Source organism: Sciurus carolinensis, chromosome 5 (genome assembly GCF_902686445.1).
Source record: "Sciurus carolinensis chromosome 5, mSciCar1.2, whole genome shotgun sequence".
NCBI lineage: Eukaryota > Metazoa > Chordata > Mammalia > Rodentia > Sciuridae > Sciurus > Sciurus carolinensis.
Genome location: NC_062217.1, coordinates 130043541 through 130163729, shown reverse-complemented (window position 1 = coordinate 130163729; position 120189 = coordinate 130043541). Strand labels below are relative to the sequence as shown.

At 45.8% G+C, this 120189-nt stretch overlaps 2 protein-coding genes and 3 pseudogenes across 5 annotated transcripts; 2 read left to right on the top strand and 3 right to left on the bottom strand.

The window, feature by feature from the left end:
- The first annotated feature begins 3255 nt into the window (after positions 1 to 3255).
- LOC124985831 (G2/mitotic-specific cyclin-B1-like) lies at positions 3256 to 4537 on the top strand (annotated as a pseudogene).
- A 6120-nt stretch (positions 4538 to 10657) lies between these two features.
- LOC124985878 (rho GTPase-activating protein 29-like) lies at positions 10658 to 15737 on the bottom strand (annotated as a pseudogene).
- Positions 15738 to 38954: 23217 nt separating this feature from the next.
- Positions 38955 to 39027, bottom strand: LOC124986058 (uncharacterized; annotated as a pseudogene).
- A 2760-nt stretch (positions 39028 to 41787) lies between these two features.
- On the top strand, positions 41788 to 52973 carry Plac9 (placenta associated 9). 2 transcript variants are annotated; one of them, XM_047554609.1, is made up of 4 exons: positions 41788 to 41969; positions 50935 to 51026; positions 52264 to 52387; positions 52835 to 52973. In XM_047554609.1, exons 1-4 carry the CDS (start codon positions 41906 to 41908, stop codon positions 52843 to 52845), a joined length of 291 nt encoding a protein of 96 aa, XP_047410565.1. In that variant the 5' UTR covers positions 41788 to 41905; the 3' UTR covers positions 52846 to 52973. The 2 variants fall into 2 exon arrangements, with proteins under 2 accessions (XP_047410565.1, XP_047410564.1); XM_047554608.1 differs by lacking the exon at positions 41788 to 41969 and adding an exon at positions 50057 to 50115 and having other exon boundaries at positions 50903 to 51026.
- Positions 52974 to 57855: 4882 nt separating this feature from the next.
- Positions 57856 to 100734, bottom strand: Anxa11 (annexin A11). 3 transcript variants are annotated; one of them, XM_047552821.1, is made up of 16 exons: positions 100618 to 100728; positions 96862 to 97006; positions 75503 to 75568; positions 73623 to 73735; positions 71760 to 72152; positions 70175 to 70262; positions 69872 to 69966; positions 69041 to 69154; positions 67159 to 67249; positions 66721 to 66800; positions 66536 to 66592; positions 64930 to 65023; positions 61743 to 61838; positions 60434 to 60492; positions 60107 to 60229; positions 57856 to 58658 (listed from the first exon to the last, which is right to left on the bottom strand). In XM_047552821.1, exons 3-16 carry the CDS (start codon positions 75558 to 75560, stop codon positions 58599 to 58601), a joined length of 1521 nt encoding a protein of 506 aa, XP_047408777.1. In that variant the 5' UTR covers positions 75561 to 75568; positions 96862 to 97006; positions 100618 to 100728; the 3' UTR covers positions 57856 to 58598. The 3 variants fall into 3 exon arrangements, with proteins under 3 accessions (XP_047408777.1, XP_047408776.1, XP_047408778.1); XM_047552820.1 differs by lacking the exon at positions 96862 to 97006 and having other exon boundaries at positions 100618 to 100734; XM_047552822.1 differs by lacking the exons at positions 96862 to 97006; positions 100618 to 100728 and adding an exon at positions 74430 to 74625 and having other exon boundaries at positions 75503 to 75522.
- Between the last annotated feature and the right edge of the window lie 19455 nt (positions 100735 to 120189).

Here is a 120189-nt window from a genome sequence, read left to right as displayed (position 1 = left end):
AAGCTTCTGCACAGCAATGGAAATTCACAACAGAGGGAAGAGACAACCTTCAGAATGGGAGAAAATATGGGCAAAGCCATACACCTGACTAAAAGGTTAATATCCAAACCATATCAGGAACTCAAACTGAATAGCAACAACAACAACAAAAAAAAAACAATAAATGGGGAAAGTCCCTGAGTAGATAATTTCAAAAGAAGAAAAAAGTCAGATGTGGTGGTATAATGCCTGCAATCCCAACAACTTGGGAGGCTGAGGCAGGAGGACAGCAAGTTCAAAGCCAGCCTCAGCAACATAGCAAAGCCCCAGTTAACTTAGCAAGACCCTGTCTGAAAATAAATAATAAAAAATACCAAGGCCGTGACTCAGTGGTTAAGCGCCCCTGGGTTCAATCCCCAGAACAAAAAAAATAAAAAGAAGAAAACAAAAAACAAAAAAATACCTCTGCCCTTGGTAGCACAAGCCTGTAATTGCAGTGACTCAGGAGTTTGAGGCAGGAGGGTCACAAGTTCAAGTCCAGCTTTGGTAACATAATGAGACTTTATCTCAAAATTAAAACTTAAAAATGGCTGGGGATGTAGCTCAGGTGTAGAGCATCCCTAGGGTCAATCCCCAATACCACACACGCATAAAAAGACAAACAAATGGCCAACAGATGTGTGAAGAAATGCTCAAGGTCACTAATCAGAGAAGTGCAAACTGAACCACAATAAGACATCTCACACCAGTTAGAAATGGCTATTACCAAAATGAGGAATGTTAAGCACTGGCAAGAATGCAGAGGAAGGGAAACCCTAGGACACTGCTGCTGGGAATGTAAATTAGCATACCCATTTGTGATAAACAGTGCGGTGGGTCCTCAAAAAATTAAAAATAGAACTAACATGACCCAGCAATCTCATTACTGGGTATATATCCAGGGGAAATGAGATCAGCAATGTCAAAGGGACATCTACACTCCCATGTTCATTGCAGTATTTTTTTTCAATGTCCCTCAACAGATGAATGCATAAGGAAAATGTGTTGTATCTACACAGTGGAATACTATTCAGCCTTTGAAAGAAGGAAATTCTGTCATTACAACAGCATGGAAGAACTGGAAGACACTATGTTGAATGAAATGTCAGACACAGAAAGACATATCCCTCATGACCTCACTTACACGTGCACTCTAAAAAAAGTTGAACTCGGAGTACCCTGGAGGTTACCAGAGGTTGGGGAATGTTGGTCAAAGGATACAAATTTTCAGTTAGAAAGGAGAAATTAAGTTCAAGAGGTCTGTTGTACAATATGGTGACTATAGTTATTAACAATGTATTGTGGATTTGAAAATTGCTAAAGGAGATTTTTAAGTGTTTTCACAACAAAAAACATATATATAAAGTGACTTTATTTAGCCTGATACAGTTATTTCACAATGTACACATATTTCAAAACATTATGCTATATACATCATACATGTGCACAATTTTTGGGGGAGTGAAAAATAATATCTTTATTACAGAATAAACAAAATTGTTTATTATAAAGTTCACATTGAGGGTACCATATATAACAAAGATGGGAAAAAGTCACACGACTTTAGTTATAATAAAGTCTGATGCTTTTGGGGTTTTTTTTATAGTTCACACATACAAAGAGAGGTTACTTTATTTTTGTCCCTTTTATGTCCTATTTTATTTTTTTAAGGTAGGACATTAAAATTTTATTCTGAAATTATCTCTGACCACGACAATAAAATTTAACAAATATTCACTAAACAGTCTTACCTTGTCATCAGCTGTAGAATACATACAGTATCATAGAACTGGCCACTAGGATTAAAATCTCTAGAATATATTTCATGTTAAGTGGGCAACAGCAGCATCTCACAGAAATTTTTACATACATATATACACAGTCCACATTCAACCATTTTCACATATTTTCAATACATACAATTGTAGCATATTACAGTCACGTGTCTAAGTTGTTGCTCCATAAAAACCCAAGCCACCGCCCAGACATAACTGTAGCAGTTGAGTTATAATTACAATTAATTTTATATATGTCCATAGCAGAGATGTACAAGCCCCTAAGAAACAAAGAGTTCGCAAATACTTGTTTTTTAAATGCTACCCCAGCAGTATGTTGGGCAATATTAAAACCTTTATGAACCAAATCAGATTTTTAAAAAATCTTCTGCTTACCAGAAATATTCTTGATGAAAAAAATTACAAAAATGAAAGCTCTCTCTAAAATAATTCACACTTGTATTTTAATATTGCGGTGTGGCCCAATGCTACTGATGCCTAAAGTGTTTTCTAACATTCTGATGGAGTCACTTAATATGACTCCAAATCATCCATTAAGTTTAAAAGTGGCTTAAGTGCTTTGCACCCATATTGTAAAAATCCCTGGCCATCCTTACTAGAGCCAGGCATATATAAAAGGGATGCACTTTGGTTCATACCAAATGCCCTGGGATTAATCACACTATAAAATTAAATACTTTGAGGTAAATTTTTACAAATACAGTTGATTTTTGTCTAGTGTTAGCATAAAAAAAAATCCTTTAAAAAAATCCGTCTGATGTTAGACATCTTTAACCCCTTAAACACAGGAATTCCCTGTGTAACTAGTCAATGGTTATCTTGTTCAACACCTGATGGTGATTCAGGCCTTCTGGTTTCTATAAAGGCCTGTAACTAGATAGTTAAGACAGATGTATCTTTGCAGAGGTGGGTTCCATCTGTCAGGGATACTATTTTAGATAATATGATGTGTAAGTTTTTACTTATATCCTATTTCAGACAAAATGATGAAACCCAGCAAATAATAGGAATGCACTAGTTATAAGAACTTGAAATTTTATAGATGAAACAGATCCAATCATCCATCCCTTCTCTCAAATTCCAAACAATGAACTCTACTGTCAGAATGAACTTGAATAAAATTTTGTTTAATCCTAATGACATATACATTTTCAATGGTTGAAAATTCAGGTAGGAAAAGTACATAAAATGATTTATAAGTCAAAACATTTCATACAAAAGGAATGGTTTTAACAAAACCAACACAATATCAAGAGAAAATGCATTGAATTTAAAACCTTCTGAAGCAAGCATTTCTTAAGATCATTATAGAAAATACAAAAAAGTTTGGGAGAGGAACGGCTGTTTATCTGTGGTGGGGTCAGGTCTTTGGTTAGTCCGAGGCTCGGTGTTCCTGTACCTGCTTCTGCCAGCTGAGCCACTGCCTGGTGAAAAGAAAGCCATGACACTCTGAGTCACCAGGAACATGAAAATTAATGCTGAAAATAAGGCCAAGATCAGTAGGGCAGGTGCAAAGCGTGTCCCTGTGGCCACTGCTGCAGCCTGTTCAAGCCTGGACTAAGGCCAAGAACAGCTCTTGGAGATATTGGCAATAAAGTCAGTGAACAGCTGCAGGCTAGAGTACCTCTGAAAAAGGAAGCAAAACCATCAGCTACTGGAAAAGTTATTGCTAAAAAGTTTTCAAAACCTCTGGAAAAGGCACCTGTGTGTGTTCTAGAGTCTGAACCTGAACCAGAACCTGAACCTGAGCCTGTCAAGGAAGAAAAACTTTTGCCTAAACTTATTTTGGTTGATACTCCCTCTCCAAGCCTAGTGGAAACATCTGGATGTGCTCCTGCAGAATAATATCTCCGTCAGGCTTTTTCTGAAGTAATTCTTGCAGTGAATGATGTGGATGCAGAAAATGGAGCAAATCGAAATCTTTGTAGTGAATATGTAAACGATATTTATGCTTATCTGAGACAGCTTGAGGAAGAACAATCAGTGAGACCAAAATACCTACTGGGTCAGGAAGTCACTGGAAACATGAGAGCCATCCGAATTGATTGGCTAGTACAGGTTCAAATGAAATTCAGGTTGCTGCAGGAGACCATGTATATGACTGTTGCCATTATTGATTGGTTCATGCAGGATAATTGTGTGCCCAAGAAGATGCTGCAGCTGGTTGGTGTCACTGCCATGTTTATTGCAAGCAAACACAAAGAAATGCACCCTCCAGAAATTGGTGACTTTGCTTTTGTGACTAACAACACTTACACTAAGCACCAAATCAGACAGATGGAAATGAAGATTCTAAGAGTTTTAAACTTTGGTTTGCCCTCCCACCCTACCATTGCACTTCCTTCATAGAGCCTCTAAGATTGGAGAGGTTGATGTTGAGCAACATACTTTAGCTAAATACCTGATGGAACTATGTTGACTATGATATGGTGCACTTTCTTCCTTCTCAAATTGCAGCAGGAGATTTTTGCTTAGCACTGAAAATTCTTGACAATGGTGAATGGACACCAACTCTACAGCATTACCTGTTATATACTGAAGAGTCTCTTCTTCCTGTTATGCAGCACCTGGCTAAGAATATAGTCATGGTGAATTGTGGGCTTACAAAGCATATGACTATCAAGAACAAGTATGCCACATCTAAGCATGCAAAGATCAGCACTCTTGCACAGCTGAATTCTGCACTAATTCAAGATTTAGCCAAGGCTGTGGCAAAGGTATAACTTGTAAATTTGAGTTAGAATACTTTATCTGCAAATAAAATTGGCACCATGTGCCACCTGTACATATTATACTACATTTACATACTTTGAAATATAGGTTGTGGCCCTTTTTATTCTTCATAGCTTAACTCACTTTAATGTGGTTGCTTCCTATTCTTGGGTAACCTAAAAGTTGTCTTAAAAGGATTTTTTTTAGATTGCTTTCAGTTTACTATGGGATCCAACTGATGTATATAATTGTTGCCTATATGTTAATATACATGTTTTACATTCCTGGCATATTCCTTCGCTTTTTAATGAGGCGGTAAAAGTACCTAAAACTGTTACTTCCATTAGGGTATATTGCATGTGAACCAAGTCACCTTGGAGAATCTTCTACCTAGTTCTGTTTTTAAAGTAAGACTACCATCTCATCCCTAGTTCTTTCTGTTTTATTTATTCTGAGGGTTTCTGCCCTAATTGTGATTTACTTTAACCAGTAATTTTGAGCTATCAACTAGTATTTTTTAAATGTTTCCACTTTGAAAAAATTAATTTACATTTTAAACCCAGTTTTCATGCTATGTATTTATCTTTTTGTTTAATGGTTTAACAAAATAGCAGGATGCTCAAAACATACAAATGTATCCTTTTAAGAAAAAGTTAACTTACCCCTCTCTTCTCAATCCCATTGAAGATTTGAAATGTTTCCCTCCGTGCCTTGTGTGAATCTGACATATAAGTTGTCATTTTTTTAAAATAGGTTCCTTCTGTACACAGTGGTTCTTTTCAATGTATATAGACCTTCCTGGATTTGTGCATCACATTACATATTATGGATGTACTGCAATGTATTCAGCTATTGTCCTGTGGACATTCAGATTGCATTTTCTCTTTCCTCTATGGAACATGTTATTGAAGTATCATTTTATACTACACTTTTCTTTATCTATGCTAGACTTCTCAGAGTATGCATTTTAAGTTCTAAAAGGTGGAGCCAGATGATTTTCCCAGAGTCATTAGTAGCATGCAAATGTGCTGTTTTTTTCTGCATCATTATTAGAATTGAAGGTCTTCAACTGGCAAAAAAATATATATATATATTCTATCTCATTTGTTATTTTAATTTACATTTCTGGTGGCAAGTTGAATAAATTGTCTTATCAATGTGAAAAAAAGTTTTGAACTGTCATAAAGTAAAAATTTATATAGATAAAGCTAAGGGGTAAAAAAACTATCAAATATATTAAAACCAACTAAAGCGAAATAAGATATAATTAAACTATATAACATAAAAATAGATTTAAGTGCATCTTCTTTGTACAATTTAATTGACATGTAAAAACTGCCAATTAGAATGCAATTAATACAGATTTGCAAGTTTTTTGGCCATTTTGTAAATATTAAAAAGTGAATTGCTAATTGGAAAATAAAAGCTTACATATACACAATAAACACACAAATGGTCGAAGACTCACTATAAAATTGTATGGGGAAAAAACATACCCACACCCAACAAAGACTTCCCAGGCACCTGCATCCAGAAACACCCCCACAAACAAGCACCCAGCTGTGCAGTTGGGGAAAATCAGCTTTATCATTTGGAGCAAAACCAAGTGCCTATCTATAAAATGCCACTGAATGCAAGCACCTGAAAAATCTCCACTGGGTATGAGCATGTCTTTTCCCACACAACCTTGACCATTATAGAATTGCATTTGAACTTTGTAATGTTTTATGTTAATAAGTTAACAGTCTTTGAACTGTTTATTTTGAGTTGGGTTTTGCTTTTTTAATTTAAAAATCATCTTGCATCAATAGGATATCTGTTGCCACCTGCGGCAACAATCCCATGGATATTTGTTACCGCCTGCAGCAACAATTGCATGGGTGTTTATCGGAGGTGGACTGGAAATAAACTACTTCTATTTCTGAGCTGCTTCCTTGCTTGCTTATTCCCTAGCTTATTGAGGAAAAAGAGTTTAGAGGAAGAGAAGCTTTGAGAGAAAGACAGGCTTTGCTTATAGAAAGAGAGACTTTGCTTTTAGAGGAAGTTTTTAGAGAAAGAGAGGCTTGGTACACTTATCATAGATCTATTTCTTCTTAGAGTTCTGCTGCTGCTTCTTAGAGGTGCGTCCTGCATCCTGTGAACTAGGTGCTATCTATCTAAGGGCTAGCTGCTTCTTCTAGCTGCTGCTTCTCTCTGCTAGCTGCTTCTTTTCTCTGCTAGCTGCTTCTCTCTGCTAGCTGCTGCTTTCTGCCTTCTGCCTACTGCCCGCTTATATTCCCTCCAGGAGGCGGCGGGCGGGGCCACGCTAGTTGAGATCAGGCGAGGAGCCAGCTGCCCTATCATGGCAAAGGTCAAAACGAGCAGGCCCAAGCAGGAGCACTCGGGAACACCTGTGCACACGTTGTGTGCATGGACTTAATTGAATATGGCCAATGACAAAACACCTGGGTGTGCTTATATTAATCAACCTCCTCACTGCCAATGTGATCAAATCAACCTCCAGCTGGCCACCAGGTGCCATCCTGGTGCAGCCCACATGGCACAGCCCCCAACAAATCCCCCTTCCTTATATGAAATGAAAATGAAGCTGGCAGGGATCGTGTCTGTCTTAGGTCCCGGGAATCAACATCCTGTCCTTACCCGTCATCAAAGGATACCAAACTGGAGTTGGCCCTTCTGTCTTAGGTTGGTACAGTGTTTTCCCGTGGTTACCCGTCTCTGACTACCAATCCAGCATACTAAGCCATATGTTGGGAGATTGTTCCGCTCCAAGGGTGGCCATGGCCTATTTTATGATCACATTATGAACCTGTTGACTGGCTTTGAGGCGTTTGTAGCTGTAGAATAGAATTAACACAAGCATACCCAAACTTATTAGTGTAAAACTTAAGAGTCCCCCAAATTTGGTACCAAATTGTGCTAGCCCATCTAATGCTCCTGTGATAAGTCCTCCCGGTTTGACTTCCACCTTAGTGGCATTTATGGTGAGGATTTGTTGTCAAAGCCTTGCTACTAGCTCGTCGAACCTATCTGTCCATTGTTGTGTGATCTGTGAAGATAACTGTCTAAAGAGGTTCTTATCAGAAGTCATAAAAAGGAAAGGGAGAGCTAGGCACACAGGAGTATATGAAAAAACAATTTGTTTCACCCTCTCTACATATTTCAGTACTAACTCCATTAACCTTTTGATCAGTGCACTTTCCTTTACTTATAGACCCTCCTTAAAGGTGAGGCACCAACATGAGGGATTAGAAAGTAAGTTACACAGGATGAAAATAAGCACCTTGCTTTACTGAGAAAAAGATGAAAAACCATCTGAGTGGCTAAATCAGCTTATGAGGGGCTATGGGTCCAGCCAATTCTAATTTGGGAGTCGCCTGAGTGATGCAATCACTATCAGCAAAAAGATGTATTACTCCTTAAACTCTATGAGGGCTATGACAGCTGCTTCCATTTCCACTAATAGAGCCGATTTTTTAGGTGTAATCTGAATAATTGTATCTTGGTGAGTAACTACTGCAGCAGCACCATTAGGAGAAACATTCAGGACCTTAGGAAAGGCTTGTGTCAAGGAACCACACGAATTCATGATCTGACATTGTTCCCCTCTAAGGCTCTGTACATTTGTGAGCCTTGAGTCAAAGAGCCCTGTGCCCGTTTCTTAAATGATTTTGTCAATAGCTGCTCCCTGGTCCTTATTAGGGCATTGTCTATTTTGAGTATCTTTTGAAGCATTTTAGCCTTCTCTTGTTCAACATTCCTACCAGGAAACCTTGCTACTGCGTTTCTGCAAGCAGTTTCAACAGCTATTTCTTGCCACTGAGCCCTCCAATTCAGATATTGTCCTCCAGATAACACTGCTCTGCATAGCTGTTTCCAATCAGTCATCACTGCCTCTTTAAATTCTTTGTATTAGATTCAGCTCTCTCCTACCTTTTCCCCTTGTTCTTAAGTTTTTGCTACCACTCAGTTATTCCTTTTTGGGGTTCTTTGTCTCCTACATTTTTCCCTTGTTCTTAAACTTTCTGAGTAATTGTTTTCTAAGTCACTACCACGCAATTATTCCTCACTTTGTTCTCTTTAACAGTTCTTTTCTGTTGGTATTAGATCCTGTTTATGAAGATCCCCTTGTGGCACATTGAGCAGCTTTTCCTCTATAAACCCTGGACTTATTTCTACTAGAGTTTGAACATATGATTGTGCAGTGGTTTCCTTATTTTCTAACTCCTCCCCAGTGTTTCCTTTCTCCCCAGAACTTTCCTGGTTTTGGCTACCCCAGCTAACTTCCTCTTTAATCTCTTCCAGCACTTCTTCTCCTTCTTGTAATATATTTTTCATGCCTCCTTTTTGAATTATCCTTTCAGACTGATTTCATGATATTTCTGAACCCACCTTTTACTGTACAAAGGCCACACTAACAGTAGTACGAACACACAAACAATACAGAATACACACATTCCGGACCTCCTCTATCATCCTATTTATATTTTATCACCTGGCCAGCTATCCTGAGTGCCTAACTGCCTTAGAAAGACAGGGCCTCAGCTTACCTGAGTACCTAACTGCCCTAGGGACAGGGGTTCACTGCCCTAGAGACAGGGTCTCAGCTTACCTGAGCACCTAACTGCCCAAGGGACAGGGGCTCAGCTTCCCTGACCAGCTATCCTGAGCACAACTGCCTCAGAGAGAGACAGGGCCTCAGCTTAACTCGCTACTTAGAGCAAGACTCTTGAATTTGACAAACACAAACAACACAAAATACACGCATTTTTGCACTTCACTGTCGTGTCCTTTGTGACCTTTAGTTTTTGACCGACCCCATTTCTTTTTACTATCCCTCGCCCTTAAACCACTCTGGCCAGAGACTCCTGCAAGGTTCCTACTCTCCCTGCCATACCTATTCCCGGAGGTGGACTTGGAATTTTCCCTTGCTCTATTCCTGCGAGGCTCCTCAGTTTACTTTCCCCACTGTTCCGATTTCCTTTTTCCCCCGTAAGGTTGTTGCCGATTTCCCTTTCCCCTTACGCTCCCCATCCCCGTACGGGCCACCATTTGTCGCTGCCTGCGGCAACAATCCCGTGGATATTTGTTACCGCCTGCAGCAACAATTGCACGGGTATTTATCGGAGGTGGACTGGAAATAAACTACTTCTATTTCTGAACTGCTTCCTTGCTTGCTTATTCCCTAGCTTATTGAGGAAAAAGAGCTTAGAGGAAGAGAAACTTTGAGAGAAAGACAGGCTTTGCTTATAGAAAGAGAGACTTTGCTTTTAGAGGAAGTTTTTAGAGAAAGAGAGGCTTGGTACACTTATCATAGATCTATTTCTTCTTAGAGTTCTGCTGCTGCTTCTTAGAGGTGCGTCCTGCATCCTGTGAACTAGGTGCTATCTATCTGAGGGCTAGCTGCTTCTTCTAGCTGCTGCTTCTCTCTGCTAGCTGCTTCTTTTCTCTGCTAGCTGCTTCTTTCTGCTAGCTGCTGCTTTCTGCCTTCTGCCTACTGCCCGCTTATATTCCCTCCAGGAGGCGGCGGGCGGGGCCACGCTAGTTGAGATCAGGCGAGGAGCCAGCTGCCCTATCATGGCAAAGGTCAAAACGAGCAGGCCCAAGCAGGAGCACTCGGGAACACCTGTGCACATGTTGTGTGCATGGACTTAATTGAATATGGCCAATGACAAAACACCTGGGTGTGCTTATATTAATCAACCTCCTCACTGCCAATGTGATCAAAACAACCTCCGGCTGGCCACCAGGTGCCATCCGGTGCAGCCCACATGGCACAGCCCCCAACAGATATCCACACTGCAGATTTGTCAAGGACTATGTCATACATTAGGGATGCATATAAATGGACCATTTTATGAGGAAAATCATTTGAAATTTTAAAATTATGATACTTACTTTATGCACAACTTCAGAAACACAGAATTGAAGATAATTCCAGTGAGGCACAAATGTGGCCCTATCAAAACACTACCATGCAATGTGACTAGCAAATATGATACAAAGACAAACAACAAAATAAACACTTTGGCAATCCTATACAAAAGGGGTCCTGTCACAATAATCTTTCCCAAAATAAACACAATAGCACAAAACAGAACGACAAAAAGAAAAACTGAATTTTGACAACCCTACACAAATTGTGGGATTTCATCTTCAAGGTCTTCAAACCAGTGCACTCCTTTTAGCCTGGGTCTCTGGCACATTGGAGTCACATCGGGCAGGCCATGCTCCTCAGCGTTCTCTTCAGGCTTACCACTCGGCTGCAAAGGACAAGCTGATGTGCTGTCCAAGTCTGGAACTGATTTCTCCACCTGACTCAGGGGAGTATGAGTTGTGCCAGGAGGCACTGCTGCTGAAGGTGAAGCTGGTCTCTCAGTCCCCCTGACATTGCTGGTGGGGGTACGTTGTTTATAAAATGTTGTCCAGTGCTGGGGCTGCAGCATTCTGGGTGCTCTGGCAGGAGTGAGAGGGTAGGAATTGGAGGACCAGCTCTCTGATGCCTCTCTTGTTGACCTGGCTGGCTCTGTGTATGACATATTGGGTTGTGTGGCACCGCTAGAGCAGTCACCATTATCACTTTTTCCTGGAGTGCACTAGGCACAATCACTGCAGTCTTGGCAGTTAAGTTGTTTTGTTCACATTGTTTTCCCCGAGTTTTTGGTAAAATCTACTGATCCATTAAATTTGGAACAAATAGTAGTAGGGGTATCTTTTCTATTAAGTCCTTCAAAGGTAGGAGTCTTGTAAAATTGGTCTGTGTTTACATTTCCCACATTTCTGCTGTTTCTCTCACTAGGAGGGCTTGCAAGAAGTAACCTATCTACAGGCAAACTTACAGGTCTAATCTTGGTCCTTGGTGTATGCCTCTGCATATTGTTTGTTGCTGTATCAGATTTCAAAATAAGTGGCTTACTGGTTTTACAAATATTGTCCATCTTTTGGGATGATGATTCAAGTTCTTTGAGACATGCATCACGTTTCCAATGCATTTTACTTGCATTCTTATTTTTCAAATGATTTGGTTGATTCAAAATTTTTGCTTCCACTATCTTCAGTGTGGATATCTCCTTTGAAGAAAAATATACTGAATTAATGGATAGTTCTGAGTCTCTTCCTTCAAAACCTCTGTTTTGATCAACCTGAGGTGTAATAACCCCTGCACTACACATAGCATCTTGAAGCTGTAGGAACCCATCAAAGATCTTCTGTGAGTAAATAATGAGGAACTCTACCAACTATGCCTGACAGGAGCAGTTGTGGGCCTTGGCCTAATGAGACTGGGTCCAAATATCACTCCCAAGGTTTTGGAGTTCATCTTGTTTTCTTCTGCATGATCTACTACCCACTTAAGATGTACATTGAGGAAATGAAGACTGTTAAAATTTGATGTTAGCAATTGTCTTAAAAGGTCCTTCCTTTTTAGAAGAATTTGGTTTATTTCTATACACATATTTGGATATTTTTTATCCTCAGGGTTATCCTTTTTTGTTTCTTATTCTTCATTAACATGTTGTATCTCTTTTGCAAGGTCTATAAATTTCTTGTATAATAAGAATAAAATAAGTGGTTCTGGGAGCTGTCAAAGGTATAATTTTAAGACCTCATAGATGTCAAGGGAATTAAATTCTGAAAGGTCTACCAAGTGCATTCCATTCTCCAAAGCTTGACACAGTTTTTCAGTTTTTGTTTTGTTTCCACTAACACAATAAATTCCCTATAAACACAAGGCTCTATTTTCAATCTCTGAGGCACATATTTGAGTATAAAAGGAATACCATCTGGCTCCTTTTTTTGCAACTTGTGTGACTTCTGCTCAAAATAAGTGTATTTTTTCCAGAAGTTTCTGATGACCACAGATAATGACTAAGTTTTCCAGACATTTCTGATGACAAACAAGGAGACCTCTTCACATTCAACACCCTGGAATACTACAATGCCGTCACAATCTCTGCATTTTGTGGGGAATCTCAATATTCAGAACTTGTGAGTGACAGCTGCTTTTGACATCAGTGTTTTCTTAAATGCTCCAAGGGAACTGGGTCCAGCTTCTGAAGGAGAAAGTGGCTCCCTTTCATCTAAATCATCTGCAGAAGACATGGTTCCACTGGACGGAGTTCATGGAAGTTTCCGATGAAAGTACCCTGGACTTACAGAGTCTGAATCCAAAGATCTAGATCCACTGCTCCCTCTAGTACTCTCAGTGACTGAGAGTACTAAACATCCCAGTGTCCCTGATCTTATGAAAGAAGAACCTGTTAGGTGAAAGCATCCAGAAACCACTCCGGATGCAGAACTCACGCAAGAGATTTTATTAAGCAGAGTGTCTGCTGTCAGCAGAGTATCTTCCTGCAAGGTGACAGAGAGAAAGCGAGAGAGTGAGCAAGAGTAGAGTAAGAGCGAGAGAGAGAAAATGAGAGAGAAAGAGTGAGGAGAGAGAAAGAGCAAGAAGCAGGAGAGCAAGTGAGAGTGAGGAGGGGAGAGGGAGATTAAAAAAAAAAGTGAGAGAGCATGAGAGTACACGCAAGAGTGAGGGAGAGAAAGAGAGAATGGTGGTGGAGCTACTCTTAAGTAGTTTAATTTCGCAGGCTAATAACGGACCAATGACTGACAATAATGTTCGCAGGCTGACAATCTGGATCAATGACTGCCGAGAATGAGTCTGTCAAGCAGACCAATAGCTGGTTAGGATATTCGCAGGTTGACTTCTGGGTTGTAAAATGGTGTGGGGTCAGGCAGAATACTGGCAGCAGCTGATGCCAATATTAGGCCTGCACTGTTAGAGCGTCTGTCCTCTTCAATTTTATTACAACTGTCAGGAAGGCGCACAACATCCTCTATAGAGTCAGCAAGGCCAAGTCAAGATGTCAGAGAACTATTCGGTAATGGTTTATTTACATTCCCATCAACTTTTCCTTCTTCCGTTGAATTTGTAGCCTCCACAAATTCACTGTACTCTTGGCCTGGATCATAAAGTTTGGAATTATCAGAGACTGGGAACTCAAAGCAAGGGAGGCAGCCTGCAGGTGCTGCATCTGGAAGAGGTTAACTGTTACAGCTTTAAGGGTAAGATCACACTGGGAAACAAGTGTCCTGAGTTGTGTTAAAATTTCTCTTTTGGTATTTTCTAGATCATATCATCTTTCTTCAACATTGTTACACAAACTTTGTAGAGTTCATTTGCTGCTTCTACTTTTTGAAGAGCTTCCTCTTCCAACTTTCACTTTTTTTCTAGTTGCTTGTTGAGATTTTTTGCTAATCCACCACTTGAGCACTGATGATTCTCCTCTGCACCAAACATGGACAATTTTGCTTTTTCATATGCATCTTGACATTGAATGCATAACCATTTTACCTTTTTGAGAGCGGTTTGTTTCAAGCATTTATTTTGTTCCTGAAATAAAGTTCCTTTATTTCTTTCCTTTGTTTTCCACTTCACTTTTTCCTCCACAGCAGAGGATGCACAAATTTGTTGGAGAGCTGCAATTGTTTGTTGTAAAAGGTGACTTTTTTATATCATTGAGGAGAGCACTGGTAAATACATACTGTAGTGGCATAAACTCCTATAGTCCAATGTTAACTCTAGTTGCCTCTGCCAGCTTTATAATATTTCTGGTGGACTCCAAGTTAAGTTTTTTTTCAACCCATGACACTGTTAGGGCGGTTCAAGACGGTTGGATGGGGGCAGGGCCTCAAGGAGCTTGTGCATACGCAGAGAAACAATGTAGCCTGCACATGCCCAAAGGAGCAACCAATCAGGCACTGACAAACGACCCCAGCCAATCCCAGGAGGACACAGGAGTCCTCAAGCCTCCCCTCCACCACCCTGGGTTATTAAAATGCTGCCCCATCAGGGCCAGGTGCGACTTCTCCCAACCAGGATCCTGGTGGACCCTTGCCTGAGAGCCGCCCCACGTTTTTCTTTTTATTTATATCTGGCCTGCCTGTTCTCCAATAACCAACGTCTGATCAGTTTACCCAAGTCTGATCTTACAGACCCTATGTTGTTTGTATATTTTGACCATATTTTAGCATATGACAAGGGCATTTCGATAGTGTTTCTTAACAGCACCCTAATTCTGTAGGAGAAAAATTTTCTATTTCAACTGAGTCCACAGAAATGTTTTCAAAAGACTTATTTTCCTGAGAAACAGTCAGTCGTAACAATGAGTCATTGCGTACCTCTCCCCTAAGGAAGTTTGTAAGGATAGTCCCAATGTTGTGGGGTCCCGTAATCCACGCATAGTGATGCTACCAGAAACTAAAGTAGGAAAAAAGTTTATTTTGGGGAAAGAAAAAAGGAAAAAGAAAACAGACTGGTATGTCAGGATCAAGTGGGGCAGGAGTGGGGAGTGGCTTAAGCAAGCTGGCTTTTAAAGTGAAAAACCATTAAAAAAAAAAATCCTGGCAGGCTTACAATAGGGGCCTTTTTCCTTTTTTCCTCCCCGCCCCCACCCCCAAGGAATGCAAGCAGCCAGCTCCAGCTTATCTATTTCGGGCTGCGCCTGGTGGGTTAGCAGGGCTAGCTAGTATGGGGGGATCCAAAGTACCCATGTCTCGAACCTGCAGCTTCTTGGGCCTTGGACGGGATGGGTCACAATGTCCTTAACTCATGGCTACATTATTTCATTTCAGGTATTGTCCTTGTATTTACCACAGCACAACTCAAAGATTTTATTCACGCTCATTTTGGTTTAGTCAATCTTAACTAGATATATTTGTTTTATATCGGAGGGTCTCTACCTTTTTTTTATAAGGGAGTTTCTACTCTTTTACACCAAAGGTAAATGCCAACGTTTCAACAGAAGAAAACACTTTTCAGAATAGACCGTTTTTGTTTTCTTCATTAACTTCTGTAAAATTCACAGCTTTCACTTTTTCAGTAAGCATTCTGCAGCATTTTGAAGAGCAACAGAATTGAGGTTCTGATGCTTATTCATTACAGACTTTAAAACACGAAGAAGCTCATCCGGACCTATCTGAATGACTTCCTTAAAACAGTCTGAAGGAATAGCTTCTTTCAAATACAGTAACACATGGGAGAACTTCCTCATATCATTCACCAACTCCTGGATGCAGTCCGGATCAAAAATGGAGTTAGAACTTACGGACTTGAGCCCCACCCATTTCAGAAGCTGTAACATCAGCCGAGAGTTGGCCTGATGCCCAAATGCGGTTTTTCTTTGCCTTTTTCTGTTTGTGAGCAATCATCCTCTCATTTAACAGTCAGAAAAACTGAAATCCTCAGCCCTTGTACTAGTCAGACTGAAACTGCAGGGGACATCACCAAACTTCCAAAAAAGATCCCAGTGGGAAAGATTGACGTGAAGACCCGGGGAAGAAAACCAAGGAGTAAAAGAGCCCCTGAATTCCGCAGGGAGCTGATGAACGCGGGAGGCTAGAAAAGGGAAAGAGGCTGCGGGACGCAGGGTGGGGAGACACGGATGAGGACAGAGTTCGCCCGCAACGGTGTCACCCGACTCCAGCTGCCCACCGAGGTCCACAACGTCCCCACAGCGCCCGCTGGTGGGCTCCCGTCGCCAGCGTCCTCCAGTCGCCAGCGTCCTAACCTCCCGCAGGACCCCGCCCCGCCCGCAGCCGCCTCCGCTCCGGGCCACCGCGTGGCCTCCTTGCCCCCAGACGGCAACTGGCCGGTGGCCAGCGCTGCAGTCCCGAACCCGTCCGCCTCCACAGCGAGCACCGCCGTTGTTCACTCACGGCGAAGTTCCATCCCGCGTCCGGGACACGGACGCCCGCCCAACGCTCACAGCCGCCGCGGTCTCCAAAGGCTGGAGATCGCCGCCCACATCCCCCACGCACGACCCACCGACGCCTGGTCAAGCCCTGTGCACAATTTTTATCAATTTAAAAATGAAATTTTAAAAGAACAAGAATACTTCCACATCATCAGAGTGAAACTAGAACAGCAAATTTAAAGTCCTTTAGGTAAACTGTGATCTATAATGCAGGCAAGGGGCTGGGAACATTTCTCAGAGTTCGGGGCCTGCCTAGCACGTGCAATGCCCTGGATTCAATTCCCAGTCCTGCAAAAAACAACAAAAACAATATAACACAGGCAACAGGAGTATAGTTTCTCTGGAAGGTCTACAGTTCCCCATGATGCATCCCGGGCTTCTCAAACTCGATCCTTCAGATGAATCAAGTAGGATCTTGTAAAACTGCAGGTTCTAATTTAAGCATGATTAAGCAGGTGTGATTAAATCAAGCAATCAAGCTTGATTAAACCAGGCATGATTGGGATACTGTGATTAAGTTAAGACTGATAGGATCAAGTGTAGAGTACATAGGCGATTCTGCACGTCTAGCAGGCTCTCTCTGATGTAGACTACTTTGAATAGTCAGGAAGGAAAAAAAAAATCTAGAACTAGAAATCAGATGGTTCTGTCCTGGTTCCCTGAGGAGGAGGTTGATTTCTATATGTGACAACATGTTTTTGTCAATAATAAAAACTTCATTGGGAACTCCGCACTCAATATAAACAAGTATTTGGAGGCAAAAACAAAGAGCACTGTTCAAGGGCTAAAAATGCCTAATTGGATTAGTCAATTGGAATGTAGAGATTGAGGTCTTTTGCACATAGAATGAATCCAGTACTTCTCAAATATTTACTTTGTTCTAGACGTTGGTGTAAAAATTCAAATCCACTCCTTCAGGTCACCCTTATCCCATCTTATAGTTGAGGACACAGAGAATTCTTGCCAAGGTGGCTGACTAGCCCAGGTGGTGGACTCCCCGCCCCCCACCATCAGTCCTGAAGGAACAATAGACACACAGAGAAGTGAGGATTCCTAAAACAAAGGGATGGGGGAAATTGAGAATTACTCCTCACCTCTCTACACTGAAGACTGCTGCAGTCTGTGCCACAGGACAGTGAGCTAATGATTGTGGACTGGACAGCATGTGAAACCAGGTTGGAGAACCTGGCACATTCTGCTCTTGTACCCTCAAGTCACCTTAAGACAGACAGTCATCAGCAGGACCCTTTCAGCACAATAGTATCAGTGCCCATCAAGGTCAGCAATGGGGGCATGGCAGGCAGTGTGGGAAATAGTTCACAACAGGTCATTCACTCCACCATGCTCCCAATCAAATCGCCAGGATCGTGCATTAGATTAATTCTTCCTGATTTAGAAGTGAAACCCTAGCCAAAGGAAGGGCTAGTGGATTGACCTCAAACAGGGACTAAAGAGTCTGTGGTCCCTGGATTCTCTTTAAATCACTAGGACTAGAAATGTCACCAAATGGGGTTCATGGAGGTCCCCCAAAAGGGAAAAGGGGGATTTCAACTCAGTCCCAGCAGGTTCTTGAAAATTCAGGGTGGAATTTCAGGACGTGTCTAAAGAGGCTTAAGCTGAGAAGCTGAAATTTACCCAGGATAGCAAGCATTTGAGCAGGACATGCTCTCAACGGGAGAGAAGTGAGCTGCACTGTTGGGGTCTCAGACTCTTTTTCTTTTTTTTTGGTCCCTGTCATTGAACCCAGGGGCTCTTAACCACTGAGCCACATCCCCAACCCTCTTATATTTTATTTAGCAACAGGGTCTCACTAAGTTGCTTAGGGCCTTGCTAAATTACTGAGGCTGGTTTTGAACTTGCAATCCTCCTGCCTCAGCCTCCTGAGCTGCTGGGATCCAGGCTTCTTCTTTTAAAGGCCACTTTGTAAATGGTGAGCGTGAGAAGTTTGTGGGTTGGTGTGAGTTTGATAAACTCATTCTTTTGATCACAGAGCACAGTGTGTCACAGTGGTCTAGTTCTAATAATCTTCATGGTGACATCATCTAGTTACTAGATAGCCCTTGGATCCGTATCGTGGCTCTCAAGCAATCTGTAACAATCCCTCTCTCTCAACCTCTCTTCCTTTAATTAGTCTAAAAATACATTCTGAAAGCTAGCAAGGTATATAAGCACTGGTTAACTGGACTTACAGTGTTCTAAGGTTTAGTGGGCCTCTTAAGAATTTAGGCCTAGAGGAAATACTGGCCTGGGGAGTGACAAAGAGGGAACTCGTGTAGGGGTTATTTTTTTTCATGTTCTTTTATATATTTATGTTTAGGAGTGTGAATTTTAAAATAGACACCATTTACTTTAATTCTATTGGAAATATATTTTAAACCTTCAAAAGCCTGTTTCTTAAATACTCATGTTACCTTTTATTTCATAATGCATGATTGAGATTCTCTTCTTGTGTTGTTTTCAACCTTAATCCTTAGAAAATAGAATTCAGAATTTACTAATGACTCTTATTATAGAAGACAGTATATATAGACATATATATCACATAAGCTTTAATCAAAACCAACTTTATAAATTTAGAATGGATAAACACCCTTCTGTTACTACAAGACGATATGAAATTGTTAATGTTCATGAAATGCAAATTCTCTGAAAATTCAAAGGGGAAAGATAACAGTAAAGAAATAATATAAACAGTATTAATTAAAATTTTTATAATTACAAATGTTGCTAAATCTGGCAGGATAGTTAAATTACTTCTAAGAATAAATGTTTTAAGGACTGTATAAGTAGTGCTTTTAAATCACATGGACATACATTCTAATATTTGTGCTTTTTTGAGTTTTTAGGCTTAACAATCCTTCTTTCCCCCATAGAGTCAATGAATCAGAAAGCAGTGTGACAGAGAAAGGAAGCACTTTATTAACAGTGAGCCAGCATGTTGCAGAACAGTTGACTACCACCTTTCAACAACCATCTTACCCTTTGCCCTTAAGGGAGAATCTTTTATATAATAACATTTTTTATTTTTTTTTTTTTTTGCGGTGCTGGGATTTGAACCCAGGGCCTCCTACTTGCAAGGCAAGCACTCTACCCACTGAGCTATATCCCCAGCCCTATATGATTTTTCAAGGGAAAGTATATGGGTCCCAGTCAGGTGGGCACCTCAGTTGTCCCATGTTTTGGAAAGCAGCCTCTCCTGCCACACAGGCTGTGTACATCAGCTCTCTTTCACATGGGTTGGCAAGAGGTGGACAAAATTGAAATCCAAAGAGGACATCAATGATCAAAGTTTCTGTTGATTAGAGTGGATAGCGTCCAGTTTTTGTTGTGGTCAAGGTTCCTGGCGAGCACCCTTCCAGGTGTGACCTTCTTTGGTAACTTGGGAAAAGGGAGTGCTCTGGAAGAGACGGTTCTGTGCATTCCCAGCTTACTTCAGTGTTCAGTTCATCTATGAGAAGCTTCAGTCTGGGGTGGTGGCTCAGTGGTACAGATTTTGACTAGCTGGAGTGAGACACTGGGTTTGATCCTCAGTACCACATAAAAATAAATTAATTAAATAAAGATATTGCCTGTATAAGAGAAACTTTCCGCTCTTCTGAGGATCTTCTCAATCACTGAAACAATTGTTCTGGATTCCATTCTTGTTCTTAAGACATAATATATATATATTTTTAAAAATTTGTGTCTATGCACTTATTAAACAATCAGTGAACAACTACTGTGAGCCATGAATGATAATGGATAATGGAAAGACACAGTCTGCATTTAAGTAGTTTATGATTTTGGTAGACTTCATCCTCTTCATAGTTATAATAGAGTGGCAAATAAACTCTGTTTTAGCAGTGTTCCTTTTTTTTTACTGGGGATTGCACCCAGGGCGCTTTACCACTGAGTCACATTCCCAGCCCTTTTTATTTTTTTTATTTTGAGATAGGGTCTAAGTTACTTAGGGCTTTGCTAACTTGAGGAGGCTGACTTTGAAGTTGAAATTTTCCTTCTTCGACCTCCTGAATTGCTGGGATTACAGGTGTGGGTCACCACACCTGGCCATCAGTAATCTTAATTATGTTCAATTCAGTTAATATTTAACAATGCCTCTTTGGTATTCATATCCAACTCATGGATATGAGTCATACTTTTGCAATCAATATTCATTTCTGGATAGTTTCTCAATCTTCTTCATCTAACATTCACATTGTTTCAAGAACATCTTTGATGTTTTCCTCCCATTAATTTCCCCCACATAATTTTATCCTTGTAAAGTTCATACCACAAAAATATTATCAAGCTGTTTAACTGTTGAACTTCCCTGGTATATCCAAAAAAAGTAAAAACATGTTTTTTTCCTTTTATTTCACTGTCAACAAACTTTTAAAATCACACATCTAGTTCAGAGAATCATGTTATGTATGACTGGTGCAAAGATGAGCAATATGTCCAAGTGCCTCCCTGTAGCTACCTTGCAATACCACACTGCAGCTTTGGCACAACTTGCAATGCCATGAAGATATTTTTCTTTTTAAAAGTTAAAATATGTCAAGACACACAACATTAACCAAAACGAATTGATTCTTTCATATTCCAACTTATATTTGGAAATGAACAGCTTTTCTTGGTTGGAACAAAATCGAGCTCTATCTTCAGTAGGGCTGTTACACAGCATTTACTAATAAAGCTCAACACATGATAAAGTTTGAAAGCACATGTCGTAAAATTCTTCCCCACCAAGGTTTCACCAAGAAAACCCTGATTCATGGTAATCTTTTCCTACTATTTAAGTAATAATACTAGCAGTAAAAATAAGTTGTCCAAAATTAAAATATTCAAGGCTTTTATTATCTATCGGTATCTGTTCAGATATTATGTCATAGAGAGTAGAAATTAAGTAACAAAGGATTAAAACTCACAATTCTGCATGTTCATAACAGCTTGCAATAATCGTGTTCCTTAATCACCACAAGAAAAGGAAAATTTAGCAGTGTCCATCAAGTTAAAAAATAAATTAACTTGCAATATAAAAGAATCATTAGAGATATAAGCACATAATCAAATACTTTCTTTTAACTTTATCTCAAAGGCATTCTGTAAGAGTTGGTTCAAAGCAGATAACTGAGAAAAAGACTAGAAAACATGATTGAAAAATGATTTCAAAACAAAACAAAAAAAATGATTTCAAGGTTCCACTGCAGATATTGAGGCTGCCATCTGTAGAGGAATAGAAGCAGGTTTGAAGTATTAGAGATATGTTAAGCTAAACATAATATCTTACACTTGTCCTCTTCAGAACATATATTCTGCCCGCTAGCTTTCAAAGATCAGATGTGGAATTGAAATTTTGCAAGTGAGAGCTAAAGTCATACTTGAGCCAGCCCAGAGATACCAATGAATTCCTATCTCTTATGTATTTTTTATTTCACATTTTCAGACTCCTCTTAACTCAGTTTTGTAATATATTAAACAAATGAGTTGTTGTTTTTTTAATTGTGGTGAGGGTAGAAAAAACAATTATAAGCATGCATTACAAAATGAACCATAATCTTTGTTTAACAGAAAGTTTCACATGCATTTAATGTTTCAATATTCAGATTTATGAATTGGAAGTCTATCCTTAAAACATGGGTGAAATAGACATTATTACTTCACGTACATATATGACTATATTGCCAATGTGATCCTACATATACAACCATGTATATATGATTTATTGAAATGCATAAATGCATTCTACTGTCATGTATATAATTGGAACAAATTTTAAATTTTTTTTTAAAAAAACATGATGAACTCAACTAGTCCTAAACCCTTTGCTTTGAGGAGATAGTTGACATTCATCAAGAAAAGAATTCATATTTTAGTAAAGGTTATAAGGGAACTAATGACTCCTGAAAGCCTTTCTACTTAGGAGTTTGCAAATAGTTTTTGTTTCCATATTTAAATGAACCTGGACTTGGGTGATCGCGAATAGACTTCCTTCCTTGGGCATGTCAATAGTTCAATACCACAATTATAGGGGGAGAATGAGCTAACACTCACATAAAGAAAAGCAGCCTTGTGTGGATTTTATTCTAATAGCAATTAGTTTTCTGACAGTTTATTGTTCACCAAGAGCTGGTTATGTGTTCATTTTCTATTAAGTATAAGAATATTTTTAACCAGAGTTAAGTTCCTTCAATTCATGTTATTCCAACACCTAGGACTCTAGGAATTATGCACATACTGTATACCCTCACCCCCACAACCTCCCTGAAAATTTTACTCCAAATCTATGATATCTGGTGACTTTTAAAAATTGTTTAAATTCCAAATCAGGGGAATAAAACATAATTAGACTTGACTCTACTGACTCCACTTAGAAAAGGTGATAAATGAAACCTAAGAAGTATGACTTAAACCTACTAGAGACTTTTAAAAGTTCTTTGTCCTCCAGTCAAAACCAGAATTTGCATGAGTCTAAGCAATTCATTTGTTTAAAGAGTATTGTAAAACTTCAAAAAATAATTTGTCTTTCTTTACAATTTTTGCTATATTCTTACTATTATTTCTATTATTACTTACTATTATTTCTTCATTATTACTATTATAATGAAGAAATTATATTAATATTTTATTTCAGTTGAGATCGAAGAAACAAATTCTATCTGATTTTGTAGTACAATTTATTAAATTTCAATAATAAAAAAAAAGATATTGTGTCCATCTACAACTAACAAAAAAAAAGTAAAAATCAAAAAGCCTCACTGGGCAGCTAATCCTGAAGAGAGAGCAGATGGGAGCAAAGAGAAACTTGTGAAAATCAGATCTCCCTGGTCAGGACACTTACCTACTCTTGCAGGAAGAACAGAGATGAGGGCCTGGTCGTTGCCATCTTCCTCTGTATACCATCATCCGTCCTGATTTGATGCCTGAAGGTAAAGTGAGCTCTTAAGACAAATCATTGGACAGTGAGGAGAACAAGCCTACACTTGTATCACATGTACCCTCTGAAACAGATGTGTTGGAACAGAAGGACCCAGAATCTAAAAATGTTCCTTAAGTAGGTAATAAGAGAAAAGATCATTGGGCTGGGGATATAGCTCAGTGAGTAGAGTGCGTGCTTTGCCTCAAAAGCACAAGGCCCTGGGTTCAATCCCCAGCACTGTGGAAAAAAAAAAATGAAGTGAAAAGATCAGCAATATGTAGGGAGAACAAAAAATTGTTAAAAAGGAACTATGTGATAAAAATGTTGAAATAATCTAATAAATGGAAATAGAACAAATGAAATGTGATGGCTATAGTTGCAAAAATAATTTGTGAATATGAGATTGTGGAAGTCCCACTGTAGGACTTAAAGATATCAAATGCAATAAAAGAAATACTTGGGCCTACTAGAATACTTGGGGTGCGGTGGTGCACACTGTGATCCCAGAAGCTCAGGAGGCTGAGGCAGGAGGATCATGAGTTCAAAGCCAGCCTCAGTGATTTAGTGAGGCCCTAATCAACTTAGTGAGACCCTGTCTCAAAATAAAAAAATAAAATGAACTGGGTATGTGACTCAGTGGTTAAGCAGTACTGGGCTTAATCCCTTTTAAAAAGAAAGAAAGAAAGAAAGAAACACAGAGGACAAGCAGAAACTCCAATAGCAGACAGGAAGAAAGAAAAAAAAATATGAGTAAAGGAAATATTTGAATAAATATTTCTAAAAACTGAAATTATTTGAAAGGGATTATAAAGACCCAAACAAGACCCACGTTGAAAACACATTTAGAAGAAGATCTCAAATAATAAGAGGGAAAATAATACAAACAATGATGTGAGATGGGACCGACTGGGGTGCGGGGAAGGGGATTTCATATTATCTTATATACAGTTCAGGTTCAAATTTTCTTCATGATGCAGATAATGTCCTTACAGTCTCTCAAGAGTTTTTTGGTGGGAGGTGGTTAAGGGGATCCAAACCAGGATCATGTCATTTTTGGTTTTGGTTTTGCCAGTAATAACTGGCTCTGTGTGTGTGTGTGTGTGTGTGTGTGTGTGTGTGTTTACTGGGGGTTAAACCCTCAGACACTTTGCCATTGAGTTATATCCCCAACACCCTCCCTTTTTTTAATTTTGACACAAGGTCTTGCTAAATTGCTGGGACTAGCTTTAAATTCGGGATCCTCCTGACTCAGCCTCTTGGGTTGCTGGAATTACAGGCTTGCTGTGACTAGTGTTTTGGGTTTTTTGCAGGGGGAGTACCGGGGATTGAACTCAGGGGCACTCAACCATGGAGCCACATCTCCAGCCCTACTTTGTATTTTATTTAGAGACAGGATCTCACTGAGTTGCTTAGCTTCTCATTTTTGCCAAGGCTGGCTTTAAACTCACGGTCCTCCTGTCTCAGCCTCCTGAGCTTCTGGGATTTACAGTGGTGCGTCGCCATGCCCCGCTATGACTAGTGTTTTTGAAGAGTTTGTTCAAGTTATGTTGAAAATGTCCCTCAATATTCTCCTGCCTCATGGTCAGACAGCAGTTAGACACTCTAATAGGAACCATCCCTGGTGAGCCTGGGTCCTCTTCATTGTATTCCATCTGTAGACACAAGACGAGGTTGGTGCTGTTATTAATGACCCTAAGTTTCCTTAATCATTAATCATTGGTGTTCCCTCATTTTCTCCATTGTAAAGTCTCATCACCCACCAACCTGTGAATTCCTAAGGGATCTGTGGATCCTCACCAGAGGTTGAAGATTCCACTGATGATTCTGTCTCAACTGATTTTGACCATGAGTTTGGACCCTGGTGGATTTCCTATCATTTCATCTATAGTTCTTAGTTGACTTTCTTCAGAGAGTTTTCCCTTCTCTGCCCCTCTTCCTTTTTTCATCTGTTTCATATTTTAAATGTCATTATGAACTCTTGGATTCTTTATTTTCGTCATTGTTTATTTTGATGCTCAAATTTTGCCAGTGGAAGCCCTTTCAAGCTGGTTCCTATTGTCCCCTTTAAGTGCCTTCATTGGTTTTTCTATTTTTCAGTGAGGTGTAATTTTCCTTCCATAGCCCTAGAATTGGCCTTTTCTCTGAGCAGTCTGGCTTCCCTTTATTAGAAAAAAGTATTTAGAAACCCAGATATGGTGTGTCCCTTGCAGCTAAGGGTGTCATTGCTTAACTGTTCAGGGAATAGAGCTAAGGAAATAGATTTTTTTAAATCATGAACTGATACTGATACTTTGCAATTCCAGTTTGATACCACAAGGTTCTTTTTCCTCTTGTGCTTCCTGCTCGCACTGTGAGAATCCTGGCTCCGATAACATCAATGTTGACTCACTCAATCAGTCCTACAGCACATACACCATTGCAGGATTACTGCTTTTTCAACCAGTATTACAAGCAAGAAATCATCTTTGCAAGTCTTTTTATCCTTATGTCAGAGCAGTTTTCTTTCTTTCTTTTTTTTTTTTGGCACAGGAGATTGAACTGAGGGCACTCAACCCCTGAGCCACATCCCTGCCCTATTTTCTATTTTATTTTACAGACAGGGTCTCACTGAATTGCTTAGTGCCTCACCATTGCTGAGGCTAACTTTGAACTCACAATCCTCCTACCTCAGCCCCCTTCTCCCCAACACCCCACCAGCCACTGAGATTACAGGTATGCGCCACCATGCCCGGTACCAGAGAAGTTATCTTTTATCTTCTTGTGAATATGTTATTGGTGTTCAGTTGGGTTTCAAGTTTATTTGCTAATTGGTATTCAATTTGGGGGTTTTCTTTTTCCTCATACTTCTTAATTGTATCTTATATCCTTTAACATATAGGACATTGACAAGGTCCCAAAAGGAAAACTATATAATAAGGTAAATTGGAGAAATCTCCTTCTCCTTCTCCTTTTATTTTTCATAAAAATAAAAATCTTATTTTTATTTACCCTTACATAAAAATCATAGTTACCATCTGGCTTATCTTCCCATGCGTAATTTTCAAATAAAAGCAAATACACATGAATATTCTGATTTTGCCTTTTTCCTGTGTGTGAGTTCCTGCAATAGACGCCCACCATAAAGTAGATTCCCCAGACAAAAAATGAGCAGAGTATCTTTCACAAAATATCTGGCATGGGTATTTCAGTTGCCCATCCCTCACAGAGCAATGAATCCCACTAAGAACCAGTTTTTCAAGAACTTTCTACTTCCGAACTCTCTAGAGTCCTCTACAGTCTCCATGAACTAAAACGTCAGATAACCAGAGTTGAATTCATTTACCTTCCCTTTCCTGCTCCTAGAAATTGAAATTACCCAATCAAGACAAGCCCAGTTCTGATCAACACAAAAGTCCTAAAGAAGGAAGACTGGATTTGCATGAATCTTAAAGGTACTTTAATTCCCAAGGAAAAAATAACCCATGACAACTCTGAGTTGATAAAGTAACAAATCACATTGTAAACCTTTGTTGTTATTGTTTGCCTTTATGAGCAAAAGAGGCAGAGGGAAGGGAACAGCCCTGGGTCTTTCAGTGACAGCCCTGTTCCGTCACCCAACACTTACTAGCTAACTTGCCTTGAGTAAATGACATCCTGTAAAGAGTCTCAGTGTCTACTCACTCTTGTTTTGTTTGCCTTCCTTTATCCCTGTTTCCCTCACTGTCCCCAATCTGGGACAATAATTTCAATGTGTTTTCTATACATATATTCCTGCAAAAATGTACAGTGTTGTTTGGTGACTGTGTATTTTTTATTTCAGTGAACAGTATTGTAATACATTTGTAGCGGCAAGAGGCATTCATGTTGCAATAGGTCAATTGCTACTAAACTTTGGCATCTGGAAAGGGCTCTGAGGACTCTGAGTTTGGTAACTGATGTATCTGATTTCATTTAATTCTTGACAATTTGCCAAGGAGAGCCAAGTCACCCTACATTCCGTGTTGTTCCCTTAAAGGGACAGGGATCTGCCTTTAGGAAAGTATGATAGCCAACAGAAATCTACATAATTTATGAACATAACAAATAATAGGGGGGAAAAAAGCTCTGTCTAACCAATTATCATAGCTCATCTTGGATGCCTCCAAAAAGCTATCTTTATTTTGGTTAACTTAGCTAGAGTTGCATTAAACCACACCAGATATGAGCTGGAATAATGTTTGCACTCCATTTATAATCAGAATGCTGGCAAGAACTGAAGGACCCCCCACCCCCGCCTCATTTTACACTGGGAGAAACTAAGGAAAGTAAACACCAACATCCCACAGCCTATTGGGTGGCAGACCTAGGTCCCTGACATCTCGCTGTTCTGCCAAGCTGCCTGTCAGCAGTGTTTGATGAACATCCGAAGTAACATTCTCAGCAGCATGCCTCACCTCCCAAATATTTTGTAAATCTCCTCCAAGAATGATGGCATTAAGGACGAATAGTCTCTGTCACTGTTAGTTGCAACCCCCTGCATCCTGTTCAAGTTACTGGTGGCTGCCTTTGATACTGTATCCATGGCAATGCTCAAATATTGCAAACACTCTAGAGGCCCAGAGTTCTTGCCATCAGTTAAAGATGCAACAATAATATTTTGCACATGTACACAGAATGGGTGTAATTTATAGCATTTACGAAGTTTTAACATCTGCACAACCACAGTCTATGAGTTTATGTTATGGTATTAGAATATTTCCTAGGAAACTGAAAATAAATACGTTATGAAATTCCAATGTTCGATGTGTCACTACTGTTATCCTAGATCCTGTCATGTCTATAGCACACACACTTTGACCAAAGGAGGGATTTTTTTTTTTTAAGTGGAGGGATTCTTTACATCATCCCATGGTGTCCTTTGCATCTGCAGGAATCCCATAGAGTGGCTTTGTAATGTTAATAACAATATGAGCAAACATCAACTGAATGCTTTCTGTGGGCCAGGGACTGTGCTAACAGCCTAGCTTACATTCTTTCATCTAATCCTCACTTTGACCCCTAGGAGACAGATGCTGCTAGCCCATTATTCCCAGCTAAAAAATATGGGGGCCTAAGGAATTAGTAGCTTGTTTACAATCAGAACTAGTGAGTGATAGAACCAGGAATCAAATTTAAATCCCCGTCGCTCCAAAGCCTATGTTTGTAGTCCGTTCAGAACTAACTGGTTGTAAATTACTGAGATAACCAGTAATTTAGTCCCAACCCATATCAATATATTCACAGTTGGGATACATTTTCCTATGAAACACATAAGTAGACTCCATCGTCTAATTTCTTATATAAATATTACTCCAATTCTACTTCAAGCAAGGGGTCCAATTGAAATAACATCCAGAAGGATGCTATTTAAACATGAGTCTGAGCAAGGACTGAGCAGAACAGCATCCTCTGAAGCCACAGGGAAACTGCACTGCAGAAGCTGGGCTTTGTAAAAGATCCCGGTGCTACTCCTGATTTGTCGCCGTAAGTAATTCAAGAGGAGGAGTAGAGAGGCCCACTCAGGAGCACAAGATTAAGTGGCAAGGTTCACATGGTCACTGGGCATCAATCCAAATTCTCAGCAGTGGCACTGAAAGTTTTGGGATGGGTGTGGCCAGGCCCCTCCCTGTACAGCTGTTCTCCCACCATTGCTGTGGGGACAATGACCTCCAAGCAGCTCAGCCGAACTGGCCACCAGGTACCACTTCCAGTGTGAGGACACATCCAGATTAGGTGGAGCAGACAGTAAATGGACATTGAACTAGAGATCAAGCTTCTTCAAGTAGGACTAAGGTGGATGTGTGAAGAGGCTGTTGAGACTGGAGAGGGGAGGGACAATCAAAGGGGTGCAGCCAGGAATTTGGCAAAGCTGAATCATCCTGTGACATTTCAGGATTGAGGGCGATGCTGCCTTGCAGAATGTAGCCTTCATCAGTGAACTTGGTCTTCACCATTTGTAAGTTCTGAAATAAAGGTTTTAATCCTGGGGTCCAAAAAGGATCAGCAAACATTGACACTGGTTTGTTTGTTGAAATGCTTTACATTTTTCAAACATTCAGGATATAAAGGAAATTTTATGGATTGTTGATATTTATACTTACTGTACTAGAAATTAACACTGAGAAATTTTTGAAGGATTTTTTAATGATTCATTTCAAAATAGTAACAATGAGTGAATTGCAATGAATACACTCCAGAGAAATTAGTTTCAACCTTATGGGCCCTTGAAATTAGTCCTAAGGTGGAGCGGTAGTTCACACCTGTAAACCCAGTGGCTCCGGAAGCGAGGCAGGATGATCAAGAATTCAAGGGCAGCCTCAGCAATTTATCAGAGGCCCTATCTCTAAATAAAATATAAAAAGGGCTGGGAATGTAGTTAAACACCCCTGGGTTCAATCCCCGGTACCAAAAAAAGAAAAAAAGAAAGAAATTAGTCCTAAAGGAAAAAGTCATTTTGTTATAGGATATGAAAAAGCATAATGAAGAATTCAAAACGAGTTTTAGGACTGGGAATGTGACTTAGTGGTAGAGCACTTACTAGCCTGAGCAAGACCCTGGGTTCAATCACCAGTACAGAAAACAGTTAATTAAATAAAATGAATTTTATTTGCTTTGGTTTATAATACCTGAGTCTGAAATGTGTTAAATATGATGATATATGTTAAAAATCTTATGAAAACTTGCTTTTATCACACTATGCATTTTATCATACAAAATGTACATAGTATATAATAATATTTATAATATATGACATGCAATGCATATAAGATATATCATATGCAAAGTCACGTGAGGTGGCACATGCCTATAATCCCTGCTACTCAAAAGGCGGAGGCAAGAAGATCACAAGTTGGAGGACAGCCTCAGCAAGTTAGTGAGGCCCTGTCTCAAAATCAAAAATAAAAAAGGACTGTGTATGCAGCTCAATGGTAACCCAAGTGCCCCTGGGTTAAATACCCAGTACCAAATAAATAAATAAAATGTATCATACACTTTTTTACACTACAGAACACATTCGAAATCTTAGAAAAGTTTGCATAATTTTGATGGCCTTATTTCCTTGATTTGCTATTTGCTGTCTTCACGATACAAAGGGTTTTTCTTTTTTCTATGTAACCTGTCTTGGTTGAAAGAGTCTGTGTTTTTACCAGAATAATTTTCTGACCTTTACATTGATTTCATTATGCCCTTGATTATTTAATAAAATTAAATAATCTCACTGAGGAGAGAGCTACATTTCTTTACAGATCATGCCACTTTCTAGGTTTATTCTTAAATGTCCCCTTGAAAGAGGAAAACAAGTATTATTTCTCAGACACCCATGGCTCTACCTTCAGGGTTCAAATGGGATAGTTTGGGATTTTTACCCTCCTCAAATCAGTCCTTACCTAATTGTGGAATCAAAGGCCAGACTCAATGGTGCACGCCTGTAATCCCAGCAGCTCTGGAGACTGAGGCAAGAGGATCTCGAATTCAGTCAACCTGAGCAATTTTGAGCAAATTAGAGAGCAATTTAGTTGCCCTAAGCAACTCAGAGAGACCCTGTCTCTAAATAAAATATAAAAAGGAGCTGGAAATGTGACTCAGTAGTTAAGCACCTCAAGTTCAATACCCAGTACCAAATAACAAAAACACACAAAAAGCGTGGAATGAAACAAAACTAATGATAGCTGAGCTTGCCAAGAAAGTCCATTGAAAAGCACAAAAAATGTGTGACTTTACTTTATAAAACTGGGTGCCAGAAATATTAGGTTTATTTTATAGTATTATTGATGAATTGCTCATGAATAAATGAGGCTTTTTTTTTTTAATCCAAAGAGGGGAAAACTGTAGGTCAACTTTTCATTCAATAGAGGACAAAATAAGTATTGTCTATAGCATACCTTTCTACCTTATCTGGTTTTGATTTCATGGAAGCTACTTTGCAATTATTGCTACAGTTATATAGATAACTAATAGCAATACAAAATAACCCTTATAGCTAAACAGGTAACGCTCTGAGGGACTAGACAGGTTCAGTTAACTTCCCTTTCCCACACTTGAAGAAACTTATTTGGGCTCCATCTGTGCATCTGTCTCAAATTCCCTTTGCTTCACATAAGTTTGGAGTTTTTTACTTCTTTGAGTCAGTTCTTATCGGCCTGGTTCCCTCACTGATTCAGCAAAAATCCTTAGCACGTGTTCATTTTGTATCGGTTTGAAGGTCATGACTTTCTTTTAAAAAGGAATGTATCTTTAAGCAATGCATAAGGTAAAACTTAATTACAAACAAGGCAAGCCTTAGGCATTAGAGTTTAATTCTCTCCCTTAACCTTGGTGAGAAACCCCTAGAAGGCAGTAACTAGGTGGAGAAGTCCTATTAACTGGATTAACCCCCAAGAGCCCTACAATCCCATCCCCTCTCCTGTATGGGGTAACCCTGGGGCAGGTCACTTCCCTCCCTTACAACTGTGCACCCTCCTAGGTGGGTAGGCCAAGATAATCCCTTCTGCCCAGGATTAGACCAACAGTACCAGTCCTGAAAGGATTAGCATAATACATATACAGCATGGTCTGAAAGGAAAAGTAGGGTGGGCTTTAAAGGTCAGCCTTCTTCTATTAAGTTAATGGGGTTGTTGCAACACCTGAGTGGAAAGGAAGATAACGGAGATTTAGAACCGTGACGGTTTGATTTATTTGACTCCACGGAAATGTTGTAGGCCAGGCTAGATGGGCAATGACTAAACAAGACTCCATTTTACCTTGAAACTCCATGTTATGTAGGAAATGCTTCTCCCATGGGAATACCACCTCTGTACCATCCACAGTTGCTTAGCATCTCCTGTGAGAAGGCCCGGCTCTGTACCCATCATCAATTGCTTAGCATGATATGTTTGGCAACACAAATGGCAATTCTTGTATAATAAAAAATTGTTCTCTTTTTGATTCCTATTTTCCTAAACAATGTACCATGTCAACAGTGATGTCAACAGTGATTGTCTAGATGTTAGTAACCATTCTTTAATTTGTACCTAAGTAGTTCATTTTGACCCACTTCCCCCTTCTGCTAATGATTTTAGATCTCATGCTGTTAGTTTGTAATTTTGAATCATAGCAACAGACCACTTATGATTGATGTACTGACTTAAGGTATAAAAACCCCTGCAACCCTATGGTTGGGGTTGTTCTCCCAACAGCCATTTTTGGGGCATTGTGTGAGACAGTCAACCAGCCAACTAATAGACTCTCAAATTTGAACTTCTCAGTAGTGATCAGTCTGTTCTTAAGTTGCACCCTGCAACAGAACCAGGATATGAAGATTTATTTGCAAAAACTTTTTATTGAAGCAATATATACATTTTAAGAATTGAACACACTCATGTAACCAGCATCCAGGTCAAATGACAGAACAATACCAGAGACTCACCTCATTTTTCTCACACTCACCACCCACCCCCTCATTTTTCTTGCACTCACCACCCACCCTCAGCCCACAAGAGAACTTGACACTGAGTTCTCATAGCTTGGATTAATCTTGCCTATTTTTGTATTTCATATAAATTGTGTCATACAGCATTTTTGTGAAAGTTCCTCTCATTAATTATATTTTCAACCACAAGTTTGCATACAGTGGTAGAATATTCATTACCACATCTGATGTCAGTGGGAACTTGGGTAGTTCTGTTTAGGACTATTAGGATAGAGCATTTATGAATATATTTTCGTAATCATGCAATTTCTGTTTGGTATACACATAGGAATAGAATTACTAAGTCACATTTATTTCTCCATCTAAAACATGAATTCACCTTGATACCTTTGACCTAATCTAACACAACAATGTTCATTTCACCCTCTCCCTTTCTTTATTTGTAGTGCCTCGACAGTGAGAAACCTAGCTCCCACTAAATATAACATGATTATTATTTACTCAATCCTAGAAACCCATAAAATAATTTCAGAATTGCTAACCTGTGTCCCCTAACTGGTCCGCTGAGAGGGTCTAGGAGCAATGTGCTCCAGTAGCAATGAGCACAAACAGAACCCCGAGAAGGGGAAGCAGAGGCCAGATGCTGGGGAGCGCACCTGTAATCCCAGCTGCTCAGGAAGCTGAGGCAGAAGGATCACAAGTTTGAGGCCAACCTGGACAACAGTGAGACCCTGTTCGAAAATTTTAAAAGGCTGGGAATATAGCACAATGGTAAAGTAGTTATCTAGCACATGTGAGGTCATGAGTTCCATTCCAAGTACTACGAAAATAATTGAATAAATAAGAATTATGGATATGTTACCATCTATGGGCGCTAGGTTCGTTGACTACTTTCAGCAAAGAATTGAAGAACAGGACACAGATGGCAAGCAAGAAGTAGGTTTATTGTCAAAGCAACAGAGATATACAGCTAGACTTCTCCAAAGAGAAGGGGCTCCAGAGCTGGGAATCCGGTGGGGAGTTCTGGTGTGTTCTTTCCATGGTCTCTGGAATGTCCTCCTTATCTCCTCCCCTGTCCATGTGCTCCTCGCTATTATTGATTGGTGCCCCCTCTGTCCACACATCTGCTTTAGTTTTTCTATTGGATCCCCCACTTAGGAGCACAAGTACAGAAGTATCTGTTTGACTGGGTCACACGCTTGTGTCTGCAAGTGCTTTGGTCAGCCAAGAAGTGGACCTCATCAGAAGACCCTCTCGGTGTTCCTTTGTTCTGGCCCTGCCCACAACCTCCTCACTAGCCATTGTTATGGGGCGCAACTTAAGAACAGACCGACCACCACTGAGAAGTCCAAATTTGAGAGTCTTTATTAAGCCAGCCGGCTGAATGTCTCACACAATGCCCCAAAAAATGACTATTGGAAGAACAGCCCCCACCATAGGGTTGTAGGGGTTCTTATACCAAAAATCATAAGTGTCTGTTGCTATGATTTGAAATTACAAACTAACATCAGGAGATCATCAACGGAGCGGAAAGTGGGTCAAAACGATCCTTACCTAGGTACAAACTAAAGAATGGTTACTAACATCCACACAATCACTGTTCACATGGAACATTGTTTAGGAGCAATAGGAATCAAAAGAGAGCAATTTTTCTTTACATAGGAATTATTATTCTGTATTGTTAAACATGTCACACTAAGTAACTGAAGATGGGTACAGAGGCGGGGTATTCCCATGGGAGAAGCTTATTTCCTACATAACAAGGAGTCTCAGTGCAAAATGGAGTCTGTTTAGTCATTTCCCTTATAGTCTGGCCTATGACATTCTCATGGAGCCAGATCTGTCAGCCCCTCACACCACCTTGCCCTGAATGCCTAAACCCTTCTACATCTTCCTCAGATACAGAACACCACCCTTTAGAAAAACACAATGCTAATGAATATTGCAGCCAGGAATCAGCAATGAATGCTGAGGTTAGTGGGTAAAATTATGATAAGATATTTACACAGCCTTAAAGTGTCTCCCCATGAGATACTTATTTATTACAAAAGGAAATTTTTACAGTAGAGAACTCATGCAGACATCACCTAACCACACCATTTCCCTCCCCACATTAATGGGGACTGAGCCCAGGGGAGCTGGCCATTCCACTGAGCTGCATCCCAGCCCTTTTTGGTTATGGCAGAGATGAACTGAGAAACACTAAGCTACGTCACTTGAGCTGAACACGAAGTCAGAACGCATGAATCGTGGCTATCTGAGCTCTTGTAAATTGTTACAATAAATTATTTACATTGAACCTTTACCCGCACCCTACATCTCACTTCTTCCTGTACCACACCCTCCCCTCCTCTCACGTCTTTTCCCACCTGAGTTTGGGACTGCATACTAAAAAGAGGGTGGTTTAAAAACAAAATTCAACCAACCCAGAGGTTTCTTAGATCACAACTTCCCAAGTTTTCTCCCTCCTTTCCCCACCCTGTCCCCAGATGTCCACCCTGACCCTGGCTCCCTACTCTGGCTGTAACTTGCTGTGTCTTGGGCTAGCAGCCTCCTAGGCAAAGCCCAGGATGCCTGGCCGGACATCGCTGAGGGCTCTCCTGACTGGGTCTAGCTTGTGGCTCTGAAAATCCTTCCAGTGCCAAAAGCAAAAGACAAGGACGCATTGTGCAGTTCAGGCCCTCCCAGCCACTGAGACTCTTCCAATCTGGCTGTCTCTCACACCACGCCTGTGCCCAGAGAGATGGCCACCCCCCAGTTCCTGTTTCCCTTGGCCCCTTGCCTTTGGGCATGAGCAAGGAGAGCAAGCCCCGGAGCAGGCTGCAAACCCATGCACACAGTGCACCATTGGTACAACCTGGACATTGTGGAGGCAAATTCCCATGCCCCTAAGTGGTCTCTGTGTACCTTGGGCCACCTCCTCCATCACCTGGGGTTCAACATGGATTTCAATGCTACCTTCAGGGTAACGGGGCATTAAAGGAAAGGGCGGCTCCTGCCCCAGGGGGTTTCATTAGCTCAGGCCAGGAGGGGTCTCTCCTGGCAGCCAGATGCTCACAGCAGAACCCCAAATATCCCAGTAGCTCCGCACAGTCCCTCACTATCTAATGAGGACCTGAGAAAGGTCCTCAGGGGGGACTTGAGTCCTCCATAATGCTGAAGTATATGAATTTTTTTTTTTTTTTTGGTACCAGGGGTTGAACCCAGGAGTACTTAACCACTGAGCCACATCCCCAGCCTCTTTTTATATTTTTTTCAGAGACAGAATCTCGTTAAGTTGCTGAGGCTAGCTTTGAACTGGTGATTCTCCTGCCTCAGCTCCTGAGCCGCTGGGATTACAGGCATGTGCCACTGCCCCTGGAGAGAGTTTGGACTTTTACAGGCAGATCTACCTGGCTTCCAACCTGGAAACTGCTGCCCTCTGACCTTGGAATAATTATATTTCATAAATTTTATTTGAAAAATGGAGATGAAGATACTTACCTGGTACAAGGATTATTAAGGCATATCGAACACGCCATGGAGTTCAGAGAAGACATCTAGCAAAGGACAGAATAATAATAAATGATGGTACTTGTTAGTCCCAGCTGGCCACCAGTGTGCTTTGTGGCCTGGCATATGGGGGCATATTTCCTCAGTTCCTTTCACTGATGCCAGTCTTCACAAGTTTGAGTTTGATGGCTTATTTTTAGAGAATGTTGGACCTTAGTAAACTGGGTCCTTACGGTCCTCTTGCCCAGAAATTTTCCGTACACAGGTGTGGGCTGATTTCTGTTAGTGTAAGGAAATAAACAAATAATTGTCTAAAATTCAGGCAGTTTATGGAATCATTAGAATAGTTCCCACCCTACCAGATTTTCCACGTAAGCAATCAAATCTACTAATAGCAATATTTTGTCTCCTTCACAATACCTCCTCTTTTGATTTATGCTTTATTGCATTGAACTGCCCTTGAATAATTAATTACTTCGATGCCAGCACCTCTACCTCATTCCTGGTTTAAGAACACAGAGCCTCTCTAGGTGGAGCACACCTTTAATCCCAGAGGCTTGGGAAGCTGAGGCAGGAGGATCTTGAGTTCAAAACCAGCCTCAGCAACTCAGGGAGACCCTGTCTCTAAATAAAATACAAGAAAAAAAAATGGCTGAGGATGTGGCTCAGTAGTTAAGCACCTCTGGGTTCAATCCCTGGTACCAAAAAAAAAAAAGAACACAGCTCTTCTGTATCCTTTATCCTGTACACATGTGTAAACTGTCTGATTAAAAGTAGTTATCTTGTTTAGGAAATGTCCCTTTATTTTCATTATTGATAAGTCAGCAATGGCTATTTAATTTCAATAATTTAGTTTTATTAAAATGATACTGCTATTTTGATTTTTGTTTCTTTGATCTTGGGACAAATGTGAAACTTTTCCAGAATGCCATTTGAGAATAAATAGTCAGCCAGAAATTTAATTTATGCTCACATTATCAGCTAAATGATTTGCCTGGCTCAGGAGGCTGAGACGGGAAGAGCACAAGTTTAAGATCAGCCTGGCAACTTAGCAAAGCTCTAAGCAACTTAGTGAGACTCTGATTCAAAATAAAAACTAAAAATAGCTGGGGATGTGGCTGAATGGTAAATTGCCCTTGGGTTAAATCCCTAATACAGAGGGTGGGGGGAGAAAATTAGCAGCTGAAGGATAGACCATGCAATAGGGCATGAGGATATTTAGATGTCCATTTGGGGGGAAAAAATCTAAGTGTAAATCTTTCCACACAACCACATAAAAATTCTAGATGGAATAGAGATTGTACTTTTAAAAACCTTTAAAACTATTTGGAGAAAATATTGGAAAATGTTTTTATAATTTCGAACTGAGGAATCATAAGCAAATTGTAAACTCTACAAACCATAAAGTAAAATCTTGAGAAATTTAGCTCCCTAATATCTAAAACTCCCTGAGCAAAGACACTACAAAGATAAAGAAAAGGGAGGACTGGGGAAAACATCAGCACAGATAAAGGCGTTGCAAGAATAATTAGAATATGGAAAGAAAAGGAGGAAAATAAGCAAAAAATATTTGAATAGACAAATATGACTCATTCAGTCTCATTTCTTAAATAATATCAACTACATAAAACCAACAGCAAGATACCATTTTGCATCACAGGATTGCCAAATCTTTATAAAAACCACTGGGTGTTGGAGAACACCCCTGGGCAGCTGGGTCTGTGACCTCAGGTCCTGCCACTTCAGGACACCTTCTGCAGCACAATTCTAATGCAGAGAGAGAGGTCATAGTTGGGTGTACCCTGACCCCCATCCCGTGGTTAGTGAGAGTTGGGGAGCAGTTTTTGCCATATTGACAAAAAAATAAATCTCTCAGTCTATGATTAGCCTTGCAGGAATCTAGCCTTTCAGAAATACATGAATATGGGACCTGGGAATGTGGTTTAGTGGTAGAGCACTTGCCTAGCACGTGTGAGGCCCTGGGTTCAATTCACAGCACAGGAAAAGGAAGGAAGGAAGGGAGGGAGGGAGGAAGAAAAACCCGAATATGTAATATAAGCATAAAGATACACAGGTATTTACAGTTGCCCTCAGCTGCCCTCACTCTCTAATGCTTGCACTGCCTCTAGCGCCCTGAACTCCAGTATAGGGGAGCAAGGAGGTCTCCAAACCAGGATTCCCACAAAACCCAAATCAACAAGAGGTGAAACGCCCAAGAAGCAATTGGCTACCAAAGCCACTTGCAACGAGTGCCCTCTAGTGGAGGGGTGAAGAAAACTCATCGGTACAGGCCCAGTATTGAGGTACTCTGACATCAAATTTGTCCACTAAACTTCAGATTCACTAAGTTGCCTTCCAACTATCTGGTGCAAAAACTGCTCAGACTTAAAGACAGATTTCTGCTTCCAGAGGGCAGCTATTCCCCTTTGTAGGAAGCAAGCAAAGACTCTCTGGTTGGCCTTTTAGAAGACACTGACATCTCTGTACTATCCATGCCAAACAAGTAGCAATTATGCCAATGACATCCAAATAGCACTCTGATACATGGAGAACAGGCTTAAGAACCTACTATGGGCCTGGAAGTATGCATAGCTGTGTTAAAGCCTCCCATGCATGAGGTCCTGGATTTGATCCACAGTACCTTGAAAAGAACAAACAAACAAAGCCACTATTGATGGGAAACATTTTGTTCTCAGAAAGAAAAAAAAATCATTAATCTGTTATTGGTAGCTCTGAATGTTAAATATCCCCCCCATCCCTAAGTGAATGACTGTAAGTAGAAAACTAGCAGAATCAGGTATTGAAAGCTTTTTCATTTTTATTTGTGTGTGAATTTTTAATATAAATGTTAAGATGCAAAGCATTAATGCAGGTAAAATGTTTCAGCGAACAAGTTTTGGCAATTCAACTGTAACATACTATAGAAATGATCCCTGAAAGTATAGTCTTAATTCAACTGTATAATGAATATAAAGAAATGTTCATTTTTTTCTGGACAATGCCAGCATTTAGATTTTTTTAAAAAATAAGTGAATTTCTTATTGACAGCCAGTAAATGTTGTTTGCAGAATTGTGAGCATACAGTAGATTCCACTCACTATACCTTTCTAACTTGTCCTACATGCAAGAGCAGGTTTTTACTACTGTCTACCTTCTGTGCTGTTCCTATAATTTTGCTATTAAAATGTGGGAGGCCAGGCACAGTGGCACATGCCTATAATCCCAGTTATTTCAGAGGCTGGGGAAGGGGGATTGCAAGTTCAAGAGCAGACTCAGCAACTTAGTGAGATCCTGTCTCAAAATAAAAACTTAAAAGGGCTGAGGATGTAGCTCAGTGGTGGAATGTCTCTGGACTTAATCCCCAGTACCCAAATAAATAAATAAATGAAATTGTTAAAAAGATATATGCACATGTATGTTCATGAAGCATGTTTTATATAGAGGAAAAAAGAAACAACCCATGTGTCCATTAATAGGGCATTGTCTGGATAAATAATGATGCATCCATCCATGGATCTTTTGCAACTCCTACATGGAATGAAGTGGATTTATGTGTACTCACTTTTATAAATTTTTTTCTAAATCTTTAATGATCTCCCAGGATTTCATACTATGACTGAGGTAGACATGAATGTAAAAGCAAAATATTTGTTATTTGATCCCATGTTTATATGCTTTTTCTCAATATTTACTAGAAAGGGAATATGTAGAGAAGAAATAGGAAGAGTCCGTCCAGCTGAGGGCACTGAACTGGAATTACTGGGCAGAGGGAATTAGCAACAGGGAGGAGTCTGATGTTTTGCATTGTATACTTCATTACTTTGTGCTCTAACCTAACAAGAAATCGTGGTGTGTGTTTGTGTGTGTGTGTGTGTGTGTGTGTGTGTGTGTGTGTGTGTGTTTCTAATCTTAAATCTGAAATATTAGGTAACCCCTGGCTCTGAGCTACAAGAATCTTTGTGGATGTAAGTATTCTTTGATAATTTCCCACCCAGCTAAGCTACTGTGGAATGCCCAACCAAGTGTGAGAAATTCTTGGCATTCCTGAAAAAAAACTCTTCCTTCTAAGCCAGCTCATCTGGGCATCATAATCCCCAGGCAGGCTTTTTAAAAATTAGATCCAAGTCTAAACAGATCTGATGACTCAGAATCAGAATTTCCGTGCCTCAGGCTGTTGTCTTACTTACACTGCGGGAGGAGATGAGAAGCGAGGATTATTGGTTAGGTGACTTTGCAGGACAATTGCACTGCCACATCCAGGGACACAGAAGGCACAGAGGTCGACTTGGCCTACGGATGCTCTGGTTAAACCTGGTGGGGACTCTTGATGGATAAAACCATTCTCTCAGGTTTGGCAAGGAGGGTGCTCCAACTGCCGCAAGTAGGATACTCAGGGTGCTCAGATTTGTTAGGGCTGTACCTTTAATTTGCATTTTCACTAAAACTATTTTTTTTGTTGTTTTTTTGCACTCGTTTCAGTTTCTGCGTTCTAAACTGGAGGAAGGTGGGGATGACTAGAAGATCGCTTAAAAACTCACCCAACTCTTTGAAGAAACCACCCAGCTTGCTTAGCATAGAGAAAGATAACAGGGTGTAGTAATAAATTGTTATCTAAGAACTGGGCAGCGCAGAGGCAACAAAACGCGATTCAAATCCTCACTCCGCTTTATACCAGTCGTGGGACTATCTACAGGGTTCTTGCCCTCTTTGAACCTCCATTTCTTGATCCACAGAATGAATGACACGCTCCATATGAGGTTGCGTGAGGATCAGAGATAACAGTAGTGAATCAACTAAAGCTCAGCAGCTGTTTATTAGCATCACAATGATTAGATTATAGAGCATGAACTCTTCAAAGGTTAGGAACAAGATGTGAATATGAGATTTCCTTTTCCTCTTCCCCCTCAGTCTACCTAACACTATCTAGTAGTGGGCCAGTACTAGGGACTGAATCCAGGGTCTCACACATGCTAGGCAAGCACACTACCACTGAGCTGTGCCCTCAGCCCCAAGACAAAATGATTCTTGTCTGCAGATAAGCAATTCTGTCTGTTATAGGTTCAAGTGACTCCCGTCCCTCTAGGAGTGCAAGAGTTCAGTTAGATTCTTTTTGCACGTGTATGCTGTTTTCCACATCTACATTCGGTCTTAGGACAGCTTCTAACATCTTACTTGTTCCCTCATTAACAATGAGCTAAATAAAATCTTTGGCACATGCTCATTTTACATCTGTATGACAGCCATAAGTTTGTTTGTTTGTTTGTTTGAAAATGTTTTTTCACATTGCTGCTACTTCTTTACCAAAGCAGTGAGTTTCTATGGAGGGCAGACACAGTGCCTGAACTTCCTTCTCAGGGTCAGATGTAAGCCGATGGCATTGGAGTTAATTTCTTATCTTATTTTGGGTAGACAGAAAAGCTCCTGCTCCTAAGAGTCTGGTTTCAAGTCCTATGCCATCCTGCGGTGACACAGAGGAAAGCACTTCTCTCTGAGGGTCAGTCTGCCCATCTGTGAAATGGGCTCATAATAAACCCCTGGTCCCCGGGGCAGCCTCCTGGGGTTACATCCCCACCCCATATCCTCTCCTCCCGCGCAAGGGCCCCCAGGAGGCTCTGGGAGCCGGAAGGGCGGCCCTTCCCTGGGTCTCTGAGATCCGCGGGGTGCTGCGGGGCCTCTGGAGGGGGCGGATTTTTTGGAACCAGAAAGCCCGGAGCCGCCCAGGAATTTTGGCTCAGACTTGGAGCATTTCCTCCCGGGCCGGCCCGGCGCGATCCTGGGGAGGGCCGCCGCCGGCAGACACCGCGCTGCGCTTTGCCCGGCCGGCACCATGCGGCTCCTGCTCTGCGCGCTGGCCGCGCTCGCCCTACTCCGCGCCGCGGGCGCCTTGGCGGGTGAGTGGGACCCCAGGCGCGGGCAGGGGACCCAGGGAGACCCGCAGATGGCGAGGTATGAATGAGAGAGGAAGAGAAAGAGGCGTATAGAGGAAGAGAGACAGAGATAGTCCCATTGAGAGAGAGAGAGAGAGAGAGAGAGAGAGAGAGAGAGAGAGATGGAGATGCTGAAAGGGGGAGAGGGACAGCGGTGCGAGCAAACAGGCAGAGAAGGTCAGAGAGATGGAAGAGATGGAGATAAGAACAAGCGATAGAGGACAGCGGAGAGCCCAAAAGAGAAAAGGAGAGGCTGAGACAGAAAGAGGCTTTGGAGATGAGGTGAATGGATGTGAAGGAGGACAGACAGAAAAGAGTTTGAGAGAAAAAAGAACAAGAAGGAAAAAAAAAAAAAAAAAAAAAGGAACTGGAACGACAAGAAGAAAGGAAAAAGAGGAAAAGAGAAAGTTTTGAGAGCCCCCAAAGAGGAAACAGAGCTGAGAAACCCCACGGCAGGGGCCCAGCGAGTGACAGAGGCAGCTGCCAGTTGTGGGTGGAGGTCAAGTCTGCTGGGTGGGGCAGCCCTGAAGGCCAGCTCCACCCACTAGGCCTGCGGAGGCGACCTGGTCTGGCTTTAGAGGACGCTGCCTTGGCTCTGCTTCACCTGCCAGGTGGCCTGAGGGGATTCTGCAAGCAGGTGGAGGCCAACCTCCAGGGTTCCAGTTTCCTGAGGTCAGAGCTGCCCTGGATCGGGGTGAAAGGGGAGGGGGAGGGGAAAATAGGAGGGAGAAGCCATCATCTGGGTTCCTTACCTTGCGCTGTCCCTGTCCCACCAACTCCTGCAGTCTTATGCTGCCCCTTCCCAGGAGAGATGTGAAGACACAGGGTGACTCATGGCAAGGGACATCCTGCTCTACACTGTACACAGAGGCACATCCCTCTGCTTAATGCACAGTACTCTACAGTTTACAAGCCAGATTCCCATTTACCTAGGGAACAGTAATTGCTCATCCCCGTTGTCCCTGTGAGGAGAACGCTCAGGTCTCGGATGGTGCCAAGGCGGAGCCCTCTCCAAGTGTCCAGCCCTGCTGTCCCCTCAGTCAGGCAGTTGGACCCTCGCAGGCAGAAGCGCCCTGCTGGGATAGAAGTATCTGAGTGGCTTTCAGGGACTGGCAACCTGACCCAGGCAGTCCTGATCCTGGGGAACTTCCACCTTGGGTAAGGCACTTTACACTTCTGAGGCTGTTTCCTCCTCTGTAAGTTGGGGAGAAGCAAGTCATCCCCCAGGCTGGCTTCAGGGATAGGATGAGCGAAGGTGCCCAGCAGGAAACACACATCAAATCTAGGTCTCAGAAAGCCGGATCCCTCCCAGCCTCAGTTTCCTCACCTGTTAAGGATAATCAACTGCTTCTGCACAAGGCTGTGTGAGGAGGGGCGGGGACTCTGCCCAGCATAGCGCTCTATTCACAGTGCGTGACCTCCCGGTGGCCTCCCTCCACAGGGCCCTCCTCCCAGCTCAGCGCAGGCTCCCAGAGCAGGGGCACAGATCCTTTTTGTGTTCAAGGAAAGAGGAGCAGCCATGCCCCAAAGTGATTTTTTGCGGCTCCTTTAACCACAATTGGTATAATACCTTTTAAATCTGTTTTTAAGCATTATTTTTCTTTCTGATTATTCATGCTCATTGCTACAGATGGAAAAGAGGAAAGTATAAATGCATTCATGCAAAAACACTTTCATTTATAACTTACAGATTTCAGACAATATCCCATTGTTTTTCTTAACATTTAAAAAATATATTTTTAATTTTTATTTGATGGTAGGAATTACACATATTTCTGGGTACAGAATTTTCCTTAATTTTTTATGATGTGAACATTAGGCTACAAAAACAGAATACAAAATAATAGTACATAAACATAGAATATAGTATAACGTATCTATAAACCTGCCTGAAGTACTAATCCATGACTGATCTTGTTTTATCTATAAGCCCATCTCTTCTCTCCTTCCTGGATCATTTTAAAAGAAATTCCAGGCATCATGCATTTTCATCTATAAATATAAACATCTATAAATATTTCTGTGTGTCTCTCTAAAAGATAGATACTTTTTTGGCTTTGGTCCCAGTCATTGAACCCAGGGGTGATTAACCACTGAGCCACATTCCAGCCTTTTTTATATTTTATTTAGAGACAGGGTTTCTGCTGAGGCTGGTTTGAACTCACAATCCTCCTGCCTCAGCCTCCCAAGCCACTAGGATTACAGGCCTGCACCACCATGCCCAGTGAAGATAAATACTTTTTAAATAAACATAACTGTAATAATCATTATCACACTCCCCCAAAATGAACAATTCCTTAGGATCCAATATTCAATTTGTTAAAATGCCCTTAATTGCATCCTATGTGTTTACATATCATTTGTTTGATCCAGGTAAGGTGATATACATTGCATTTTGTTGATACTCCTGTTAACCCTCTTCAAATATGTAGGTACTCTTTCTCTTTCCCTTTTTTTTTTTTAACTTAAAATTGCTTTGTTTTCTTTCTTAAAATTTCTTAAAATTTTTTTCTTAATTTTTTTTTCTTAAATTTTCTTTGTCCTGAAAAGTTGTTCATATTTAGATTTTGCTATTTGTATCTTGTTGGTGTCATTTAAGTGTTCCTCTACCTCTTCTATTTTCTATAAATGGAAGCCTAAATCTAGAAATTTGATCTAATTCCAGGTAGAATTTTCTTTACAATAATACTTTATACATAGTCTTTAAGATTTTAATTTGCATTTATTTGATTACTGCTGAGGTTGGACTTTTTCTTCAAAGGCATCTGGGTCATTTGTACAGATTCTTATAAACTTTTTTTGACTTTCTCAATTGTGGCATTGGGATTTTTCTTATTGACCTATAAAAGCTCTTTATATATTGAGTAAAGTGAACTGGTTTATATTGCCTGTCGAGACCTTCTTTTAAGGTAAAGCTTCAGCTGAGTTCCTTTTTACTGTCAGAGGAATCCCAAATCAAGTCTAGTCTTAACTAGTATTCTCACCCACGCCGTGGGTCTTGAACCATCACTGTCCACCACCTTCCCTATGTCTGCCATTGGGATTCTGCTTTTGCTTTTGGAGGTCTGCGGTGAGGATCCTGAATGCAAAATGGGGGGTGAACCACTGAGACACTTTGAAGCAAGGTGAGAGAGAGAGAGGTCAAAGTATCATGTGACCATCTTATCTTTGCCCTATACCTGTCCTGCCCTTATTTTACAGAGATGGGAGACCCTTCACCTACACAAAATCACGCCACTGCTAGGGGACAGTATAGACAGTATCAGGCAGTGAGACTCAAATTCTGTCACCACCACCTAACAACTTTGTAATCTTCAGCATGTCACTCAACCTCTTTGATCCTTGGTTTTCTAATCTGTAAAAAAAATTAATAAAATTTAAAAGACCTCAAGATATATTCAAATGAGATAATGCATATAAGCACTAAAGAAAAACAAGCCAAAAAAAAAAACTCTTGGCACTTAATAAGCCATCCCAAATCAATAGTAGCTTGGAATGTAGAGTGTGGTTATGCCCATTCACAGAAAGTCAGGATCCAGCAAGCAGGACTGGCTTGCAGCAGAGCATCCCTTGGACACTTGCACCCCCTGACTCCTGCATGGGTTTAACCTTAGAGCAGAAGCTTCTCCATCTCGAGACCTGGTCAGAGTGATCTAGAGAGAGTGCTTGCCTCCACGCAGAGAGTGGAAGTCCTGGTCTGACTTCCTGACCTCCTTGCTCCATGCCTTCCTCTCCCTGAGCCGCAGTCTCCTCACCTAGAAAGACCTCTGGATGGTATTTGTACTTCACTCGGCAGTTCCAAGGCTTCTTCCAAGGGCAGAATCAACCCAGCCATCCTGCATACTCTGCAGGGCAGGGAAGATCCCTTGCAGATGAAGCTGGGTGACAGGCAGAGAGCACACAGAACGCAGTGTCTCCAACCACCAACCCTGCGTTCTTTCCACAGCACACACAGAGAGGTTTGTCCTGGAAGGGTTTTGGGACCTTCTCAGAATCCTGGGGTTTGAGGGTGTGTTTAACATTAGAAATCAGTGGTTTAAAAAAACACAGTATACCAAGATAGAAGTAATCTAACTTCCTGTCCAACCTCGAGAGCAGAGTTGCCAGCCAGCCAGTCCAACTCTGAATCAAAACAGAGAGAAATAAACATGGGTGTAATGGACAGGGGCTCTTGTTACAGCAGCTTAACTTGTTTTCTAAGCAACATACTAACTTAACCCAAAACAATGCATTAGAATGACATTGGGAAACTCTCAGTGATCCACAAGGCTCCCACCCAGATCTAGAAAATGACCAGAGAACAAGGAAACTAGGACACATCCCCTTTTAAAAAAAAAAAAAAAAAAAAATCTGAGCTCTCAGAATCTGCGCTCTCTTACAGGACTGGCAGGTCCCTGTCCCTGTTTCAACCAGAGCAGCTCCACATACTGAAATTCTTCCTGCACTCACGTCAAAGTAGTATTCTGCTTTATGTATTTTTTTTTTTACTGCTTAAAAAAAAAAGCCACTGATGGTTACTAATGAATCACAAATATTTATATGAGTATTAGATGTGGTTAAAGTTATTTTTCTATTATGTTGAATGTGATCAAATATAATTAATCTCCCAGTGGCCAGTACTGCAGGTAAAAATAGGATGTGACTTTGATGATCTGGGAGGCAACTTTTAGACTTGCTACTGAGAAAATAGTTATCACCCAGTACACAGAAATCACTTGAGTTGTGGGTGCTTCCTTACTCTGGGAGTCCCAGATCCAACAGGTCTCCCTGTGAGGTCTGTAAGTGGGAGGAGGCCATACTTTCTACCCCAGAAGACAGGACCTAGTGGCCAGGTCTCTTTAACTGGGCCAACCCAGCACCACCCCTGGATTTCTGGGCTCCCTCTGGCAGCCTGCTCTCTCCAGTGCAGGACGCTTCTCCACCCATGGCCACTGTCCAGGGTGCACATCAGGCCCTGAGCAGGAGCTGAGCCAGAGAAAACAGCCCAGCATCCAGGAGGTCCATTTCCCAACTGGCAGGGTAGAGAGAGCAGAAGGAAGGAAGGAAGGGACACTGGGGAGCCAGAGCTTTGGCTCTTCAAGCAACACCATGGTAATCCTTCTGCCTTTCCCCACTCCTCAGCTGAGCTTACTGGCAGCTGGATATGTGTGTAGTGGGGGCAGGGGATGGAGAGAGAGAGAGAGAGAAATGGAAGGAGCACAATTTTTGCCTTGTTGGAGTTCCTACTCCAAGAAGGAAAATTTTCCTTTACTTTTCACTTCTATCTTTGGAGATAATTTTTGAGGCCTCTTAGCCGGCCCTGGAAGGCAGAGAAGCATCTTGGATGAGCTACATCTGGAGGCCTCAGGTTAGCCCCACCCCATTTTACACAGGAAGCTTCAGAGGCTCAGGAGAGCTACGGAAGTTTCTTATAGTCCAGGATAGCTAGTGGCTGAGCCAGGCTGTGGATGGGCCTGCAGGGTGTTCTTGGCCCAAATGCATTCAAACCAAAGCAACAAGCAGCCCCCAGCGTGGGGTGGAGAGCCCCCAGTGTGGGGCGGGCTGTGCTGGGAGGTTGTCAGGGCCTGCTCCAAGTTTTGTCTCTCACAGGAGTCCCTCAGAGGTCCGGATGAGCTCATGGACAGTGGTGCAGTGGTGCACAGAGCACAGCTCTGTCCAGATGTGAGAGATTAGTGCTGAGCCGTGTGGAGAATGACCTCAATCCAGCCTCTTCCCTGGGGAGATGCTGGAGCCAAGTTAGACCTCATCGTAGGCACGCTGGGAACAGGGAGCTTGAGGCCAATGGGGGTGGGGGCAGATCCACGTCGTCTGAGCATCCACAGCAGGCGGAGCCCCCTCTGCCACCAGGGTGGCATTGCTTCCTTTCAGCATGCTTCTTAAAGGGTGGGAGGAGAAGAGGAAGGTAGGGTCTGAGGAGGAGGCGACACCCAGGGAAATGACTTCACAAAGGCCCTCGGGTGTGCCTGCTCACAGGCTCACACCAGGACAGACCCCCTCTTCCTGGGACAGCCCACCCTGTGGGCAAGAGCATCTTGCTCTGCAAAGTCTTTCCAGGCTGAGCATCCTAGTTTCAGCTAAGACAAATGAGACCAGGGTCACCTCCCGAGCTTCCCCTGCCTCTCAAAGGCTTTCTCATGATGGCGGCCCAGAACGGAGCCCAGCCCTTCAGGTGGGGTCTCCCAAACTATCCTCCCTCTGCATCCAGTGCAGGACAGCTTCTGCTCTTCACTAATAACTCCCTCAGACAACTGCCTTTATTATGAAAATTTCAAACCATATACTCAAATGTAGATGGAATGGGGGGGCACCTCCCAATGGCCAATCCTTGGCTGATCTCGTTTGCTAAGTGCCTATTCACGCCTCTCCACCATCCCCACACCAGGCCTAGAGTATTTTGAAGTAAATCCAACATATCATAGCATTTCAGCTGTACATATTTCAGTATGGGTTTCTAAAAGACTCATTTTTATATACCAGCCTCCTCCCTCCCCAAATTCAACAATACCACCATTGTCTTTTGAGGAGGGTTTTCTAAGTTCAGTAGATGGAAACAACAAAAAAGAATTGAAAAAGCAAATTGTTCTCTGCAAGAGGTACTGTATTAGTCAGTTTGCCATCACCATAATGAACACCTCAGGTGACTGACTCACAAAGAGAAAAGCTTTATTTTGTCTCAGCCTTTTGGAGGTTCCAGACCATGCCTACCTGGTCCCATTGCTCTGGGTCTAAGGGGAGGCAAGGCATCATGGTGGGGCCTGTGAAAAAGCAGACCACTCACCTCATCAGTCAGAAAGAAAAGAAAAAGAGGAGAGTGGAATCCCACAAATCCCTTGAGGGCATACCCACAATGACCTGGGTGCTCCCCTGAGCCCTGCCCCCCATGCCTGAAGGGCCACAGAGCCTCCCAATAGCAGCATCCTGGGGACCAAGCCTTTCGCACATGGGCCTTTGGGGACTCTCAGAACCCAAACTATAGCAATGGGTGCTTCCGGAGCTCCCCTTTGGTGCCGACTCCCGCAGGGTCCTCCTGCACAGCCTCGCCCTCTACGTCCCCTTGAACCTGCTCTTGATTCAAGTCCCCCAATCAGTGCTGCACTAAGGAACTGGTTCTCAGAGTTTAAAAAAGCAGTTGCTGGCTTCCAGGGTGTAACTGTTCTCCCCATGGCTACCATTTTAATGGCTGCTTCACAGCCCGATCACAGAATTCCTAAAAAGTCAACAAGTCAATTAGCCCTCCTCCCACCTGAGATCCAGCAGTCGAGCCCCATCTCACTTTGCAGAGTGTCAGAGGGCTTCAGGTGAGGACCCCCCCAACCCCCGCACACACTTTTTGGCCCTTTGAACAGTTCACCTTGACCCTTTTGTCCTCCTTTGAGGGTCTCCCCTCTGGATCCCACGGCCTCCCATTTGCAGGAAATACATTCCTTTAGTTCTGTTTCCTTCCTGTCCCTCTGGCTACAAGCGTGGCCATGTTTCTCCAGTGCTTAAGGAAACAGAAACGACAACAGGAAACACTTTCCTAGGCTTGGCGATCTGACCTCCCTCCCTTCACGCCCCAGCATCACGGGAAGCTTTCCAGGATCTGAGTTGCCGCCCTGACCTTGCCTGTCCTTTCATCCCATCCACATGCTGCCTGGGCACGAGTGCTGGGTGGCGCTGGGCGGGATTTCTGTTGCTGTCCTGCCTTGAGCCACGCGGTCCCCGTCACCTTCTGTAGAATCTGTAAAGCTCTTCACTCCTCTGACCTCCGGGACAGCATCCTGAGGGGACAGCATTCCTCCAGGTGCTAGACGACTCTGACTCCCCACAGGCAGCTCAGAGCCACCAACTCCAAAAGCTGAGCACAGAACCGGGGCTCCAAAACTTTCGGTGTGAGGGCTGGTGGTGCCAAGAGAACATGGTGGGGGGAGGGGTGATGAGTCAAAGTTGAGTAGGTTAAATCTCAGGTCTTCTCTTACTAGCAGGGTGACCTTGGACATGACACTTCAGCCCTCTTTGCATCAATTTGCCTATTTGTAAACGGGATAATAGCGGGCTGTTGGAGGGATGGTTGCTTGGCCCACAGCATGGTGCTTGGTAACACTCATCAAACGCCACCTATGACTGACAGGTACCCAGTGTCAACGCTACTATTAAAACAGCTCCACTCATTCTCATTCTTCCTTCCTTTCTTTTTTTTTTTTTTTTTTTTTTTTTTGGTACTGGGGATTGATCTCAGGGGTGCTTCATCACTGAGCCACATCCCCAAATTTTCATTTTTCATTTTGAGACAGGATTTCACTAAATTTCTGAGGGTCTTACTAAATTGCTGAGGCTGGCCTCAAACCCACAACCCTCCTGCCTCAGCCTCCCAAGTGGCTGGGATTAGAGGCATGCACCACCACATCCAGCCTTCCCCGTTCATTTTCCTTCCCTCTATTCCTTCTGCTACTCCCTGTGCATCACTCCTTACCCTGATTGCCACAGCAAGCTCCTGCCTCCAAAGACCTCCCCTTCCAAGTGATTCCCCGTATTTCAAATACTCATCTGTTAAAATAACGCCCCAAACATTGTAATTATTTTTTGAGGCCTTGGGATAAAGATCTACCCTTTGGCTTTGTTTTCCAGATCCCTCTCCCTGTTCTCGGGTCACTCCAAATTCCCAGGAGGGTTTGTCCTTATTCATGCCTCTCCCTGGCTGAAACCTTTCCTTTCCTGACTTTTGCCAGTCCGGGCATTGCCTCCTTGATGAAGCCCACTTGGGTCTGTAGGTGACTGCAGCTGCAGAGACAAGTGACGATAGGGTGGTGGCAACATGCACATCGGGTGGCACCTGAGCATTTCTCTGCTTACTCTTGGGGGACTTTCAGGACCCACCTCACTTAAGTCCAGTGTTTTACAGGATCTCTGTGTTACAGGGAGACCAGTGACAAGACTTGTTTTTCCACAGCCGCTGAACCCCTCAGCCCCTCCCAAGGAGACCCCGCTTGGAGCACAGGCTGTGACATCGCTGTCCAAGGCCATTTAGATCTGATGGAAGAGGTAATCAGGGTGCTGGGGCTGGGACATGAAGCATAAGGACCATCTCCCTCCCAGGATAGTGGAGGCAGACACAGCTTACCTTGGAATGTCAGGAAATCCAGTTCAGTCTGTCCCTCAATCACTGCATTAACCATCTCGCTGCCCTAACTGGGCTGTTCAGGTGACCAGCTCCATGCAGAATTAAAGAAGGTAGAAATCTGGTCCCTGTGTTTTGTAATAGAGCCATGATTCATGACTTGAGGTTCATAAACTTATGTGGGGGAGAATTTACAACCGTATTGTTGCAGACCTTTAGTTGAAATTTTGTGTTCCTATTCACAGTAGAACAGTATGGTAACTTTGTCCTCAACAGAAAACGCAAATAATTTCATGCCATTATAGTCACTGGGAATATCCCAACAGGTGCCAGGTGCAGTGGCACACATCTGTAATCCTAGTGAGGCTGAGGCAGGAGGATTACCAAGTTTGAGATCAACCTGAGTAACTTAGCAAGACTCTGTCTCAAAATAAATAGTAAAAAGATCTGGGGATGTGTAGTTCAGCGCAGTTGTAAAGCACCCCCGGGGTTCAACCCCCAGTACAACAACAACAAAATAAGGAATATCTCAGCAAGCCATTTACACTCCTTATTATGTTATAATGGCATTACTTGTTATACTTGATATTAGATCATTTTATTTAGTGAGTTAAATACATATATTTTATATCAAAATTTTTATTTAACGTTTGAATATTTTAATAAAGTTGATTTTATTGTTACTATTCCAGCATTTACTTTTTGCATTTAAATCATTATTCTGAAAAGTTCTGTAGGTTTCATCAGACTGCCAACTGGGCCCATGACCCAAAAAAGTGAAGAATCCAAAATAAAGAAAATTTCAAAATCCCAAACCTGTTATTTGGCATCTGTGCCACCAGGGGGCGCGAAAACAAAAGGAATATGAACTGTAGCTGCCAAGTCCCAACGCGAAAGGGGTCAGGAGCCCCCCTGCCAAGCCTGGGCCGAGACTGATGAGTGCCAGACCGGGAGGGGCCTTAGAGGGCAAGCTGCCTGGGACATTGTCACCTGGAGAAACAGAGGGAGATGGGGGCAGAGCCCGAATGAGGACCAGACCCCCAGCAAACAGTTCTTCCTCCGCTGCACCTCACAGAACCCAGTGGTCCTTGGAGCGAGGCCGACTGAGCAGAAGTGGGCCCCACTCTTTTCCCTAACTTCGTCCCCCTTCTCCCGCTCTAGACGGCGGAGAAGGCGGTGGAGCACCTGGAGGCAGAGGTGAAAGGCCTCCTGGACCTGCTGGAGGAGCTGGCCTGGAACCTGCCGCCCGGGTCCTTCAGCCCCGCCCCAGACCTCCTCGGAGACGGTGAGCGGATCCGGCGGCAGAGAGCGCAGTCCCTGGCCTCGGTGCTCTGGGCCCGGGCAAGCGCGCGAGATGGCTGCTCCGCTGCTTAAGTGCAGCCTGGCCCAGCAGGGAGCCCCTCCGCCGCCCCGCACTGCGGCAGCCCGGCACTGATTCCAGGAGTACTCACAGCCCGCACCGGGAAAGCTGCTCCCTCCGACTGTGGCCTTGGGCACGCCTCGGAGCCCCTCCGTCCTCCTCCTCCTCCTCCTTCCAGCACCCACTCCTGATCCACCCCAAATCCCCCTCAGGAAAGGCCCGCACCTCACCGATGGGGCCATGGTGGGATTGCCGCCTGCTTCCTTCTTGAGCCCTGTGTGTTCTAGGGGACTGGGGAGGGGCTGACACCATGTAGATGAAGGGCCCCCTGTGCCCACTGCTTCTCACTCTGGGGTCACCCCTTTCTTTCAGATCGCTTCTGAGCAGCAGAGGCTGAGGAGCCGAGCGGCTGGAGGTGGTACCTCGTGGAGGGCAACTCCGAACGCAGCCATGTCTTCCCGCCCTCCTTTTCCTACCTTTGTGTGAAATAAAAGCTACTCCTTTGATCGCCTGTGTGTATGCTGAAGGTGACCCCTATAGCCACAGTCCCTTCTCCCTCTTCTTCCATGCCCAGAGGCTCAGATCTGGGAGCACCCTGCCGTTTGTGCTTCAGCCCTCCTTATTTATAGGGACAGACTGGATAGGGGTGGTACCGAGGTGAGACTCTTGATACCTAGAGTCATCACAGGGACACAGCAGAAAGGCCCTGTAAGCAGCCTTGCTACTCAAACTTAGGCCCTAGAAAAACAGCAACAGCACCACCCTGGAGCTTCTCAAAAACTCAGATTTTAGTAGAGTTCAGTGGCACACACCGGCACTCCCAGATGCTCAGGAAACTGGCAAGAAGATCACAAGTTCAAAGCCATCTTGTGCAACTTAATGAGACTCTGTCTTAAAAAAAACTTTAAAAGGGCTGGGGGTGGTACAATGCTTGCCTAGTATGTGGCCAAGCCCTGGGTATCCATCCCCAGTACACACAAACAGAGAGAGAAAGAAATACAGGGTCTTGGACCCCATGCAGATCATCTCAATCAGAATTGGCATCTTAATGAGATTCCTGGGGACATTTTCATGTCCATGAAGACCCCCACTCCCACTACCCTGGTGCTGGGGATGAAACCCACCACCACCAAGTTCTGGCTCTGCCACTGAGACTTACCTCCAGCCCCTTTAAAACTCTTTTTCCCATTAAAGTAAAATTTACATAAAATTCACCATTTTAACCAGTTTAAACTACAAATTCAGTGGCTTCCAGTGTATCCACCCTGAGGTACAATCATCACCATCTAATTCAGAACGTTTCCATCACACCCTGCAACTATTAGGCAGTCACTTCCCATTTTCTCTCCCACCAGGCCCCTGAAAACCACTAACCTTTCTCTCTACGGACTTGCCTCTCTGGATATTTTATATAAAGGAATTATATGATATATGGCCCCTGGTATCTGGCTTCTTTCACTGAACATGTTTTAAGGTCTGTCCTTGTTGTTCATGTATCAGTACCTTCCTTTTCATGGTTGACTGATGTTCCATTGAATGGATGTACCACATTTTATTCATCCAAGCATGAATTAATGGCCATTTGGGCTGTTTGCACTTACAGGTGAATATGCATAATGCTGTAATTTACTCATTTAATTATTCACAAGTTTTTTGTGTAGATAGATGTTCTCATTTCCTTGAGTATGTGCCCAGGAATAAAACTGCTGAACCAAATAGTAACTGTTCAACTTTTTGAAGAACTGCCAGTTTTACACAACAGCTGTGCTGTTTCACATTCCCACCAGCAATGTTGGCTATGAACTTTGCATAGATGCCTTCTATCAGATTGAGACGTTTCCCTTCTATGCTTCGTTTCTTGAGTGCTTTCTTTTTAATCACGAATGTGTGTTGGGTTTTTTCAAATGCTTTTTCTACAATCAATGAAAGGATCAAGTAGGATTCTCTCATTTTGTTTTATTAATAACACATTAATTTTGAGTTTCGTATACTGCATGACCCTTGCGTTCCTGGAATAAATCCCACTTTGGCAAGATGCACAGTCATTTTAATATGTTGCTGGATTTGGCTGAGGATTTTTGTACCTGTAAGAGATATTGGTCTATGATTTTCTTGTGATGTCTTTGGCTTTGGTATTGGAGTCATACTAGTCTCATAGATGAATTAAGAAGTGTATCCCTTTTTTTCAGTTTGAAAAGGAGTTAATTTTTCTTTAAACATTTGATGGAATTCACCAATGAAGTCATCTGGGCCTGGGCTTTTTTTGTTTTTTTCTGTAAATTCTTTGATCACTGATTTAATCTCTTTGTTATAAGTCTATCTACATTTTCTGGATGTTCTGGAATTAGTTTGATAATTTGTGTTTCTAGGAATTTATCCACTTCCTCTAGAATGGAAAGGAAGGGGGAAAATGATTTGGTAAGCTCAATGGTTAAGTACCTCTGGGTTCAATCTCTGGCACCAAAATCAATCAATCAATCATATGAGGAAAAAAAGAAAAAAAGAGTTGTTACACACCAAAAAATACATTAATACTGATCTTTGCAATCACCTTTATTGGTTTTATTTCTTCATGTGGCTTTTAGTTACTGTCTAGTAGCCTTTATTTTGGCTTGAAAGACTTAGCAATACATGTGTGATGTCTACTAGCAAAAAATTCTGTTTTTATCTCCAATGTTATCTTCTTTGAATTGTCTCTTAGTCTTATTGAAGATAACTTGGACATGACAAATTGCTTCTCTTGCTGCTTTTCAGATTCTTCTCTCTTTGGTCAGTTTGGTCACAGTGTATCTCAGTGTGGAAGTCTTTTATTCTGCTTAAAACTCATTGAACTCCTTGGATGCCTTTCACCAAATGTGTAAGTTTTCAGCCACTCTTTTTTTCAAGTATTTTTGCTACTTTCTCTCTCCTCTCCTGTGATTTTCCTATGTGTATGTTGGTATATCTGCTGGGGTCTAGCGATTTCCTTAAGGTCTTTTAATTCTTCATTTTTTTTTTCCTTTCTGCTCCTCAGACTGGTACCCCTAATTGACCTATCTTGAAATTTGCTGACTCTTCTGACTTCTCAAATCTTCTCTTGAACCCTTCTAGTGAATTGCTCACTTATTGTTATGCTTTTTAATTACAGAATTTCAATTTCATTCTTTTTATAATTTCCCTTTATTGGTATTTTCTATTTGGTTCTACTGGATTCCTTTAGTTCTTTGTTGATGGTTTCTTTGAGTTTTTGGGTTTTGTTTTGTTTTTTCCCAATGATTTAACATCTTTGGTAAGTATGTCTGGGTTTTCTTGTTTCTATAACAAGTCCTTCTGTCTTGTGTGTGAGCCATACTTTTTTGTTTTGAACAGTGTAGTATGGTAACTTAGAAAATGAAATTCTCCCTTTGCACAGGTTTGTTATTGCTGTTCATTGTAGTTTGTTTATTTAATGACTTTTATTTCTCCCCAGTCTTGGGTACTGATACTTAGTGACTTTCTTGATCCAATGCTTTAAAGTTGTACTCTTTGTCAAGTGTGGTCACAGTCTGTTTGGCTAGCTTGGTCAGTCAGTGAGTCAATAGGTTTCCCTAAACATCTGGAACAAACAGAAATCCCCCAGTCTTTTGGATGTTCCATGTGAGCCACACCTGTCATTCAGGCAGTTTATAACTCTGCCTTAGCCTTCACTTCCTGCTGGTGCAGAGAAGAGCCACAGATGTGAGCTTGGGACTTTCTCAAGTCTTTCTCAACACCCAGGACTGGGCCTGTGTGTGATCCTAGATTCGCAGGAGCATGTGTGAGCTCTTCAAACACTTTATTTCCTAAAGCACCTCACTCTCTAGCCTTTCCTCTCTAAAGTTTCTAATTCGTCTCCTGTTTGCCCAACTATTACCCGTTTCCCTAGGTATCAGTAGCTAAAACATTGGCTTTGAAATGACCCTCCCTTCCCCAGCTGACACCTTCTCCCTGGGAAAGTTCCAAATTAGGCCAAACAAAAGTTAGAGTTAATCTTTCAGGGCATAACATGACAGCTTGATAATTATTATTGAGAATAGTATCAATTTAGCTGTTCTCTCCAGTGTTACAAAGATTTAAGGGGAGTGAGGAATATCGTTTTTGACGCTGAGGTCAAGCTGGAGAATGGTACCACAGTAAGCTGAAATACAGAGAAGCTCTCATACTGAGTTCACCTTTTTCTTCCCGTAAGCATTCACTTGGTTGCTGTGAACTGTTTCCAGAGTTCCAATAAAGTTGATTCTGAGAGTTTTACCAGCTTCTTTGCTTTTGCAAAGAAACAGACTTTAGGAGTTCCCTATCTCACCATTTTTGTGGACCACATTAAAATTTAGGAAGCTCTGATCTAGTTTACTCCTCATTTTACAAAGGCCCAAAGAGGGGCTGCGACTTCTCCAGGGTCACAAGACAAATCACCAGCTGAGTCGACATCAGAATAGGAATGCCTGACTTGCAGCCCAGAGTTTTTCCTGCTGTAGGACATCAGCTCTTACTATGAAAGGAAGCGGGCTCAATGTGAATGCCAGTGTCAGACCAAGGGGCAGCTTTCCCAGGAGCAGGAGCTGTGGATAATAGTCCCTGGTAGAGCTGGGGACTTGAATTTACTGAGAAGAGATTTGCATGGGGCCTGATGAAGGACTGAGTATTGTTGTCCCTTAAAGGAACCCAGGCACAGAGAGCTTTCAGGTTTGATAGGCAAAAATAAGAAAAGTACCTCACTTGCCCTACAGATGCTGAAAACTCACTCGGAGCTGAATTTACCTTGTGCTTCATCTTTCTGTTGTTTGGTGATGTTGGGGATTGAACCCAGGGCCTGACACACACAAGGCAAGCACTGAGCTACATCCTCAACCTTTTTAGTTTTACTTTGAAACAGGTCTTCTAAGTTGTCCAGGTTGGCTCCAAATTTGCAATCCTCCTGCCTCCATCTCTCAAGTAGCTGGGATTACAGGCATGTGTCACCAGGCCCGGCTGGTACTTCATATTCTAGTTGCCCTTTCAGAAGTGAGAACAGACATGTAGCATGGACTGGCCTTGACTACCGTCTCCAAAAAGCAGCCAAGGCCCAGTGTAGCTTTCTTTAAGAAGATGCCTGTACAGCTGCATGTCTTCCCTTATCCTGAGCATAATCCACAGTGTTGACCCACATCTCCCAGTAACTCTGCAAGGCAGTTAGTGTCTTTGCCCCTGGAGAGATTACAATAAGTGCACACAGTCCTCTAGCCTATAGTTACCTTGCACTGGGTTCATATCCACCTCCTCATATTCTTAGAACCCAATCCCTGTAAATTAGCTTATGCTCCCAAATTTCTACTTCAAGTTGTACAAATTTTCACTGGCTAATAAGATGGGAACCCACTGAGCCACGAAGCAGAAAAAAACAAGCTGGCACCAGGAAGTCATTTCCAGAACATTCCACAGCTTGCTGACTTTAATTTTAAAACAGTTTTTGGCTACAGACATTCAGATTTAAGGCACATTCCAAACTACAAGGAGCCCTGTCATTGGCAGGGAACTGGCTTTGTTCTCATGGTTTTACATGGATGATGGAACAAATGACTTTCTAGCCTTTTTAGTTTTTCTAAAAAGAAGTGAGTTTGGCAAAAACAAAGCCTCTGACGCATTCTCACCAGATGCAAACATGACCCTTACAGGTCCTCCCCTCTGTCCTTGGTGAGGACAGGGGGCTCTACCCACCCCACCGCTCTCACCAGAAATATGTGTGTAGTAAACAGACTTGTAAGCATTTGTCTGGTAATGATGATCAAAAAAAAGAAAATATGCCTCCAAATAGAAATATAAAATCACATGACTAAAATGAAGCTAAGAGTCTTAGTCACAAGCAGTGAGGAATGACTTCATGAATCGGGAAATAAAATATCTACCTTAACAGCAAGAGGCTGAGGGGTGGAGAGGAGACGCACCTTGAGAGAGCTCTGGCCCCACCCAGGCCCTTCAGCACGACATGATATGTGGACTGGGAAGGGCAGGAAGGTCAGGGCCAAGGCTCGGGGACAGCAGTGCACCTTGGGGCTATTCTGTGGATTTGTGAGGAACGGGTGCTCCTTTGGCTTTTTCCGGGCATCACCACTGCCTGCAGTGGGCAGATGTGAGCCACCGGTCACTGCTCAGTGATCACTACTCAGTCATTGCCACCACAGATCTTTAGCAGAATCTTCCGGTAGTCCCCTGAAGTGTCTCCCTGGTCACAGAAACAAAGACATCAGTTAAGGGAGGCAGGGCACTTCCAGTCTCCTGGTTCCTGATTTTCTTCTGTTCCAAGCACCCTTGAGGAGAAGCAGGTCCCTCCTAGGAAAACTTCCCACCCTGCTGGTCCTACAGCAGGCAGCACAGACCTCGGTGCAGTTCAGCCTTCCCCTTCCCCTGGTCCCCGTTAAAAGACAAAAAGCTGCACTTACCCCAGTTATCAAAGTCAAAGGAATAATTGCAAAAAAATTAAAATCAGCCTAAAGCCACTATGCAGGGTTAACCAATATTGATCCTTTCCCAGCGAACTGACTGTGTACCAAACTCGGGTTCTGCCATAATGCAACACGTCCTGCCCAGGGAGCATGACCTCCATGACCACACCATGGATGATGCTGCTACGACTCAGGCCTCCCGGCTCCCAGGACCTCTCCTCTGTCTGACCCACTGCACTTCCTCTAGGAGTGCCGGCCAGGCCCAGCCAACTTCTAATCGTTTCCTGCCACTGTGCTCTTTGAGAGTAAGGCCTCTGGTTTCTTCCAGATGCCACAATCCGCATGGAGATACTATCAGGAATTACTAGTTCCCTGCTATTCACAGCTTTATTTTTACCCCACAGAAATGGAGATCAGTTTCTCTCAAAGATGAGCCCAGCAACTGTCAAATGCTAGCAAGTCTGAATTCAGGACCTGGTCCTGGTGACTTCAATTTTAAGGTTCATGTTGAGCATGGAATTTCACTGTTAGGTCTCCCAGACAAGAATAAATTTTGTCAGCCTGGCTCTGGCACACAGTAATGCAACAGTAGCCAGTGTAGATCAGACCCTTTGCATGGACTTCTTGGTTCCCATGTTCACACTGCTCCTAGGAAGGAACTATCATTGTCCTCATCTTAAAGGTGATGGGGACAGGCTCAGGGAGGTTTGAAAGCTGCCCAACATCACAAAGCTAGCAAGTGGAAAACCCAGCTAGACCCCCAGGTATGACCTCAGGGCCTTGCTCTGAGCTGCCTTATACACGGTCTCCACTGCAAAGCCAGGGAAAGAAGCGATCGATCAGCGAGCCAGAGATGAGCTCCATGGAGCCTCTGGGGCACAAGTCCTCACTGGTGGATCAGATTCGCAGGGTAGTTAGGACTCTGAAGGTCGGGGCCAAGGTACAGGAGGCCCTGAGGTTTCTCTAACACCAATGGTTGGTCACATCCTTGCACTGACTGAGCAGGTGTACTGGAGCTGAGGTGCAGGGCCCAGACATACCTGGCCCTCAGAAACTTACTAGTTGTTCGGGGGCAACTGGATAAACAAATACAAGTTGAAAGAACAAGTCTGAGGTCCAGCCACAAGATGCCACATGTGGCCCAGAGCCCAAGCACCTGGTCCAGAAAGGGCAAGGTAAAAACAGGGGGATACCAAGAGCCATCCCAGCGAGCCCCAGGGCATCGTACCGTGATGTCGTGGTACAGCGACTTGCCATACATCCGCTTATACTCTGCTCTGATGTCCAGGAGGTCGATCTCACTGCGAGACACCATGATGCGAATCAGGGTCCTGTCCTTTGTTCCTGCTCCCTAAAGAGAGTTCACCCAAGAGCATGAGTAACAGGTCTTCTACCCGCTCACCTTCCCCAAACCTCAGCCCCGCCCCACCCCAAAGTGCTTGGACCTCCTGGCTCAGGTCTCTCTCCATGACCTCTATGCTTAGCCCATGGTCCCAGGCACAGGTAGGGCTAATGCAGGGATGACCCGGGCTCTCTGCACATGGGAGTTACATACCCTCATGGCCTTGTTGAGCCTTTCAGCAAAGAAGGCTGGAGTATTCTTGAGACATTTCACTAGAAAATAAACACAGCACAACTAGATCATTAGAAAACTCAGCTGAGAAAGGCAGAGAGTACCCACATGTCCTCTTGGAAGCCCAGAGGTCAAACCCATCACTGCCTCCATCTTCCTCTCCTCCTCCTCTGCCTCCCCCAGGCTCAATTATCCCATGATCCTGACTCCAGGTCTTTGGAATAGAAGCTCACAGAGCCTGGGCACCAACCCAAACTCTCCTGGCAACTACCCTAGTAAAAGGGGTGAGAACATGGGGCACAGTGGTGCACGCCTGTAATCCCAGCTACTCAGGAGGCTGAGGCAGAAGGATCCCAAGTCCAAGGCCAGCCATGGCAATTTAGTGAGACTGTCTCAAAGTAAAAAATAAAAAGGGCCAGGGATGTAGCTCAGTGGAGCCCCCTGGGTTCAACCCCAGTACTGCAAAACAAAAGGAGTGAGAACCAGTGAGGTCCGGAGCTCAGTGATGCAGGGGTCTGTGCAGGAAGGGGAGGGGAGGGGAGGGGAGCAGTGATGAGCATCACACTGCCTTCCGGCAGGAAGGACCCACCAGAGCACTGTGAGCCTCACAGAGAAAGGGTAGCGGTGCAGAATTAGTGTCCCTCTAGAATGTTCAAGCAAGAGACACACATGGGGGGCATGTAAGGAAATGAGGACTTGCTGTCTGTTCCACTCAGAAAGATCCAAGGTAAGCACAGTGAGGGGGAAAAAAGGCAAACACTTTTCCCAGTGAGTATAAAGAGGGGTTGTGAGAGGCGCAGGGGGAGGACCCAATTCCGCGCGGTGGGCGGGGCCTGCTCCGGAGGCCGCAGGCACTTCGAGAGGCACCCACCATCCTGGGAGCCCAGCCAGCTTCCCCTGGCATAGGCCTGTTTTGCTGTTGCAAGTTAAAATCTTTCCACGTGTTTCCATCACAAACATCTGACAACTGCCTGCAGGGGTGTATTTTTAGAGGAAACTTGGCAGGATATGAGTCACCTTCCTCCAGGATAGCAGCTGGATGCTCTCCCACTAATGCCCACACTGCAGTTCCCTCTCCAGAGGGCTCTGGAAATATAAACAAGACACCCCTGACCCCGACAGCGGGGGCTCACTCTGCCGTGACCCGGGAAGCAGCAGGACTTCCCACCATTTGGAACTGGATTTAGCAACCCTGGATCCCGTGGTTCTTCCCCTTCAGCAGGAGGACGGTGAGCACTCCGACCACTGCTGTGCGTGGGGCCCCTGGGGTGGGGGCAAGCCCGACACCTACCCACAGCCAGCATGCCCTGCTCCAGGTCCCCGGACATCTCCCGGCAGATGCTCTTCTCGATGTCACGACCCATCATCCTCTGATACTCGTTGAAAACTAGTGGGAAACAGAAGGGCATGCCCTAGATCAAACTGATTCCCCCCCAAATTCAGAAGGAGAACTTTTAACCCCATCAACTCAGAATGTAACTATTGGAAGATACGCTCTTTAAAGAGGTACCTGTATTAAAACAAGGCTGTTAAGTGGTCCTAAGCCAACCTGACCAGTGTCCCTATAAGAGGAGATCATGACAAAGGAAGATCAGGGAGGTCAGCATACTGGCAGTCGTCACCGTATGATGATTCAACTTACGATTTTATGTGCTTACAAAAGTCCCCATACAACACTCAGTACAGTATTCACTGAATAACAAGAGATAGTTAAGACTTTATTATAAACCAGGCTCCGTTCCAGATGACTTCACCCCACTGTAGATTAATGTGAGCATCCTAAGTGGCTCTAAGACAGGCTAGGCAGAGTGTGATTTTCAGTAAGTTAACTGCTAAATGCATTTTAATTAAATAAAATTTTTTTGAGACATGGTCTTTTAATGTTGTCTAGGCTGGTCTCAAACTCCTGGGCTCAAGTGATCCTCCTTCCTCAGCCTCCTGAGTCCCTGGAGACTGCAGATGCGTACTACTACACCTGGATTTAAATGCATTTTGACTAACATTTTCGACTACAGTGAGCTTACAGGCCATAACCCCATTGTAGGTCACAGAGCCGGTATACAGAGGAGAGACCCTGTGAGGGCACAGTGACAGGAGGCCATTCACAGCCAGGAAGAGGCCTCAGAAGGTGCCCTGCTGGCAGATTCATCTTTGGACTTTAAGTGTCCAGAACTATAAGAAAATAAATCTCTGTCCTGTCAGTCATTCAGTCTGTAGTATTTTTGTCAGAGCAGTCACAGCTCCTAAGGACACGCATGAGGAGGCCTCTGGTCCTCCAGGAGCTGCCTCTCCTGCTCGGCTCCAGGCGCCCTGGACAGCCCCACCGACATGCCTGCCAGCTCTCAAGGTGGCCAGATTGTCACAAGTCACGGGTACTGCCCAGTATTCCTCACTCACCTCGTCCTCCTACCAGGTCGGTCCTCGCCAACCTGCTGACGCAAATCACATCCTAACCTGCCCTGCCTGACACACCCAGCGTCCCCTCCCACCAACTCTTCCACACCCCCCATCCATGTCCACGCCATTCCTCCTCAGTCATGTCCCCTCAGTTCCACCTGCTCGACCTGACTGTGAGCGGAGGGAGACTCCATGCTGCCCCCACAGCCCTGCTTCCCCCAGACCAGCTGAGGCGGGGTGGACGGAGGCCTGGAGCCTGGCTCTGCTCTGCACGCCGCTCCCTTCTTGCCCAGCCTGCCCCTCAGTGTCATCTCTAAACTGGGGCCATCTGCACAGCAAAGCTGTGACTTCGGCTGCACTCGTGCCCAGTGCCCATCGCAGTTGGTATTTTCTTGAAAGTGCCGCTCTTCTCCCCCGGTCACGATGCTTGTGAATTTATGGGCTTCTGCGGGGAACTCTGGTAGTCTACCTTCATCGAAATGATAAGCAGGGTGAAAGTACCTTCAACCCCGCCCCCATGACAGCATACTGAGGAAGCTAACAAGGCGCCCGGGCCCAAGGGCCTGGGTTCTAATCCAAGTATGGCCAGATTCACTTGCCCAACAGCCTGCTCCCTCCTCTTGAAATGGGGAGGGCACATGCCCCTCGCACCTGCGTTCTAGGCTCGTTGTGTGCTGGGGTTTCACCTCCCGCTCACCCTGCAGCTCTGACCAGTGCTCTCCATGCTGTCCATGCTCAGGACTCCTGGTCCCTACTCACTCCTTCTGATGCAGCTGGCCTCCAGGACTGCCCTTTCCATGGGTCCTCCCCAGGGCCCTGACCTCAAACCACCGTTCTCTCTCCCTGTCCCCCAACAACGGGACATCTTACAGTCCAGAGGCCCAAGCACTTGACCATTCACAGCTCCCAGACTCCCACCTCCAGCCCACAGCTCTCCTGACCACCAGGCTCATTAGCCCAACTGGCTTCTGGCTCCTCCAGCCCTGGGTTCCTGGGGTCCTTTCCTCCTAGTAATGCCCATTCCATCCAGGTCTCCCAATCTCAGTGGAGGGTCACTTGCTTGGCTCCTCTCTCTCTCCCACTCTCCATGTCCGAGTCATCAACAAGGAGGGCCCAAAACGGACCTTTTTCACCCCTCCCTCCCCTAGGCCACCCTCGTTTCTCCCTGGGGTCACCGCAGCAGCTTCCAACCGGTGCCTCTGCTCTGCCACAAACCTTGCACTCTCTTCTCAACACAAGCTAGGTCTAGGTCGCCTCGGAATGCGGGGCATGTCTGGCCCTGCACGCCCACAGGTAGGGGGTACGCTCTCCTCTCTAGTGACCTTGCACGTCGCCTCCTCAGGGCCCTCCAGGGCCCAGCCAGTCGGGCCTCCTCCTACTCAGTCACCCCATCCGCTCCAGCAACATGGCCCACTTCACTGAGACAGCCACACTGGGAGTTGCCTGCACAGGGCCTCTGAGCCTGCGTGTCCTTCAGGGTTTTCAGTAAGCCGGCACTGCACCAGGGCAGACTGGCCCCACCGCTTCCCCCTCGGTCCTGTTCCATAACTCCCTAGCCCCATGTCCAGCTTTCTTATTTTCTCTACAGGATTTACTGCCTGATACAGACTTTACTCAATACTTACTTACCGTCTGTATCCTGAACAAGGCGAAGCCCCCAAAACAGAGACTCTGGGGTGCTCTGCTTTTCCAACCCCCACTCCCACTCCACCACCCAACAGCAGGACATGGCCAGAGCTCCAGCTGTACACGCTGACCAAGTAAACAAAGGTTGCCTAGAGTCACTGCTATGATGGTGTCTCTTGCCACCCTGGAACCCCATTTAGTTGCGCCAGAGGGCACTCCCAACCTAAGCCATACTCCAGCATAGCCAACGGGACCCACTTCCTCACCTCCCCTTTGCTTCCTGCAGAACCTGTGCCTTGATTCAGGAAACCCTCGAGAGCAACTTCTAAATCACCACCAGGGGGCCCTTTTGAGAAAGCAAAGGCCCCAGGCAGAGAGGAGCCGCCCAGTCCTCCTGCAAGCAAGTTTCCCACAATGCCCTCGAACTGGCCCCAGGGAGGCCCAGGCTGCCTTACCTGCCACCAGGTGGGCCCGGCTCCGGGAGCACAGGATTGCATTGAACTTAGATTCATCTGTCCCCAGGCGGTTCTCCCCAGCTGCATACAGCTCCTGGGGAGAAGACAGCACGTTCAACAGCAGGCCTCACGCCAGACCCCTGGCCCAGGTCACCTAGAGGGCAGGCAGTGTCTGGCCCTCTGGCCCCTGAGGAGAAGGAAATGAGGCAGCTGGGGCACAGATTTGCTAATCCCTGCTGCAGAACCAGATGTCAACAGGTCACATCCCCTCTGGGTGGCACAGAGGATTCTGAGGCTGGGGGACACTCAGACCAGGACAACCAAGGCCGTCAGGCAAAGAGCATCCTTAACCAGCCCAAGGGAGCAGCCATGCAGAGATGAAAAGGGGTAGAAGGAGAGGCTGGGCTCAAGGCAGGTCTCTGGCCCTCTCCGAGCCCTTTCCTCAGCTCTAAAATGCAAAGGTTGGATCTGATGTGAACTCGAAAGCCCCAGAGGGCCAGCTGGGCAACAATTGACGGAAGTAGGTCAGCTTTAACGTCGAGAGTGGGGCCCCACAGCTAGCCACTCAGAGGGACAGTGCTTCTCAGCAGCAGCTGAGTCCTGGGACAGAGGGACACAGTCTGCAGCTGCCAGACCCACTCCTCAGAATCCTGAAATCCAGATTTCTACAGACAATTTTCCAACCTTGAAAAGCAGTTTCCCCATCTACAAGGAGGAACATGGGAGACAATGGCTATCACAAGGGCAGGCAGGCTGCAGTCACGGAGGAGGCATCCCCTCATTCGGTTCCTCCTCCGTTTTTCCTAGCGTAGACCATTATGTTTGCAAAGAGGCAGAATTTGCATTTGCCTGTTAATAACTTTTGAAGGTCTGAGTCCTAAATGCTCGACAATTTGCAACTCTGTCCCAGATGCCTTCAGGTCCCAGGTAGCAGCACTTAGACCTATGGGCACCCATACCAAGGGGAAGGTACTCAGTGATCCCGCAGGTCAAGGTGAGGCTGAAGGAGGTCAGGCATGGAGGAGGGAGAGCATGAGACCTCTGCCTTCAACAGAGGGCTGGTGGGAGGTACAGCCATCCCCTCCCACAAGGACGGGGCTCTCTGCAGCCAGCGCCCCAGGGTCCAAATGCACTAGTAGGAAACACAGACTTCTCCAGAGAAGCACACACACCTGGGCTTCCCCTTTCGCTCTGCAACTCACAATTCTCAGGAAGCAAAACTGAAGTGTCAGCTGGTGTCTAGGTGGCAGTCTCAAAAACTTAATGGGCAAGAGCTAATTCTGCCCCTGTGCAAACATAACAGTGCACATGCCTCAATACCAGAAAGGTCCCAAGCCATGTGAAATCCCACATCCATGACTCATCCATCAATCACTGCAATATTTATTTTCTTGCATGTTCCCCTTTATAGGTGGGGAAACTAAAGCCCAGAAGATTGGGTGGTTTCTGAAGGTCACAAAGTGGATAAATGGCAGGGCACGGCTGAAACCTGAAGCACCTGCGACCCTCTCTGTATCCACTGGTCTTTTCCAGAGCACCTCTCTGTGGAGGAAGAAAGTGGGGAACACCCCTCATTTAGGAAACCTGGCCTGGTCATCACACTCACCTGCACATCTCTCTGGACAAGGGACATGTCCACGTTTGTGCTTTCATCCCGGTTTCCCTGAAAGGAAGCAGGTGGCAGGGTCAAGATCTCCCCTTGGCGGCACCTAGCTCCTCCCTCTCCGTTTCCTGCCCCTTCCCTCCCTGCTCCATTCCCCCTTCTCTGGCTTCCTGCTGTGGGGAAGGCACCTGAGAGAGAGAGATGAGGAGCCGCTGGAAGTGCCCTGACGTGTCACTTCGGATGGCCTCCTCCAGGGTCTTTTTGAATTCTGAAAGGGAGACACAAGGACATCAACCCCCAGCTGGAGCTGCCCACTGCAGGGTCAGTCAACCATGGGACAGGACGGAAGGCCCAGATGGCCCCTCCAGACATGCAACCTGTGACCCCCAGGCTGCCCTGGCCTTTGACAGGCGTGGCCCAAACCACAGCCCCCCTCACCTTAGTCACCTGCCTGTGTGTGAAGAGCAGGCAGGGCTGGACCTGGGTCAAAGCCCAATGTGCTGGGAGTGGCAGGAAATGGGGTGATAAGGAAGCCAGAAAGGAGCAGGAGGCCCTGGGAGAGGTGTGGCCCAGGCCAGGCCTGCAGAGCCGTCTGCAGGGGGCAGAGGCCCTGGGGCCAGGCGCACCTGCTTTATAGGCTCTGCTCAGTTCCCGGATGTGCTCATTGCCTCGGGAAGCGAGGATCTCAATCAGGCAGGCTTCGTCGGTGCCAGCCCCCTGCAGAGGCAGAAAACACAGCAAACCACACACTGTTACCCTAACCAGCACCCGCGAAAGACAACAGGTGCCACACTGTAACTGCAGACCCAGAAGCAGACCCGTGGCACTGTTCCTGGGCCTGGGAGCCAGTCCCCCCACTCCACCTCCCCAGGCTGGGTAAGCACTAGATAACAATGTCAATGGTGATGAGTACGGATCACATGAAGGGTCACCACCACTGACAGGAAACAAATCAGAGAGGTACAGTGACTCTCCAGGGCCACACAGTACTTGGTAAGGTCAAGTTGTGGACCAAGGTCTATTTTATTCCAAGGTCAGCCCATGCGTGAAATGACAAATGACCGCGAAAATAGGCTAAAAGAGATCAGAGTGGGTATGTGGGAGTCCCTAGTAGACTATGGAGTGTCTGGGGACATCGAGGAATAGGCTGCAATCAGGATAAAAAGAATGACCATACCAGAGATAGTAGGAAGGCAGAGGACAGGGTCAGCAGCCTGGCTTTTATGTCACTTTGAATCTTGGCTATGGGGCTCACCAACTGTGCAACCTTGACAAGTTACTTAACCTCTCTGTGCCTCAGGTGCCTTGGGTTAATGTACAGAGAGCATTTAGACAGTGCCGGTGAGGCAGGAAGCACAGCTTGTGTGAGGTATTTTTACAATCACTGATAGGTCCCTGCTCCTGTCAGGTCACTTGGAGTTTATGAAAGGCTTCTGCATTAGCCACCTTACCCAGTGCCCACTGCGCATCCTACAGCAGCCACTGTCCCCACCTCCCGCATGCTAAGGGACACAGAGCTGGATAGCAACAGCTCGACCACGCCTGTGTTGCTCCCAGCACTCCATCACCGCTGCATCAAACTGCTGAAGGCAGTATGGGGCAGCAGCCTGGGGACCGCCGCACTCCCCAGTCACTGCCTGCGTCCTCCCTGGACTAAGAAGCAGTGTGTGTTCCTCGCTCCCTTCCAGGCAACACAATGGATCTCTACTTCTCCTGGGGGAGGCATCTGGCCCTCGTGAGCAGTTCCTGCCGGGATCATGTTCCACCCACAGGGAACCCTCTCCTGAGGGGGCTGCCCCTCCCCCTCCCCAGGACGCACACAGGTGCAGGACTGTACGGATGGACAGGACCTGCCCTTCAGCCACAACCATCTAGACCTGGGGGAGGGAGACAGTAAACCCAAGCCAAGCCCATCAGAATCTGCCCCATTAGGAATCTGGACAAGGGACAGCTGGTCTCTTCTGTAGCTGGATCTGGCAGGAAGCAGGGATGGGGGGTCATCATCTGGAAGCAGACACCCCACAAGTGGAGACAATCACATCTGGGTCCTGCCCTTTACATGCCCACCCTTCCCCATGCCAGGCCGTCTTTATCCCCATGACTGATTCTCCGCCTCTACTTTGGTTCAGCTCAAGTGTGTGGCTGCCATTTGCTAACAGCAGAGTCCTGCTGAATGGCAGCAACCCCAACTACAGCCTCAACCCCCTCTCTCACTCTTTACCAGCTTCCTCCACACCCCCAGTTCCTGACTCTTGTTAAAATGGAGAGAGACTCAGATGCTCCCTGGTGACAAAAGACATGTCACTGTGCCTCTTGGGGAAATTACTGGAAGACGTTCTTTCTACAGCGTTTTGACTCCGACCCAGGAGGCCCAGGAGCCACACTGAGCAACAGCTAGGAGGGGACAGTAGCACTGCATGCCATCTGGCTTCCTTCTGGGCTGTCTCCTCACCCACACGCACCCGCCACCTCCGCTCCACACCCTCCCACAGCCCCACACCTACACACCTTGATGGCTTCCTTTATCTCATACACATCAAACAGGACTGGGGTCTTCATCAGAGCCAAGATTGTCTTCTCAAAGTTTCCTGACAGCTCAGACTTCAAGTCTTTGATCAAATCCTGATTGTATATTCAAACGAAACAAGGACATTTTGAGAATCCACAGAAGGTGACTCAGAGGAACAGAATCCCAGAGGGGACGGTGGGCATCATGGGCACCACAGGGAAGAGAAGCCTGCCTTCAGGCCCGGCCCCAGGTCTGTGCCTCAGAGATGCCCGCCACCTGCAGCACACAAGGTGAGTGCTGGGCTGGGCACTCACCTGTCCAACATGTACACAGAATTTACCTGTTGCAAGATTCAAAGTTCCACAAGTTCAAAAGTGCACCCCTTCTGCATTTGTTCAGTTCTCACATCTTTTCTTCCAAAACTCTTATGTCAGCTAAACCACCCAGGGTGTCATGAAGAGGGAGGGGAGAGGAACCTGAGGCTGGGTAGGACTGGGGTAGAAATGAACTCCCCGTGGTCTTGCTGAGCAGTGACAGAGTCAGGGCTACAGCCCAGATGTCCACAGGCCTCTCACCAAGCCTCAGCACACTGTGGACTCTGGGGTGCTCCGTTGGGACATCCTTCACCTCTAAATGATGCCACCATCCAGAGGTGACCAGCTGGGGAGGATCAGGAAATGTCCTAATGCAGCTCACTGTCCACTGGATGTCCAGGTTCACTCGGCCCCAAAGAAAAGTGGGGCTGTGGGCCATGCAAGAGGCAACCCCTTCGCTTGCCTCTGGAGGGACCAGGCCCCACTGTGCTCCCCTATCCCCAGCCCACAACTCACCTTGCCGTAAGCCGTCTTGAAGGACAGGAGAATCTGCTGCCGCTGCTTGTTGGAGCGACTCCCCAAGCAGTCGATGATGGCCTGCTCATCAGTTCCTGGGGATGAGGCAGTGGGAGCGGATCACAGGATGCTCTGTGGTCACTGACTCCTGGCCTGGGACCTCCAACTCTCCCAAGCCCACCTTTCCTTCCGACACCCCTGGGGCCAGGTTTGCCCCCGCCGGCCACCCTAGCCCACAGAGCCACTGTGAATCTGCCCGAGGATCCGGAGTGCAGGTAGTCAGAACCACCCCAGGTCTCTCACCAAAGCCCTTCATGGCCTTCCGTAAGACCTCGGCATCTCGCAAGGGGTCGAAGCCAGAAGCATCTGTGATGGTGCCTCGGTTTCCAAACTTGGACAAAGAATTGCAGGTAAGATGACTCACACGCTGGCTATCCTGGGAAAAGGCTATCCCACCCCAGACTCTGGCACCCCTCTCTCTAAATCTGGGGGAGCTCAAGGAGTCCAATGTCAACAGCGCAGAGGGCTATGCACCGAGTCTGCCTCAAGTCACTGTTCCCTGTCCTTGTGTCCTGGGGCGGTTTCTTCCTGCCTTCAGTGGCTAGGAGCCCTCACAGCTGCGTCCTGCTGCTGAAAACCTGCCCTCCACCCAGGTCCTGCAGGGCCGGGCCCGGGGCCTGCAGGAGGGCTCCTGCCCCTCCTCCGCTCCTCATCACATCATGCACAGGAGCACACGTCAGGGCAGTCCTGACGGCAGCTAGTCCAGGTGGCCTCTTGACTGCTTCTTGGATTAGTGTTGGTTCCCTCTTGTTCTGGAGGCCACGCAGCCTGATTGCTGTTCTGCCTGCGCAGCTAGTAGCTGTATAACCCCAGTGAATCTGAACTTCCCATCTTGCTATCTGGCTCTTAAATGTCCCCCACAGACCCGAGTGTCAAAAGGCCTACAGAAAGTCCACAGCACTAGTGGGAACTGGCAGCACCGTGAGGAGCCAGGGGCCTGATGGGAAGAAGTTGGGTCAGGGAAGGTGTGCCCCACCCCTTCCTCTCTGCTCCCTGGTTGCTGCAAGGGGACAGTTTCGCTCCATCGCTTGCTCCCTGCCATGGCACTCTGTCTTGATACAGATCCCAACAATGGGCCAAGTGACCGAGGACAGAAACTGTGGACCAAAATATATCTCCCATCCTTTAAGCTGTTCATCGCAGGTATTTTGCCAAAGTGACAGAAAGCTACGGCACAGCCTGAACTGTCTCCTGGTGGGCTAGGACAGACTGTGACAACACAGCGAGGAGAGACGGCAAGGAGGTGGGGAGGCAGGCTGGAGGGCAGCATGCGGGCGGGCAGGGAGTAGAGGGGACCCTCTGTCTAAAAATAGTCACCCAGCACATAGCACCAGCCCTGTGCTCGGCTGGTTTGCCACGTAACCATGACAATGAATTCTAGGCTCTGCAAACATGAACCGTTCTCCAAAAGGAGCCAAGTTCAACCCTGAGGAACTGCCAATTTTCCTGACCCGAAGGGGATTTTAAGAACCCTCCAAAACCTGCCTGGGAGGGCACATCAAGGGACTACTGGGCATGAGCCTGGAAACTGGTGGCCTGGGCAGTTCTTAAAAACCACACAGCCCAGGCAGTCAATCACAAGAAGAATTAACAGCACCCCTGGGAAGTTCTGACCCAACTTGCACTTGAAGCATCTAAGCCAACTGGGAGAAGCAGGCAGCTTCCCCAGGCCCCAGGAACCACCCGAGGGAGCCTGTGAGAAAGCGATGCTCTTAAAACAAGAAGCAGCAGCGGAGGCCTGGGCCTTCCCGAGCCCCTCCCCGCCTTGCTGCCAGAGGCCACAGGGCAAATGTCCAGTCTTTGGGTTCAGGTCCAAACCAGCACTCACCTGAGCTGGGGGGACAGCAGGGGTGACAGTCCCAGAGCTCGAGTATCCTGGGTAGCTTGGCACTGGCTGTGGTTGCTGCCCTGGCGGTGGCATTGGTGACTGCCCAGGGTAGGTCATTGGTGGCTGCCCAGGGTAGGCCCCTGGGGGCTGCTGCCCAGGGGGTGGCATGGGCTGGCCTGGCACAGGGGCCCCTGGATATGATGGATATGAGGGCATCCCAGAGGGCGGGTTTCCTCCAGGGGGCGGGTACATTCCATACGGAGGAACAGGCTGCTGGGCCGGAGGGGGCTGCCCGAAGCCCCCAGGAGGGATTGGAGGGTAACCACCCCCAGGGGCCCCAGGGTACATGTTTGGCACGCTGGCTCCTCCGAATGTCCCAGACATGTTGGCTGCCTGAAAGTGCACAAAGCAGAGCCTGAGGCCCACGACCAACAAGGCCTAGTGAGGCTCCGATGGCCTACCCTTCCTGGCCTGAGCCCTGCAGCTCCCAGGAGCCTCATCCCAGGGCCTGCCCACAGCACCGTGGGCACCAGGCCCTGCTGGCTACACTCTTCTCACCCTGAGCCCACTCAGTACTCACAGCATCTCCACCAGAGCTATAGGAAGGATAATTACACCCACAGACGTGAAGTGGGTTCAGACCCGGGAACTACAGAGCTACAGAGTCGCCAGGCGGTGCAGCTGGGGCTCTGACCTGACTCTCTAGCTCCAAACCAGAGACCTGCCACCCCCAGCGCGGAGGGGGCGATCTTCCTTCCCCCATGCTGCTGCTCCAGCCAGACCGGCTGGGTGAAGGTAAGAGCTCATGGCCCAGAAAGCACAGGGCCCCTTCCTGCAGCTGCGCAGCCCCCTGCACCAGCGAGGCAGATGTGTACTCACAGAAGAGAAGCCCGAATCCCTGCGAGGGCTGTGCCCCAGACCCAGACCCCGACTGCGTCCGCACCCGCCTCGCCTTTCCTCTCCAGCTCAAGCCTCCTCCCTCGCCCTGAGCACCAGGACACAGCAGCTCAGCATCTGGCAGTCCCTAATGTCCACACGGCATGGCCCTCCTCTGCTGAGATCTTGGCTCCACACCGCCTCTCCGCCCTCCGGGAGTCAATACCCTACTCACATCACCCGCCCACTCCCGACCCCTCTGCCCGGCTCTTCTTGCTTCTGTAACCCACACTTCAAGGTCGTCACACGGTTATGTTATTGTCTGTCTCTTCCCAACAGACGCTGAGTGCACCAGGGCTGAGATTTTTGTTCATTACATTCACATATCCCCAGTGCCTAGCATCGGGCCACAGCAAATCTAGGTGTGAGCTGGCTGCCGTTTCCATATTTGCTGTCAGATTTTAAAATATATTTTAGAAGCAAAACAACAAATAAAATTAATGCGCCTCCCCAAGTTCCTGCCATACACCCACCCGGGACAAACCAGAATAGATCTCCATGTGTACACACAAGCATGCACACGTGGACACCTGTACACAGCACTCACACACACACGTGTGCACAAACACGCAGACACACAGCTCCATCCCCCTTGGCCCTGTGCTGAGCTCAGAAGAAGGCACTCAACAAATTTCCATGAAGGCCCCACACCTAGCCAACCCCTAAGGGCTAAGAGGACCCTGAGAGACTATCATCCAATATGTTCCCCTTCCCCTCATTTGAAGAATGGGGAAACTGAGGCCCAGAGCGGTGGTGGGGCCCAGAGGCAGTGAGGTGGCAGAACACCGAGGAAAACCCTCATGTTCTAAGACGCAGCTCAACACACTCCATGCTCACGAGCCACCCCTGAAGCCACAGGGGGCCAGGGACCTGATCCCTCTGGCCATACAGTCCTGGCCCCAGGGGCAGCCTCGGGGCTGGACTCACCATTCCTGAGAGGTAGTCCTGGTTGAACTGCCCTGCATAGTTGGCCACATTATCCAGCCCGATGGGCGGCATGCTGGGTGGGGGGTAGCCAGCACCACCCCAGGCACCACCACCTGAAAGCAACACAGGCCCTTTAGCCCCAGGCCAATGGGGAAAGCAAGATGCAGGCTCCCAAGTGATCAGAGCCTGGGGCCAGCATCACAGACCACAGGAACACCAGGGAGAGGGTCGGAGGAAGGGGAGGCCTCCCCTCTGTCCCGGGAGGAAGCAGGCTTGGCCTTCTGTGGGGTAGCTGGGAGGCAGGGAGGGCGCAGGGCAGGCTCTGCCATCCTGAGCGCACCATCACAGAGTGGGAGCCCAGAGGCAAGGGCGAGCCACTCCAGGACACTGTGCTGAGCTTGTGAGCTCAGGGCCCTCTGAGAGTCCACAGTGATGGGCCGGCATGGAGGTGAGGGGTCCGGCAGCTTTGGCTGTTTGCTCTAAGTCTATAAAAGGCAGAGACAAGAGGACGAAAGGATGCAGGGAGAGAGCTGCGTCATGGGGGACAGTAGAGCCAACTGGGTCCTCGGGCAAGGTTCTCAACCACCCCGGGCCCATCTTCTCTGCAGAAAAATGGGCACAATGACCAGTGTGTGTCCAACTGCTGCAACAAGGAGTAAGTTAATGCCTGTGCAGGTGCGGCCACACGTGAGCCGGTGGAGGCTGCTGCCTGGCAGGCGCATCCCTGCCCACACTGGCCTCATGTCTGGTTCTTCAGTTCCAGGGCCCTGGGACCAGGGATTATCCTTCCCTAAGACACCTGCCTACCCTCCCTCCTGCTGCTCAGGGGCTGAACAGCCACACTGACAGAGGTGGTGACAGCTGGACTTGGCTGGAGAGGGGAACAAGGCCAGTGGGGGTTAAGCTGGGGGGCGAGCAGCTTTTCAGCAAGAAGTGGCCCAGCTGAACCCTGACGTGAAAGGGACAGTGGCCAAGTCACCTCCTGGTTGGACCAGCTCTTCACCTGTTGAACTCGAGAGAGAGAGAGAGAGGGAGGAGGGAGGAAGGACATAAATGGCCTGTAAGTTCCACTGATGCTTAGACCTCGGCTCCAAACGTGTGCAATGACTGCTGTGTCCCCTGGGGCGAGGGGCAGTACAGCTCGGACTCCCTGGAAATGGCCCTGTCTCCTCTTCCTCCCCGGAGCTCTCATATTCCCTGTTCTAGTGTGGGGACCAAATATCATTTCAAGACAATGAGGGCCCAGGGCCGGGCAGATGAGCCCTAAATGCAAAGACAAGCTGTGCTTCTGGGGCAGGGTTCTGATGACCAAGCAGGTGGGACACTCATCCCATAACACATGGCTCCAGGCAACTGCGGGGACTGCCATCTGACCCCCACCATCTGCCTCCAGGAGGCAGCCTCCACTTCCTCCCTTGGCGGCGGCGGCGGCGGCGGCGGGGGGGGGGGGGGTTGCTTCTGCAAAACCATTCTCCTCCGGCCAGGGTAGAAGCTCTGGAGGGCACCCAGCCAGAGGCTTGGCCTGCCAGACTCATGAGTGTCTGGGTATATCATGGGTATGTCACTAGCAGCCGGTGAGGGAGAGATCTTTGAAGCCATTTTGCAAAGGAGAAAATGGAGTCTCAGAGAAGTAAAGGCATTTATCCACTTTAACAGCAAATAAGGTTGGGGACCCAGTCCTGGTCTGGTCCAGGGCCTTCCAGAACTAGGTTCAAACCCAGGCTTCCCCATGACCCAGGTGGCTCCTCTCCAGGCCCTGCCCCCACTGGGCAGGCCTCCTCTGCTGTCCTCTCCTCCGTGCAGGTCGTGTCTCGGGGAGGACAGGAAGTGAGGCAACTCCCATTCCTCCTTCCCCACTCCTGGCCCACCCAGCCCCTTACCTGGTGCAACTGGTGGGTAGCCGCCGCCAGGAGGTGGGGGATAGCCTGGGTAGCTCATGGCTAGATCTGCAAGGGAAGAGAAAGCACTCAGGTGTGGCCTGGGCACCCTCACCAAGCAGGCCTGCTGGTGCGGCTCCTCAGGGACAGCAACCATGGCCACAGCTGCAGGAGTTTCCACAGGCCAGTGGTGCAACCCACTTTACTAGCTTCCTGGGGGGCCTCAGCAGAACTGGGCCTCCAGCTAGGACTGTGGGCCAGGCCCTGACCCTAGGCCACAGGAAGACTCACCACCCGGAGCCTTCCCGATTCCTTGACAGCCCCTCTCACCTACGTTTCCCTCTGGCCTCAGGGAACAAGGGTGCAGCAAGTGTCTGGACCTGCACTCTGACCTCAGGCGCCAGAGAATACACTGCCTCCTTTTCAGGGTCTGCTTGTCTTTATCTTCCCATGCCCTTATCACATCCTCTAGCAACAGGGGAAAGCAGAGAACGCCGTCTCCTGTGCCCAGTCTACGAACCCCCAGCTATCCACTGTCACTCCAGCTTGGGTCTGACCGAAGCTACACCTTCCAGGCTCCAACCACCAATTCATCAGACGGGGGACCTTGTTAGGTGTGGAACTGTTCTTTCTAGAAACAGAAGGGCCCTGCACAGGGATTTTACCTGTTTCGGGGCTCAGAATCAGGGCAGATGGGTCAACGCCATTGTTCGTGATGATAAGGTCACGGAAGCTCACGGTGAGTAAGTGACTTACTTGCAGATCTGACAGTAAGGGGAGGAGAGAGCCTGGACCCAGGGCAGCTGTGGGACACCTGCTCTCACAGCCTCTCCGTACACTGATCCTTGGCAATGCCCTTGCCAATTAAGCTGCCTAAGAGGGGCACAGATGAGCCACCACGCCAGCCACTCAAAGAGACTCATGCAATCTGCCTGTTCTTGTTAAGTGCCAGCAGCTGCGACTGTCTGCAGAGGCTGCCAGCGGCAGGCCAGGGTGAGGAAACCTTCGGCTCCCCCAACAATCCCACCTGCTGCTTCCCCCACACATGGGTACATCAGAATCCTAGAGGGATGGTTAACACACACTGCTGAGCCCAGTTTCTGGGTCAGAGAAACAACTGACACTGTGAACAAGTACCCAGGCAATGGCACCAATTCGGGGACCCTACTTTGAGAAACACTGTCTGGACACTCTCCACCTACAAGGTTCCAGTTGGCCTTCATCCACCCTGAAGAACCAGATGTGTCATTTTTAAGGAAGCTAAAGGACTTTCTTAAGGTGCCATGGGTCCCCAGAAGGTAGGCTTGGTTCTCAGCGATAAAGGTGTGGTCACCTGATTTGCTCAGTGTGTCCAGACATGACCACAGGCAAAGCAATGGGAAACCACCTTAGAGGTCTTGGAGAGGGCTGGAACTCTTACCTGTAACCTTGGACTGAGGATCCTTCCCTTGCAGTTTACCATCTTTCCGAACGAGTAACACAGGTGGCTGAAGTGCCCAGTGGCAGTGCCTTGGGCATGGTATGAATAGCCATCTCCCGGCAGCCAGTGAGCTATCAGCACAAAGCCTCACTGGTCCTGCCCTCCGGCAGGACCCTCCTTCAACCCAGATTCTGCTGGGACCCTCGGGCCTCACAAGTGGGAGGGAGTCTGGGCGGGGACAGGTGAACCAGGAACCTTCTGACTCCAAGGAGCTGCCTGAGGGGACAGGATGAGTTGCAGTGGTCACTGGCACCTGCACCTCCAGAGACAGTACTGGGCAGGACTTCAGGGCACCGAAGCCCTACTCTATGCCAAGCCTCTTCTTTATACCAAGTAAGTGTCCACCAGGCTGAAGATTTAAATGTAAGAAGCAGCTCCAAATCCCAAAGTCATAAAATAGAGTTTCTGCATTATTAGTAACAACCAAAACAACACAAAGACAAAACAAATGACTCACTTAGAGAGAATGTTATACAATTAAAGAAAGACCAACTACTCAGGAAGCCATGGCTTGAGCCAGGAGTTAAGGTCCAGCCTGGGCAACACAGGAGACTCCCCCATCTCAAAAACAAAAAAGAAGAGACCAAAAACCATTAGAAAAAATGTGTGTGGAGAGTGGTTACAGAAGAGGCGTGGAAGAAGTTCACCTTCAAAAGGTGCTAAGAGAATCCCCAGTTAAAAATGGAGAGATGCCAAAATTAAAAATAGCACCCGCTTTAACCCAGCAACTCCACGAGACATTTATCTCCCACTTACACTTGGCCCTGTAGGAAATGATGTACAGCACGGACTTTACTGTGGTATTTACCTGTAACAACAGAAAACCCCTCACCACCCAATATCTAGTCAAATACATCACAACGGATTCCTACAATGGATACTCTAAGCTATTTTCAGAATTAGCCAGCTCTATGGGGACATGAAATGATCCCCGTTCTTCACCAAGGTACAGGGTTACGTGTATACAAGCCAATAAGAAAGAAACCAGCAACACAGAAGCTAAGCTGTGCGCATAAATACACAAGCACCGCCCACCCTGGAGGGAGGAACAGGGCTCTGGGGACACTGGTTCCCTCGGGAGGGAAGAGCCGGGAGGGAAGAGCTGGGAGGGAAGAGCCGGGGCTAGGAATGGGGCGTGCTCTTCACGCGCGCACCCTTAGCATTTCCGCCCTCATGGACTGCCTACCAAAACTGCAGCTTTTAAAATGGCCTAATGCAGGTGGGCCTATCTGATCACGCTTCAGGCCACCCCTTTCTGCCTCACAGATTCGGGGACTGCTCTCCCAAGATTACAATAACTCTCCCAGGGCCCACTCAGCTCCAGACAGCCCCAGTCAGTCCTGGCAAGAGTCACATCTGCCTCCTGGGAAGGGCTCTGCCCTGCCAGCCCTGCAGGCCCCACAGGGTGGGCCCAAGCCTCCCGCAGAGCTGCAGTCCTGCAGTCTTTCATCGGGGTCCCTCCTCTACCCAGGATGCCACCTCCCATCTTCTCCTCTCCTGAGAGAAGGTCTCCTTATTCCCCCTATTTCTACATAGAATAGTTTCAAGCCTGCTGCTCACTTTCCTATCTGTCCTTGAGCCTTTCCAGGACCAAAGGGCCCAGGTACAGGCTGTGGGGCAAGGCAGGACATCCCCCACTGCCTCCCCAAGGGCACAGCCACCCACCTCCCTGGATGGCTGCACGCGGGTTTTCTGGATGGTGGAGCCTGAACACGGATTCCTGTTAAATTTCCCTCGTAGGTCCGGCCATTGCTCCAGCACCCTGAGAAACTGCGTCACGCACGTCACGCTCTCGGCTCCTGCGCCCTTCACTTCCCAGCTGCAGATCTGGTGGGCACAGCATCTGTGCTCTTCTTCCCAGAAACTGACACAAAGGCTGACCACTTCCTGACCTGTCATGCTGACAAGTCCCCACCTTGATATCAGACACGGGGACACAGGCATTCAGTCAACTGTCCCCCAACTGCCACAACCCAGCCACATCCCCACCACGTTCGGACGAGGGCTGCCGCAGCTTATCTCCCTGACAACCCGCAGGGGAAAGGGGAAAGGGTAAATGGCTAGATGGCCTTGGGTGGCCTCGCCCTGGACCTCACCTTCTCCCACCCACCCAGCCCTCGGTCTCCGTGACAGCAGGCAGCACAGCGAGCCTGATCAGCAGACCTGCCATTCTGAGGATCCCCCTGCCCTGGGAACTAGGCTTTTCTCCTGGCCTTTAACAAAGAAAAAAGGTGCGTGGGGCTAGGGTGTGGCCTAGCTGTAGTGTTCCTGTCCGGCATGCGTGAGGCCTGGGTTCAACCCCCAGTATCTCAACTACAAAAAACAAAGAAAGAAAGAAAAACAGCTGCATGGACCTGGGGACACGCTTCACACCACTGAGTGATGCTGCTGGCCCATCTGACCACAGCACCCAGACACGGGACTGACTGCAGAGGTCCCCCACACTGCAGGCAGATGGCCTCCTGAGGGACTGACTGCTTCAGCTCTTTTTGTTGTTTGTTTGTTTGTTTCTGAAGATACAGGAGGACCTTACCACTGAGCTACAGGCCCAGTCCTTTTCATTTATTTTGAGACTAAGTTGCTGAAGCCGCCTTGAACTTGCGATCCTCCTGAGTTTAGGTAAGATTACAGGTGTGTGCCACCATGCCTGGCAGGACTGCTCCAATTCTTAGAACCTGCCTCTGGGGAATCTCCAGCCTCTGGTCCTGACTCTCTTAGGACAATGCAGCACAAACGCCACCTTCCTTCCCGCAGCTGGGCACTGATTTCATTAAGCTGTGGCGGCTGCAGGTAAAAGGCTGCCTCAGTAAAACAGTCACCTGCGGGCCTGTTACCCTAGCCTGCTGGGTCCCACTGCCACAATCGCAGCACCAGCAACTCTGCAGCAGGGCCCAAGAAGCTGCAGGTTCAACATACTTCCATGAGATGCTGCGCTGCTGGACTGTGGGCCACACCTGAAGCGACACCGCTTCCCCATGCATGAGCATCACCTGGAGAACTCAGGAAACACAGACACCTGGGCCCCAGGCATCCTGGGCCCTTGAACCTGAGGTGGGTCCAAGAATATAAATGAAAATATGCCCACACCAACCTGAGGGTCCAGGAATTCTGATTAATTGATTCTGTGGTCCACATGCTGGAAACCATGCCTTCAAGGTCCTTGGCACTTTCTGGCTTGTACCATCTCCCTTTCCTTCTCAGCAGTAGACTGCGGGCACGCATCCCAGTCTCCCAGCATCCCAGCAGAACCAAACTCTAGGGCACTAGGTGAATGCCAAAGGAACAGAGCTGGGAGCTTCTCAGGGGCTACAAAAGGGCCTGTTCCCTACGGTTGTGAATATGCACGTGAGTAGACCATTAAATTTCAAGGGCCCCACATGGGCACGAGCCAGAGTCCTCACACAGGGGAAACTAGAAATGCTATGTGGGGACAGGAGGCTGAACCACCCAGAAGGGAGTTTTGCTTCCCACTCTTGGCCGTCCCCTACCCCAGTGAGGAGATGGACACCAGGCCTCCAGCCAGCAGCAAGGCTGGCCTACGCACATCATGAGGTAGCAGCACCCTGTCTGGCCTAAGAGTTTATTAGCGTCCCACCTGGAGGGACAGGAAGGGCTCACACAGGGACAGAGCCTGCACTGGGTTAAGCTGAGAGGCACAGGCCTGGGAGCACCATCCCTGGGCCTGAAGCTCCTCTGCACCCAGCAGCAAACCAAGCAGGCCGCGACAGATGAGAAGGGATGCCTCCCTGGGTGACCCTGCACTGGCCTTCCCAAGCCTGTGGCTGGAATATTCATTTGTCCAGTTGTTTTTAATATTCAATCTTTAACCTGATTTCATACAAAATTTAAATACATATATAGTTCAAATCATGGTGTTCTGATAACCCTCACTGACACATTTTGTAAAATAAAAGGAATAGCACGCACTCATGATCCAAGCTATTCAAGAGGCTTAGGCAGGAGGATCCCTTGAACCCAGGATTATGAGGCCAACCTGAACACCACAGTGAGACCCTGCCTCAAAAAATAAAAGGAAAAGAGGCCACAGACAGCAGGGAATATCTGCAAAAGACACGTCTGACATACTGTTAGCAAAATATACAAAGAACTATTAAACCTTGCCAGGAGCTCATGATTTCAGAGGTTCTGGTCCTTGGTCAGTTGGCGTATTGCTCTGGTCTATGTGAGGCAGGATGTGATGATGGGGAGTATGTGATGAAGCCAAGCTGTTCACCCCATGGGGGGCTGGGAAGCAGAAAGTGAGAGAGGTGGGTCCAGGTTCCAATGCTTCCTTCAAGGGCACATCCTCTTAAAGGATCCACCACCTCCCGGCAGTTTCACAGGTTCCACAGTTCAATACAGGGGCCTTTGCCGGTAATTTCAGACCCAACTACAGCAATGTTTATGGTATCTTACTCGAAACTGCTGAACTGAGACGTCCTTCAGTAGATGAATGGATCAATACACAGTGGTACCACACTGGACAGTGCAGTAAGAGTCTACGTTAAAAAGAAAGACGCTATTGTGGACGAATGCACACTAACTGCATATAAGTAAGTGAAAGAAGCCCATCTGCAAAAGCTTCATATCATGTGATTCAAAATATAAGCCATTCTGGAAAAGGCAAAACCAAGGTGTAAGATGACGGGAGGCGGCCAGGAGCCAGGGGAGGGAGGGAGAGCAGAGGCCGCCAGGCAGTAAATCAACCCCGCGTGACGCTGCAAGGTGAATACGCCACTATACCTCAGAACCGAGAGTGCACACCACCCGAGTGACCCCGAATGTGGTCTAAGAGTGTGGCAACGGCGTGTTCCTGTTGTCTCTCAGCATAACCAGCGTGCCACCCGGGTCGACAGTGGGAAGGCTGGGCATGAGTGGGGGTGGACAGTACGTGGGGTTTGTGCCGTTCCCACTCACTTTTGCTATGGATCCAAAACTGCCCTAAAAACACATTTCATTGTTTAAAAGTTAAAAATAATCAATAAAAGGAAATTCAAAAAGTCCAGAAAGACAAAGTGCCTCTGCCCCCTCCCCTAACAACACACACAAATGCACAGTCCAAGACACACACATGCCGGGAGCAGTGGCACACGCCTGTCATTCCAGCAACTCGGGAGGCTGAGGCAGGAGGACTGCAAGTTTGAGCCCAGCCTCAGCAACTGAGTGAGGCCCTAAGATCCCGTCTCAAAATAAAAAATACAAAGGGCTGGGGTTGTGGCTCACTGGTAAAGCACCACTCAGTCAAAAGACACACAGACAAAACACAAACACATACACATGAATTTATATAAAAAGGTACACACATAGTAGATCATGTATGTTCTTAATGTATGTATGATCTGGAAACAGGAAAGATGTGTTTGCACATCTGTAAACTCTCTTCACTCCAGAACAAAGTCAGGCTCTGCCGTAACGGTCCACGTGACACTGTGACACAGTAAGATACGCATTTCTGGCAGTGTGTGAGACTGAACCTGTGGGGTCTGCACTCACTCCGGGTTGGGTCGGAGCAGAGCTGAACAGCACACCACGTGGCTGGTGCTGGCGGAAAGATCGACGTGCAAAAAGCCCAGACTCCGGTCACAGGAGTGAAGAGAGCCGTCTGAGCCCAGAGGGAAACCAGTCTGCTCTCCACTTCTTTTCAGGCCACATTCCCACCTGGTGACCTCCTAGTGACGTGTAAGGTGGACAGTTAGCCTTGAGCCATCTGAGAAGCTCATGACCTCCATGTGCCACCCGGGAGCAGTAGGTGTGACTGGCCCCAGATGGCTGGACAGGGGAGGAGAGCCTGGGCAGGTGGGGCTGAGCCCAAGATGCAAGACAGAAACCCAAAGCAAGCAGAAATGTCTACTCAGCCCAGTTCCAAGAACCCAGCGGCAAGGCCCTCACCCAGTGACCTGCTGCCAGGTCTCCCGGCTTGTCCCACGGGGGTGGGGAGGGGGTCACCTCTTATGGCTCTTCCTTCCTCTTGGGTCTTAGGACTTCCAAAGAGCTTCCACCAAAGCCTCACAAGGCAATTTCCACACTGGGAGGGTCTTGGAGACTCTGTAGGGCCCTCCTCCCTGGGTCCAGCCTCCTAAAATCACAGGCACTGGGGGCGGGGGGCGGTCCAAGCAGAATGTGGCTTGCTGGCGACACAGCCTGCCTCATCCCAAGTGGCTCCGGCTGGTCCTGCCCTGGGTAGTCCGAAGCCCCCTCCTCCGAGGGCAGGAGACAGCACAGCTGCATTTAGAAGCGGGCTCTGCGGAGGCCATTCCTCCTACGGGGTTGCAGAGCCTCAGGGCCTCAGCTCACACCACCCACCCAGTCAACATTTACACCCCAGGCCCAGTCCAGGCAGGAGGCCAGACGCAGCCCGTACCTGCCACACGCACTCAAGTCAGCTGCAGGGGCACCAGCACACCCTGTAAGCAAAAGTGCTCCAAGCAGTGCACCAGAGCAGGCAAACGCCGATCAACAAGGACTGACGCTTCTACACTCTTCTTATGGAGACTATGCACTCAACAGAACACAGGGCAAAAATGGTCATCGCTGGGCTTCGACCGAGAGCCTTCCCAGGCCATCCTGACTCACCCAGACCTGCCTGCTCCCCTGTACTGTTCAGAAGAAAACCCCAGACACTGGATATTGCTTCACCTGTAATTTTTCACCTCTCTAAACATCGTGAACTTGAAGCAGACACACACACGCCTGCATCAGCTGGAACTCTCGGGTAATAACTGGGCTTCTGTGCCAACGGCGCTCAGGCACGGACTCGTCTTACAGGAAGTAGAGCGTGTGATGCTGAGGGCACCTGTCAATACAAGGGGCCAACATACAGCCCCCCAGGACTCTTCCAGTCCCTGGACCAGAGAGCTCCTCCCTGGTGGCGAGGCTGCCAACCTTCGTGATCGTCACCTTCCAGGGCACTGGGAAACACGGGGCAGCGACCTGTTCACCCCATCACCCCGCACCTGGCTTAACGTGTACCCCATAAGTGCAGCGTGGGTGGAAGGCTGAATGGAGGTCTGGGGCCCGGCACGTGCTCTGCAGAGGGGCGGCTGAGGGAGCCAGGCCCCGCCTCCAGTACCCTCCACCGCGACACTCTCCCCCGACCTCTTCCCTCACTGGCTCCCACGACCATGTGAGCATCGAATAGGAGGCACGTGCTCCGCACAGGCAGGGCAGGCACAGCGCCATCAACGCTTAAGTCCAGGGCTCCCGGCAAGGATGACACCTTGACAGGCATTTTTGCATCCGGGCACTGTGCAGGGCAGGACCCACATCCGGCGTGTGACAGGGCTGACGGATGGATGGCAGTCACACAGCCACAGGGTCCGAGAGCCCACCTGATCCCAATCTGCCCTCCAGGCATCCAGTCTCTTCATTTTCACTGTAAACCTGCTCCCTTCTGAGCTCCCACCATCACGGCCCCCAAAAGTCTTGCTCGGGTCCAACCCGGGCCACCGACGTCCCCGGCCGGGGACGCCAAGAGCAGAGGTGGGCAGCGTGACCTAGAACTGGAGTTCCTGGACACCAACTTAGCAGAAGGGAGCTGGATCACAGCGTAAGAAGACGGACTTACTGTCCGAACCCTTAGGAAATGCCACTGACGACGCACAGTGGGGACGGCCAGTTCCCAGAGCACGGTGAAAACTCTGAGGGTCCTGTAACAAAGAAGGCAGCCCGCCTCCACCCTGCAGCTCCCAGACGCAGCAGGCCACAACCACAGCCAGCTACGCATACTAACCACGCGCCAGGCAGGGAGTTATGTGGAATTCAATGTCACGGACCCTATGAGACAAGTACCAACACAGCCTCCTCCTTGCTCAGGGGAGACGGAGGCCCAGGGAACAAATGGCGGAGGCAGAGTTCACACCCCAGGCAGGCTGGCACCAAAGCCCAGCACTCCACCACCCTGCCACACTCCCTCTCGAGCCCAGTGACCCCAGAACAGTGGCTCGTGGGCTGAGCTTTGGAAACACTGGTGTGACCAAACAGCATGGGATCAGCAATCAGGACACGCAAGCTGGTTGCTACGTCATGCTGTCACAGCGTGACTCTGTACTTCCATGAAGGCCATGAAGGACGGTGGGAAGAACACAGCTTCTAAACCAGACTGCACAGGTTCAAATCCCAGCTCTGCTCCCTACTAGCTGTCTGATCTTGGGCAGGTTAACTTTTCTCAGCCTCAGTTTCCCAGATCTGTAAAATGGGAATAGTAATATCAAGTTCATTCTCATTATATCACCTAACCTTTCCTTGCTGGGATTAGGAGGGGGAGCTGGGGAAGTTGTGTGGACTCTCAGAAACAGGATTTATGACCTGTAATAGAAAGCCCAGAGAGGCCACCATGGGAGGGGACAGTGAGAAGGTGCTGTCTGTGAACCTCAAAGCAGATCCTTACCAGACACCAAATCTGCTGGCACCTCAGGCTCAGACTTCCAGCTCGAGAACTGGGAGCAGCAGACTTCTGCTGTCTACACCTCCCAGGCTGTGGCATGTTGTCACAGCAGCCCACGCTGGTCAGACCACCTCAGGAAACAGCCACCCACCCCGAAGGGGAGCTGCGCGGCCTGGCTGGGGCAGAGACAGGTCTGTTTCTGAGCATGAGCAGAGCTGGACCAGCTACAGAAGCTCAATAAACGGGACCACAGAGCAAGGGTGGCCGCTGACAGTGACGTCCCCGCGTGTCTGGGCCACAGCACTGCCACGGCTCTCCACCACTGCAAAGCCCAGCCAGCTTCTCCAGGTCACCTGGCCACAGGACCCTCCATGCTCCTAACCCTGCAGTAGCCACTCGGCCCACCCAAAGCAACCCTTCCTGGGGCTCAGGGGGAAGGGACCCAGGGGAACCCCTCCTCTACACCTGCCCTCATCAGCGTGGGGACGAGGTGGCTGAGTGCTCAACCCAGGCCACGCAGCCTGAGCATCAGTTGCACTGGCTCCTACGCCCGACAGGTTCTTTCTACCACCCAGCTACTCCCTCCTCCCACACTCTCAACCGGTTCCCCCATCTTTGCACTGCCCATGATCCCCCCCAAAAAGCCACAAATGTCACAGACTATCACAAGAGACTTCTCGATTCTGCTAAATGGATTTTACCCACAGTCCACACAACTCTGTTATCATCTAACACTGCTGCTGGGCCATGACAGTGACATACAGGGTTTGGAGTCCAAAGACAATGACTCCAATTCTAGCTCTACCCCTCACTTGCTGTGTGACCTGGGGCATACTGCTGGACCTCTCTGAGTCTTTCTCTTCACCTACAAAATAGGAGGAAATACATCCCTCTTACTCTGGCTCTGAGGATTCAGACACTAATATCCATATATAAAGCTACCCACCATGATAACTGATTAGCATCTGGTAGACACTATATGTTAATAATCTTAACTCATTCCTTAAAAAGCATTAGCTTGGGAACTAAGATCTAGGTTCTAACTCTGTCCCTTGCTGTGTGACCCCCCTTGGGCAACTTAACTTCTCTGAACCTCCGTGCCTTCTGCATAGATATGACTTCGTCCACTTACCTTGGATTACTGTGAGGATTGAATGTAGTAGTAAGAATGAGCTTTGTAAAGTATGAGAGCTATCGTCCCTGTGACCAACTTGCCTTTTGTCATTCTCTCACAAGTATCCAAAGAGGACAGGCTGTGACATTTGGAGAAGGAATAAAATGATCACAGACCCTAAGTGTCTACCCTCCTGGTGACCAGCCCATGCAGCGAGGGCAGTGCCTAGCCAACTGCTAAGGTCACGGGGGCCTCAGGACCATGCTGGTCAGGAAGGGTAGAAGGGAGCGTGTCCCAAAACCTGAGATGAAGCCACCATCAGGCACCACGCTTGGGCCCTTCAGAACACCCCACAGTGCAGGCCCTGACCCCCAGAACCCAAGGTCATGTGAGCTTCCTACGTGGCAAAAGGGACCATCAAGATGAGATTAAGGTCACCAGTCACGAGGAGGAAGGATCCTAGATAACCCAGGTGAACCTGCCTGTTCCAGGGGTCCTTCAGGTGGGGGGCAAGAACGCAACAGGCAGGAGGAGGCTCCTGCGGAGGGAGGGGACCTCGGCCACAGATCGCAGACGCCGCTGCGGCGGGAAAAGGCACGGACAGAGCCCAGGAGCCTCAGGAAAGACACAACCTGCCAACATCCCCACCGTAGCTCTGAGACCAGACCACAAGACGCGACTGTAGAATGAGAAAGTCACATGGTAAGATGGTCAGTTACCCTGGGGGCTCCTCGCGCAGCTCGCTGCAGATCTACAGAGGCCCTGGGATCCCCCTTCTGGGTCACATCCAAAGGACATGGAAGCAGGACCTCAAACAGATATCTGTGCACCCAAAGTCAGAGCAGCATCTCACAGTTGTCAAAAGATGGCAACTCAAGTTTCCCTGGATGTACGGAAATGTAGCACAGACCGTGCTGTGGAATATTACTCAGCCTTCAAGAGGGAGGAAGTTCTGACCTTCCTACAACCTGGATAAACCTTATGCACATCATGCCAAGTGAAATAAGCCAGCCACAGAGGATGACAATCATAGATTCCCCTTCTATGAGGTTATCTAGCATGGTCGAAGTCACAGACAGGAAGGCATGTGCTGTTGCCACAGGTCAGGAGAGGGAACTTGGAGCTCATGTTCAATGGGCATGGGTGGTCCAGGAAGAAGAAAAAGTTCTGGAGGTGGATGACTGTGTTGGCTGCCCAACATGTGCACGTATTTAAGGCCACTGAACAACACGCCTGAAAACAGTTAAGAGGGTCAATTATGTTGTATATGATTTACCCCCAAAAGCTGCATGGCTTTAAGCCACAAGTCTGTAATAATCTGCTACCATAGGAAAAGAAAACTAATCTATACAGTGACCATCTCCTCTCCTTCCCTCCAGAGCCTTCCACGGTGTCCTGGAAGAGACGTCAACAAGTCCGCCCAGCCCAGCGAGCCCTCCCTGACCAGGAAGCATCCAACCACCAGGCCACAGTGCAGCGCTGGAGGAGGACCTGGTGCTCGCTCGCTCGCCCGTGCGTCTGGGAGAGGAGCTCAACAAAGGTTTGCTCACTTGTGTTATAGGTCAAACCAGTCACCATGGTCACCATGAGTCACCACGGTGAGACTCGGCCCAAGGATGGTTTCCTTGTGGCTAAACAAGACACACCCAGGCAGCCATGCAAATGCTCTGGAGGAGGGCAAGGAGTGCCCTGCTGGGCACAGGCAGGCAGTCACGCCTGGAGGGGCTGATTGTGCCCCCGGGAGGCGGGCAAGTTCACACCCACCCAGCCCAGCTCCTCCTCCTGTTCAGATGGGGACACTGACAGCCAGGAGCGGAACTGCAGGCCAAGGTGATACAGTGAGATCCTAGGAGGGCTGGTCCAGAGCCCCCTCCCCCAAGACAAGCAAGCGCTCAGCATCCCAGAGGCACAGCGCAGCGTGTCTGGGGGACGGAGACCCACTTCTCCAGGATGCTTCTTTTGGATCCTTCTTTCGAGGGGCTCTGCAGCCAGGGAGTTCTAGCATGGCCTGCTGCCCAGTGACCAACATGTGCACGTATTGAAGGCCACTGAACAACACGCCTGAAAACAGTTAAGAGGGTCAACTATGTTGTGTATGATTTACCCCCAAAAGCTGCATGGCTTTAAGCCACAAGTCTATAATAATCTGCTACCATAGGAAAAGAAAACTAATCTATACAGTGATCATCTCCTCTCCTTCCCTCCAGAGCCTTCCACGGTGTCCTGGAAGAGACCTCCGCCTTCTCAGCTGAGCAGAGACGAGTTCTGCAGTACTGGGGATGACAGCCTTTCAGGAGAAACGCGAGCAGAGAGAGGCGCTGTAGGATCCCAGCCTCCTCCGGTCCACCGGACTATGGGCTCTGAGCTTCTCAGCAGCCTCTTCCTCTCTGGTCCACCCGACTATGGGCTCTGAGCTTCTCAGCAGCCTCCTCCTCTCCTGTCCACCCGACTATAGGCTCTGAGCTTCTCAGCAGCCTCCTCCTCTCCCTCTCCGTATTAACAGACCAAGGAGGCCAGAAGATCTCAGGAAGGGCTCCAGCAAGAAAGGGCAAGGTGAACACGGAGGAAAATGAGCCAGGGAAACAGAAACGTTGATAAGAAGCAGAGAGGAAAAATACAATTAATACCCCCAGAGGCCTGAGAAAACACTGCCTCTACAAAACAAAAAGATGCTAAAAACGGAACAACTAGCGACCAGTAAGGTGCCTTCAGACACTGAAGGCAAAGGACTGAAATCAAAAATGCTACAGAAAGATGAAAGACCAAGTCAGGAAAAATCTAGAGGAAAAGAAAAAGAACAGAAATACAAACAAAAACATCACACAGGTATAACAAAGATCAGAAAATGGCCAGGTGTGGTAGTACCTGCCTGTAATCCCAGACACTTAGATGACTGAGGCAGGAGGATTGCAAAGCCAGTCTGGGCAACTTAGTGAGATCCTGCCTGAAAAATAAAACTTTTAAAAGGGCCGTGATGTAGCTCAGTGGAACAGTGCTTGCCTAGCACGTGGGAGGCCCTGCATTCGATTACCCAGCACTGCAAAAAATAAAAAACAGAATGATCAAAAATGAGAGAGTAAAAACAGAGGCAAAAAGTTATCAGTTAAAATACAAGTACAATAGATAATAAAGTTCCCTCATGTACATATATGACTACATGACCCATATGATCCTACAATATGTAAAATCAGAAAAATGAGAGATTATACTCCATTTATGTATGAGCTATCAAAATGCATAAATGTATTACTGTCACATAAAATTAGAATAAAAAATAAAAAAGCAAGTACACTGACACTGAAATAATTTTCCATATTGATTATTATATTTATTGCTACATCACAAAATATTTCATAATTAAGTACTGTGGAACCTAGTAGCAGTCCAATGGCTGGAAAAAGACCATCAGCAAAGCTTAGCGTTGCGAAAGTTGAGAAGACCAGAGGCAAAGAAAAGACACTGAAACTTTACAGGAAAGAAAAAAGGAACAAAGGTCTTTTTTTGGAAGCAGAATGACACTGAACCTCTTAATAGCCACATGGAAAGTAGAAGACAATGAAACAACGCCATCAAAATTCTGAATGAAAAGTTACATTCAGCTTCTAATTCTATACCCAGCTAAATTAACTGCTGAAGGAGAAAATGGAACAAACTTTTCCAAACCAAAAACCCCTATCTTTCATGCACTCTTCTTAGGAATTTCTAAAGGACTCCAGCAAAATGAAAAATTAAAAAAAAAAAAGAAAGAAATGAAATACATGGATTCCAGAAATATGAGAAATCTAGCATAGAAAACCAAAAGAAATTGTAAAAGGAAGTTCTCAAATGACAGCTGATCAGCAGGCCTGGGGACAACTTGCCTAGTATGGAGCAAGAGATATGCAAACACGGAGTAAAAGAAGAGGAAAACTATCCACTTCAGGAACATGAATATCTAACCACAGTGGATTATTTGGCACAGCACTGAACAATATAATTTATGGTCAGTATTATGTATTGATTCTTTATCCAAACAGGAAGTCAAGACAAAATGTCTAAGTTGCTAAATTAAGAAACAGTAATAGAAACCTATACTTAAAGAGCTTCTTAAAGACTGGAAACTGTAGAGAGTTAGGCAAGGGAGGGACGGCTGGTTTCATTATGGCCTTTCAGATCAATATATTTCACTTTTCTCATTTTTTAATTACAAAATATTTCGTGATTTTATATTTATGATATTTTAAATATAACATGCATGAGTTAAAAGGCACAAAACTAAAATCAGCACCCTTTATCATCTAACCAAAAAACAGATTATTATCAATACAACTACAGCATTCAACTACCTTGTGGGGAAAAAAAACAAAAAACTTTGTTGTTGTTGTTGTTGTTGTTTTCTCTGTAAAAATTGAAAACACCTTTTGCTTCCAGTGTTGCTTTCTCCCAACAAGTCTCTGGGTTTTTGGTGGTGTGTGTTTGTTTTTAATCATCATCTACAGGGATAGCTCCAAGATTTATGAGTCATTTAATTCACTCACTAAGAAAAAGAAAATGAGTACAAAACACTTTGCTTTCTGCAAATTTTATAAAGCCATATGACCCTGTGGACTCACTGCCAGGGCCCTTCCCAGAGCCTGGGTAGGGCCTGAGGCTTCACAGTGATGTGCCTAGGCTCAGAGAGGCCCTGGGGGTGAACTGAACTCCCCAGGACACAGAAGAACACAATAGGGTCCAGACCAACAGAGGTTTTCCCTCCGGTGGGAAGAATAGCCTGTGCACTTCCAGGAAACACACAATGCCCCCAGCATTCCCAGGAGGTGCAGAACTAAGAAGTCAGAAAGGTGGTCTTTGGGAGCTGAGCCAGGGGGGCTGGGGAAACTGGCTTCTTTCTAAGCCTTTCCCAGGTTTCTCTCCCTCACCTATGCTGGTACCTGGGCTCCATGAAGGTTTTGTAGTCGCAGGCAGGAAGGTTCTGTAGCCCACACATGGTCATTTCCTTGGAGGGGAGTGCTGGGGAGGGGTTACAAAAGACTCTGACTTAAATTTTTTGAAAAATGGAATAGAAGGGATGAGGCACTCCAGGTAAGAGGTGGCGAGCCACCTCATCTTCACAGTAAAGTATCACAGAAGTCTCAAAATAGCTGGAGGCAGAGGAGTGGAGGATGAGACTGGAGTGTACAGGCAGCAGGGAGACCCCAAACTGCTACCGAGTCCCCAGGCTGGTTGGAAGCTCAGCCCTTCAAACCTGAAAGCTTGAGAATATCCAGTCTAGCGCCGCATGGCAGATGCTTTCCTGCCCTACCTAGAAACCTGGGAACCTCTCCTTCAAATGCCCTTATCAAGGGCCCCTCTTCCAACAGTGACAGAGTCCCCAGCCAGTCATGCATGCTGGAAGCTGAGAGGAAACCCCTGGAGAACCCACAGGTCACCATGGAAGGGAAGATTCTCTTTTAGGGCTCTGCAGTTGAAATCCTGGGCTATGCCAAAGCACCCTGTACCAAGAGTTATGCCGGGTCACTGAGGAATAGGAAGACAGGAGGACCCCTAAGCAATGTGTGTGACAGAAAGAAGAGCAGGAAATGCATGCCCGTCACTCAGCCAAGCTCAGCAACTTCCACCTTTAAAGTTTTGTCCAGAAGACCCTGTGGCTCACTCATCCCTCCTCCTGTCTCCTGGCCTTGCCTGAGGCTCAATGGAGTCCCACCTCTTTCAGGAAAGCCACCTTGGTCTCCCCACCCACAATGGTGGTCCTCAGGAATTCCCCCAGTCCTTGCCCTAAAATGTCCCCAGTGTCCTCCAGCGTCCTAATCATGCTCCCTTTTTCTCATTCCCAGGATGGGTATGTCACATCATACATCACCTCCTTAACCTACACAGCGATCCTGCCGGATATGCATCATCACCTCATTTGATAAGCAAGAGACCCAGAGCTCAAAGGTCGCTCTCCAGTCAGGCCAGGGCCAGGACTCCATTCCCTATGCCTTCCAGTGAGACAGGGCTCTCCTCTCCACCTCACTACCACCAGGCACAGGGCTGGCACCAAAAGGTCCTCCACTACAGAACCGGGCCAGGAACACCTGGGGCCTGAGCAGCATATCCTGACTCATCTCTTCCACACCCAGGAAGCACCTGTTCCAGTGCCTCTGTCTCGTTTGTAGGCTCCAGGAATTCTGGGGGCAGGGAAGACACAACTAGGACATTGCCCTCTCCCTCCTCCCCGCAAGCAGGATGTGATGCGAGAGGGTGTATGAATCGCCCTGACTCTGTGGGGCAGGGGCTGCAGAGCCCCACGCCCTGCCATGTGGGTCACAGGTAATATTAAGTCACCAAGGTAGGCCAGAGAGCTCCAGGGCAGCATTGCGCCAACCTGACCCTATTCTCCCAGGCACTACAAAAAAAGCCTACAGAAGGTGCTGTTGAGCATTCAGCTCCCACCCACATGCCAGGAATTAAAAATAGTGGTGTGTCTGTCAATCATTAGCCAGGCTGTGCTTCAGACTCTGCCCCACCAAGGCTGGCACCTGAGGTAGCCCCGCCTGGAGAAATTCAAGGCAAAGCAGGCCCGGCAAGTGGCCTCAGGCAGTCTCCAAGGTGACCAACGGCCCAAACCTGAGCCAGCAGGTTCTGAAAGGCACTTTTTAGAAATAAAAACTGAATGCTCAGTGCTCTGACACTTGGAGTACACAGGAATCCTTAGGGAGAGGTGCCCTGCACACACTGCTGGTTGGCTTGCCGCTGCCACCAGACATGAGTCCCACTTCCTAACCTGAGGAATAGGGGTTCAGTTAATGGCAAGGCTGATAAACACAGGAACAGCTTCAAATGAAGGAGAGCAGTGGGTGGTGTTCCAGAAACTTCTGGCTGCCTCCCCTTAACCATCTGCTCCGCTTGCTTTAGTAACAGAACACTTGCTGGAGCCTGGCACACAGCAGCCCCAAGGAAGGACCACGTTCCCAGCCTCCCCAGCAGCTCGGCAGGGCCCTGTCAGTGGATGTGAGTGGAAGCTGCCCTGGGCCACAAAGGGAAGCACCTACCCAGTGCTGCCCTAAGTGTGGCCCCAGACCAGCAGCATCAGCACGTGCTGGGCCTGTAGAAACGAAGATTCTCAGGCCCCACCACAGACCTCCCAGATCAGAGCCTTTAGGGAGAGGGTTCAGGAAACTTGGGGTGGGAGTTTGTTTTGTCCTGTAGTACTGGGGACGGAGCCCAGGGCTTTGAGCACGCTGTGCTAGTCAAGCAAGCTACCACTGAGCTGCACCCCAGCACTTTTTATTTTGAGACAGGGTCTCACTGAAAGGAAGCTGTTAAGTTTCTCACTAAAAAGGAAACATGTTAGTCTTACACAGACTGGAGGGTGCCAGAAGCAACATGACACAGGGGCCTGTGCCTGGAAACCTCAAAGAACAGACTCATGGAACCTGGCTCTGGTTTCCGAGGAGGAACAGAGACGCTCCCTCACCTCACAGCCAAACCCAAATCCTAATCCAGCTGGAGTGGGGAGGAGGAACACTGAGAAACTAGGGAAGGAGAGAAACAGGGTAGTAAGTAATGAAGACGCATGGGATAGATAGTCAAGCACATCCACCGTGAGAGCAATCCCATTCCTCCGTCAACGAGGGAAACCACCACATGGGGTTTGCTGTTGCCATCTGCCATCCTCTCTCCCCCCACGCCCTGCCAGGTGCTGATTTTAAGAGAGGATGAGAAGAATTCGAAATCAAAGACTGAGAAAAGGAAGATAAAAAGAAAAACCTAAGATGGAAATATTAATAAGTTGAGGCCAGGTGCAGTGGCGCACGCCTGTAATCCCAGCAGCTCAGGAGGCTGAGGCAGGAGGATCAAGCGTTCAAAGCTGGCCTCAGCAAATTACCAAGGCAACTCAGCAAGACTCTGTCTCTAAATAAAATACAAAAAAAAAAAAAAAAGGGGGGGGGGGGGGCTGGGGATGTGGCTTAGTGGTTGAGTGTCCCTCGCTTCAATCCTCAGTACCAAAAAAATAAGTTGAGGAACATTTTGATAACCCTGACTCAGCAGGCGGAGGACTGTTTTTCAGTCATTTGCCTTTACTTGGAAACAGAGGACTTGGAAAACTACTAAGCTCTCAAGGTCCAACAAGGCTTAGATTTCTCCAATCAGCTGAGGCTGTTTATGAAACTTAAAGCACACTAGGGTCTGAGTCTCCATACCTGAGGTTTGTCCCTCACAAATTTTTGTGTATTCACTGATTCAAGTACAAAGACAGCCCATCTTGCTGCCTCAAAGAAATATGGAAGTGCAGGTTAGTTACCCAAATCCTTCAACCTAAGGAAGGGGCCTGAGAAGTGGTTCTGCCATGGTTTGAGCATGGTTTGTCCCCCAGAGAGTCACATGCGGTCCCAATGTGATGATATTGAGAGGTGATGGAACCTTTAAGAAGTGGGGTCTACAGGGAGACAACAAGGTTGTGGTGACTTGGTTAGTTACTGCGATAACTGGTTGATAACTGGTCAGCCTCCTGTGCCTGCTCTATCTCCTATGTGTGCCTCCTCTTTGCACAAGCTTGCATCTCCATCTCCTTCTCCACCATATTGTGACACAGCATGAGGTCCTCACCAGAAGACAAGAAGATGCCATGCCACACTCTTGGAACTACAAAATTATGAGCTAAATAAACTTCTTTATAAATTTTCAGCCTCAAGTGTTTTGTTATAGCAACAAAAAAGACTAGGCCACATCCTTGAAGGTTGCAGGCAATTCTCATTTTCACCAAGCCTCCTAAAAGCCTGCAGACCATTGGGACAGCCATGAAAGGGGAGTTCATAACCATAAGCAAGACCTGATCACCAACTACTCCACATGAAGAGGAGACATGGCTTGAAGGCCTTCCTACTGATGTCTGCCTCTCAATTTCTGGGTCTTAATGTCTTATAAAATGTACTTACTTACTAATTTTAAGACTACAAACAAAAGGGATTCTCCCAGATCTTTGCCCATATATTCTCCCCAAACAAATAATGGAATTTAAAGCCAAAGACCAAAATCATTAAATAAGCAACAAATGACACAAGGCATAATCCACAAGGTAATCTTAAAAAACCTGTAAACACCAAACACGAAACCCAAGTTCACAGAGCTGGAATTCCCGCCAACATAAATAGAGCTTGGCTTAGAAAAAATTATAGTGAGAATTTTTTATATACCACTCAGAATTTGACAGATGGACAAGCACAGTCATAAAGAGAAAGCTCAAGTTAAAAGAGATATCTAAAGTCTGTGTCCCACAGAGAATACATATTTTCTTCTTTCAAGTTCCTCACTTTATTTACTACTGATTGTGTAGTTGGTCACAAAGAAAATTTAATAAAGTCCGGTAAGAAGAGAATTTTTGCACATCACATTCACAAACCCATAAAACTAGCACTCAACAATGAGATATAATCATACTCCCCATAACACTATCTACTTGGAAATTCAGAATCCTACCCTCTGTATAATAATCCTTGGATCAAAACTGATTTAGAAACTATGGAAAAATGAGCACTTCATTCTAAAGCCCACCAGCTACAACTATATTCAAGGAAGATGTTGAACATTACATGCTTTTTTAATTAAAAGACTAAAAATAAATGAAACAATTTAGATATTGAGAGTAACAAAACAAAAGTTAAAAAGAAATGAACAAAGGCTGGAATTAATAATCAACTAATAGGAAAAAAAGGTAAAAAGAATAAAAAAATCAATATATATGTGTGTGTATGTGTGTGTGTGTGTATATATATATATATATATATTTAAAATTCCAGCACATCCTGTTAGAATCCCATTTATAACATCTAATAAGGACATCCACAAGGCTTGCAGTCTGTGCTTGACTTGGAAAACTTAATAGCACAAAAATGCCAACTCTTCCTAAGTAAATATATATCGGGAATATTCTAAGCAGGGAGGGTCCTTCTGGGTTATACTCCAACGCCGATTCAAGTCAATAAAAACAGTAAATGATCTCAATACACATCAGTGAGGGCAAAGTTGAATAAATCATGGTAATTCCGTGCTATAGAACATTCCACAGCTGCTGACCTGGCGTCAGAGGAATCAAGAGCTCCTGTCAGTGATAAACTAGCCACACACATACGATACAGAATAAAGTGCAGAGCAGGAATTCAATTTGTGAAAGGAGCAAACCTTTGCCGGTGACTGCATGGGGCATGGAGGGAGAGGGGAGGGTCCAGGCTGCTGACATCTACACGCCTACTCCTCAGTGGAAAGGGAGCAGGAGGATGAGTTGAGGAAGCAGGATCCACAGACTGTCTACACCCATGCCCAGGATGCTCACCTCCTCTTCCCCTCACCCATTCATTCCAATCTGGCTTCTGCTCCCCTGGTCCCATCAAAACAGTTGCTGCTAAGACAGCTGCATCTCCTACCTGTCACTGATGGTGGCAGCAATGCCACACGGTCCAGCGGCTCCTACTGATGCAGGCTCACTTGACTCCTGTGATATAGGTCTACCTGGCTTTCAGTTCCCCTCTCAGGCTGCTCTCCTGCATGGGCTCACCTTCCTTTACTTGGCTGTTAGGGGAGAGTTCAACATCACTGAGTCCTTGACTAAAAATAAATATAACCCTAGACAAAAACATCTGTCTGGGCCAGACACCTCCTGAGCCCCAGACCCACCGCCTACTTGGTGTCTCAAAGGCACCTTGAAGACAGCACGGCTCAAACTGATTCATAACCTTCCCTCGCTGCAAGCTGGGTTCTCACCCACCACCCAGGCTCATGGGACATCCAGAAGGACAAGCACACAGGTGGGTGGCAGGGGTCTCTCCTTCTGTGGATGTAGCACAAACCTAGGCAGAGTGGGGACTCACTACTGACGAGTTCAACAGAAACGTGCCTTGTCACCTACTCTCTAAAAATAGCCGTGACCTTTGTGGTGGACACTACAAGCTCACATGTGCTATCATCAGCCAGCCCCAATCTGCCCCAGAGATGCCACACCCCTGGCTTAAGGCGCCATGTACTCCCTGGCATCCCTGTGAGCAGCCTCCAGCTTCTCTAGTCTCACCCAGACTGCTATCTCCTCACTGTCCTCCAAGTCAGCCGCCCTTGCCCCAGGGGTGAGGGGCAGGGCCCTGATTTCCTCCCTAATCATCCACTTATTTTCTGCTTAGCAGTGGGATCCTCAGGAGCACAAGCCCCCAAAAAACTAGACACTAAGAAATAAGAATCAGGCTTCAACACCACATGCTCTGGCCCCAGCTTCATGATTCTTGCTCTAACACACCCACGATATCAGTAAGGTCATTACCACTCCCGACTGATCTCAAACCCCTTCTACAAACCTCTTGTCATCTGATTCTCCGTTTGAGGAAGCCATCTATCATCCAGAACACTGGGGTCATGTTGCTAAATGGCTTGTCCCAGGTTACCCGGCCCAGAAGAGAACTCTGTTCCCTAACTCCTTGTTTGCCCACCACCCACTACGGCCTCACATCAGCACAGGCAGGGCCAGTTGTGGCTCTGATCACTGCTCAGGCTGTTTAATTAGGATCATCCCTGTAACAACCAACCATGTATTATGAGGATTAGGGCCAGCAAGCCTAATGTGGAATGGTTTCAGTGGTTATTAGAAAGTTCCATACGGAGTTCAACAACTTCTTTTACAAACACAAACTCCCACCAAGAAAATCTGTCTCTTCATTTACCCTAAGAACTTTCCTATCTGAGTATCATTAAATTCCTGATGTTCTAGGAACAATGGAATAAAAGGGCCTTGTAAAGAAAGACCCAGAGAAACTAGTCTGCCCTTGGATATGACTGTAAAGAGCTCACACCCAGATTCCCCCAGGATTCCCTGTGGGACCAACTGTCAGGAACTGCTCCAGGATTAAGAGGGAAGAGAGCAGCTAGGAAGAGAGGAAGGGAAGCTCCAGGGCCTCTGAAGATTCCAGTGTGGATTCCTGCACGCACTGGTTCTCTTCTCTATTCTGCAGAGTTCCTGCTATCATCCCAAACTCTCCATTACCTTCTTGAGTCACATGACCAAGGCATCACTGATCAATCATGGCCTTCTGGATAGAGTAACCAGGATGGACCCTTCCTGTTAACTTTGCCCTGGCTAACTAAAGGGGTCAAATGGTCAAACAGTTTCTCAGCTTCTGTCCCACCTTTCAGTCTGGATTCACTTCCAGCTCACCCTCGCTGCTTTTCTCTACCTATCCTATATATCCACTACTTTAACCACAGAGAAACTACCTCCTTTGCCTGCGTTAGAAACATAGTCCCCACCCTGCAGAGACAGAGGACAGAGTAGGAGTAAGACACGCAGTCATACAAATATTATCTACCAGCCGGGTACGCTGGTGCACACCTGTAATCCCACCATCTTGGGAGGCTCAGGCAGGAGGATGGCAAGTTCAAGGCCAGTCTCAGCAACTTAGTGAGATCCTCTCTCAAAACAAAAAATAAAAAGGGATGGGGATGTGGCTCAGTGGCAAAATGCCTCTGGGTTCAGTACCCAGGACCAAAGAAATACTATGTACCAGAACAAATGAGACCAGAACTCAGCATGGATTCACTCAGTGCCAAAGGAGCAGAGGAGGAAGACTGCAAGCTCGTTCTGTCCTTCCTGGTAGGGAGCAGGCATCTGATGAGTGGTGAATAATGGGCAAAATCAGGGAAGGAGGGCATTCAAGAGGACAAAGAAACATGGGGAGATGGATCAGAAGGGCAGTTTAACTTACTGAACCTTCCACTGCATGAAGACAGTAATAGCTATTACTATATTATTCACTGGCACCTGCATCTGATTACTTCTGTACTGGGCCCTGTTTTGCACACTTTATGCCTGAGCGACACCCACCCGGAACACACAGGTATGGTGACCTGTTCTGACTGGTCAGGACCTGAACACTGTACAGTTGTTAAAAATATTAATTCACTGAATCCTCACGATAAGCCTAAGAGGTAGGAATCAGAATGATTTCCATTGTATACATGAGGAAACCAAAGCACCAAGATTAGTGAGATCTGGGAGGGAGTCAGGAAGACAAGGTAGTGAGCACCCAATGCCAGGACAACACCTCTTCTGGTCTCCCTTGCCAAGGAACACTTTGCAGCACAGACAGTGCCTTGAGGGAAGGGGATCTGTTAATACTCCTGGAATCCCCAACAACTGACTACAGCAAGAAAGGAATGAAGGAACATAATGAGCACTAGTTACAGGTGAGTAAGATAATCTTCCCTGCCTTGAAAGCTTGTAGTCCTATTATGTGGGCAGGGCGGCAGGGAGCAGCACTGGAAGGCCATTGGAAGGAGCAGAGGGGCAGGCTACCAGGATATTCTGGGTCTGTCCGCAGATGCTTCGTCTCCATAGAGAGGTCACAGGTTTGGAGGGGCAGGGACAGAAATGTCCTGAGGAGAACGTTCTCAGCTTCAGTTAGCCCTGGCTAGCCTAGCTTTGCCCCTTCAGCCTCTAAATGAGGAACTTCACTTCTCTCCTTTAAACTAACAGAAACGCTTCTAGAACGTTTTAAGCCTTCAGAAGGCTGGCTTGAGCCCCAGGGGAGAGACGAATGCAAGAATCCCTCCTGAAATTGGGATAAGGGCTGGGGGTTGTGGGGACAGCACGTGGGCTCGATCCCGCATTCTCTCAATCACTTGGGAGAGTGCCTTACAAATAAACTGCAACGGTGGCAGTTCCCAGGAATTGCGTCCTCCCAGTTCCGGAGGAAAGTTCCTGAAGGCAGCCTTTTCTCCTTGCTCCCTAGCGCACAAGCCCTGTCCGAAGGGCACCCACACTCTGGAGAACTCAGTTGGACCGCAGGGGCCGGGTCACCGGCCATCCCTCGCACCAGCCAGTCGTCTTCTGGGCGCAGGTTCACGACCCTAAACCCTAGCAAGCCAACACTGCGCTCCTGACCCGACTGCGCCGCATAATCACGTGCGCCGACCCGGTGTGGGGGGGCGGCCTGTGCACCCTGGACCCCCAAGAACGGCGGCACCCTCCCTCCGCCGCGGCTACTGGGACCCAGGCCCACAATTCTGCCCCAGGCAGTGCAACCAGGAAGAGTGGGGCCGACCCGGGACTCACGCGGGGCAGTTCTGGGCCTCTGGCGGGGGACGCGATGCACTGCCGCCACCCGGTCCTACACACCCGGCCTGCCCCGAGCCTCACTCACCTGGCCCGCGGACGCGAGCTGCGGTGGCTCTCTCCGCCCGCACCTGGGCTCTGCCTGGAGCTCCGTCTCACTCCGGCTCTCCAGCACTCGGGATCCGCGGGCGCCGGCCGTCTGGGCGGGGCAAGAGGAGGAGCCCGCTGGGCGGAAAACTCCGCGGGTGCGGCCGCCCCACGTGCCCCGGGGAGGGGACTCTTGGATAGGGGCGGGGCCCAGCCCCCTCGGGCCCCGCCTCCTCGGGTCCCGCCCCCAGGTGAGGCTCAGGACGCGCGGCGGACGGGAAATGGCCTTTACTGGCAGAAGGAGGAAGTCTGGGACTCTCCAGGCCAGGACAGGTCCTGCTGCGCCCCTGGCCCCCACCCACTCCGCCCCGCTCTGGGCTCCAAGAAGGAAGGCATTTCCCAAGCCCTCTTTAACCCAGTGTATGTCGTTAGTGACTCTAGGAGGAAGAAAACTTTCTACATCAAAAAGGTCACACTCAAAATGGAAAGGGGGAAGCAGGTAGGTTCATAGTGGAGAAAACTGACAACCTCAGCCAAAGATCAAGGTCAACATCAACAGTGATAAATCATATTGATAGTATGTACTGTGCTGTTCTTCTTTGCAAGAACACAGAACCCCAATGTAATCACGCAAAAACATCAGAGGAACCCCAATAGAGGAGTATCCCACAGAATATACAAGAGCACTCCTCAAAACTGTCAATGTCATTTAAAAAACAAGGGAAAGTCTGAGAAGCTGTCACAGCCAGAAGAACTTGAGGAAACATGAAAACTACACGTTTTCGGGATGGGATCCTGGAAAAAGAACATTAGGGAAAAGCTAAAGACGTCTGAATAAGTGTGGATTTTAAGTAATAATAATAATGCATCAATATTAGTTCATACATTGTGGCAAAAGCACCACACTAATATATAAAATATTAATAATGGGAGAGATCCTAGCTTATGAGAACTCCCTATAGTCTCGATTTTTCTATAAATTTAAAGTTGTTCTAAAAATAAAGTTATTTATTAAAAGGTCACTCACGTGATATATGAATATATGGTGATTATAAAATATTCAAAAAAAAAAAACATTTGCAGACTCCCCCAGCATATTTTTTCTTGCGTCCTTCCAGATCTCTCTCCCTAACGCTGAGTGTACTTCTGCAAACGTACATAACTCTATTGTTTACAAAACGGTGTTGCAATAATTACAATAGTAGTCTGTTGTTACTTTATCTTAGAGGGTCTTTCCAAGCAGGCGCACCTGGATCTACCGGGTTCTTTCTAAGGATTGCATAGTGTGCGTCATCATTCTTTATTATCTAGCTCCTTTCTGAAGCACATTTATGTTTTGCATATTTTTGACTGATGCAAACAAGCTGCTGATCCTCTTTGCATTTCAAGAGTGCACAGAACAGGAGCAAGAAGGACCAAGGCGAGAGGTAGGCGGGGACAGGGCAGGAGCTAGGCGCTGGCCTCTGCCTTGCGGGGCGCGGGGGCGGGGGTGCCTTGAGCCGGCAGGGGCGCGGGTGCTAGTGCGCTGTGCGGGAGCTTACCTTCCAGGAGCCTGGCCGCAGCCCCACAACGGGACCTGGGGGCCCAGTCAGTCTCTGCGGTCTGTCCAACACACACACACACACACCTCTCCAGGCGGGGGAGGGCTCTTCTTAGGAGCTGGACAACATTTTTTTGGACCTGAATAGGCAGGTGAGAGGTGAAATTCAGGCTAAAGATTCCGGAGCAGCCCAGAGAAAACGCCTCCAGGAACAGAGAGGGTCAAAGGGAACAGGAAAAACTCCCCCAGGGTCGCTTATTATCCTTTTCCAGGCACCCGATATGTTGCTGGAAACTGCAAACTAGGGGCATCAGTGCGAAGCCCGCAAAGAAGCCAGCACGCCTTTCCAGCTCTCGGGAATCCCTGTCACCTGGCGATCTCAAAGGGCCAGGGAGATTTGTACCCGCAGGGGGCCGGGTGACCAATTCTTGAACGTCCGCGGGCGGCAGCAGAGGCGAGCTTATTTTCTCCCTAGACTAACTCTTTCATCCATGACTGAGCAAGTGTTTCTTTGTTTAAAAATAAACAATCCTTAAGGGTGGATTCCTTCTGTCCCTACTACACACTTTTCTGTCTCAGAACTCTTCAAGGCCGGGACGGTGAATAGCAACCCATGTGCTCCCCTTTTCATAATTTTCAACCATAGAGTCTCAACAAACATGTGTTAAGCCCTGACAGGCCAGCAAGATGCCAAGGGCTGAGGAGGTGCTGCAGAGGGCCCTGGCCTAGGACCTGGTTGTGCAGGTGGGTGGGCAGGCTCACTGCTAGGGCACCTGCACAGGGAACATCTGTGAGCGCTGCAAAACTTAGTTTCCCAAAGCCTGGGTTCCAGTTTTGATTCTGACATTACAAGCAATACATCCTCCAAGCCTCTGGCTTTCTCATCTATAAAATCTTCAAAATTATCTATAAAAATCTATAAAATTAAACCTGACTTCATTGCTGCTTAGGGCTGATATAAACATCAAATGAGGAAAGGGAAAGTAAATGTCTGGTAAAAGAAATAAAATAAAAATAAACAAAAAGGTGCCGGAGACATGGCACACGCCTGTGATCTCAGGGACTTGGCAGACTGAGGCAGGAGAATCACAAGTTCAAGGTCAACCTTAGCAAGGTAGCCAGACCCTATCTCAAAATAAGAAATAAAAAAAACTGGTTGTGTTACTCAGTGGTAAAGCTCCCTCCACCCCCTCACACCCACCCCCTTTCAATCGCCAATACCAAAATAAAGAAGCAAATAAGACCCCAACACCCCCCCCCAAAAAAAAAGCAAATAAGAAAAATGTCACATGCTGTTGAACTCTGAGTGGTACAGTATTATTATAATCATTCTTACATTGATTCATTCAACAGACAACATTTAAGTACAGCCTACATAACCGTCCCTGTGCTTGATGCCATATATATAAGGATAAAAGAAATTCCTATATTTTTAACATAGTTCCTAATCTAATGGGGAAACAAATAAATCATAAATGCCACACATAATAGAAGTTTGCTAGGAGAATTCCTGGGTGTTGGTGAGAGGATGGGATCCCAAAAGTTTCTGATTGCTATCACCAGGCTTAGCAAAGAAACAGCTTTTAATTTTTATTTTAACTCTTTTTAAAGTTGTCCATTGCTTTAATTTCTACTTTTATCCTTGCAGTTGTTTTCCTTCTCTGGGTTTACTCTGGTGTCCTGGTTTCTAGAGTTGAATGTTGGGATCATGCATTTTCTTTCTTTCATTATTATTATTTTTTTTTTTAGTTGTCAATGAACATTTATTTATTTATTTGTTTATTTATTCGTTTATTTCTATTCGGTGCTGTGAATCAAACCCAGGTGCCTCACACATGTTAGGAGGTCACACTATGACCCCATTCCCAGGATCATGCATTTTCAAATTCTTGTTTTCTAGTAAATTTCTATCACTGTAAATCTTCCTGTAAATCCTGCTTTAGCTGCACATCACAAATTTTAATATTGCATGCTTTTATTACCTCTCATTTATAAATACTTGGGGTTTTCATTAGGACTTTATCCTCAATTCATGGATTATTTAGAAGCATGTTTTTAACTTTCTGTTTTCAAACTTACAGCTTTGTTTAAAAAATAATCATGTTGTCACTGACTTCTCACTTCAGTGCTGAAAGATGAGAAAATGTGCTTTTTTATATATAATTGTTGGAATTTCCTTTGTGGCCTAATATGCAGAACTTTTTTGGGTGAGGAGCTGACCCAGTTTTTATGAATGTGGCTTAATCCTTTTTATGTGCAATGTTCTTTATTTCTCATCTGACTTACTAACCAGGTTATTTAGATCTCCCCTCAACACTTCCTTTTCCCCCCTTATTCAAACTATCAATTATTTATTTCTGAAAGAATAGTTTAACATTTCCCACTTTTACTGTAGTTTGTCAATTTCTGCTTATAATTTGGTCTGATTTTACTTTAATTTTTGAGAGCAAATTATTAGGCTCATGCAAGGGTGTGTTTTATTCTTTCAAGACTTACCCCATTTTATTATTTTTTCTATTAATATTGACATCCTAAGTTAGTATTTGTCTAGTATATACTTCCCATTTCTCTTTCTTTTTGTTTTTCACTTTTGTTTTTACTGTTCAGGTTTGTCTTTTGGAAATGACATTTCTTATAAGATTTTGAAGTGTCATCTGAGTATCTACTTTTAACCGGTGCATTTAACCTGTTTCTACTGATAATGATTACCAAGATATTTGGACTTCTTTCTGCCCTCTTTTTGATATATAGATAAAGATATAGATATAGATGTAGGTATCTCCATATCCACCAGGACTTATATTCCTCTAGAACACAGTAGGATAACTCTATAAATAGTTACAAATTGAAGTTCGGTTTGGTACATAGCTATAGCTCTGATCCCCACAATACCTGCCCCCATGACCTTCCCCTGATCTGGCAATAAAAAGGACAATTCTCAACAAAGGAAGGTCTTCTAGGACCTTTTCCAAGGCCCTAATGGATCAGCAAATGGGTCATACTGATAGTTTAGTGTCTTAAATAACACGTGAAATGTACTTTCCCATTCTCTTTCTTTTTTTTTTTTTTTTCTCTTTTCCTATATTCCTTTGGACTGTTTGAATTTTCTTTAACAGAAAGGTGAGACCAGAATTACAAATGTAGGCATCTACTAGGTACCATTACTCAAAATACTCAAATTTATCATGTCAAAAAAATGAACTAACCATCTTTCACCCCCAGACCCACCTTTCCTCCTGGGTTCTGGATCTTGGTGGGGTACCACTTCTGCCAACCCATTCAAACCAAGCATCTGATTGCAACTGGATTCCCCTCTGCCGGAATCACTTTTCAAGACCTGTCAATAAAGGTTCATCGGGAAGCTGCAAATCCCCTCCCTTGCACAGATTCCTTACCATATAATGTTTTACCATGCCATATGTTTTTGTAGAATTTACAAAAGTAAGTTATCATATACTCGAAGAGTCAAGATGACTGAGTCTTTCCTCTCTGATTCCTCTTCATCTCATTTCTCCTATGCCCCAGTCATTTTGGGGATCTGGCTAGGGGTGGGACATGGTGATGTAGTTTGCAGTCACTTCATTGTGTGACTCTGTTCTAATTTAGTCAGCAGAGCTACAGTCAGCATCTCAGTAATGATGTGTTCTAAAGCACCTGTCTTCAGATATAAGTCAACTGAGGAGGAAATACAAGACTTGACGTGTATGGAGCAGAAACTGGTCTATGGAAAACTCATTCAACCATATATGTACAATTTTAAGCATGTAACTCTATTCTCATCCATGCCTATTTAAAATAGAAGTTCTCTCCTATAGGAAATATACTCAATAAAGCAACATACAAATTTAGCACAAGAGTATATAAATGCATCTCTTTTGTGTATGAAACATACACAACTCTACATAGCAGATCATAAAATGTACAAATGCTGGAAATAGAAGTATGCTTGCATGAAAATGGAATGTTCTATGCATCTTTTTAAATATTTTTTTTAGTTTTCAATGGACCTTTATTTTATTTATTTATTTATATATATGTGGTACTGAGGATCAAACCCAGGGCCTCACACATACCAGGCAAGAGCTCTACCACTGAGCTACAACCCCAGCCCTGTTCTATGCATCTTGCAATATCTGGTTGCATCTTACCTTATCTGATATTTTATTCTGATGAGGTCTGCAAGTGCTAGATACACACATTAAGAAAAGATTAAATTTTATGATAACTTGACATGAGATACATCTACAGGGATAACATAAAATTTAATTCACCTTTACAATAAGAACATTCATGACAAATTGGATAATACTTCTATCTATTCAAGAAAGATTAAGATGAGACACTGCACAGGAAAACTTAAAATGTCCTCTAATCTTGCAGCTTATACATGAGGCTGGATAGGAATATTTCTGATTTTGTCAGTAGTCACAAAAATTCAGATTGTTACCAATTATATTCGTCATTTGCAGTTAACATAGATAATTTTTTATAAAAACATATGACCATCCTGGAAGAAGACTGCAGAATCTTTCTATTCTATCTACAGAAAACAACATTAGAACGTCCTCCTTGTCTACAGATTTACTTCCTATGTATTTGTTGAATCTAACCCCTCTTCTCCATCCCAATGCATTACTGTCCTAGTCCTTTGGCCCTTGTGGTATGTAACTGGGACCTCTGTAGGAACTTTCTAATTGATCTTCCAGGCTCCAAGCTCACTCCCCTCAAGTCTATCACCCAGGGTAAACAAGATGCATATCTAACATGGTCACTTTCTTAAAACCACTGTGGGCTCTACAGGATAAAGTTCAGCCCCTGAGCATGACACATGACTGTTCTTGTCCTATCTCTGTCTCTGCAGCATACACCTATGCCTCTCACCAAATGTCAAATTGCTCATATTCCCTCCCTTCTGAACCTATTTCCTCCCTTCTGGACCATGTCCTGTCTCCACACTTTGCTCTTGTATCTCCCCCTCTGCAGTGGGTTTTCTCTCCTCTTTTCATTTTGGCCGCACTGACTCATGGCCCAAAATTCTGCCTAATTTTCATCTCTTCTAGAAACTTTCCAACTTCCTTTTTCATGATAATGGACTGAGCATATGCTACCATATCTCTTCCCTGTCTCAAACTCCAAAAATGATGGGGAAGGAAAAAATTAGTGTTTTCAAATAGATTACAGGGTATGTTCAGAGAATCAGAAACCCTGAGGAAGTTATAAGAGACTGAAAGCAGACAGGAACAGATTTTTTTTTCTTTTTTTTCTTTTTTTTTTTTTTTTTTTTGCGGTGCTGTGGATTGAACCCAGGGCCTTGTGCTTGCAAGGCAAGCACTCTACCAACTGAGCTATCTCCCCAGCCCAGGAACAGATTTAACACTGCAGCCAGCACTGGCCAAGAAGACTGTGTGTGTGTGTATATGTACATACATATATATAATATTATACATATAATATGTCACATGTATTATATATAATATATTATATAATTATGTGTGTGATTATATAATGTATAGATATATGCTAATTAAAGATATTCTATATATTCTTGTATTTATATTCTACAATATGTACTACAAAAGTGGGAACACATCAGGGCACTCCACATTCAGAGGGGAGCTACAAATGTGCTTTCCCACTCCATTAGGCATTGCACAGACCACCTGTCAATCAGTTCCAAGGGTTGGTGTCTGTACCATGAAGAACCCTAGAAATGGTATAGCCTGGCACCCTGCCATACAGAGGAGAACAGAAGGCTACACCTCTTCTTGGATGAAAATCACCTGGTTTCTATATCATGAACCAGGAGTGGTCCTAATGGACAACAAACACTGCTGTCTAACGGCCTCTGGAAATAGGGGCTACCAATTCTAGATCTAAAATATTTGTGTGTGTGTGTGCTGGAGGTTGAACCCTGGGCCTCACACATACTAAGCATGCACTCTACCACTGAGCTTCCCCCAACTTAAGGGGAATTTAGAGCAAATAGTTATAAACTGTAAATACATCACTTTGTGAGTTACTTTCCATGGACATTTCACAACTAGTTTAACTAGCAGGCTTGTTGCTCAAAATTAGACATGCTGCAGATTTCTTGGGCAGGGGATATTAAAAGGCTAGATGGTTACACAGCAGCTCTTTTCCCAGGCTAATTTCTATTGGCATTGCACCTTCTGATGTGGAACTGTGGGTCTTTGATCACCCATTCATTGCATTATTAGAGAAGTCTCAAAGTTCCTCCTGAAAAGAATCTGGGTTCTGCCTGCAGGGGCACCCTTGACACGTTCAGAGGGCATGTGACTCAGCCTTCTCTTCAGGAAAATGTTCTTGCTGGGACTTGAGTTTCCATAAGAGGATCTAATAGAAGCCTCCGTTCAGTTTATTAAAAAGGCAGATGGCTCATATCTCTTCATTGGCAATGGAAAGCACCAGCATTCCAAGTAAAATCTCAGCCTCAGAGCGTCGCTTTGCTTTTTAAAAGCTCTGTAACAGAGAAATGCTATTTATAGATAAGTACTCATAAACTATGTATTCTATGCAATCCCTCGACATGTATTCTTCAGCCAGAGCCAGAGCCACACTGTTTGGAATTTCCACCTCCCAAACTGTAAGAAACCACTTTATAAAGAAACCACTTTTCTTTATAAAGCACCCAGCCTCTGCATTTCATTATAGTAACAGAAAATGGACTAACACAGAAGTATAGGGTAATGACATGGCCCATCTTGTCTTATGCCCTTCTGCCTCACCAGCTTTCTATCTTTATTAATTATACATGGATGGTATCAGCGGAAACAGCAGGGACTATTGGTAAGTCAAATGTCATATGCTTTCCATTGTTTCCCTATAGTCCCCAGGTCTCCATACTTCCCACTCATATAAGAGTTCTCTTATATTATGTGAACCAGGGAAGCAGGACACTGGAGACATTAAAAGTGTGGACTCTGGAGTCAGAGGGCCAATTCTCAAATCCTGGCTTCACCACTCATTAGCTGAGTAGCCTTGGGTAAAGCATTCAGTCTCTTCTCTGTAAAATAGGAACAAAAACACTGGTTGTTATGGGAAACACATTATGTAACTACTGTGAGTCATTTAACACAGAACTTGACGCAGCAAGAGATGTTTGTTATGAACAAACATCACAGTGGTTCAGAGTTTGGTCTTTGAGGACTGGGGATGTAGCTCAGGGGTGAAGTACCTGCCAAGCAGTGTGAAGTCCGGGTTCCATCCCCAGAATCTCCAAAGAGAGAAAGACAGAGAGAGGATCCAGTCCTCAAAATTGAATATACTTGGCTTCTCGCCCTTTCGGGGGGTCAGCTGTGAAAACGGGAAAATTTCTAACTTCCTTAGTCCTCAACTTTTTTTTTTCATGTGCAAAATGGGGTTCATAGAACGCTTCGTACTCATACCACACTGCTTGATCTGAAGAGTGTGTCCCACAAATGACGGCTGTATTTGTTATTTTGCAGCTACAGCAAGAGATAAGAGAACTTAAGTTACACAAGCCAGAGGAAAGCCTGAGGCCCGATCTCCAAGTCGACCAACGCTTTGTGGTAAAAAAACTGATCTCCATCTACAACTTGTGGTAGTAACACAGCTACTTAGAGTTCTCATTTTCTAGGCACGAGGCAATGAACTGAGAGTTTTTATATTTTTGTTTGGGTCTGATATTTGTCTTGGAACTAGATATGCAGAAATCTTAATATTTGAGGGCAATGAGTGCTTTATCAGTTCAGGTCCAAACAAGAGACAGAAACCACCTGGTAATTAGTTATACAATGGAAGTTTAATAAAGATAATCATTACACTATGATTAAATAGTAAACGTGATATAAAGAGAACCCAATAGGGCTACTCTCCCTACAGCTTAGGAGGGGTACCCCAGGAAGGACAACCTTGCAAGGGGCCCCCCTCCCACGGGGATCAGATATTTTTGGAGCCTCCTTGGTGGCCGAGAAATTTTGTGAAATGCTTAGGCCAGAGATGGTCTGAAATAATGGGGCAAGCAGGAAACAAACATATGAGCCACAAGCAGAGGGTGGGTGTCTGAGTATGTGGAAAGAGTTGGGCCTTTAGCAAGGACAGGAAGCATGAAGCGTGCAGGGGCTGTGCTGGGAGAATCCTAAGGAGGCGATGACCAGGCCAGGCTGGGAAGGCCCAGGAGAATCACTGAATAGTCTCCTACCACCCACCAAAACCAGCAAGAGAAGCCCTTCATCCCAAGCTGTTCTCCCAGCACCCTCTATTTGAGAAAGTTCCATACTGGTTCACTTGCAAGGGGAGAAGCACATGGGAATTCTGCTCATGATTGCAGAGCAGGTATTGATGGTGCTACAGGATAAGCATCCTCCAAAGGCCCATGTGTTAAAGGCTTGGTCCCCAGGATGGGGCTACTGGAAGGTGGTGGCACCTCAAGGAGGTAGGGCCTTATAGGAAGTCTTTAAGTCATGGAGGGCATGCCCTTAAAGGGGGTTGTGGGACCCCAGTCTCTTCTTCTTCCCCTCTTTTGAGTCCTGGATCATAGGTGAGCGTTTGTTCCATCATACCCTCCTGCCATGATGTGCTGCCTCACCAGAGGCCCAAAGAAGGCAGTGGGGTCACTTGATCATGGACTGGAACTTCCAAAACTGTTAGCTAAATAAACACTTTCTTTTATAAGCTAATTGCCACAGATATCTCTCTATAGCAATGGAAAGCTAATACAGTGAATGAATTTGGAGCGGAGAAGGAAGAATTTAATTACTAGCATAGACACCTTGGGGGTACTTGAAGACAGCTGTGTGGATCCACATAATCAGGCATGTGCACTTACCTATAATTAGCCACCCTACTCTGGTAAATCCTACTCCTAGGGCCCTTGGAGACTCTAGGTGAAGAGTGCCTGGAGGACAGTTATTCAAGGAAGGCCTCTCCGGTTCTAGGGCAGCCTCTAGAAGGCTCCAGAAAGCTCTGGAACTCTCTGGGGGAGGTGTGTTGTAACACAAAATAGCTATGAGAGTTCTGAACTCTGTTCCAGTTATACAGGGTGACATTTCTTCCTCCTCTTCCATTCCCTTCCAGATTATTCTTGCGCCCCAGGGGAGCCCTGAAGACTCTCCAGCAGGGTTAGGCCTTTTTTCTTTCTTTCTTTCCTTTCTTTTTTTTTTTGCATTTTTATTTCTCCTAACGTAGGCATTACACTATGAACAGGTTTCCTGGGTTATTACACAGACTCACGGGCCATCATTTTGCCCTCCCAAACTAAGCAAAGCTTGAGCTCCTTGTTGATGGAGGTAAATACCAGCCTCCATGTTTCCACTGTGTTTTGCATCATAAGCACCTGCTCGTGGCCCTGCAGGAAGTCAGTTCTCAGATGCTGAAAACCAACTCGTCCCTCCCGGGTCCTCTCTATGGGGCTGGATGCTGGCAGTAGTCAGAGATCCCTGCAAAATGCTGCTGATTCCATGAGGTGCAAGACACGTGTGCGATGCACAAGTGGGACTCTACCTCCACCCCACAGCTGCCAGCGAGGAAAGGGGCCCGGGAGCTGGGTGTGTTTTGACTGATCCTGCCCCTCCTCTGGCACGTCATCTGTGGAAGAGTGAGGCGGGCCCCGGGAGCTCCACGTATCCTGGCAAGGAGCCTGCTTTCCTCCGCTCCACTCACACCTCTCCATCGCCGTCTGTCTTGAGGACATCAGGACCCATGTCATCAGACCCTTTATCCCTGTTCGCATCAGTCACTCCAGGAAACTCAGGGCCCTTGGTCATCGCTTATCTCCCAGGCTTGAGCTCCCACGTAGCCCTGTGTGACTCTCTCCACTCCTCCCCTGTCTCCATTTCCCCCTTACCCCATAACATCATCCCACACTTAATATGGTTGTCCTGCATGTTTGTTAATCTCCCACGACTGGGGGTGGATCTTGTCTCTCTGGTTCGCCATTATGCTCCTGGCATCTCTGACACTCACTAAAGGAATAACTGAGCAAACAAAAGCAATTTTAATGTCCTCTGTTCTCTAGGTTTGGTCTGCACTGCAGCATGGTTAGCCTCGTTACTACCTTCAGGTCTAAAGCTGGACATTGTGAAACACACCTGTAAGTCCAGTGACTCAGGAGGCTGAGGCAAGAGGATCTCAAGTTTAGGGTCAGTATCAGTAACTTAGCAAGATCCTGTCTCAAAATAAAAAATAAAAAGGGCTGGGGATATAACTTAACGGTAGGGGCCCCCATGTTCAATCTCTAGTACCAAAGAAAAAGAGAAAGAACAGACCTCCAAAAAACTACCTTCAGGCCTAAACAAGGCCTACACCCCAGGCATTCTCCTCTACTGGGCTTATCCCAACCATCCAGAAGATTCCAAGCCTGGAGTCATGGACTTGAGTTCAAATCCTGGCTCTGCCACTGTGAAGTTTTTAACTCCTCTGAGCCTCAGTTTTTTGTTTGTTTGTAAACTTAGAAGTGTGCCTAACTCCTGAATTTATCACCTGGTAGTTCAAGGGAAGTCATGTGTAAAGGACTCCACATAGCTATACAGATGGCTATACAGATACAACGGAGTAGGGGGAGAAGAGCAGATAGGCTTTCCCCATACACCACTTCCTATTGGTTGGTAAGGGATGCCCAAATCATTGTGATGCAATGGATTCTGGGAAGGCCCTGAGCTCAAGGGGAAAGAATTCTACTTGATTATAATGTCTGTCATGGACACGGTTGAAGCAAGGGGGAGATAAAAGAAATGGAAGACCCAGATCATGTATTTGCACATCCCGATCTGGAATTTCCACCACTGTACATTTTCATTTACACATCTTGACTATTTTTAAGGGTGAGGGCTCTAATCTTTCCAGGAACTCTTCTCTGACCCCATAGTTCTTCCCACACCTACTCCTTAAAAATGATACCATCTGCTCCTCAGAGCTTCAACACTGTTCTAGGCTATCCTTTATCATCCTCAAGACGACATTTTGGATTAAAAAAAAAAAAAATTCAGGTCTCTTTGCTGCACATACAGGCTAAGAGTGCCTTCAGGCTAGATTTTACTTTTGAGAACTAACTAACATGGTAATGCAGAAAGTTCATTGGAATAAAATCAGAAAATCTGATCTTGCTCTGCGAACTTGAGCATATCTCCCTTTCCCTGAGCCTGAGTCATTCCAACTGAAAGGGAGACAGTCCCTGTCCATTATGTCACAGGCTTTTGAGAATTGACATTTCATAAGGTTCTTTAGAGGTAAAAAGTGTCACTTTCTTATTGAATTTCCATGTACCTCCTCCCCACCTTGTCCAAAACTGGAGCGTCTGCAGATATTCAGTTAGGATGTTTCTCAGCAAAAAAAGAGGATGAGGATTCCAATGGGAGCAGTGGGCGCAGGAGGCTCAGCCTGCAAGCAGAACTGGAAGAACAAAAAAGCGAACTCCACTTTGCTTCCTCTTAAGCTTGCCGTGGTTGAGAGCTGGGCGCGAGGAAAGCTAAATGCTGTCCTCTGCTGGTCACCTGCTGCGTTGTGGCATTAATGAGGTCATCCTTTGGAAAGTTATTTAAAATCCGGTAAAGAGACTGGAGGGAGGAAGTGGCTTTGACTGAGCATCTGCTGTTTACAAGGGACTGTCAATACAGAGTGAATTAGCCCTGGAAGGTGCCGATAAGGAGAGCACAGATTCCAAGAGCCAGGTCTGCCTCTTTTTTTTTTTTTCTTTTTTGCACAGTGCTGGGAATTGAACCCAGGGCCTTGTGGGCAGGCACTCTACCAACTGAGCGATCTCCCCAGCCCAGGTCTGCCTCTTTATAACTGCATGCCTTAAGCACATTCTTTGATCTCTCTGAATGTCAGCTTCTTATTTCTCTGAACATCAGTTTTCTAAATCCGGTGGGTGGACTAGGGGGACCTCCAGGCATCCTGAGGGAAGGACCTAGAAGATGAAGAGGATGCTGGCAAGAGGGTCCTGAGAGAGAAGGAAGAGGGAGTCGTAAGCAAAGAGGAGTGCTTCAACAGAAGGCCCTGGAAGCCCTGACAGGGATCTCCTTCTCTTGCCCCCTTGTGAGTGAAACTGAGGATTGGGTTCCAGATCTGTAAGCAACTGTCCTCCTCTGATCACTGCTCAGGGGAAGGAATAGGAAAACTTCTTTAAGGAAGAATGAAATAAACACCTGTGTGGTCTCCACCAACTTTCGGAAATACCACCATATCATTACCTTGAAGTATTCCATGACTATAATTTGTTTACCCATGCTACTATTGATAGACATTTGGATTTTCCCAAATGTGTTTCCAGCTTTTTCTCCTGCCTTGGACATTCCTGTGCATGCATTTCTGTCTACTGTATCCCTGGGGGTGGAGCTGTTGATTGTAGAGCGTGTGCATGTTCAACCTTAGGGACCACCACAATTGCACTGGGAGAAGTGGCTCAGTGGTAGTGCGTTTGCTTCACAGGCATGAGGCCCTGGGATCCATCCTCAACACTGCAAAAACCAAATGAAACGAAATAAAATAGAATAAAATAAAATATCACAATTTGTTGATCAGCTAAGTTGCAACAATTTAGATTCACATAAAAATGTGTACATTTCTATTATTCAGTACAAACACTTGATACCATTCTAAAAGTTTTGCTCATTTCCTGGGGTGAAATGGTGTCATACTGAGTTTACATTTACTCTTTCCCAATTAACCATGAACAGCTCAGCTCTTCGTTATTCACAATGTGGAAACAATGTTCACACCCTTGTTGATATTTTGAGTTTTTTCTTTGAAAATGTTTGTTTCTTTTGTCTGTTTTCCCACTAATATGTAAGAAGTTAGAAATGCATTCTAGATCCAATTCTTTCATCATTGTGTATATTGTAATTTTTCACCCCATCTGTAGCTTGCCTTTTCACTTTCTTACACTGATGCTCCACCACATATGTTGGGGTTACATAAGACAGGCTAATTTGGATGTAACCCCAACTTAGGTAGAAAACATTGTGAGTCAAAAAAGCATTTAGACCAGGTGCAGTGGTGCACGCCTATAATCCCAGCAGCTCAGGAGGCTGAGGCAGGAGGATCGTGAGTTCAAAGCCAGCTTCAGCAACTTCAAGGCACTAAGCAACTCAGTGAGACCCTGTCTCTAAATAAAATACAAAATAGGGCTGGGAATGTGACTCAGTGTTGAGTACCCCTGGGTTCAATCCCTGGTACCCAAAAAAAAAAAAAAAAAGCATTTAATACATCTAACCTACTGAATCTCATAGCTTAACTTAGCCTACCTTAAATGTACTCAGTGGGCAAAATCATCTAACACAAAACCTACTTTATAATAATGTGTTGAATATCTCATGTAATTGTTTTGAATACCCGTGTCTAAGAATTGCCAGCAACACATAGTACCATAGAGTGTTGTCATTTCTCCTTGTGATCACGTGACAGGGAGCTGTGCCTCATTGACTGTGCCCAGCATCATACCAGCAGATAACAAGCCCAGGAGAAGATCAAGATTCAAAATTGAAGTGCATCTTCTACTGAGTGTTCGTTGCTTTCACATCATCAAAAAGCCAAAGTATTGTAAGTAGGGGATCATCTGTAGTGTCATTCAAAGAGCAGAATTTTTTTTCAGTACAGGGGATTGAATTCAGGGGTCCTCTACCATAGCGCTTCTTCCCCGGTCCTTTGTATTTTTATTTTGAAACAGGATCTTGCTAAGTTTCTGAGGCTGGCCTCAAACTTACAATCCTCCTGCCTCAGTCTCCCAAATTGCTGAGATTACAGGCATGTGCGTTGCACCTGGCAAGAACACAAACTTAATTATAATGGAGTAGTGGTAGCCCGAATTCTAAGATGACTCTAGTGACACTTGCCTTTGTACAATGCCTCTCTCACCCCTGGAGTATAGACAGAAACTTCAAATATGACAAGATATCACTTCTGGGATTATGTGGCACCAGGAACTTTGCAATGTAATTAGGATTACTAACAGTTTCACCTAGCTGGGTCTGACCCCCATGACCCCATCCCTTCAGTTCAGGGTCTTGAGGTCAGAGAGAGAGAATGTTAGATTTTCAAAGCATGAGAAATATTTGGCATGCATTGCTGGCTTTGAAGACAGAGGGGACTATATGACAATACAGATGTCTCTAGGTAGGTGACAGGTGCTGATGACAACCAACAAGGACTAGGGACCTCCACCTCATAACCACAAGGAGCTGAACCTTCCACAACCATGTGAGTGTGGAAGAGAACCAAGGTCCAGATGAGAACACGGCCCGGCCAACACCCTAATTAAGCCTGAGACCCTGGGCAAAGCACACAGCCACTCCATGCTTGGGGTCTGCTTTTGGGCCCCTGGGCTAACAAAGGCTGTTGTTCATCTGTGTGGCAGTTTGTTGTGCAGCACAGGAAAAGCAAATACAGTAGTTCCATTTGTCATCATTTTCCTGTATTTATTTCACTTTCTAAGTTCAAAAATAAATCATTCTCTATTCTGAGGTCATGAAGGGATTCTCTGCTAAAAGTTTTTCTTCCTCACATTTAAATTTTAAGCTTCCTAAAATTGATTCCCCGCCCCCGCCCCATATGAGAGGTAGAGATCTGATTCACGATAATTTATCCTGCGACTTTTTATTAAATAACTCTTAACTTCTTCACAAATCTGCAATGGCAATTCAGTCATGCACCACCCTTTCATATTACGGAGGATCTGTGTCATGGTTAGGATCTTGAGTGTCTCCAAAAGGCCCATGTTGAAGGCTTGGTTGCCAGTCTGTGGCACTGTTGGGTGGTCATGGAGCCTTTAAGAGGTGGGACCTACTGGAAGGAAGTGAGGTCACTGGAGAATGCCCTTGAAGGACCCACTGGGACCCCAGCTCCTTCCTCCCCATCTCTTTGCTTCACCGTGTACTTCCCAGCAGGATGTTCTGCCTCACCACAGGCCCAAGGCATCAGACCAACTAACTATAGACTGAAACCAAAATAAACCTTTCTTCCTCACAAGTTCAGTATCTCAGGTATTTTGTTATAGCAACGGACTAACATGATCTGTTTCTGGCCTCTTTAATTTATGATGTGTGTAATTTATCCATCATTGTTTAATTGTACTGTAGCTACTATCTTACTTACTTTATACTTATCGTCTATATGTCTGGTAAAGTAACTTACCTGTCTTGTTCTCCAAGGGTGTCAGGTTTTATTTCTTCTAAATAAGATTTAAAATAGATTACCAAATTTTATAAGAGAACCCATTAGGATTTATTTTAATGGTAATATTATACCTATAAATCAGTTGGGGAATGGTATCTTTAAAATATGGAATATTCCAATCTAGGAATGTGGCCCATATCTCCTTTACATAAGTCTTCTTTAATATCCTTCATAAAGACTTAACTTTTTTCCACTTGGACAACTTTTATTAAATTTATTTTAAGTACTTCATTCACTATTCTTTATTTTCCATCCTTTTTTTTCTCTCTGAGCTTCAATTTCAGTGTTTTCTACTGACCTAATCTTCAATTTCTGTTTTATCTAATTTACTATTGGATAGAAAATTGAATTCTTAATTTGTTAGTTTTCTCAATTCTATAATTTTTATTCTTTTAAAAACTGTCCAGGTTTTGGTGAATTTCTTCATATTTTCGTCTGTCTTTTTGACAATTAATTGTGGTTAATTTAAAGTTTGTGCTTGATAACTTCAAAACCTGGATAATATGTAAGTCTGTTGCTATTTTTTCTCCCTTGGTTTTTTATCATTTGGCCCTGTATCTTGGCACTTCTAGTTATTTTTAACAGAACAGCAGACTCGGTGTATGCAAATTATAGAGGCTATGGATGGTGTTATCATCTACATGAAAGAACAGAATTTTTTTTCCTGTCATTCAATGGGAGTGTGGGCCTATCAGCTTGTTCTCATCAGTGAAAAGATTCAAGACTGGGTTCAGGCTTTGCAAAGTCGTCTACTTTTTTTTTTTTTTTATTTCTTTCTTTCCCCACAGTGCAATCCTTTTAGAGTCTCAAATGAAAGTGTGGAGTATTTTTCAGGATGTCTCCTTTTAGATAGATTATGAACTTCAATTTTTGTTTTTCCGTTGTGAGATTGTCAAAATGTCTGCCTATCTCTTTGTCCTCTTAGCAGCCCCTACTTAGTCTTCCATCCTTTCATCCCATGTGAACAGAGTTATGCTGCTTAGAGGTTAGCAAATGCTTTGGGGGGAAAGTTCATGCAGAATGTCAGACTCTTCTTGATGGTCCTCTTTCCTCCAGTGCTTACTACCATGGTAACAGTGAACTCCAGTTTTAATTTCTTCAGTTCAGTGAGCCTTCTTTAAAGTTGAATCCAATATTTTTCTGCTTGGCTTCTATGCTCAGGGCTGAAATTTGGCAAATATTCCAAGGAGAAAATGTAGCAGCAAATTTCTGGTATCACCTCAAGATTTTTCCCTGCATGATCTCCAATTCCCTAGTCTTTCAGTTGTTAAGATCACCAAGCTCTGTATGAGATCACCCTCCTGACACTGTGGTTCAGAATGTGCCTCTCAATGGAAAACCCAGGTTGATTGCAAAGCCATCTCTTTTGGCTGTATTCTTTCAGGGAGCATGGTTCTGTCGCTTCTTGCCCACTGTCTGCCATATATTTTGCCAGTTTTCTAACTCTATGTCATGGAGGTCTGACCCCTTTTATTTGGTTACAGCAAAAGCAGAATTCACCCAATTCACTAATCTGAGTTTAGTTTTCATTTTGACTTTTCAAAATTGAAGTTCAATATTCTTATATTCTTAAAAAGTTAATCAGATCTACAACATTTATGTAAAGGACTTCTCTGTTTTCTCCTCACCAGAGGTAACTCTTAAGGTAGTTCTTCCTGTAATTCCTTCAGCGTCTTTAAAGAACTTGTTTTTACTGCTATATCAGGAGGATCCGGGGACTCTCTTTATCCCACCCTTTCATAAGCACACTTCCCTTTCTCCTGTTCTCCCAATTTATTGACATCATAATGTTGTTCCAGGTCCACATTCCACAATGACTCTAAATGCTACTCACAGCTGAGTTCTGAAGTGCAAAATAATTGCTTTATTTATTTTTAACATTTGAAAAACTGCCTTGGAGTATATCATTTTTTGTATTCATTAGCCACATTTTGTATGTGCTTAGTATTTTTAATTCAAGTCTACTAAGAGCTTTTATCTCCACATAAAGGATGCACATATTTAACAGTCCTGGAGTTATCTCTGGCCCACTCCACTCTGAACTGGTTCCTGCAGGCTCACTGCATAGTTTCTATGCTGGAATTTTCTTTTGCCATCATTCTGAGCATTCTCATTGCCAATGTTTTCCTTGGATCTCATAACTTTTTCTTTCTTGGTTTACTCCCTTTTTATTCTGAAGTACATCCTCCAATAGTTTCTTGAGAAAGAATGCTTGGGAGGTAAATTTTTAAGTCTTCATGTGGATAAATATCTCTGCTCTCATACTTGAGTGATATTTTGACTGGATCTTTTGAGCTTTGAAGTCATCCCAACACGATATATTAGGTTCCAGTGACTTCATTAAAAGTCCCATATTATTTTGTTTCTTGATTATTTTGTATGTTTCTAATTTTAATATTCTTTCCTGGAAGTTTCATTTAATTCCTGGAACTTTGGAACATCACAATGATGGGTTATATGAGAATTGTTTTTTGTCCATTTTACGAGGTACTTCATGAATTCTTTTGATCTGGAAACTCATATCTGTCAGTTCTGGGATGATTGCTTATGAAATTATTTACCTTAATTTTTTTTCTCTGACCTGTTTTTTTCCTTGTTATTTCTTTCTGGAATTCCTATTAATCAAATGTTGGACCTACAGACTGACCTTCTAATTTCCTCATCTTTTCTCTCCTATTTTCTTTCTTTTCCTCCTCATACTAGTTTCCAAAAGACTTCTACAGCTTTATATTGTTTCTATGGAAGTTTCATTGCTTCTAACTTTTAAAAATTCATTGGCTCTTTTCTGTCCTATGACTATTTCGTTTAGTTTTTTTTAAAACAATCTGCTTATTTCATGTATACAATCTTCTTTTACTTTCCTAAATGCATCAGCGATCTAGT

What these genes read in the sequence shown, in the direction of transcription:
- Plac9 (XM_047554608.1), top strand. Translation starts at nt 50,072, where the DNA reads ATGGTGCTTGGTAACACTCATCAAACGCCACCTATGACTGACAG. An exon ending in ACGCCACCTATGACTGACAG is followed by an intron (nt 50,116 to 50,902) that starts GTACCCAGTGTC and finishes TCTGTGTTACAG; the next exon opens with GGAGACCAGTGACAAGACTT. An exon ending in ATTTAGATCTGATGGAAGAG is followed by an intron (nt 51,027 to 52,263) that starts GTAATCAGGGTG and finishes CTCCCGCTCTAG; the next exon opens with ACGGCGGAGAAGGCGGTGGA.
- Anxa11 (XM_047552820.1), bottom strand. Translation starts at nt 75,560, where the DNA reads ATGAGCTACCCAGGCTATCCCCCACCTCCTGGCGGCGGCTACCCACCA. An exon ending in CTACCCACCAGTTGCACCAG is followed by an intron (nt 73,736 to 75,502) that starts GTAAGGGGCTGG and finishes TGTTGCTTTCAG; the next exon opens with GTGGTGGTGCCTGGGGTGGT. An exon ending in GAGCAGAGCCTATAAAGCAG is followed by an intron (nt 66,801 to 67,158) that starts GTGCGCCTGGCC and finishes TCTCCCTTTCAG; the next exon opens with AATTCAAAAAGACCCTGGAG.